The following is a 138,084-nucleotide window of genomic DNA, read 5'->3' as shown; positions in this document are numbered from 1 at the left end:
CCAAGTTACGACCTTCCGCCGCTGACCCGTACTTCGTACTCGGGCACCGCTCGTACCTTTGCTCCGAGCCTCCGTCATAGTTCCTACCTCGGACTTTGACTCCACCTCGGTCTTAGTCCATTGCATTGGTGACCTTAAACACCATTGCCAATATTCCTCGGACTTTCAACCCCTGTTAGAACCGGGCGGAAACAGACGACTCCGGAGTGGAATCGGAGACTTAGCGTGGAGGGACCTTGGCCTCAGCGACTCAAGCGGAGCGCTGTGCCATTGCTGTTTGTCCATTTGGTCCTTAATTTCACAGTAGGTGAGCAGGAAGTCTCTAGGGGCATTTCAGGTCGATTTCGGACTGAACCAAAATGAGTATGTACAAGCGCCGATATATATAATGGAGGGGGCAAAAGCACAAGGAAACAAAGGGGAACTGAATCGGAACAAAGACGTCCGAACGGGAACAAAGGGAAGAAGGAGCGGAGCGGTACTGAAGGTCATAAGGCAGGACCTGTGATACGTCCGAAAGGAGGTAGGGAGGGCAAGGCCCAGAGGGGCAGGAGGATGAGGAGAAGTGGGGGTGATGACTAACTGGCTAGAATGGGAAGAAGCAGTAGTCCAAATAGGGATGAGGGGTAAATGCGAGAGATACATTACAAGCGGCGAAAGTGCCGAAGGCGATCCACGAAGCTCGGGGGTTGCGGAGCTTACGGAGGTTACGGAGGCGGGGTTGAAAGTCCGAGGGATATTGGCAATGGTGTTTACGTAGTATGAGGTCACCAATGCAATGGACTAAGACCGAGGTGGAGTCAAAGTCCGAGGTAGGGACTATGACAGAGGCTCGGAGCAAAGGTACAAGCAGTGTCCGAGTACGAAGTACGGGACAGCGGTGGAAGGTCGTAACTTGGCGGAAGGGTGGCGGAGGAGTACCAGAGGGAGGAGAGAGGGGAAAGGTAAGGGGAAGGAGTGGCGGAAAGGAGGGTTGTCAGGTCCGAAGGTGAGTATCGGAGCGGACGGGGGAAGCGTAGGAGGATGACGGGAGGGTGGAGGTGTTGTGAAGGGGGAGCGGAGTAGGAGGAGGAGGAGTAGTAGGAGGGTGGTGTGAGGGGCGGTGTTCGGTCCGAGGTGAGTATCGGAGCGGACGGAGATTGGGTCGGAGAGGTAAGGAGGAGTAGAGGTGGTGTGGGGGGAAGAAGGAGGTGTGTTGCTGGGACCGAAGGTGAGTATCGGGATGGCAGCGGTAGGTTGTGACTCCGGAGGTGAAGAGGGTGGGGGTCCGGAAGTCGGGTCGGGATCGGGTATGCACGGATATGACAGGAAATGAGAGAAGAAAGCTGGTCTTCCTACTCGCTACTCAGGGTGCAATAAACTGTAGCCCACACCCACAGCTAATCTACGAGGCACTGTACATACCAACAATCAATGATCCAGGTTTGTCTGGCTGTGTTGGATCACGGATTATGGAACGTGGATCTTGGAGTGGGATCAGATCATAAGGCTGTACAGGGATCATGGATCATGGAATCTGGGCAATCATAGATCATGGAATCAGATCATGATGGTAAGTAGGCTGGAAGTGGCCAGAAGTGGGTGTACTCTGACATGATGCCATCACAGTGGAAGGAGGAGAAACAGCCATCCTGGAAAGAATACATGCAGTGAAGGACCACAACGAGAAGGTGGTGAAAGTGCTGAAGGAGCTGGGAGATGGAACACTCAGGACAGACAAATGGAGCAGAGATGGAGAGTTGGTCCTCTACTGGGGGAAGGTATATGTCCCAAAAGACCTGCAACTCCACCACAATGCACTGTAACCAGGCAAGAAGGCTGCCCAGGTGAGAGAGTAGGGACCTGGGGGTAGTGTCTGAGTCAGGTCAGAAGGGGGGAAAGGATGGTTGGTGGCAACAGTGTTACAGGAACGGGTTCCGGGGAACCCAACCTGAGCCGTTCGGCTCACTAATGGAGGTGGCTGCATAGCCATTGGAGGGAGAGCGGAATGGGATGAGTGTCTGGCAGTGTAACCTGTGGGTTGGCCAACGGTAACTTGGCACTCCTGGGAGCGTACCGGTAGCGAGTATGACATGGGCTCCTTGAGGGAGCCACCTGGCTGTCTGCTAACGGGGACTTGGCACTCCTGGGAGCGTGCCGGTAGCGGGTGTGCTGGGAGCAGTTGGCTAGCGGTGACTTGGCGCTCAATGGAGCGTACCGGTAGCATGGGATACTGGGACTCCCAAAGGGAGTCACCCAGTTGGTGGCTATCGGTGACTTGGCGCTCATGGGAGCGTACCGGTAGCGGGGGTTGTTGGGGAAAGCAGGCTGGTGGACCAGTGCACGGTAGTGAGTGACCGTGGGAAGTGGGACCCGTGGGTGCGGGGCCAGACATTCTGGAGTTGCCTGGACTATATCCCTCTCCTAAGGAGGTGGGATAGGCTACAGTTCCTGATAGGGAACTTCTGGTTGGATGGGAGTGACCGCTCAACCACCCAGTGGACTGGTGGGAGCGGGCAGCAGGAGGTTGGGCGTGGGAATGCCCTCCTCGCTGCGGTTTTGTCATGGAGAGGATGAATAGGGAGGTGGACATGGTTCCAAGGTTACAGGTTGAGTTTACAGTGGTGGCACAATGGTGAGGATGTTACGATTGCGGTACAAGGTTTGTGGGTTATGTATTTGATAATGAGAAAACATCTCGGCAATTGCCATACATATCATATGACTTGTATCTATCTAATACAAATGTTATAATGGCCAAAGGAAGTCCTTTGGAAATCAACAAATCCCCCAGCCAGCACCAAAACCCAGTGGGAAAGCTTGGCATGGGGTTTGGCAGAGAATGAAGTGAGAAGAAGTAAGAAATATCTTACCTATGTGCCTGGTCTATAGGAGTCTAGGCCCATTTACATAGCAAAGGGCCTCAAGGTCTGGTTGCCTGTCACAGACCATAAGATTCTCCATTTCCATAACAAACAGTGCTGATACTGCACTGTGGTCCAGGTGCTAGACAATCAATCAATCAAATCTCACTAAATCTGTACTCACTCCTGGTCCTTCTTGGACAGTCGTCAGGAGCTACTTTAACGTATGGAGGGATCTCTCAATGCCACATTCTTTGTAGCACAGAAGAGGGGTCCAACAACATAAGTACTGTCAGAGTACACCCACTTCCGGCCACTTCCAGCCTACTTACCATCATGATCTGATTCCATGATCTATGATCGCCCAGATTCCATGATCCATGATCCCTGTACAGCCTTATGATCTGATCCCACTCCAAGATCCACATTCCATGATCTGTGATCCAACACAGCCAGACAAACCTGGATCATTGATTGTTGGTATGTACAGTGCCTTGTAGATTAGCTGTGTGTGTGGGCTACAGTATATTACACCCTGAGTAGCGAGTAGGAAGGCCAGCTTTCTTCTGTGTGGGCTACAGTATATTACACCCTGAGTAGCAAGTAGGAAGACCAGCTTATTTCCCCTCACTGCTCAGCTGGAGCCTGTGTCGCCTAGCACACCTCATGGTTCTCCTATTGAGACTGACCCAGACCTTCCTAGTCTTACCTCCACTTCCACTGGATCCCTTGACCTTAGCTCCGAGCAGCTCGGTATCCTGACAAGTACAAGATAAACTGGCCATATTTATAGAAAGGGAAATCAGAACAAAAAATAAGAGAAATAGGTGATAGATGGTGGCAATGGGAACAGGAAGAATGTTAGCATCTCGGCTAAAGGGTGGACCACAAGGTGACAATGAAATTAATAAATGAACCCATGAAATCAATATCAACCATCAATCTTGCTTCTCCACCGCGTATCCGTCGTCCTAACTCCTGTCCCGTCATTCAATCTTCCTCTCCTGATTCTTCGCTGTCCATCGAGCTCAAAATCGTATGAATTGGTAGAGATTTGGGGGAGAAATAGTAGATAACTGCGGATTTTGGGGAAGTGGCAACATGAGTCTTGAGAAAAGAGCATGGAAAAAATTGGAAAAAATGTGAAAATGTGCCGTTGGCATTGGGAAAGTGTCGGAGGCTTGAGGGTGCTCGTTGGTGCCTCGAAAAACGCGATTCTGGCCTCATTTGTGTGTATTTGGTGTGCCCTCCTACAGCACAGGCAATGGGACACCTGGGGTGATGGAAAACCCTGGAGCTTGTCTCCTGCGACTACTGGTGGCCCCAGATGGTGGAGTATGTAGGCTGTTATGTAGCAGGGTGTGATGCCTGCAACCGAGTCAAATTGTTCCCCTCGTGGAAGGTGGGGAAACTCATGCCAAACAAGGTCCCCACTCACTGCTGGCAGGTAATCTTCATAGATATGATCGGAGGCTCCCCAAGTCAAAGGGTTACAACACCATCTTAGTTGTGGTGGACTGCCTCTCCAAGTGAAGCATCACAGGCTCCCCAAGGAGATTCTCAGCAACAGAGGGAGCACCTTCATCTCTCAGTTCTCCAAAGAGCAAGCAGCCCTGCTAGCAGTCAAGCTAACCCACTCAGCACCATACCACCCACAGATGGATGGACAGACAGAGCGGGTGAACCAAGAGATAGAAGCCTACCTCCAAGTGTTCATCAACCACTGCCAGGACAACTGGGCAGATTGGCTCCCACTAGTGGAGTTCTCCCATAACAACTGCATCCATGCATCCACCCACCACACCCCCTTCAAGCTTGACACTGGGCAACACCCCAGGATGGGGACAGAACCTATGCATGTATCAAAAGTCAAAGCCACAGACACATTCACCTTGAGAATGATGAAAATGCAGGAAGAGGCGAAGGCAGTACTAGAGCATGCAGTGGAGGAGATGGCCCACTACTATGACCGAAATTGAGAAGTGGTGCCTGAGTACAAAGAAGGCGATCAAGTCTGGCTCAGTGTAAGGTGGGTGTCCTAGAACCCAGCTGTGAGTATCAAATATGTATGATTTGCAGTGGGTAGGATGTAGTGACCTCCAGGCTGGGCCACATGACCCCCTATATACATGGACCATGACCTGACACTCTCCCCCCTTGTGTTGCTTGTCAGCACACACAAAGAGAAAGAGGGAAAGGGTACATGAAACAGAGAGAAAAGAAAAAACAATCTTTTCCATGACAATTTTATGTGGTAAGTGATGAAATAGAGAAAGTAGAAAGTAAAAAAAAAGGAGTGTAATGGTAAGTGAGTGAAATGTTAGAAATTTTTAAATAATAGAATGAAAGCTAGAATAAATGAATGTCAGTTACCTCTGCAAATTTTGCAGGGTTCTCCCCCCTAGACTGGTGTCTAGGTGGTAAATGTTAGAACGGGCGGAAACGGGCGACTCCAGAGTGGAATCGGAGACTTAGCGTGGAGGGACCTTGGCCTCAGCGACTCAAGCGGAGCGCTGTGCCATTGCTGTTTGTCCATTTGGTCCTTAATTTCACAGTAGGTGAGCAGGAAGTCTCTAGGGGGCATTTCAGGTCGATTTCGGACTGAACCAAAACGAGTATGTACAAGTGCCGATATATATAATGGAGGGGGCAAGAGCACAAGGAAACAAAGGGAAGCCGAATCGGAACGAAGATGTCCGAACGGGAACAAAGGGTAGAAGAAGCGGAGCGGTACCAAAGGTCATAAGGCAGGACCTGTGATATGTCCGAAAGGAGGTAGGGAGGGCGAGGCCCAGAGGGGCAGGAGGATGAGGAGAAGTGGGGATGATGACTAACTGGCTAGAATGGGAAGAAGCAGTAGTCCAAATAGGGATGAGGGGTAAACGTGAGAGATACATTACAAGCAGCAAAAGTGCCGAAGGCGATCCGCGAAGCTCAGGGGTTGTGGAGCTTACGGAGGTTATGGAGGCAGGGTTGAAAGTCCGAGGGATATTGGCAATGGTGTTTACATAGTATGAGGTCACCAATGCAATGGACTAAGACCGAGGTGGAGTCAAAGTCCGAGGTAGGGACTATGACGGAGGCTCGGAGCAAAGGTATGAGCGGTGTCTGAGTACGAAGTACGGGACAGCGGGGAAGGTCATAACTTGGCAGAAGGGTGGCAGAGGAGTACCAGAGGGAGGAGAGAGGGGAAAGGTAAGGGGGAAGGAGTGGCGGAAAGGAGGGTTGTCAGGTCCGAAGGTGAGTATCGGAGCGGATGGGGGAAGCGTAGGAGGATGACGGGAGGGTGGAGGTTGGGTGAAGGAGGAGCAGAGCAGGAGGGTGGAGAGGTAGTAGGAGGGTGGCAAGAGGGGCGGTGTTCGGGCCGAGGTGAGTATCGGAGCAGACGGAGATAGGGGAGGAGGAGTAGAGGTGGTGTGAGGGGTAAGAAGGAGGTGTGTTGCCAGGACCGAAGGTAAGTATTGGAACGGCAGCAGTAGGGTACGACTCCGGAGGTGAAGAGGGTGGAGGTCCGGAAGTCGGGTAGGGGTCAGGTGTGCACGGATATGACAGTTGGCTGGACAGGTGGATCATGATGGGTTTCCCCATAGTGAGTGGACGGTATAGTGGTATCCCTTTCAGATGATGAAAGGGGAAAAGTTGAAAACTTTCAGGGATTTTCCCCAAAAAATGGGTTACAGAGAGTGTGGTCTCTGTCTCTCATGGATAGACCATGATGTTTTTCCAGAGGAAAAATTGGTGTTGGCATTGCTTTGGCAATGGGTGACTTCCCAAAGGGTAATTGGCTGGACCACCTCCCACCACCTCATGAACCTGGCCCTGAGTGTGGGTTGTCATCCTGTGGCCTGATGTGGTGCCATTCCACCATATGTTAAGTCCATGCAACGATGGTTGTCCCCCAGATCTGGGGTTCCCAAGGCACTCACTGTGTGCCTTGGTCTTCCTTAATGATTCCCAGACTTCTAGTCTGGCGATTATCTGTTCCGTGCTCCCCACCCTCCATTCAGGTGGGAACTGGACAAAGTCCAGAAGTGCCTTGGATAGAGGTGAAATCGATGCAGGATTATGTGTCGATTTGGGTGACATGGACTCTTTGTCCATGTTAGAGTGGATGTGCTCATTTGTTATAGGAATGGACCTAGAATCTTATGGTCCGTGACTATGAACAATCAAACCTTTGGTCCCTGCACCTTTATTTCGCTGTCAAACCCCATGCCAAGCTTTCCCACTGGGTTTTGGTGCTGGCTGGGGAATTTGTTGAGTTTCAAGGGACTTCCCCTGACCATTGTGACTTTTATATTAGATAGTTAGAAGTCATATGATGTGTAAGGCAGATGCCGAAAAATGTCTTTCATTATCAAATACATAACCCACAAACCTTGTACCGCGATTGTAACATCCTCACCATTGTGTCACCACTGTAAACTCAACCTGTAACCCTGGAACCATGTCCACCTCCCTATTCCTCCTCTCCATGACAAAACTGCAACGAGGAGGGCGTTCCCATGCCCAACCTCCTGCTGTCCACTCCCACCAGTCCACCGGGTGGTCGAGTGGTTACTCCCATCCAACCAGAAGTTCCCTATCAGGAACTGTAGCCTATCCCACCTCCTCAGGAGAAGGATACGGTCCAGGCAGCTCCAAAATGCCTGGCCATGCACCCGTGGGTCCCACTTCCCACGGTCACCCACTACCGTGCACTGGTCCACCAGCCCGCTTTCCCCAACAACTCCCGCTACCGGTACGCTCCCATGAGCGCCAAGTCACTGATAGCCACCAACTGGGTGACTCCCTTTGGGAGTCCCAGTATCCCTCACTACCGGTACACTCCATTGAGCGCCAAGTCACCGCTAGCCAAACACTCCCAGCACACCTGCTACCGACACGCTCCCAGGAGCGCCAAGTCCCTGTTAGCAGACAGCCAGGTGGCTCCCTCAAGGAGCCCACATCATACTTGCTACCGGTACGCTCCCAGGAGTGCCAAATTACCGTTGGCCGACACACAGGTTGTACTCCCATACCCTCATCCTATTCTGCTCTCCCTCTGATGGCTATGCAGCCACCTCCATTAGTGAGCTGAACGGCTCAGGTTGGGTTCCCCGGAACCCATTCCTGTAACATCATTCCTGGATGAAGTGCTAGTCTCACTGCAGTTGTGAGACGATGACCGCAATGTGGAGATTTTTTCCACATTTCTTTCACTCAGGACTGGCTCCCTGCACAAATGGGGATCATTCCATGAGGGTTTTGGATGATTCCCAGTCTTATAGACTGGGGTTTGAACCGGCTCGCACCTAGGCAGTGAGCTGTGAAGAAATTTCACGTTGCCCCGCGGGACTTACTCCGTGAGATCCAACTGAATGATACAGTTAAGGTCACAAGACAAGGACATAAAATCATGGACAAGCCTGGCATCGAAACCAGGACCTCTCAGTGTGCTACCATTACACAACTCGCCCATTTGACCATGCCGGTATAGGCTGTTAAACTCTATACTGATGGGAGCAGATGTCCATTCTCCAACAAGCTGGACGTCTCACTATGGCTGCAAGACGGTAACGACGATGTGGAGGTTTTTTCCACATTTTTGCCATCAAAAATGGCTCCCTGCATGAGCAGGAGTTGTTGTTTGATTGTTTTGCACAATTCCCAGTCACATACACTGGGGAGTAAACTAGCACGCTGCAATTTTATGAGCTGGACGTCTCACAGTTAATGTGAGATGATGTAGACAATGTGGAAGTTTTTTCCACATTTTTTGCGATCACAAACAGCTCCCTGTGCTGGCAGGAGTTCTTGTTTGATCGATTTGCACAACTACCAGTCACATAGACTGGGGAGTGAGCCAGCTTGCTGCTATATCGCGAGCTGGACGTCTCACGGCTGACGCGAGACGATTCCGAAGATGTGGACGATTTTTCCACATTTTTTGGAACTCCAAACAGTTCCCTGCGCAAGCAGGAGTGGTCGTTTGGTTGTTTATGACAACTCCAAGTCGCATAGACTGGGGAGTGAACCAGCTTGCTGCTATATTGCAAGCTGGATGTCTCACAGCGGATGTGAGACGATGCCGAAGATGTGGAAGATTTTCCCACATTTTTTGGAATCAAAAATGGCTTCCCGTGCCAGTGGAAGTGATTGTTTGATGGTTTTGTGTAACTCCCAGTCAAATAGACTTGGGAGTGAACTGGCTTGCTGCAATATTGCGAGCTGGATGTCATGCGGCTGACGCGAGATGATTCTGAAGATGTGGACGATTTTTCCACATTTTTTGGAGCTCCAAACGGCTCCCTGGGCGAGCAGGAGCAATCGTTTGGTTGCTTCTGATGCCTTCCCATCACATAGAATGGGAGGAGTAATGCTCTGAGGCCCATGTGGAGGGGCCCGGGCATAAATGATGATGTGGCAGGTTTTGCCACATAAGTTTGGCTTGGATTTGGCTCCCTGCACAACTGGGAGGCATCACATGAAGCCTTTGTACCCAACTGAGTTGGGTGGAGTGTGTTAGAACTGGGCAAGGGCGGATGATTCCAGAGGGGAACTGGAGACTTAGCAAGGAGGGACCTTGGCCTCAGCAACTCATGCAGAGCACTGTGCCATTGCTGTTTGTCCATTTGGTCCTTAATTTCAGAGGAGATGAGCAGGAAGTCTCTAGGGGGCATTTCAGGTCGATTTTAGACTAAGGGCCTAAAACAAGTATGTACAAGCACCTGTATATAATGGAGAGAGGCGAAAGCACAAGGAAACAAAGGGGGTCCGAATCAGAACAAAGGCATCCAAACAGGGACAGAGGGATGATGGAAGCGGGATGGCACCGAAGGTCATAGGTTTAGAACCTGTGGTACATCCAAAAGGAGATAGGGAGGGCAAAGCCCAGAGGGGCAGGAGGATGAGGAGAAGTGGGGATGATGACTAACTGGCTAAAATGGAGAAAAGCAGCAGTCCAAATAAGGATGAGGGGAAAGCGTGAAAGATACATTACAATCAGCGAAAGTGCCGAGTATGGTCTGTGGAGCTCAGAGGTTGTGGAGCTTACAGAGCTTATGGAGGTGGGGTTGAGGAATGTTGGGAATGGTGTTTATGTAGAATGAGGTCACCAATGCAATGGACTTAAGCTGAGTGTCATATCCATACAATCCCGACCTCCGTTCCGGGCTCCCGGAACTCCGAACCTGACTTCCAGAGTCCTGCTTCCCTTCTGCCACTGTCAGGGGACGGACCCTGGGTCCCCATGACCCCTCTCTACAGTCCACAGTCTGGCCTGTAAACACAGCCCATCTCAGGGCATAGCTACTGTGGGTAAGAAAGTGTATAGATAAATAGGAAGTAGGCTACACTTGCCTACTGTGGGTAAGAAAGTGAGAAGAAGGTTAACTTCTCACTTTCCCACAGTGGCCCCAATATGGCGAAAACTTCCGGGGATACCCGGAAGTCACATGAAGGGTAGGAACCAGGCCCAGAGCATGCGGTGTGCGGAGCGTGCAGGGCGGAGGCGCACATGCGGGTCCAGGTCCGGGTCCGGACGTGGGTCCGGGTCCGGGCTAGTCAGGGTGTGTGCCCTGACAGCCACCTCCTCCTTGCGAACTTCCAAGAGGTTATCCCACCTCCAACACCACCTTCGGTCCGACTCCAGAACATTCTGGGTCCGACCTCATCCTCGACACCTTCCAGATGAGCATGCAACACCTATGTTCCTGACTCTGGACCTCCGCTCCGGAATCCTGTTTGCGTCTCCGTCTCCGGAACCTCCGGTCTTAGCTCTGACCTCGGACTTTGACCCCACCTCCGCTTATACCCATTGTATTGGTTAGCTCATTCCATTTAATTACGTTTGCCAATATTCCGGAGTTTAACCTCCGAGTTCGGACTTTCCGGACTTACTCCGGACCTTGCAACTATTGCATTGTCCATTTCAATTCCGCTATTCTCCCTCATTCCTATTTGGGCTGCTGCTTCCTTCTATTCAGTCAGCTAGCCATTCCCGACTCCCATCCTCCTTCCTTCCTTCTTGGGCCTTGGCCGGTGGAAGCCATGGTGTGGTACCACCTGGCCATCTCGAAGGGTGCCAAAAGAAATCCCCCCAAACCCTGCAGGTGCTGCAAAGGATGCGACCACTCAACCCTCCAATGCCCCCTAGCGGAACTACCTTTCTGGCAAGAGATCATCACCCCGGACAAACCGAATGATGCCGTCAGGGCCAACGCCAACATCGCCTTGGCAGCTGAACAAATCAGTAACCAGAACCCGGAGAACATGGAAACCCACACATACTACAGGGGCAGAGGTAGCGCATGTGGAACACACAGAGGAAGAGCCACAAGACACAGGGGATACCGTGGTAGACACCCTACTGGAATGAGAGGTAGATACGCTATGTAAATACTGCCCCATAAACCCCCAAAAAAGTTAACCCAATCGCTACAAATACCAATCCCAACCCTCATGACCCAAGAACCTAGTCAGGTTCTCAAACTGACTAAAACCCCAACATGACGAAGCACAATAAATCCAACACAACACCGGCCCCTCTGGAACCCCATGGAATCCCGGAGGGGAGAGTGGTGAAACCGGCACCACCTGATAGTGCTGGCTGGCATATCAGCCCCAAACCACAAGGTCCCCCTTCATCCAAGCTTGGAGGTGAAGGGGCCGCAAAGGCAATCCAGCCTCTCCCCCATGCCTTGGCCACAGTGGGTAGGAGGGTGAGTACCATGCGAGCTGTGGCACAAACACAAACAGGAACATATGACTCCCCGGACCAAATGAACAACCCAGACCCCAAAGTAAAAACCACCCCAGTAAACAGCCCTCTAAGACTCAGAGGTGGGAGTGACCCCCTGCCACAAATAGGGCAGATTACAATAGGCGCCCTAAACATCAAAGGCACCAATAGCCGCAACACCAGAAACAAATGGAACCTAATCATGAACAAAATGAAAAAAGATAAAATTGCAATACTATGCCTATCTGAGACTCATACAGACGAAACCCAAGAAGAATACCTAAATAATAGATATAAGACAACCCACCACATACTACACTCCTACAACCCAGAACACCCCAGAGCTGGCGGTGTAGCAATAATAGTAAACAAAGACATCATTAAAAGCGACCCTACCCTCATGGTAAACCTGATACCAGGCCAAGCACTCCTGACAAACCTAAAATGGACACAGGAAAACCAATTAAACATTCTAGCAATCTATGCACCAAACATGACATACCCCGGACACGAGAATACCGAGTTTTGGAACAGAATTGACAGCCTCACAACCCACATGGAAATCAACCTAATGCTAGGAGACTTTAACATGGTTGAAGATGCAATTGACCGACTCCCCCAACACTCCGATGCCAAGGAAGCAATAGAGGCCCTCAGGAAAGTTACTAGCGCCCACAACCTCAGTGACGGATGGAGGAAAACAAACCCGGCACCCACACAGAACTTCACATTTGGCCACACATCGGCAAACTACCTGTCAAGAATCGATAGAATATACACGACAAATGACATCATAGAGAGATCCTCCACTTGGGAAATAACAGACCCCGAGATCCCCACAACGGACCACCAACTAGTAACAACAAGCATTTACAACCCCTACTCCCCAGTGATCGGATGAGGCCGATGGGCAATGCCTAAATACCTGATAAATGACAAAACATTTATAACAGAAGTTGAAAAACTCGGGAACGAGACCCTCACCCAGATAGATAACCAAAGCACCACAAACACCCAACAGCACCTCCAACATTTCACCCAGACCATTGCAAGCCTAGCAAGAAAACTCGGTAAGATGGAATCAGGAAAAATGAACTCCACAATCAAGAAACTCACAAGAAGAAGAGACAAGATCATTACAAACCTCAACCCCCAAAACCAAACCAAACTCCAGATAGACCAAAAACGTATCCAAATGCTAACAGAAAAAATTAATGAAACAGAAAAACAAAGACATGAGAAAATAAAATCCCACTCCAAAGCCAACAAACGGCTCCTAGCAGAATCCATCAATAAATACTGGTGCCGCTGGGGCAACAAAACAAAACCAAGAGACACCATAACAGAACTAGAAAGAGACACCGTCCCACAAACCTTCACCTCAGACCCCAAAGAAATGACCGAACTGGCTGTGTCCCACTACAACTCAATCCAACAAAAAGACCTCAACATCCCCGAACACACCAGAGAAAACTGCATCAGATAAACGCTAGAAAATGTCATGAAACTCACCAACCAGGAGGCAAGGGAACTAGGAAAACCCCTAAACCATGATGACATAAGCTTAGCACTAAGACAATCACCGAACGGGAAAGCCCCCAGCCTAAACGGTATACCAACAGAGCTATACAAAAAACTAGACAATAGGTGGAGGTCCAAGAAACACAATGATAAGGGAAGACTCAACATCATAAAACTACTCCTCAAAACCGCAAATGATATAGAGGAGCATGGAATCCAGGCACCGGAAATCCTAGAAGGCTGGATATGCCCCATCTATAAAAAAAAAGACAGAAGATCAATAGTAAACTACAGACCAGTCACAGTACTTAATGCAGAATATAAAATAATAACAACGGCCTTGATGAACAAACTACAACCCATAGCCCCCAAACTCATAAACAAATGCCAAGCGGCATTCATCAAAAATAGAAGTATTTTCGACCAGATAGACCTGGTAAATAGGATGATAGAACTGTGCGAGATCATCAGCCAAGACGGAGCCATCATAGCACTAGACCAAGAAAAAGCCTATGACCGCATCAGTGTCAGGGCACACACCCTGACTAGCCCGGACCCGGACCCGCATCCGGACCCGCTTCCACCCGCTGCGCTTCCCGCATGCACGCACGCTCCGCGCACCGCATGCTCCGGACCCGGTTTCTACCCCTTCATGTGACTTCCGGGTATCCCCGGAAGTTTTGCTGATATTGTGGCCACTGTGGGAAGATGAGAAGTTAGCTTCCTTCTCATCTCCTTACCCACAGTAGGATTGTGCCCTGGATAGGGCTGGCCAGACCAGAGGTTGTGGACCATAGGGGAGGGTCATGGGGACCCGGGAGTCGTCCCCTGACAATCAGACACGACTACTTATGGAGAACCCTAAGAGCCATGAACATACCAAACAACCTCACAAACACCATTAAAGCGCTGTACAGCGAAGCCAACACAAGGGTTATCCTGAATGGCCACACAAGCGAAAAATTCCAAGTCATAAGAGGGGTACACCAAGGAGACCCCCTCTCCTGCCTATTATTCAACATCGCAATTGAGCCACTATCGGGAGCAATCCGAAATGCAACGAACCTTAAAGGCCTAAAGATCCCAACACCCACAACAACCCAAAGAGCTATCCTCTCCCTCTTCGCTGACGACGCTGCAGTCTTCCTCTCCAGAGATGACAGCCTAGAAGATCTACACACCATCTTGGAAGAATGGTGCATAGCATCAGGGGCGAAATTCAATAAAGACAAATCAGTAATAATCCCAGTAGGATCCATAGAATACAGGGAAAACCTCATTACCCACCAGAAGATTAACGAAAACCACCCAACACAAATAGACCAGGAAACCCTGATCCTAAGAGACAGACAATCCACACACTACCTTGGGGCCCAATGTGGCAACAAAGTGACCAACAATAACCCGTGGCCTGACATCCTAGAAAAGATAAACAAAAAACTAAACACCTGGGAAAAAGCATACCCAACCCTCGAAGGGAGAAAACTGATTGCCCAGATGATCATAGGGGGAATGACACAATTCCACACTGTAGCCCAAGGAATGCCAGCGAATATAGAAAGAAAACTTGACAAACTTACCAGAACCTTAATATGGGGATCGGAAGCCCCCCCACCAATAAACACAATTGGAGTGGAATTGGAGACTTAGCGTGGAGGGACCTTGGCCTCAGCGACTCAAGCGGAGCACTGTGCCATTGCTGTTTGTCCATTTGGTCCTTAATTTCACAGTAGGTGAGCAGGAAGTCTCTAGGGGGCATTTCAGGTCGATTTCGGACTGAGCCCAAAACGAGTATGTACAAGTGCCGATATATATAATGGAGGGGGCAAAAGCACAAGGAAACAAAGGGGATCCAAATCGGAACGAAGACGTCCGAACGGGAACAAAGGGTAGACAGAAGTGGAGTGGTACTGAAGGTCATAAGGCAGGACCTGTGATACATCTGAAAGGAGGTAGGGAGGGCGAGGCCCAGAGGGGCAGGAGGATGAGGAGAAGTGGGGATGATGACTAACTGGCTAGAATGGGAAGAAGCAGCAGTCCAAATAGGGATGAGGGGAAAACGCGAGAGATACATTACAAGTGGCGAAAGTGCCGAAGGCGATCCGCGAAGCTCGGAGGTTGTGGAGCTTACAGAGGTTACGGAGGTGGGGTTGAAAGTCCGAGGAATATTGGCAATGGTGTTTACGTAGTATGAGATCACCAATGCAATGGACTAAGACTGAGGTGGAGTCAAAGTCTGAGGTAGGGACTATGATGGAGGCTCGGAGCAAAGGTACGAGCGGTGCCCGAGTACGAAGTATGGGACAGTGGTGGAAGGTCATAACTTGGCAGGAGGTCGGCGGAAGAGTACCCGAGGGAGGAGAGAGGAGAAAGGTAAGGGAGAAGGAGTGGCGGAAAGGAGAGTTGTCAGGTCCGAAGGTGAGTATCGGAGCGGATGGGGGAAGCATAGGAGGGTGGCGGAAGGGTGGAGGTGTTGTGAAGGAGGAGCGGAGGAGTAGGAGGAGGAGGAGTAGGAGGAGGAGGAGTAGGAGGAGGAGGAGTAGGAGGAGGAGGAGTAGGAGGAGGAGGAGGAGGAGGAGGAGTAGGAGTAGGAGGGTGGTGAGAGGGCGGTGTTCGGTCTGAGGTGAGTATCAGAGCGGACAGAGATAGGGGAGGAGAGGGAAGGAGGAGTAGAGGTGGCATGGGAGGTAAAAGGAGGTGTGTTGCCAGGACCGAAGGTGAGTATCGGAATGGGCGGCGGTAGGGTAGGACTCCGGAGGTGGGGAAGGAGGAGGTCTGGAAGTCGGGTTGGGATCGGGTATGTACGGATATGACAGAGCCCAATAGAGAAAGGTGGCAGAAACATCCTACACATCCCCTCTAGAAACGAAGCCATAGATATAATGAAACTGAGATGTATCCTAGAGAACACCAACATAAGACCCCTCGCAAGCACAGCTGTGGAAACGACAATCACCCTAGCCACCCCCTGGGAAATCCTATCGAAAGAGGAACAGGACCCTAGTATCACAAACATATTCTCCCAACGCTTATTCCCTAAAGAGAGATACACAAGCAAATCTATCCCCAGAGAACTAAAGAGAATTCTTAACACCGGCTCAAAATACAACCTAAAATTAGAGGCCCCATACTTCACTGACAAAATAAAACTAGACCTACCTGCATGGCACCATATAGGGAAAAGGGACAACTCAGCCTACAGAGAAAGAGGCCCAATGGAAAAATGTCTAAGAAAACACCATGAATGCTACAAAACAGGTGACTTAGTCATACAAGTGAGCTACGCAGAAAAAAGAACCCACAAACCGAAAAACAAGAACTGCCCCTGCTCAAAATGTGTAACCCTCAGAACGAAAGGATGCAAGAACCTGGACTCCTGCTACACGAGAGCTGAGAAAATCCCAAGTAATATAAAATCGAAGTTCAACCCATATGACCTGGAAACCCCAAAGTTAGCGATAGACAACGAAGACAGAGAAAGCATAAAAAGATATGCCATAGGAAAACCCGAAGAAATAAAAAATATTCGACAACACCCCATCAAATAATAACGACACCTTAGCAAACTTCAGGATCTTCATAAACAAGAAAGAAAGACAAAAGAACAACTCACCACCCCAAAAACTAAAATTCAGCAGACAACCCCAAGACACAACTGTATACACAGACGGATCCTGCATAATCAATGGCGAAGCGACAGCCAAAGCCGGGTATGGGGTCTGGTTTGGGACGAACGACCACCGCAACCAAGGAGAAGCCGTAGATGCTAGCCTAACCCAATCAAACAACATTGCAGAAATGGTCGCGATTCTCCATGCAATTAAATCCACCCCCAGCAACACGTTGTAGGAGAAATAACGGCCACACTATGGAAACCCATTATGAAAATATGCCAGATAAATCACAAAACCTCATACGACAAGTAGATATGAGAACATAGAAGGACCTGAATTTTAACGAATTTTACGAATTTTTACGAATTATTACGACTATACACGATAAATCGAAAGAAAGAAAAATAACAAAAATACTTCAAGCTTACCATCAACGAGACGGAATTCTCGGGGGAATTTATAGCAAATATTAAACCAAGAATTAGGACAATCGACCAAGATTTGACTATAAAAATAATCAGAGAACCTCCACGGAAACTACTTTCCCACGTCCGCACACATAGCAAGGATGGAAGTACCACGGAACAAAGATTCCTCAGGAACTAATGCAAAAGTTAAAGTCGTGTTTATAATAGGAAATGTAGATGTCACCCAAACGGAACCAATGAGAGTAATTATAGGGGAAACTACCCATAAACGACGGAGATATGACTAAAACTCCTGCAAAACAAGGACAATGTCTAAAAAGCAAGCGCGAAGATTAACTAGTAACGACCGAGACAAGCTTGATAGCCCATTAGAAAGGAAAGGATCTACTCTTAATCCTCCCAAATTTCCATAATAAAAGGATCATGCGTTAATGAGAAATCCAATAACGGGAATAGCGACATCAAAAGTCCGAGCTCAGGGACAAGCCGATGATTGCGTAGGATCCATAATTAAAACATACAACGAAATTTACACGGAAATTATGAAAAATAGGAAACTATAGTTATGCAAATTCTCAGCCCAAACGGTCCAGCCGTTGTGAAGTTATACCCATGACGGGAATATAGGAATCCGCATCATGTGTAATGACACGTGAGGGTGGCGATGCGCAGGGAACCGGCCGTCGGAACCGAGATCCGCACTTCGGCAGATCGCGAAGACCAATTTCCGTCCAAATAAGGAAGAGCCCGGTCAAAACAAAGCACGAAAAGTGCAAAAACAACCTTAGATCATGAGGGAAAAATCTGAAATAAATCACAGAAGCCCATATGAAAGAAATAAACACCCGCGCATATCATAAATCCCGAACAACTAAACGAAAACGGCTCCCGCATACGAACAACTATGGGAACGACGCACGTGATTACCGAATGTGCGCGCGAAACTTTGCTAACTCAACGAATACAGGGAAATAGGACACAACCTTAGTACCATTGGAAAGGTGGGAATAAATGGAAATTTATGATACCAAGAACGTGAGAAAACATCCAGAAATGAATGAGATACAAGGACATGAAGTTAGAAACCTGAAAACACGCGGGAAGACAGCTTCAAGAGGTCTAGAGCCCTAAATAAAATACATAAAAATATGATATCTTCGAGGACGACCTACTATAACAACGAACAATACATATGGAGGATTAGGATGTGATAATACAAAAGGGAATCAGGGAATATGAACGAAATTCACGAAAACTACTAAACTACGACGGACCATGGCGGGAATTTTAGGGAACGATGTTCTAATGAAGTAGAGAGCTATAACACATTCGTTTGAGTAATTCTTGATTACTAGCAACTTTTTCTTTCAGTTTTAAACCTGAATAATTCACTCATTTATCATTTCAGTCTCATTTTAACTAAAATGTCACTAAATAAAATTGGAATAAATCAGCTGAAGGTCTCAGCACAGTCGCACGCATAGTAATGCGAGGTTTGAATTCAGTATGACCGAGTCATAGCGAACTTAATGGGAAATATGGGGAATTTGAAATAGGGAACTGCGGCAAATGCGGCGCAGACAAATTCTAATTAACCATTAAAATAGCTTAGGCGAGGAAGGACAATAAGGATTCCAGGCGCAGTCTGACCGCAGTAGACCGCAGTTCAGCGCAGCAAAGCGCAGCGGAACTATAGCGTGAAAATTTCACTTTTTATTCAGTTTGAGAAAAATACACTGTAAATAAATCCTGTAAATAGAAGGTAGAGCGTGAAAAAGGAAGGCGACCCAAGGAGTATAAAAGGGAGACCCTTTCTGCGACCTTTCGCCCCCCTCAGAGAAGTAAGAAAATAGAGTATTATTTTTCTCAAGCATTTCTGGTTGTCACTCCAGTGCGAAAAAGTGATATACAGTTAAGATTGCCACTGTAGTAAAAGGCAGCAATTAAGGAGAGAAATATTAAGTAGATATTTCAACAGGAGAGCTGGTTAACACTCCAGATTTCAAAGTGTAAACACAAAACAGTTATTTTGCTACTGTTAAAACAAGCAATAAAATAAAGACAAAAATAAAACGAACTCAAGGGACACTCCAGACACCATCCAAATTCATTAACTGAATAGAATCTTTGAAACTTCACCAAGTAGAAGATTAAATTCAAGTTTAAATCCAAATTAAACAACGCTACACAAAATTACACCTAGACAAATTAATAAATTTCAATAAAGAAACAGCTCCGCAGGGCTCGGTTTATCTGTAAGTCAATTCCCAGGAACTTTAAAACTAACCCATAAAAATAGAATTAGCCAAAACACTCGGATTGGTACTATATTTACAATAAACAACACTAGTACACTTCCCCATCCTAACTAAAGAACCAGGGAACAGCTTGGTGGTGGTCTCGTTTGAACCTCCCAACTGACCTTCCTTCGTTCTCTCCTTCAACGTGCCTCCACATAAAATCGGACTCAGAGTGGTGTATCAAAACCCTAGGCCCCGATCTCCCTGGCATAGAGGACCACGACTATGTGAGAAAAAAGAACATCAACCTAATAAAAGAAGTCGTGAGCCTCCTAAGAAATAGATCAACCATCACCACCCTCGAATGGATAAAGGGACACTCAGGTATCCCCGGAAATACTGAAGCAGACAGACTAGCCGCAATAGGCGCAACAAAAAGGCCTGTAGCAAGCAACACTGTAATATTGACCCACCCCAACCACCCCCACTGCCCAAAAGGGGCCAGGCTAAGATCCCTAACCCAAGCGGCGGCCCTAAAACTCATAAAAAGAGAAATAATGAAAAAACACAACAAAACCAACAATACCGCCATGAGAAACCTGAATAAGATCAGATCCACGCTCTGCGAGCTAGAAAACGGGGAACCCACTGACGAAAGAATATGGCAGGCCACCCTCAAGAACAAAAGGGACATACCCACCAACGTCTGCAACTTCCTCTGGAAAGCAATCCACAGCGGCCATAAGATCGGCAATTACTGGAAGAAAATCCAAAACTACGAACACAGAGGTGAATGCTCAAAATGCTCAAAAACCGAGAACCTTGACCACATACTTTTCGAATGTAAGCACAACCAAAGCCAGACCATCTAGAATATAATCGAAAACCTATGCACAAAGAAAGAATCAAGTGGCTGAGAAACCTAAACGCCTCACACATAATGGCAGCACCGCTCTGGAACATAAAAAACGAAGAGGGACTCACCAAAAAAGGAGACACCAGAGCCCTAAAAACCCTCCTACTCGAGGGAGCATGGCAAATATGGAAAATACGCTGCCACAGAGTAATAAACAGCACTGAAGATCACGAAATCAAAATATCCGCAAAAGAAGCCCACAACAGAATAAAGTCAGCCCTAAATGACAGACTTCAAAACAACAAAATCCTCAGCAACACCAAAAAGTACGGAACCAAAGCCCTGCCCGAAAAACTTGTCCTCGAAACTTGGAAGCACCTAATAGTCAAAAACGAAAACACTCCTGCTAACTGGCTAAAGGCCAGTGGGGTTTTAGTGGGTATTCCCGATCCCCCGGATCGGTGCGAGCCCCACACTCACATGATGTATAGTGCGTAAATGCATTTCCCCACGGTGGAGTTACAGGATAAGGACCAAGTGCAAAGAGCACCAAACAAGGCGAGACCAAAGCGAAACCAACTACCATAACCACCCAGGGGACACCCCCTACTCCCAAACCCCCGGTAGTACAATCTACCCAGTGCAAGCTATGGAGGGTTCCACCAAAAAAAAAAAAAAAAAAAAAAAAAAGAAAAAAAAAAGAAGTAACCTTCTTCTCACAATTCCCACTTCAGGTAAGTAGCATAGCTTCCCTTTTAATAACAACTCACAATTCCCACTTCAGTCTGAGTGGCCAGGGATTGTCATCCTGGATTGGGCCCATCACTCACACCTCATGATGGCCTCAGTGCCGGGCATTACACCCAGGCCTCCTCGACCCCAGACGTGTCCCTGACAAAAATGTGAATTGTCATTAAAAGGGAGAACTAGACTATTTACCTGAAGTGGAAAATGGTTACTTCTTCAGTTCCCACTTTAGGTACATTTATGTACATGTGGCTTGGGTCACATGACAGGTGCCATGTCATCCTTGGAGAGAGCCACAGCCATCTGGGTGTCCCCACAGGGGATCCCGAGAGCGTCTGCTGCAGGCACACATGCTAGGCATAGTGGGAAGCTGTCCAGGGTGTCTGAGCTGGACAGGTTAACAGTACAATGATACAAGGGAAAGTGGTCCATGTAGATAGAAGGAATAAACAGAAAGGGAGAATAAAATAGAGGAGGAAAGAGAGAAAAGGGAAGAAAGAGAAGAAGGAGAAGAGGGAGGAAGGAGGAGGGAGAAGGATGGGTAATGGTGGAGCGGGTCAGGTGGGCCCGGGTGGGCCCAGGTCAGGTGGGTGTGCCCTGACACTAGTACAACAGTCTGAGAAGGATGCAGCCTCAGCAACTTGGAAGGGAGTGCTGTCCCTCCGTTATGTCTTGGGTGTCCTTAATTTCAGAGGGCTGGGTGTCAGGGATGGTGCAGGAGAGGTGGGGGTAGTGGGGTAGCCCATGGCACTAGTGGCCTGGGCAGTGGTGGGATGATGGGAGCATATGGCAGGCAGCCCTCACTCAGGCTCGCATCCCTGTTCTAGCCCTGCCTGCATTCGGACTCACACACTTTCCCCACATTCAGGGTTTTTGACATGTTAGCTGACTGAATATTACCAATGAGTCAGGTTACAGGGTTAGCAGAGTAATTGGCTATAACCCAGAAATGGAAAGGAGGGATTGGCCTGAAGGTAGGCTTGCAGGGCAAGCAAGTGAATTGCCCAGCAGAGGCGGGAGTGCGCTAGCAGACGTTGGAGCTGTCTGGAGGCCTTCAGGAATCCTTACTTAGGGAGGCATTCCAGAGTCCTACTCTATCCTTGTTCATTCTGATATCCACCTTCAGACCTAACATCACTCCTCTCCTTGCCTCCCATCTGTCATATCCATCCCTGGCCATTCACTTCCAATCCCTCCGATCCCTCCGGTCTACCTCCGCTCCTTCTTCACTAACCTCGGAGCTCCCATATTCCACAATCCCCTCAGTACCCCTCAATGGTCACCGCCCCCTCATTACCTACACCTCCCTAAGTATGGAGCCCCGAAGGCTTCCGGACAGCTCCAACGTCCGCTAGCGCACTCCCGCCTCCACTGGGCAATACACTCGCTTGCCCTGCAGAGCCCACCTTCGGGCCTATCCTTCCTTTCCGTTTCTGGGTTATCACCTGCCTTTCCATTAACCCTGTAACCCGACTCATTGGTAATATTCAATCGGCTAATGTTTAACCCTGTTAGCTCTGCTCTGCTCGGCTCCACCATTTGCGGACCCGCCCTCGCTGTAACTATATATACTCAACTTGTACATAGGTTACACCTCAGTAATAAAATCGACTGGAGTTTATCCCCCTTCAGTTCTGGTTGCCAGTTTAGTAAGTTAGGGCACGGACGTGTTACTTGGCACAGCGCTCCTGGCATAAGTTGCTGAGGCCGAAGCCCTCCGCCATGGAGACACTCCTTCGTCTCAACCTGGTCTCTGACACCATCTCTCTTCCACCAAGTTATGACCTTCTGCTGCTGTCTGTCATATCCATCCATGGCCATCATCCTCCACTACCTCCGGTCCTTCCAGATTACCTCCGCTCCTTTGTCACTAACCTCAGAGCCTCCATATTCTGCAATAACCTCCGACTCCCTTGATGGTCACCACCCCCTCAATCCAATATATTACCTGGTGGTTAGGTGGAGGGTCCAGAAGTTAAATCGGGATCAGGTATGTATGGATATGACAATGACAGGAGTCACAGGACAATATGAACTGTGTGGATGCTCACATGCAAGCTAGTCTCAGTGAAATTCCAAGAGAATACAGGCTAGTTAAATGATATAAATGCTAAAGAGGTCATTGGACATAGTTTTGACGTGATATTGGGAGTGGTATTAGGAAGTTGGTGTTTAGCATTTCATTCTTCTTTTGTTGTTTGGGAATTTATTCAAAGCCAATGGTAACCAAGCCTTATCACTGTTATTGGTGAAGGCTTGGCTTAGCTGAACCATATATTTCGGAGTCTTTTCCACTATTGTATATTTGCAGTATGAGTATATGTACATAGCAATTGATACCAAAACAGAGATTTCCCCCCTCCCACTACTTTTGAAGTCCATGTACTTGGGTGTTGTGAGTGGCCACACGATTGGTAAAGGGCTATTGTGACCACAGAAAGAAGTTAAGCAAGAGTTACCAGAGTTATATATTCCCCTGAAATTCCCCCCCCTCCCCATTGAATATACGGACCTGTTCTACCACAACACCCTTTCAGCTCCCCCTTTCTCTTTCTTCCCTAGCTCTTGGGGAGTGAGCTGGAGTCCTACCCTCCATTTTCTGGTCAAGCAGTTAACAGAAGTTACCGCTTACCCACGTGACTATATGTACCTCGTAATTACATATGGCTCGGGGTTTGGGGCTATTGTCCTGACATTCTCCCCCCTTGCATTGCATTTGTGACACATACATGGTTAATGATGAAGAGAATAAAGTTAATTAAAAAAAAGGAGGATACATTGAGTTTGAAAGTATCAATGAGTGTTTTATTATCACCACTTTAAAGTGGGCGATTTGTACATGTCGGTGAGAGGAATTGAGGGAATAAATGGGTGTGGGGCCATCACTTTGAAGTGAATGGTGATTCATGGGTATCATGAAGGGAAAAATGGTGAAGAGAAGGAGTTTTTCAAAAATAAATTTTGACCCAAAGATTATATGTCTTTGGTATTCCTCCTCACTTGTTCTGTGAGGATTCATGTGTAAATGGTGTTTACACATGAGCGGTGGTGGATGTGGGTTTGACAAAGTAGAGGTTTCCGCAATTGTTACTTGCGGTTCCTCACATACAATATTGTGTGTGGGGCCTCAAGTTGGGGGAAGGTGTTTTCATGGGCACTTCAATGGTGTATTACCATGTCACTTTCCCTTTCCTCAAGGGTAGAGTTATTGCCCTGGAGGAGAGTTTTCCTTTGGGTTGTTCATCTGGACATCCAATTGCTGTGTCAGATGCAATGACATAGCCTGAGCTACATTGTCGAGCTGTGGGCTCAACAAAGTGGGCGCTTCCTGGGTGGGAGTGGGTTGTTGTGTTCCTGAGCCACTTGGCTCAGGTGTAGAGTATGGTAAGTTTACCATTCTTCCTGTGGGGAAGGGTGGTCGCTGGCCCATTTGTCCAGCATGGAGACTTGCGTCTCTTTCCCGGTATTTGGAAGCTTTCGCTTCCTGCTCTGCAGTTCTTGCAGCACGTTCCTCAGGAGTCCTGAGTGGTTTGAACTGGGACTTTACATAGGCAGCTTTGCCTAGGCTTTCCCAGGAAAATTTTCCCTTGTTCTCCAGGGAATTGTATTCCTCTGCAAGTCTTGCAATACTCGGGAGTCCCAAGAAGTATTTCTCGGTTCCCTTACCAATGTACGAATTTTTTCCCACTCATGCTTGTCCACCAAGTGTATGTGGCATCGTGCACCGCTTCTGACCCCGCTATTCTCCTCTGGGGAAGTTGGGGTCGATTGTTATGTCGACTGGAGCTTCGACTTTACCAAACTCATTGAGTTTGGCAGTCTTGTATAGCATGTGGACACTTCCCTGCAGGGTAGCTTGCCCATAGGGTGCTGGGGTACTCAGCAGCCTGCCACCTCTGTGTAAGCTATCTACTTCATCGCGCTATATGCATGATATGATGTTTGCCTCACACTTCCAGACTGTCGAATATGCTATAATGGGCTGTATTCCAACAGGGAAGTAAAGGCTAATTCACCCTTGCAACATTCCCACGCTTCCATATATACAATGTTTATACATATTTATTATGCAACAAATATACAATAAAGATATAAGATGAAGGATGGGGCAAGTGTTGCCACCACTCCTTACACTCTGGCAGTGGTCCCCATTTTGGGGTCTGCCATTGGTTGCCCACCGCTCTCCCTCTTCCCCTTGACATGGGTTTGCCCTTCTGAGGGTGGGCCCTTATGCAACCCAGACAGGGTGGTGGGATAGTCGATGCCCCAGCACCATATCCCCTCCCCTGACCTGGGAGGCCCCCATCATGATGGGTTTGGCAGTGAGGTTTGGCAGTGCACGTGCCTCTTTGAGCTTGTGTTTTAGTAATTCAATCTCCCTCTTTTGGAGATCGACGTCTCTTTCCATATCTTTCAGAGAGGCGAAGATGCCCTTGGCATCTCTTCGTGCTCTATTGTACTCATGCCTCCAATGGGTGCAATTATCGCAGGCATCATCTGACGCCCTCGAGCTATCAGACCATGCCCATTTGGATGGCCTGGATGAGGAGCCGCTGTCACTCCCTCGTCTCCCTCCTTCATCTCTTTCAACTCCTGACAGAGTTGACCTGTCTGAGCAGCTACTGCTGATGTGATGGCTGATTCCCAGCCTGCATTTGGCTGAGGTGTTGCTGGACCTGGGCCGAATTGGCTGATCCAGGGGGTGATTTTGCCAGGGAAGTTCCCTGGGGAGTATGCCTGGGGCTGCAGCAGCAAATGCTGCCCCTGGAATGGTGCTTGTTGCGCCATCGGTGCAGTTTGCACCACATATGATTGGAAGCCCCTTTGAGGAGGCTGGGGGTATGCAGTGCCTGTTTGGCATCATGGATGGTTGTTGGTTTGTGGCACTCATTTGTGCCACATGCATCGTATAGTCCATGGCACTTATCTGTGCCTGGTGTTGTTGTTGTTCTGGGGAGCCTTGCTCCCCGGGTTGTCGTATCTTGATGTCTGGCAGCTTGTTCAGATCAAATCAAGGGTTGCCTCCCCCAGAGAACGACATTTTCATTGTTTTGTTTCTCATGGTGGTGGGAGGGGTTTAGGTTCTTGCATGCATGGGATTTGCCACAAGTGTGTGTGGTTTTACATGTGAGCCTGTGGTTCACATGATCTAGGTAGGTTACTCCTAGCCCATGTGATGTCTAGCACATGGTGTGGCTGTCCAGGCGAGTTGCTTGCCCAGAATCTTCCCATGCTCTTGGCTGTGGGCAATCACCCTTCAGCTTCACTTCTTCTGCCTCCATTTTTGGGGGCATAGTGACGCCAAGAGTCCCCTATCTTCTTTGATAGGGAGATTTTCCAGTTCCCTCACATTTTGTAATGTGAGGTACTCGTCCAGGTGGACAAGGTTGTTGCAATTTCCTAGGGGTTCCCATGTGGTGTCCCCTAGCTCCCATTTAACCTTAAACCAGAGTTTGTCATGAACCCATGCATGGTTTAAGATTTCGCAAACTACATACTGCTTCGCGATCGGGGTCTTCCCTGAAATCGTAAAATATGTTTGCTTCCCTATTTGGGAAGATTTCTTGGTTGTTCGGCTTGTGAGGCACAAGTCAGGATACATGGAATCTTGGGTGGACTCCATGTTGTTCAAGTTGTAGTGGCAACTTGAGGACATAGTTTGACATCTCTGGAAATGTTTCCAGAATTTCATAAGGCCCCATATACAGGGGCTTTAGTTTGCCTGCCCTTCCTTTGGGTAGGTTCAACTTATCTGTGGGATAAGTACACAAGCTTGCCTTTCCTCAAAGGTGGGTCCGGGCATCTTTTCTTATTCACCTGGATTGTTTGAGCAGCGCGATTATGTATTATCGCATCATGTGCTGCCATGAGGCTTTCCTTCACCTTTGGGGTGAAGTCATTCACTCCTGGGTAGTCTGAGGGTGGTGCTGTTAGGCACATCTTTGGCATGTGGCCATAGATTAATTCAAACAGGGCAAATCCTGTCAATGTGTTCGAGCTCGCATTGATTGCGAATTCTGCCATCGACAGCTTCACTGCCCAGTCACGTTGATCTGGTCTGACCATCGTGCGTAGTATCTGTACTACTTTTTGTATCATTCTTTCTGCTTGGCCATCACCTTGTGGATGGAATGCAGTTGTGGGTTTCAACTGCACACCAAGTATTCTGTGTAGTTCGTGCCAAAATTTTGACATGAATTTCATGTCTCGATCTGATACAATCGAGTGTGGTAGACTGTGAAGTCTTACAACTTCACAAAGGAATACGAACACTAGTTCTAATGTGTTTGTTGTTGTTTTTATTGGAATCAGGTGGATGTTGGACGTCAACCTGCAGATGATTACCCAGAGGTAATCATATCCCAAGCTTGTTGGGAATGGACCTGTGAAGTCCATGGCTATTGACAACCACAGTGTTTCTGGGGTCAGGAGTGGGTGAAGCAGTCCGGGATTTCTCCTGGTGCTTTTCTTTGTTGTCTGACAAGTTCTGCAAGACCTGCAGAACTTGTGGGTGTCCTTCCTCATCAACTTCCACCAGAAGTATTGATGGAGGGTTTCCACTGTTTTCTTGGATTCTAGGTGTCCAAGTGTTTCGTGGATGTTTTCGAGGATTATTCCTCAAATGGACTTCCTTTCTGTTAGACACTGATCCGGGGTCGGCACCGAAGGTCGCCGATGTGGGCCGCTATTGGCCGCAATGGCCGCGATGCCTCAGACAAGGCCCGGGGGTAGGGCATTTGGCCTCAGCAACTCTAAAGGGAGTGCTGTGCCCCCTAGCTGTCTCTTGGCCCTCATTTCAGACTCACTGGGGTTGCCTTGTTGGGGTCAGGACTTAGGGGTCATGGTCACATCGATATTAGAGCTAAGGGACTATAATGTAGTATACAGGATATATATATGAAGGTGGAATGAATAGAAGCGGACCCGGGCCGAAGGCCGAAGGGTCCGGAAGCAAATCGGAACAAAGAGCGGGGTTGGCCGCACCGTGGCCGGCAATGACCGAGGGTCAAAACAAACAATGACAGATAAATAAACAAAGGGGTGTAGGGCCGCGATAGCGGCGATGGTATCATAGCGGAGTAGGCGATGTCGCGGAGTCACGCTAGGTCAGTACCAGAGGCGGACTCGGGGCAGGGAGGTCGGTGTGGCTGTGGGGGAGTCGGCCAAGTGTAGGGGAGCCTAGGGGCAAGTGGGGGAGTGAGCAGGGAGCCCTCAGGGAGGATAGGGCTGAGGTCGGGGCTCACGCTCGCGCTTGCACAGCGGGAATAGGCTCGGGCGGCATCGGGACGGGCGGCTAACGGGCCGGAATGCATGGTCATGACACTTTCGTAGGTCCCTTTCAGGACTACTATTTGGGTCGTCCCTCCTTCTCCAAGTTGGGTTATCAGCCCATCTTTTATGGAGAAGTTTTTGAAATTCCTGGGGTTCTCTAGGATTTCTCGGTGGATCTGGCTTTGCATGTATCCAGGTTTTATTGCCTCAATGAGGTCTTTTCCTTCGAATTGTTTTTGAAGATTCTCTTCTGGAATTATGATTTCTTCCAGGTTTTGGGCGCTCCCCCTAGAGCTTCCTCTCAGGTATTTCTCATGCATATTGGTGCGAGTCTCTTTTTCTCTGAGTTTTCACTCAGAGTACTGCTTAGCAGCAGTTCTTGACTCTGTCAGGGATAATGTCTTCTGCATTTTTATCCAGATGGATATCCACCAACACATAGTCGTTGAAATGCAAATCCTCATCAGTTGACAAGTCATAGTACCGTGAAAGTGCATCTGCCACTTTGTTCTTGTGGCCTTCCATGTATTTTATTTCGCAATTAAAGCTTGTGAAGAAGGCTTGCCATCTCAGGTGTCTACCTGAGTTGTGGTTTTTTGCTTTGAAATATTCCAAAGCTTTGTGATCCATGATTACTGTGAACCCATGGCCTCCCATGAGATCATCTTGCCATCTCATGAGTGCCTCAAGGACGCCCAGTGCCTCGAGTTCGTAGGCGAAGTACCTACATTGTGTGTTGAACTTCTTGGACATGAATGCAGCCAGGCAGCAGGTCTGCCACTTTTTGCCTTGTCCAATTAGTGGGCAAGTAAACAACCACAATAATGCTTTATTGTGGTTCTCCACCGAGCTTGTGCTGGTGAAGATATCATTGAACCAGATGTGTAGGCATCTGCCTACTTCTCCTCGTAGTTCCCAGGTCAACACACGCTGGAAAGTACAGGGGGTGTTGCAGTCTCCTTGCTGCATCATGTTTGAGTTGTACGTCCATGGAGCGTAGAGAACATCGTTCTATGGACGTCGTCTGGATCCACACATATTTGTTCATATGTGTCCGACATATTGATCTTGGATCGGTATGTTGCTCTGGTGACTGATTCTTGGATCAGTCGCATGTCTGGCATTGGTGTGACGTTGAGGATCATGTTTGAATTATGATTTCTCATGTCGATTACCATGTGCAAAGATCCATCTGCTTTGCAGATGCATAGTAGCAGTGTCAGGGCAATAGCCCCGAACCCCGAGTCACATGTAAATTAGATACATATAGTCACGTGGGCAAGCGGGAACCTCTGGGTAACTGCTTACACACCACCGTAAAATACACTATCTTGTATCACTTACGGCCTTGTGTGCTGAGCCAACCTAAGACCTCACACTTTTTTAAGTGCAAGAGGTGTGTTTTACAACACAACCCACAACTCTAAAATCTTAACATCTGACTCAGAAGCGCCTATGGCACCTAAACACGCCCGCAAGGGCAAGGTCGCATCTGCAGCGACACTAAAAAGAAACAAGCGGTTTATAAAGAAACTGCAATCTCCCATCATGGGAGATTCAAACCAAAAGCCGTCGTCAGACGACGACGAGGATCAACATGATCCGGCATTAGCAACCACCTCAGGGCTGGTCCCTGAAGGTTTTAGAAACTTACGTGGAGTAAGTGCAGGGAAAAATACCCCCAGAACTCCACAACATACCAATCTAACCCAAGCTGGGGAAGATCCCTCACCTCCTCACGAGGTGATCGACTTGCGCGAAAAACGCGTAAGCGCTGAACTATCAGCCCAAAAAGCTGATCAGATAGAGTCGCAGGAAACTCCAGGGCCCCACTATCCCCTGGAGTCCCCCCTCACGTCCCTAAGTCAAGCCCCAAAGGCAGACAAAGGGAAACAAAGGGAAGAGCCCCCACGTCGGCTATCCGAAAAACTACTGGACTTGTTCCAGGTTCCATCTGAATGGAGGACGGAAAGTGAAGATCAACTTCTTCTCAGGCTGAAAGCCCAAGAAGGCGCGAAAATACGCCCTGAGAGCAGGATCTCCCAGAGCGTGGAAGCTCCAAAAGAACTTCTGCTGTTTACACTCCCACACACCATGCCAGACAAGGCAAGGTCGCCAACCTCGGAGGAGGTCTCCAAGATAATGAAGAGGAGGCGAACTGAAATGAGGGAGTTCGCTGAGGAAGCCTTACGTAAAAGTAAGGAAAAACCAGCGAACAAACCCCTCTATGAAAGGGAAGCACCCTCCACAACGGCCTCGCCTAAACAAAGCGAGCGTGGAGTGTTCACTCCAAGAACCCATTCTGGAACCCCCAGAAGCGGAAATGTCAACTGGGGAGAGTCTCTGCTCGCCCAACCAAACTTCCTCCTGGAAAACCAGGAATTGCGCATAATAAACGCGATAAACTCGATCCAAAAAAAGATCGAGGAAACGAACCATAATAGCACGGCTCGTCTAGAGATAACTCTAGAAAGAATGGCCAACGCAATCGATGCGTTGACTGAAAAAATCAGCGAACAAACAGATTTGCTGAAGGAAATAAATTTCTCACAAAAAAGTGAGGAAACAAATAAACACCCCTGGACCACGGTCCAGGACATAAATAGAACTCGTGAAAAATTCACGAAAAGAACCACCAGTGAAAGCACACTGGAATATCATCAGCGACTCGACAGAGACGCTAAGGAGATCCTTCTCCCAAGGATAGGAGAAGACGATGCTGAAAGAAGGCATCGTTCAGAGATTAGGAGGAGAATTGGCACGTACCAAAGGTTCGGCCAAACGTCCACTTATGACGGACCTCTCGAACAGAGAGGTAACTCATTCACACCCTCTCAAAACAATGAGAGAATACAAATACAACTTCAGGCGAATTCGCCTGAAACCAAAGAAACGCTGCGAGGAAGATTTCCCCCAGCAAAAACCCCCCCAAAGGAGAGATCTCCATTGGATAGCGACCCCGCGAAGGCAGGGGAGCAAGAAGAGTACCTGGAGAAATGGTACGAAAAGGCCATAAGAATGGCCGAAGTGAGAATACTCACTCCCTACCCAGAAGGAGTGAAACCAGAAGCCCTAAAGAATGGGCCGGCATTCCCTGACAAGAAATGGTCAGGGGAGAATGACATGGAATCGTTCTGGCAGTGGTTCACAGAACTACTGGGATTCCTCGCCTTGCGAGGATGCAAAGGTCCCCAATTTGACGAAGTCCACCTGGACTGCTTGATTCATGGATTAGGGGGGCCGGCGTTTGACCTCGGAATTAGACTCCGAGACGAAACTCTCCTCAGAGGAGACGAGGGCATGTTCCTCGAAGTTCTCAACATATTGATGAGAACCTTCATCAAAGCCTCCGCCGCGTTGAATGCGACAAAGAAATACCGCAACGTCAAATACGAAGCAGAAAAAGGCTTAAAACAGTTCTACTTAGAACTGTCAAAAGCAGCGTCCCAGATGGTGACGCCGCCAGACCAGGCGTCCTTCAACGCCAGGTTCCTAAACTACATTCCCCTCGAATGGAAGAGGGAAATGATTGCTCATGATAGAATCAGAGCAGACTTCTCCTCAAACGAGGAGATGTTAAAAGCAATATCTTGTGTAGACGAGATAATCAACGGGCTGAAGATGTCTTCAGCCTACAAATCAGGTTACTATACCCAAACAACTACCATGGCAACCACGAGCTGCGGTAGAGCCCTCCCATCAGGAAAGAAGGCTGAAGAGCTGAAACCCAGATGGAAAGAGGATACATCCTCGAAAAACTCGAGGAAAACTGACCAAAAGTCAGTTCCAATTTGCGGCAAATGCGGCAAAATAGGGCAAACGAAAGATTGCCCAAGACACAATATAACGAGCGATGAAAAACCAAGGCGCATAGCTGCCATGGAGATCGCGAACTCAACGGATGAAGAGTCAAAAGGCTCATCAGATGAGAAACCAGAGAACAACTCTGGTAACTCCGAAGCATCAAGCTTCGAAGTAGAGGACCCATACGAAGGACCTCAATACTCACCCGACTCAGAGGGTGAGGAAGTCAATGTCGGGACCATAAGAATGGGCCCAATGTCAGTCATCGACCATGATGACATAAATTATAAAATCAAACTGGCTGTAGCACACCAGTTAGAAAACACGGCAGACGAAAAAGTCGCCAAAGCCTTGGTGGAAGCACCAAGAAAAGACGCCTTGGGGAAATACACCAAAGTACCCAAGGAAAACAAGGACAAAGGGAAGAAGGACCAAAGTCCATCGAAACCCAGTCCCCCTTGTTTGATGCGAAATTCCACATCTCAAAAGATGCGGGAAAATACCCGCAAACAGACCGCTCTCAACGAAGAGAACGCTAACGGCTCACATAAAAATAGCAGGCATAAAAGCCTATGCGCTATTCAATAGTGGAGCCGAAACGGATGCGCTATCGCCGGACTTTGTCCGCGTGGTCCACATCCCAATTCTCCAATTGGAGAACCCAGTCATCCTTCAAATGGGGACGAAAGGAACAAGATCACAGATCCTGTTCGGAACCAACGTGGACGTTGAGATCAACGGCCACGTAGAAAAACACTACTTTGATGTAATTAACATCGACAGATACGATGCCATCTTCGGCGCCCCCTGGTTAAACAAAAACCAGGTAAGCTTAGACTTCCGGTCCCACAAAGTGAGAACGGTGAACAAGGGCAACATAGACACCCTTGGAATAAGCGAAGACCATGTGATGAGATCACACGGATGGAAAACTCGAGCAAGAGCCCAAGAACAACCAAAAAAGAAGCCCCCCTGACAGGGAGGCGGGATTGAAACACACCTCAGGGTAATCACAAGAAAATACCCTGAAGGTTGGCCCAATCCTAGTCCGGAAGGACTAGAACTTCCAGACGTACCACACCTGGAAGGTCTCTCCATGAACAACCCCGAGTTCGAAATACTCAGGGAGTGGTGGAGAGAAAAATTTGAAACCGTAATGGTGCCAGCGCCATTAGAAATGCCTCCCTTGAGGGAGGTGAACCATCGAATCCCGTTGAAGGATCCGAACAAGAAATTTTGGGAAAACACCCCGAGATGTCCCGCAGCACTGCAGGAAGCACTAGCGACCAAAATAGATCGCTATGTAAAAGCAGGATGGTGGTATCCTGCGAACAGCGAGCGAGCATGCCCGCTACTGTGCATCCGCAAAGCAGATGGATCTTTGCGCACGGTAATAGACGCGAGGAACCGTAACTCAAACACAATCCTCGACGTCACACCAATGCCAGACATGCGACTGATCCAAGAATCAGTCGCCAGAGCAACATACCGATCCAAGATCGATATGTCGGATGCGTACGAACAAATACGCGTGGATCCAGAAGACGTCCATAGGACGACATTCTCCACACCCCACGGGACGTACAACTCGAACACAATGCAGCAAGGAGACTGCAATGCTCCCTGCACCTTCCAGCGTGCACTGACCTGGGAACTACGAGGAGAAGTAGGCAGATGCCTACACGTCTGGTTCGACGATATATTCACCAGCACAAGCTCGGTGGAAAACCACAATAAAGCACTATTGTGGTTATTCACTCGCCTAAAAGGGGCGAAATTCTACATAAGCCGGAAAAAATTCCAGCCATTTGCCCCAATCCTAGATGTTCTAGGAAGCTGAGTGGACGAACAGGGTATCCACGCTCAAGTGGATAAAATGGAAAAAATCCGCAACTGGTGAGAGCCAGTAGACCACACAGGAGTCCTAAGATTCCTGGGAATGGTAGAATATCTATCGATATTCATGCCAAACGTCAGCGGTTACACAGGACCACTGCAAACAATCTGCTCAAACAAGCAGACATTCAGGTGGACACCACTCCACCAGAAATGCTTCGACGAAATCAAACATCTCTCCGATCCTGAAGCCCGTCCAGTGGGACCCACTGGAAAGCCTCTCAGAAGAAGAGAGGACCAAACTCCACGTCTGGGTCATAACAGACGCATGCCCAGCGGGCATGGGTGCATTAATTGGACAAGGCGAAAGGTGGCAGACCTGCCGCCCAGCCGCATTCATGTCCAAAAAGTTCACCAACACACAATGTAGGTACTTCGCCTACGAGCTCGAGGCACTGGGTGTCCTCGAAGCACTCATGAGATGGCAAGATGACCTCATGGGAGGCTGTGAATTCCCAGTAATCACGGACCACAAAGCTTTGGAATATTTCAAAGCGAAAAACCACAACTCAGGGAGACACCTGAGATGGCAAGCCTTTTTTGCAAGCTTCAATTGCGAAATAAAATACGTGGAAGGCCACAAAAACAAAGTGGCAGATGCACTCTCACGATACTATGACTCGTCAACGGACGAGGATCTGCATTTCGACGATTATGTGTCAGCGGACATCCACCTGGACAAAAATGCAGAAGACATTATCCCCGACAGAATTGAGGAATACGAAGAACTGCTACTAAGCAGTACCCTGAGTAAAAACTCAGAGAGAAAGAGACTCGCAGCGATATGCACGAGAAACACCCTAGAGGAAGCTCTAGGGGGAGCGATAACCTAGAGGAAACTCTAGGGGGGAGCGCCCAAAATCTGGAAGAAATCATAACTCCAGAAGAGAACCTTCGAAAACAATTCGAAGAAAAAGACCTCATTGAGGCAATAAAATCTGGATACTTGAAAAGCCAGATCCACCGGGAAATCCTAGAGAACCCGGGGAATTTCAAAAACTTCTCCGTAAAAGACAGGCTGATAACCCGACTTGGAGAAGGAGGAACGACCCAGATAGTAGTCCCGAAAGGAAACTACGAAAGGAAGTCCATTCGGGGAATAATCCTCGAGAACATCCACGAAACACTTGGACACCTAGGATCCAAGAAAACAGTGGAAACCCTCTGTCGACACTTCTGGTGGAAGTCGATGAGAAAGGATACCCACAAGTTCTGCAGGTCTTGCGGAACTTGTCAAACGACAAAGAAAAGCACCAGGAGAAATCCCGGAATGCTTCACCCACTCCCGACCCCGGAGACACCATGGTCGTCAATAGCCATGGACTTCACAGGTCCATTCCCAACAAGCTTGGGATATGATTACCTCTGGGTAATCATCTGTAGGTTGACGTCCAACGTCCACCTAATTCCAATAAAGACAACAACGAACGCACTAGAACTAGCATTCGTATTTCTTCGTGAAGTCGTAAGACTCCACGGTCTACCACACTCAATCATATCAGATCGAGACTCAAAATTCATGTCAAAATTTGGGCATGAACTACACCGAATACTCGGTGTACAGTTGAAATTCACAACTGCATTCCACCTGCAAGGCGACAGCCAAGCGGAAAGAATGATACAAAAAGTAGTACAAATACTACGCGCAATGGTTAGACCAGACCAACGTGACTGGGCAGCGAAACTGTCGATGGCGGAATTCGCGATCAATGCGAGCTCAAACACATCGACAGGATTTGCCCCGTTCAAATTAATCTACGGCCATATGCCAAAGATGTGCCTAACAGCACCACTCTCGGACTACCCGGGAGTAAATGACTTCGCTCAAAAAGCGAAGGAGAACCTCATGGCAGCACACGACGTGATAATACATAATCGCGCTGCTCAAACAATCCAGGCGAATAAGAAAAGACGCCCGGACCCGCCTTTGAGAAAAGGCGAGCTTGCATACTTATCCACGGATAAGCTGAACCTACCCAAAGGCAGGGCAGGAAAACTAAAGCCCTTATACATAGGGCCTTACGAAATTCTGGAAACATTTCCAGAAACGTCAAACTACATCCTCAAGTTGCCACCACAACTTGAACAATGCGGAATCCACCCAAGATTCCATGTATCCTGGCTCGCACCTCACGAGCCGAATGACCAGGAAATCTTCCCAAATAGGGAAGTAAACATATTCTACGATTTTGGGGAAGACCCCGATCGCGAAGCAGTAGTTCACGAAATCCTAAACCACGCGTGGGTTCACAACGAACTCTGGTTTAAGGTTAAATGGGAACTAGGGGACACCACATGGGAACCCATAGGAAATTGCAACGACCTCGTCCACCTGGACGAGTACCTCACCTTACAAAATGTAAGGGAACCAGAAAAACTCCCTATCAAAGAAGACAGGGAACTCTCGGCATCACTACGCCCCCAAAAACGGAGGCGGAGGAAGTAAAGCCAAGGGACGATGGCCCACAGCCAAGAGCGTGGGAAAGTTCTGGGCGAGTAACTTGCCCAGACAGCCACACCATGTACTAGAAATCACATGGGCTAGGCGAGTAACCCGCCTAGACCACGTGAACCACAGGCTCACGTGCAAAAGAACACACATCTGCAGCGAATCCCACACATGCAAGAACGAAAACCCCTCCCACCACCACGAGTAACATAACGACAAAATGTCGTTCTCTGGGGGAGGTAACCCTCGGTTCGATCCAAACAAACCACCGGATATCGAAATACGACAACCCAGGGAGCAAGACTCCCCGGAACAACAACAACACCAGGTGCAGATAAGTGCCATGGATCACACGATGCACGCAGCACAAATGAGTGCTGCGAACCAACAACCATCCGCGTTGCTAACAGGCACTGCATACCCCCAGCCTCCCCAAAGAGGCTTCCAACCATACGCGGTGCAAACTGCACCGATGGCGCAACAAGTGCCATTCCAGGGGCAGCATTTGCTGCTGCAGCCCCAGGCATACTCCCCAGGGAACTTCCCTGGCCAGATCAACCCCTGGATTAGCCAATTCGGCCCAGGTCCAACAACACCCCAGCCAAACGCAGGCTGGGAATCAGCTATCGCGTCAGCGGTAGCTGCTCAGACAGGTCAGCTCCGTGAGGAGCTGAAAGAGATGAAGTCCCTCGTAGGAGGGAGACGAGGGAGCGACAGCGGCTCCTCGTCCAGACCGTCCAAATGGGCACGGTCTGATAACTCGAGGGCGTCAGAAGATGCCTGCAACCATTGCGCCTACTGGAGGCGCGAATACAACAGAGCACGAAGAGATGCTGAGGGCATCTTTGACTCTCTGAAAGACACAGAGAGAGAAGTCGATCTCCAAAAAAGGGAGATCAAATTACTGAAATGCAAGCTCAGAGAGGCACGCGCACTGGCAGACCTCGCTGCCAAACCCATCATGATGGGGGCCTCCCAGGTCAGGGGAGGGGATACGGTGCCGGGGCACCGACTATCCCGCCACCCCGTGGGCAGGCAACCCTGTCCGGGTTGCATAAGGGCCTGCCCTCAGGGGGGCAAACCCATGTCGAGGGGAAGAGGGAGAGCGGTAGGCAACCGACAGCAGACCCTAAAATGGGGACCACTGCCAGAGGCGGCGGGCTGCTGAGTACCTCAGCACCCTATGGGCAAGCTACCCTGCAGGGAAGTGTCCACATGCTATACGAGACTGCCGAACTCAACGAGTTCGGCAAAGTCGAAGCTCCAGTCGACATAACAATCAACCCCAACTTCCCCATGAGGAGAATAGCAGGGTCAGAAGTGGCACATGACGCCGCATATGCTTGGTGGACAAGCATGAGTGGGAAAGAATTCGTACTCTGGTATGAACAGGCCGAAGCCACCTTCAAAAGCGGCAAGGTACACAGAACCCTTCACGAAAAAGCGAAGGAAACCGAGAAATACTTCTTGGGACTCCCAAGTATCGCAAGACTCACGGAGGAATATAATTCCCCAGAGAATAAGGGAAAAATCTCCTGGGAAAGTCTAGGCAAAGCTGCCTACTTAAAGTCCCAGTTCAAACCACTCAGGACTCCTGAGGAACATGCCGCAAGAACTGTGGAACGGGAAGCGAGAGCTTCCAAATACCGGGAAAGAGATGCAAGTCTCCGTGCTGGACAACCAGCCCAACGACCATCCTTCCCCACGGGAAGAACGGTAGACCTACCGTACTCTACACCTGAGCCAAGCAGCTCAGGAACACAACAACCCGCTCCCACCCAGGGAGCACCCACTTTGTCGAGCCCACAGCCCGACAATGTAGCCCAGGCTACATCATCGCATCCGACGCAGCAATCGGATGTCCAGATGAACAACCCGGAGGAAAACCCTCCTCCGGGGCAATGAATCCACCCTTGAGAGAAGGGAAGTGACACGGTAATACGCCATCGAGGCGCCCATGAAAACACCTTCCCCCAACTCGAGGCCCCGCACACAATATTGTATGCGAGGAACCGCAAGTAACAATTGTGGAAATCTCCACTCCGTCCAAAGACCCACATCCACCACCGCTCATGTGTAAACACCACTTACACATGAACCCTCACAGAACAAGTGAGGAACACCAAAGACATACAACCTTTGGGTCGAAATTCATTTTCGACAAACTCCACCATTTTTTTCTCTCCTCTCCCTGTGATACCAATGTATCGCCGTTCACTTCAAAGTAATGGCCCACACTCATTCATTCCTTAAACCCCCTCTCTTTCCTTCACCAACATGTACAAAATCGCCCACTTTAAAGTGGCGACAACAAGACACTCATTGATAATTCCAAACTCAATGTAAATCAACTATTAAAACTCTGTTTTATTCACTATCAACCTTGTATGCGTTGTAACGGGGATTTGCCGGTGCACCCTAAACGAGCCAAATCCCGCGATTCTACTACCCTCAGTGTCAGGGACTCGTCCGGGGTCGAGGGGGTCCGGGTATAGCGTCCGGGACCGAGAGCCTGGTGGGGGGCGGATCGGGCGTGCGTACTGACAGGCCCGATGTGGGACAGTGGTCCCTGGCCACTTAGACTGAAGTGAAAAGTTGTTATTATTATTAAAGGAGAAATATTGTACTACTTACCTGAAGTGGAAAGTTGAGAAGAAGGCTACTTCTTCGGTTCCCACTTCAGGTTCGTTTATATACATGCGGCTTGGATCACATGACGGATGCCACGTCACCCTCGCACACAGCCGTAACCACCTGGGTGTCTCCGTGGGAGATCCCGAGGGTATCCGGTGCAGGCGCGCGTGCTGGGCACAGCGGGAAGTTGCCCGAGGTGCCCGGGCCAGGTACATGGTGGGCGCGCTGCAGATGGGTCAGTTGTACATTGATACAGAGAAAGTCGTCCATGCAGAATAAAGAGAGAATAAAGGAGAAGTAAGATAAGGAGAAACTGAGGAGGGGAGGATGAGGGGGAAGAAGGGAAAGGGGGAGGAGGTAAGGAAGGGTGGACCGGTGGGGTACCGGGTCAGGTTGGGCCGGGTGGAGCCGGGTCAGGCGGGTGTGCCCTGACATCACCCCCCCCTTAAGCCGCTTCGCCTCGAAGCGGCCAGGTGGTTCTCCCTTTCTCTCCCTGGGGCTTGGGGGTGCGTCCTGTGAAATTCTTCGATTCGGTCGGGGGCATGGGTTAGGTGGTCCCGCTGGAGCCATTGGTTTTCAGAGTTCGGCCAGCCAGTGAACTTTACCAGATACCAGAGTTTCCGGCGTAGCCACTTAGAGTTCAGTATCTTCTCGACCTCATACTCTTCCTCTCCTTCTACCAGTTCCGGGCCTGGGCGTGGGTCAGCGGGTCTTTCTGCGATACCGTCCGGGAGGTGTGGCCTGACGTTCGTCACGGACACAACTGGGTGGATTCCCTTCTGTCGGGCGGTGAGCTGGAGCTTAACGGCGGCCGGGGAGATGACTTGAGTGATCTTAAAGGGGCCAAGCCACTTGTGGTCCAGTTTCTTAGTCGGACGGTCAGTCATGTAGTTGTAGGCATTGAGCCAGACTTGGTCACCCTCTCGATACTTAGGGGCCGGGTCACGGTCCCGGTCGTAATATCGCGCCATCTCGTCCGCTGCGTGCTCTAGGGCTGCCTTTGCCTCCTCTTGCATTTTCATCATCCTTGACGAGAATGCATCGGCGGCTTCCACCTCGGATGTGCGCGTGGGTTCTGTCCCCACCCTGGGGTGTTGGCCGGTGTCGAGTTCAAAGGGGGTTCGGTGAGTGGAGGAGTGAACGCGGTTGTTGTAGGAGAATTCTGCTAGCGGGAGCCAGTCCGCCCAGTCGTCTTGGCGGTGGTTGACGAACACCCGGAGGTAGGCCTCGATCTCTTGGTTGACCCGCTCCGTCTGTCCATCCGTCTGGGGGTGGTAGGGCGTTGAAGGGGTCAGCTTGACACCTAGGAGGTCTGCCAGCTCCTTCGAGAAGCGGGAGACAAAGGCGCTCCCTCTATCGCTGAGGATCTCTTCCGGGAGCCCATGGTGTCTCCAGACATGCTCCAAGAAGAGTCATGCGATACCCTCCGAGTCCACAGTCGTCACGGTGGGGACTGCGTGGATGCGTTTGGACAGCCGGTCTACTACGACCAGGATGGCATTATATCCTCTGGACTCTGGGAGCTCCCCTATCATGTCCACTGAGATGACCTGCCAACGATGGGTGGGGATCTTATTCGGGGTAAGTTTCCCAACCTTTCATGAGGGGAAGGGTTTGACACGATTGCAGGTGTCGCATCCGCGTACATATCGTCCGACATACTCAGCCATCCGGGGCCACCAGTAGTCACGGGAGACGAGTTCCAGGGTTTTCCATCGCCCTGGGTGCCCCGTCGCCCGTGAGTCGTGGTGTAGCCGTACCAGATCATGGCGGAGCTGGGGATCTTTTGGGACATACACCCTTCCCCGGTACAGGATCAGGTCACCCTGCTTCTCCCATTCGTCCGACCTTAACGTCCCTTCACCCAGTTCCCGCATGGCCTTCACTACCTTCTCGTCATGGTCCCTTGCCCCACGTATCCTTCCCAGAATACCCGCCTCTTCACCTTCTACCGAAACTGCCTCTGTCGCGCGGGCTTCAAACCAGGCGGGTTGGAGAAGAGTTAGCCCCTCGTTGTCGTCTCTCCCCTTCGGGTGGTCAGCACGACAGGAGAGTGCGTCCGGCTTCCCCATGAGCTTCCCAGGACGGTGGACGAGGGTGAAGTGGAAGCGGGAGAGGAAGAGGGTCCATCTGGCTTGGCGTCGATTCAGCCTTTGGGCCGTCCGGAAATAGCTCAGGCTGCGGTGATCGGTGTAGATCTCAACCCTCTCTTCAACGCCTTCTAGGAAGTGCCGCCACTCTTCAAGGGCTCGGACAATCGCCAGCATTTCCTTGTCGTACACTTCGTAGTTGCGTTCTACGTCCGTGAAGCTTTTGGACATGAACGCTACCGGGTGGAACTCCCCATCCGACTGGAGCTGGGAGAGGACTGCACCGGTTGCGAAGTTCGAAGCGTCGCATTCGAGCTTGAAGCGGCCGGAGTCTGAAGGGAAGGAGAGGACGGGTGCAGTAGTGACGGCTTCTTTAAGGGCTAGGAAGGCACCGTCCTCATCCGGGCCCCAATTCCAGGCTTGGGTTTTCCGGGTCAGCTTGTGGAGGGGGCGTGCTTTCTCTGAGAAGTCCTTGATGAACCGGCGATAGAAGTTCACGAACCCTAGGAAGGACTGCACCTCCTTCACTTTGGTTGGGACCGGCCAGTCAAGAACTCCACGGACTTTCACAGGATCCATCGCCACGTTGCCCTCCGAGATGACGAGGCCCAAGTACTCAATCCGTGTCCGCTCGAATTTACATTTTTCGGGCTTCAGGAAGAGCTTCCTCCTTCGCAGCGTCTCCAGGACCTCCCGTACTACCCTCCGGTGCTCCTCTAGGGTCGTGGTGAAGATGAGGATGTCGTCCATGTAGCAAATGACGACTTCCCGGTCGATGAAATCCCGAAGGATGTCGTTCATCATGGTCTGGAAGGTCGCGGGGGAGTTGCACAGGCCGAAAAACATCACCATGGGTTCAAATAACCCCCGGTTGGTCGCGAATGCTGCCTTCCACTCATCCCCATCTTTGATCCGGACGTTGTTGAACCCCCAACGTAGGTCCAGGGCCGAAAAGTACTTGGCGTTGCAAAGGCAGGCGAGAATGTCTGAGATGAGGGGGAGCGGGTACGAGTTCTTGACCGTGATTTTGTTCAGTTTCCGATAGTCTTGGACTAAGCGTAACGACCCGTCCTTCTTCTTGACAAAGAAGACTGGCGCCCCCATCGGGGATTTGGACGGGCATATACGCCCGTTCTGCAGGTTTTCCCGTAAGAACTCGTCCAGTTCTTTCTGCTCGGGTCGCGAGAGAGGGAAGGTCTTTCCTCTGGGTAGCTTCGCGTCTGGCACCAGGTCTATGGCGTGGTCCCAGGGCTTCCGGGGGGGTAGCTGGTCAAAGGCTTCCTTAGAGAACACGTCCCGGAAGTCCTGGTAGTGCTCTGGTACCAACATCTCGAAGGGCACGGGCTCTGCCACCATACTAGTAGTCGTGGATCACCTCTCTAAACAATGCATCTTTATCCCGACCCACGATACTATCATGGCACCCGAACTAGCTAAGTTGTTCCTCCTTCATGTTTTCTCTAAACATGGGGTTCCGGCACACATCACTTCCGATAGAGCTTCTGAGTTCGTCTCTCACTTCTTTCATTCTTTGGGTAAGGCCCTTGACATGCGACTCCATTTCACCTCTGGCTATCACCCCGAAGGCGATGGCCAGACGGAACGCATGAATCAGACACTGGAGCAGTACTTACACGTTTATTGTAACTATCAACAGGACAACTGGTCTGAGTTGCTCCCTCTTGCCGAGTTCACCTACAATAATGCACCAAGTGCTACTACCGGCGTCTCGCTGTTCTTTGCCAACAAGGGTTATCACCCAACCATCTCTGTCCATCCTGAACGAGACCTCTCCTCTGCCCATGCCCAGGAGTACTCCGTGGATCTTGATTCCCTGCATCAGTTTCTTCATGAGGAAATGCGTCAGGCTCAAGAACATTACCAAGGTCCCACTGATGCTCGCCGAATGACTGCCCCGCTATTTGAAGTCAGTAGTTCAGTTGATGTCAAAGCTAAGTACTTCCACTCTACTTGACCTTCGAAAAAGCTTTTGGAAAAGAACCTTGGGCCCTTCGAGATCATCATGCAACCTGGTACACACTCCTGCACCCTCCGACTTCCTGATACCCTGAAATCTGTCCACCCTGTCTTCCATGTCTCTCAGCTCGAACCGTCTACCCCAAACACCATTCCCAACTGCGTACAAACTCCGCCGCCACCGATCGAGGTTGATGGAGAACCTGAGTATGAGATCTCTGAGATTTTAGACTCCAAGGTTGACCAGCGCTGCTGCAACTGTAAGCTGCTCTAGCTGGTACGTTGGCTAGGTTATGAAGGGACAGACGATGAGACTTCCTGGTTACTGGCCACTGAGCTGGGACATGCCTCAGAGTTGGTTACTGATTTCCACTCACGCTGTTATGGAAATGGGATTTTCCCATTTTTAGCCTCTTATGGGCTCTATGCAGTACAATATCACGTGACATGTAAATAATAACAACCTAACCATAAACAATCACCCAAAACACCCGATGTCCATGTTATTGTAAACCCCACTGTTACAACATCTGTTACATTAATTGTAACATCTTCTCAATGTCACGGCCCCCTCCTGCACCCGGACGCTATAGAAATGGGCCAATTAGGCCCCATTTTTATAACACACGCTACCCAGGCAAGCCGGGCCCTGATCACGCTTAGTTCACGAAGTGGACGAGGAATTAATTAACAAAAAAAATGGGAAGAAGGATCTAGATTACAATGAGGGCGAACCAACGTTGGAAGCCTCCACATCCATGGCCTCGTTCCCAGTGCCATTATCGCCACCATTATCGCCCGCTACTCCCTCTGACTCTTCCTCTGTCCTCTGCTCATCCTTATCCTCATCCTCCTCACTCGAATCCTCTCCACTATCCACCTCACTCTCGACCACACCCCTCCTCTTCACGTTGCCATGCAGCTCCTCACCAACCCATCCTGCGATCCTTTCCAGGATATCACCAACTCACTCGATCGCGACCCTGACAGCCCTGACATCCTTCCTCAGCCCCCCAAGCCCTTGTATAAGTTCTGACGACCCAACCCGGCAGCGCTTAGGTGTTGTTTCTGTACCATGCTCGACCAGGTCACACCTCTGCCTCACCTGGGAACATTCCTGGCAGGCCTTGCCAGGACCACGCATGCAGTGGACCTTACATCTGACACACCATGAACAAGAGGTCCGCTCTTGACTGGGTACCTCGACCTCAACAACTTGGCACTAACGAAAGAAACCATCAGTATTGTTCAATTAAAGATGAGTTTTCAAGAAAATGGGCCTACTCACCTTGTTAGGTGCCAAACCCTCACCTGATTCCTCTGTGTGCCTCTTCTCTCGTTGAGCTCACACCAACTCCTTCTGGGCTCTGGCCTGTTGCTCTTGTTTCTCCCTCTCAACCCTCCTCCTTTCTCGTTCCTCCGCCTCACGTGCCTTACGCTCCTCCTCCTCTCTCACCCACTGATCCTCTTCCTCCTTCTGGGCCTGCAATCGATGCAGTGTCAGGGGACGGACCCCGGGTCCCCATGACCCCTCTCTCTATAGCCCACAGCCTAATCTGTGAACAGCCCTGTCCAGGGCAATAACTCTACTGTGGGTAAGAAAGTGAGAAGAAGGTTAACTTCTCACTTTCCCACAGTGGCCCCAATATGGCGAAAACTTCCGGGGATACCCGGAAGTCACATGAGGTGGGATCCGGGGTCGGATCATGCGGCGTGCAGAGCATGCAGCGCAGGAAGTGCACGGGAAGTGGAGCGGGTCCGGATGCGGTCCGGGTCCGGGCTAAGTCAGGGTATGTGCCCTGACATGCAGGCATTGTTCACGAGCTTTGGCCATCGCCAGCTCCTCAGAGTCCGACATGCACTCTTCTAGCACCATGTCCACCCAGAGAGACAAGTCGAGAGTGTTGGTAGCGCATGCCAAAGATATTGTGGGAAGTATTGAGAAGCAAGAACGAGAGTGATGAACGAAAATTCTGATTCTAGCCAGCGGAAACAAAATCCCCAGAAGTTGCCGGAAAACTCTCACACCATGGAACTTAGGCCTTCAGGGGTTCAGGCCTAAGAGGGGGATACTGTCATGGTCCTGCAAAGTCCCCACCCTTCTACCACTTCCATCATCTGCACCCTGTCAGGGACAGCTCCGAAAGCGGCGAGGTCCTGGCGCAAGGGACTCGATGGGACAGATGTCGGCTATGCATAGCGGTGGTCCCGTTGCAGGGTGAGCATCCCTGACCACTTAGTCTGAAGTGGGAAGTTGAGAAGAAGGCTGCTTCTTCTGTTCCCACCCCAGGTGCTATTATATACATGCGGCTGGGGTCACGTGGGAGGAGCCGCATCATCCTTGCACACAGCTGCACTCCCCTGGGTATCTCCGTGGGAGATCCCGGAGGTGTGCTGCTCTGTGTGCGGGAATGTGCGCGGCAGGCGCAGCGATCGGGGGAGCGGGGTTAAGTGTGTAGTAATACATAGAGAAGGGGAAGTTGACCATGGAATGGAAATAGAAAGAAAGAAGGAAAGGGGAAAGAAGAAACAGGGAGTGATAGTGGGGGAGCGGAGTAGGGTGGCGCGGCGCGGGGTCAGGTGGGGTGTGCCCTGACACACCCCCATCCTTGCACCCATTATTCACGCCCGTTATTCGCACCATTGTCCATCACTTAGCGGCGCCGATAGTGGTTCCCATCTATGGCCCTGTAGTGACACCTCCTTCTTTCTCCCACCACCACTTGAGCTCCTCAGCCATTCAGCCGATACCATTTTATTCTTATTCATTCGCTTAACTTACTAGCGGTCAATGTTGTTGCCGCTGACCCACTCCTTATTGACATTTGGTTTATTCCTTTATTGACACTTGGTTATTCCTTTATTGACATTTGATTTATTCGTATATTGACATTCTGATCCACCACCATATTGGCACCTAGATTGCCGGGCTATTCATTCTGCCTCCCAACTTCGCCGTCCTCTGTCCCATTCATTTCTTCTGTTCCATTTCCCTGGTCCTCATCGCTCTTTTAGTACTTACCACCCCACTCCCATCCCGCACCAGACTGACCAGTCCCTTCTCTGTTCTCCTTTTGTATTTATACTTGTAGTTTACTGTCAATGTACTTCAGTTCGAATATCAACTAGAATTCCCCCCAAGTACTCTCATCTTAAGTTTGCCTCTCAGTTCCATCTCTGCTTAAGTCAATGTCACTGCAAGGTATCTCCCACCAACTTGAAATACAGGACAGCCTAGAACGCGTGGCGCAACACTCCAGCCAAGTCGTTGAAGCCGAAGTCCCAACCACCACGATGCCTTGCAACGGAGTAGCTCATTAGCTAAATGTCCACTCACCCTGCCGTACTCCGCTCTGCTTCCCACAAATACCTCAAATACAGTTTCTGACAGGTGGCCCCTGAATCTAGGAGGGCCGATACAGACACTGACATGAGTGAGGTTAGAGTAGTCAGTTTGACCATGAGGTTAAGGGATCTGGGGATTGCTTGGAAAGAACGTAGATAGCAGGCAGGGATACTGCCACTTCGGGCATTCCCTCTGTGGTCCTTCTATTCTCATGGGTTGAGGATGTGGTTTTCCTCTTTTTCTTTGCAATAACTCGGTGAAGTTTTGGCATTGGCACTGACTTACACATGCTGCGGTATTTACATGAGCTATCCTCTACAGGCGGCCAGGATGCATCCCTCACCAGTCACCTTCCTGAAAATCCCCCTGAGTCTCTGTTTCCGGCTCTGCTTCCTCTGCCTCTGGTCCTTCAGTCAACTGCCTTTTCAGCCCTTCCATCAGTGCTCGAAGGTCCTCAGGGTGGAGGCGTCGCACCCAGCAGACCCTGGGGTGTGGGCAGTCTCATAGGATGTGCCCTGGGGTGTTACAGTTGTAACACCGCCTCTGGTCAGTTCTCAAGCAGTCGAGATCCATTGGCCGTGGGCCTGCTCCTGTTGTGGGGTGGGCTGCTGGGGTAGGAGGTGCAGGTGTGGGTGCAGGTCAAGGGGGCATGGGTGTGGGTCGTGTGTGAGGTGGAGTCACAGTCAACAGGGGTCGGGTCGATGGGAGCAGGGGTTTGGGTGGAAACGTATGCAGTTGGGTGGCTTGGAAGCATTGCCACTGGTTGTCTAGGAGGGTGGCCTCGCATTTCCACTCTGCCCAAGTAGTGGGCATGGGGTGGAGCCGGTATATGCTCTCCCAGAGGCGGGAGTTGATGGCCTGCTCAAAACAGTCAACCAGTCCCACATCGCCCAGCCTCAAGGGGGGTCCCAGTATTTCAAACTCTTGGATAACTTTGTCCACAGAGTCACTTCCCTGGCGGATGGCTGCCAGCTTCTGTCTGGCCATGGCTTCCCAGTTTGGGTCCTGGAACATGGCATTGAGTTCAGTGTTGAACTTGTCCATGGCGAGGGAGGGGGAGCCGGCTGTCAGCACCATGATCGTGCATTGCATTGCCCATGCCCCTGCAGGTCCTCCTTTCATGTAAGACAACACGAAAAGGATTTGGGAGAGGGCGGTGGGGAATTCAGCTGCGCGAACATGGAAGTAAATCCCACACTTGGCCTTGAAGCGGTCGAGGTCCTCACTGGCTCCTGAGAAGGGAGTGGGGGGGCAACCTTGGGTGGTTTGGGTCTGGGTGCAGGAGCAGGTGCTGGTGCAGGTGGGGGTGGGGGGTGGTTGCGGGCCTGGCTCTCCACAATGGCTTGGAGCTCTTGGAAGTGAGCTAGCAGCTCCTCATACTGCTCTTCCAACACCATGGCTGGGGAGGCAGGGGAGACAGGGGAGGTGGGGGAGACAAGGTTGAAACCTTCTTCTGCTGTCAGGGACATGTCCAGGGTGGAGGGGGCCCGGATGTAATGCCTGGCAGAGGGACCCTCTTGGGGAGCGAAGTGGGCGTGCATGCTGATGGGCCTGATCTGGGACTGTAGTCCCTGGCCACTTAGACTGAAGTGGAAAATGTGAATTGTCATTAAAAGGAAGAACTACACTACTTACCTGAAGTGAGAAGAAGGTTACTTCTTCAGTTCCCACTTCAGGTGCATTTATGTACATGTGGCTTGGGTCACATGACGGGTGCCATGTCACCCTTGGAGAGAGCTGCAGCCATCCAGGTGTCCCCATGGGGGATCCCAAGGGCATCCACTGCAGGTGCATGTGCTAGGCATAGCAGGAAGTCGTCTGGGGTGTCTGAGCTGGACAGGGTAACAGTACAATGATACAAAGGAAAGTGGTCCATGTAAAATAGAAAGAATAAACAGAAAGGGAGAATGAAACAAAGGAGAAAGAGAAGAGAGAGAAAAGGGAAGAAAGAGAAGGAGGAGAAGAGGGAGGAAGGAGGAGGGAGAAGGATGGGTAACAGGGGAGTGGGTGAGGTGGGCCTGGGTGGAGCCAGGTCAGGCAGGTGTGCCCTGACATGTGGAAACTAGTGGAACCAACCTCTACAATCCAGAATGTCATTGGTTGTCATTTCGTGCTCATGAAGAAGTGAGGAGTGGATGGCAAAGTCGTACATTTCAAAGCACAACTTGTCACCCAAGGCTTCAGCCAGCGTGAAGGGATCGACTACTCTGAGACTTTTGCCCCCATTGTCAAATCTGCCTCTCTGCATGTTTTTCTAGCCATCTGTGCTCGACATGGTTGGAAGGTTCACCAGATGGACATCAAATCTGCTTACCTAAATGGGGTGATCTCTGAAGATATTTAGATGGGACAGTGTCAGGGCATGGCCTAACCGGCTACCCTGACTCCCTATGCTGGAAGGGAGTTGCCATAAGACAATCTGGAGTGATCCGAAGAATGCAGGTAATCTTGCTTAGCTCCTGCTTCTATCTTCCATCCACATGTCACCCCTTTCCCACACCTCGCTTACGATTATCCGAATGAATAGCTATCTTTTCATGTCATCATTCTATTGGTTATCTCTTATCTCGTTGTAGCCGCACTCTAGTGGGTAGCGGTACCCATGTATATAACTCCTATCTCTGCTGAGGGTGGCACCTCAGTGTTAACAACGACTAGGATTCTTGGGAACACCTCCCTCGTCATGAACTGACATGCAGTCCCTGACAGACAGCCAAAGGGATATGAGGAAAAGGGGAAGGAACACATGGCAGCCAAGCTGAAGAAGGGCCTTTACGGATTGAAGCAAGCAGGATGGGAGTGGTACGCAACACTACATGATTACCTGATCCACCTTGGTTTTCACCGGACCCATGCTGACCACTCTGTCTTTGTGTTCAAACAAGGCTCCTCAATAATCGTGATTCCCGTATATGTAGATGACAAACTTCTAGCCGGAAACGATGAGAACCTGCTCTCTTCCATCCAGAATGCAATTGCCTCCCACTTCAAAGTCTCAGGCTATGGAGAAGCCTCATGGATACTTGGAATCCATGTCCAGCAAGACATAGCCACAGGAACTCTATCCATTGACCAAGTGCAATACATCAAGGATATACTTGCTCGATACAAAATGACTGGCTGTATGCCCACCACCACCCCACTACCAGCTGGAGCATGATTCACACCAGCTGTCAAAAACCCGAGATGGAAAGGGGGTAAATGCGTGAGTCCGAATGCAGGCAGGGCTCAACTAGAGGGGGGTCCGAGGGCTCCGGTAGTGAACCGAAGCTTCTCAGGGAGCCCGGTTCTGCTGGATGGTACAAGAGGCTCTAAGAAGGACGCGGCCTCAGCGACTTGGAGGGAGCGCTGTGCCTCCGTTACATCTCAGTTAGTCCTTGTATTTCTTATGTCTGAGGTGTCTTGTAGAACAGGAACTGTCATATCCATCCCCGGCCATCGACTTCCGGTCCCTCCGATCCCTCCAGTCTAACTCCGCTCCTTCCTTGCTGGCCTCGGAGCTCCCGTATCCCGCAATCCTCTTGGTACCCCTCGATGGTCACCACCCCCTCATTTCAATTTATTACCTACACCTCCTTAAGTACGGAGCCCCGAAGACTTCCAGACAGCTCCGACGTCCGCTAGCACACTCCCGCCTCTGCTGGGCAATACACTCGCCTGCCCTGCAGAGCCCACCTTCAGGCCTATCCCTCCTTTCCGTTTCTGGGTTATCGCCTGCCTTTCCGCTAACCCCGTGACCTGACTCGTCGGTAATATTCAGTCAGCTAATGTTTAACCCTGTTAGCTCCGCTCCGTTCGGCTCCACCAATTGCGGACCCATCCTCGCTGTAACTATATATATATCCAACTTGTACATAGGTTACACTCCAGTAATAAAATCAACTAGAGTTACCCCCCTTCAGTTCTGATTGCCAGTCAGTAAGTTAGGGCACGGATGTGTCACTAGGCACAGCGCTCTTGGCATAAGTCGCTGAGGCCAAAGCCCTCCATCACGGAGACTCTCCCTCGCCTCGAATCTGGTCTCTGACAGTATTTTATTACTCCCTGACTAGTACACGTCTTGTATGGCACCAAAAGTCCTTCGCACTCGTTCACAACTATGCACATTAGTTCCCAACTCCGCTTCACCTTCCCCAGAACCCTCTCAGCCTGGTCCTAGTCGATTGGCGAGAAACCCAGTTGAGTTTCGAAGCGTTTCTAACCTTGAAACCCCTCTCCCATCGACTCTGATCATGCGCCCCATTAGGAATCGATCACCAGTTGCAGACTCCGACTTCGGAGACACCACGGAACAACCCATAGACCCCATCCACTTCTTTGGACTCGGTTCCGAGGTCCCCAACTTCGTCGATCCTCCCCCTGCTGATCCTCCCATCCCCACTGTCCCAACCACCGACGATGCCGAACCCACCTCCAACATGGCTATTGCACAATTGGCCCAAGCCATTGCCAGTCTGGCTCATCACACCGGACAACGACAACAACCACCATCCTCTGCTCTCCGGACCAAGGTCCGCAAACCCGAACAGTTCGACGGGAAAGATCCCCGAGAACTCCGAGTATTCTTGGTCCAATGTGAGCTCAATTTCCAGGACCGTCCCCTCGCTTTTGCTAGCAACCGTGCTAAAGTCATATTTATGCAGTCCTACCTCAAGGGAATGGCCCTCGATTGGTTCGAGCCGGACCTGTTATTCGACCAGAATTCCACACTTCGTCCACGATGGATGAATGACTATCAAGAGTTCGTTAATGAACTTCAAACTAACTTCGGCCCTCACGATCCTGTGGGCAACGCCGAGGTTCAACTGATGACCCTGGACATGAAGGATGGTCACCACATCAATAAATATGTCGTCGAGTTCAATCGACACGCCTCTCAACTTCACGGTTACAGAGAAGCCGCGCTTCATCGTTTCTTCTACAACGGATTGCCGGAATGTATCAAGGACGATATTGCCAGAGTAGGTAAACCCTCTACTCTCTCTGAACTTCGCACCCTGTCCCAAACTCTCGATGCACGCTATTGGGAACATAAATCGGAAGTTACACATCACGTGAAACCCTCTTCCTCTAACATTTTCACAAGTCCACCGCCACTTCTCATTCCGACCCCGTCCCTTCCTCCTCCTCTTTCAACTCCGCTTCCGGTAGTAGGCCTCCGAAGGACAATAAGAAGTCCGAGGCCAGCTCCGTTAAACCGGACCTCTCGTCTAAACTCGGAGACAACGGCAAGCTCACGCCACAAGAGCGTAAGCGTCGTCTCGACAAGAAACTTTGTATGTTCTGCAGTCAGTCTGGCCACATGGTCAAGGACTGTCCCAAGTCTTCTTCTCGCGCATCTAAGGCCCATTCGGCCCAGACCGAGGAGCAAGGATCCGCTTCCACAGAAGCAAAAAATTAGTCCGCACCCCCGTGGACTCTGCACGGACCGGGGGTTGTGATCCTTCCTTCCGTGCACTCAAAGAAGTGCATTTAAACGTGTCTTCCATTTCCGACTTATCCTCCCTCCACATTCCCGTTTCCTTTTCTCTTTCAAATGGTCTATTTTCTCCTCTCAATGTTGACCCTTCGGTTAATGTTCTACCCGTTGTAGATAGTGTTGCTGATGTACCACTCTCTCCTCCGCCCCCTCCGACTACTTCTGTAGATCAATCCACCTCTCTCCGCTTCTCTTCTTTTTCTCCTCCTGTTTCTCCTCCGTCCAATATTAGGACACAAAATAAACTTTTCCGCTCCTATGAGAACGTACCCGCACTCGTAGATTCTGGGTCTTCGGACTGCTTCATCGACGACACATTCATAAAAAAAGTTGGCCTTGAAGACATACCAGATTAAACCCCTACAACTACACCTATTCAACGGTAGCACCAACTCAATCATAACCCGCACTGTTGATATTCCCCTCCACTTCGCTTCCAGAAACATCACCCCCACAACTTTCTTTGTCACATCGCTGGATGGATCATGTTCCCTAGTCCTAGGACACAACTGGCTTACCCGCTACAATCCGTTGATTGACTGGGTCTCAAGCAGTATTACGTTCCAAACTTCCGAACCTACCAAGACAGTTACTCCGAGCTCTCCCCCGTCGTCTCCGGCACCACTGCCATCGTCCGACATCCAACCATCTGATGTTTCGCCAGCACCTCAGTCACAGGCTGTTACTCCTCCGTTACCATCTATCGAGTTCGTCAGCCGTTCCGCATTCGCAAAGGCTTGCCGACTTGAAGGATCAGTATCCTTCGGCCTAACCATCCCTTCTGAGGAAAGCTGCTTGAGGGCTGCCTCATCCCACACCGATTCCGTCAACCTCTCGGCCGTTCCAAAGGAGTATCACAAGTTCGCGGATGTGTTCAGTAAGAGCAAAGCCTCGACGCTGGCACCACACCGTGAGCATGACCTAAAGATCGACCTTGAGGAAGGCACCTCCCCACCCTTGGGTACCATGTACTCTCTCTCTACTTCGGAACTCGAGGCCCTCCGGGCGTTCTTAGATGAACACCTGGCCTCCGGGTTCATTCGCCCCGCTACTTCCGCTCACACGGCACCGGTCCTCTTCGTCCACAAGAAGGACAGATCCCTCCATCTTTGCGTCGACTTCCGAGGGCTGAACAAGATCACCAAAAAGGATCGCTACCCACTTCCCCGCATCTCCGACCTCCTTGACGCACCTAGCCATGCCACGGTCTACACCAGACTCGACCTCCGGCATGCTTACCACCTGGTTCGCATTGCAGCAGGCGACGAATGGAAGACCTCTTTCCACATGCGCTATGGTTCCTATGAGTGGCTTGTCATGCCATTTGGTCTCACGAATGCACCTGCGGCTTTCCAGCGATTTGTCAACACGATCTTTGCCAACCTCTTGGATGTTTCTGTGGTAGTCTACCTAGACGACATCCTTACCTACTCGGAAGACATGGCTTCGCATCAGGAGCATGTCCGAGAAGTTCTTAGGAGACTCCGCAAACACGGCCTATACGCCAATCCAAAGAAATGCGAGTTTCATACAGACACTACGGAATATCTCGGATACTGCCTCTCTCCTTCCGGACTCACCATGTCCATCGAGAAGGTCAAAGCCATCCAAGATTGGCCTGAGCCCCGTAAAGTCAAGGATGTCCAATCCTTCCTTGGCTTCGCTAACTTCTATCGGCATTTCATTCACCAATACTCTGACATTGTGGTCCCCTTGATGCGCCTCACGCGTAAAGGAGCCCCCTGGCTATTCTCTGACGATTGTCGCTCTGCTTTCAACACCTTGAAAGAAGCCTTCACTTCTGCTCCTATCCTCACACATTGGCTACCCGACGCCCCCCTCATTGTAGAAACCAACGCCTCCGATTATGCGATCTCCGGAATCCTTTCCATTCGCTGTGATGACGGAGAGATTCGCCCCATCGCTTTCCGCTCTAGAACACTCTCGGTGCCGGAGCTCAATTACGACACCCATGACAAGGAACTGCTCACCATTCATGACGCATTCCGATCATGGCATCATTACCTCGAAGGTTCAGGAACCCCAATCGACGTCGTCACCGACCACAAGAACCTCGAGTATTTCTCCACCACCAAACTCTTGACCCGGCGGCAAGCCCACTGGTCAGAGTTCCTCTCCCAATTCCACATGACAGTCCGATTCCGTCCCGGAAGACTCGGAGTTAAACCAGATGCGTTGACAAGACGCTGGGACGTCTATCCCAAAGAAGGGGATATGGACTACGCTCGCGTCAATCCGCAGAACTTCCAACTGGTCTTCACTTCGGAGCAGCTCACTGCATCCTTACGAGCTACGTTCCTAGCTGCCACAGTAATCCGAGCAGCCGTACTCGTCGACACAGAGGCTCTTCGTCGAGACATCCTAACCTCCCTCTCCTCCGACACCACAATCTCTTCTCATCTCGCTTCCCCCAACCTCCCCAACTCCCGCTGGTCCGTTGATGCCGAAGGCCTCTTAAGGCTGGACAATGGCATTTACGTGCCGGATTCTAACGATCTCCATCTCTGCGTTTTGCGAGACAAACACGACCACCAACTTTCCGGACACTTCGGGCAAAACCGGACTCTGGATCTAGTACGTCGTGAGTATACCTGGCTGGGCATCCGTAACTTCGTCAAGAGTTACGTATCCTCCTGCACTTCGTGTGCCCGTGCCAAGGTCCCCCGTCATAAGCCTTACGGCTTACTCAAACAACTCCCCATCCCCAAACGTCCTTGGAACTCCATCTCCATGGATTTCATCAAACAGTTACCCTCCTCTTCCAGATTCACTTCCATCTTGGCCATCGTGGACTGCCTGTCCAAACAGTGCATTTTCATCCCTACCCACGATACCATCACCTCTCTGGAACTGGCCAAGCTCTTCCTCCTCCATGTGTTCTCCAAGCACGGAGTTCCATCCCACTGTCAGGGGACGACTCCCGGGTCCCCATGACCCTCCCCTATGGTCCACAGCCCTGAGGTATAACCAGCCCTATCCAGGGCACAACCTACTACTAACTTGCCTACTGTGGGTAAGAAGATGAGAAGGAAGCGAACTTCTCATCTTCCCACAGTGGCCACCATATCAGGAAAACTTCTGGGGATACCCGGAAGTCACATGAAGGAGTAGGAACCGGGCCCGGAGCATGCGGCGCGCGGAGCGTGCACGCATGCGGGAAGCGCAGCGGGTGGAAGCGGGTCCGGACACGGGTCCGGGTCCGGGCTAGTCAGGGTGTGTGCCCTGACACCCACATCACCTCCGACAGGGGTCCGGAGTTTGTCTCTCATTTTTTCCGTTCACTTGGTAAGGCCCTCGACATCTGCCTCCACTTCACCTCTGGTTATCACCCGGAGGGAGACGGTCAGACCGAACGGATGAACCAGACGCTCAAGCAGTACCTGCGCATCTACAGTAACTACCAGCAGGACAATTGGTCCGAACTCCTGCCTCTCGCAGAGTTCGCATACAACAACGCTCCGAATGCCACCACAGGTGTCTCCCTGTTCTTTGCCAACAAAGGCTACCATCCAAACATCACCATTCACCTGGAGCGAGACCTGACATCAGTACGCGCCCACAAGTACTCCGTCAATCTCGACTCCCTCCACCACTTCCTTCGCGAGGAAATGCATCTCGCTCAGATCCGCTATCAGGGCCTGGCAGACTCCCGTCAGAGCCCTGCCCCAGCTTTCAAAGTAGGAACCTCGGTCTACGTAAAGGCCAAGTACTTCCACTCCACCCGACCTTCCAAAAAGCTCTCCAAGAAAAACCTCGGCCCATTCAAGATCATTGCCCACGTTGGAACTCACTCCCTCACTCTCCGCCTGCCGGAAAACATGCGAGCCATTCACCCGGTATTCCATGTCTCGCAGATTGAACCCTCCGTCCCGAACATCATTCCGAACCGCCACCAGCCACCTCCGCCTCCCATAGAAATCAAAGGCAAGATGGAGTTCGAGATCGAGGAGATACTCGACTCCAAGATCGACCGACGTAGACGCAACAAGTTGCTCTACCTGGTCAAGTGGCTAGGCTATGAAGGGACCGACGAGGAGACACAATGGCTCCTTGCCAGCGAACTCGATCATGCCTCCGACCTCGTCGAAGCGTTCCACTCTCGGTACCCAGCGAAGCCTGGACCTGAAGCTCCTTAGGAACCCCGACTCCTCTCCCATTTTCTCCTTCTCCCTCCACTTTTCACTTCCATTTTCATTTTCCCATTTTTCTTTTTCTTTCTCTGTAAGTACAGCTCCCCTCACCTTACTAATTCTGGGCCTTCAAGGGTTCAGGCCTAAGAAGGGGATACTGTCATATCCATCCCCGGCCATCGAATTCCGGTCCCTCCGATCCCTCCAGTCTAACTCCGCTCCTTCCTCACTAACCTCGGAGCTCCTGTATTCCGCAACCCTCTTGGTACCCCTCGATGGTCACCACCCCCTCATTTCAATTTATTACCTACGCCTCCCTAAGTACGGAGCCCCAAAGACTTCCGGACAGCTCTGACGTCCGCTAGCGCACTCCCGCCTCCGCTGGGCAATACACTCGCCTGCCCTGCAGAGCCCACCTTCGGGCCTATCCCTCCTTTCCATTTCTGGGTTATCGCCTGCCTTTCCGCTAACCCTGCTGTTACGGGGATGGGGGAAATTCCCCATTCCTCGATCCGTTCTTATAGTGGGATGACGAGGGTTATGTCTAGTCTGTACCATAACGGGATATGTAATCGATGAGTGATCCCAGTCTTGCCTGGGAGTGGACGATCAAATTCCCATCGATCGCGATTGGTGATGTAGTGAGCTATTAAGGGATTGATGATAGGTAGTCAGAGATACCAGGACAGACGGGTCAGCCACGGGTACTTGGCGCTCCTCAATGGAGCGTACCGTGTGCGAGGTCGAGACTTGTGAGATGGGTGAGAACTTCGTATAGTTGCCATCGGGTACTTGGCATTCGCAGTGCGAACGTACCGGTAGCGGGTTGATATCATAGGCGTGCGATGAGGACTGACTAATAGGGCCTTCGGTGACTTGGCGTTCCCAAAGGGAACGTACCGTTGGCAGGGAAACATGATGACTGGCAAAGGAAGAAACAGACGGTGGATGGGCGGCTACTTGGCGTTCATGTAGCGAACGTGCCGGCATCACGGGTAGGTGGGCCTCAGAGTATTCACGATCTCCATGATCATGATGGGACATTGTGTGTTGAGTACTGGGGGGAGAGCGTAGTGATGAGGACCCATAGGGTACAGATTCCATAGGACAAAATACATGTCGAGAGTCTTCGACTTGCGACCTCGAGTTCTCACAGCGAGGGCCGTTAGAGGACTCGATATAACCAGACATATAAGACATATTGAGAGTTGTACAATCACACGGGTTCAGTTGAGTCACAGGGAGGGTTGTTACAGAAGACGGTACATGAGACAGTTGTAGAGCAGTTGTTAGTTAGCGGGAACCGCCTTCGGTGGTTTCCGTACATGACGCGTGACTATCTACAAATGGTAAGGTCGCAGGAAATCCCGTGAAATACAAGCAACCTTGGCCAGCACCAAAACCCCAATTGGGGAAAGCTTTGCACAAGGGGGGGAAAGGGGTAGAACGGTTAAGGAGGATAGGGTATCGGGATAGAGGATGGAAGGGAGAAAGAGGGGAGGAACGATAGAGAGGAGAAGCCTTTGACCATGCGACGGATATGGTCGTTGGAGACTCCGTATCCGTAACACCCGCGACCCGACTCGTCGGTAATATTCAGTCGGCTAATGTTTAACCCCGTTAGCTCTGCTCCGTTCGGCTCCGCCAATTGTGGACCTGTCCTCGCTGTAACTATATATATATCCAACTTGTACATAGGTTACACTCCAGTAATAAAATCAACTAGAGTTACCCCCCTTCAGTTCTGATTGCCAGTCAGTAAGTTAGGGCACGGACGTGTCACTAGGCACAGCGCTCTTGGCATAAGTCGCTGAGGCCAAAGCCCTCCGTCACGGAGACTCTCCCTCATCTCGAATCTGGTCTCTGACAGGAACGGGATTCATTCAGAGGGACTTTGGGTGGCATTTTAGTCGAGATTAGAACTGAGGAACTACAGGTTCTAATCTACGGGTATTTATAAAAGGGGAATGGGAAGGACTTAGTTAAAGTCCGAATGACAATGGGGCAACACCGAAAGGTGCTGAATGATACCGAGAGGTACCGAAAGGTCCCGAACAATATTTAAAATGGGGAACCGAGGTGTCGGGCCAAGGAGGGCGGAGTTGGAGGCCGGAAAATGAATGGGGAAGACAAATGGGTAAAGGGGGTTAGCCAACTGAATGGTAGTAAGAAGGTAGTCGTGCTAAGAATGGAAGGTGACTAATAAGTGATAACGTGAGGGAGATCACCGAAGGATGCGGGTAGCTCCGAAAGCGGAGTTGCATATCCGAAGGATGTTAGGTGACTCCAATAAATGAAATGGGTGGAGGAATGGTTTAAGGGCATGTCACGGGATATCGGAGGTCCGTCGGGATATTGGAGCAAATCCGGGGTCTCCGAATGTTCCGACTCGGGACCGAGCTTCCGGGATGGGAGTGGCCAAGGTTTGGTGTGCCGCAACCAGACCGGAGCTGAGACAGTCAGGAGGGGAGGTGACTTGGGGAGTGGGGAGGCATGGTGTAGGGGATGGTGAAGTTGTTAGGAAGGTGTGGTCTGGTGGGAGTGCGTGGGGTCGGGATTCCGGGATATGACACCAGCATTGGCCTCGTTTGCATCCACATTTGGTGAAGATCACATCGCTGGGATCAAGCACATCATGAGGTATCTTGCAGGGACCCTGAATCGAGGGATTGTGTACACAGCTGGGGGAGAAGATCTGGTTGGATACACTGACGTGGACTGGGCCAACGACATGCTGAATCACAAGTCGATCTCAGGGTATGCATTCCTTCTCTCGGGAGGAGTGGTGTCCTGGATGTCAAAACAGCAAATGACAGTTGCACTGTCCTCGACACATGCAGAATATGTCACTGCTGCCGAAGCAGCCAAGGAAGCAGTATGGCTCAGAAGACTACTCGAGGAACTTCATGAAGGAACGATAAAGCCCACGACCCTGCACATCGACAATCGAGCTGTGGATCTTCTTGCTCGAAACCCTGTCAACCATAACGCAACCAAGAACATCGATGTCCGGTACCACTTTATTAGGGAGTGTGTTGCAGATGGTGCCATTAATCTCAAACTCATTGGGATGAACAACATGGCTGCCAACGTTCTAACGAAGTCACTAGCTAAGGTAAAGCATGACCGGTTTTGCCTGATGCTAGGGATGGAGTACATGAACTAGACTAATGCACAGACGTCAGGTTGAGGGGAAGTGTTGACATGGCAACCTGACGTAGTGCAGTGATGAGGACAGGCCACTAGGCACCTCATTGCCGATGTGGCGTGCTGGGGCACACATATCGTAACCACCCGCTCAGGCAGTGGAAAGGACTTCTCTTAACTTCATGTTGTGCGCCACTTTGTACTCTTTTGTTCTGGCTGGCCACCCAAATAGGTACATAAGGGTCCACGACTTGGCCAGAGCATGATATCTAACTATCAACTTGATATCGCGCTCAGATACCCACCAGCTGATAACACTCAAGTCCAAATTTGACACCCACGATCTTGGAGAATTGAATCACTTTGTTGGGATTAAAATTTCCCGAGACCGGAGCAACAATACATTCATGACATAATTGAACATGCCGGAATGATTGATTCCAATCCAGTGCCTACCCCAATGCACCCAAAACAGGCCTATGAAAAGTTCTCAGGCCCGCACTCAGATTACCCCTATTCAAGAGCACTAAGAAGCAAGGGACTATTGCCCTATTGACCATGGAAGCCAAGTATGCTTCTTTAAGTCACGCATCACACCATATACTATGGCACCAAATGCTCATCCAGGAACTCGGATCCAATGTGGAGCGCCCATTCAATCTCAACAACAATAATTGTGGGGCTATTGCATTAACCTGTGACCCCCAATTTCATGGCTGGAGCAAACATATTGATATAAAGCATCACTTTATTCAGGAATTAATCAAACATGGTGATCTCAGAATTCATCATGTCCGCTCATCCGACAACTTGGCTGACATTTTCACAAAGCCACTTCCTGAAGACCTGTTCACTAAGTTTGCATCCATTATTGTACAGGATACGTGACTCGAGGGGGAGTGTTGAAGTCACGAGTCACCGGAACCTTCCGGGGCATTCTGGATTGTTGTGGGAAATTGCCAGAATATTCCCACCCAGTCTGTGCTTGCGTACATGTGCTTGCATAATATCATTGTAATACATTTCATGTATGTATAAATATGCACAGACGTGCGTTGAGCGAAATCATCAGAAAAGTTTCTAGCTTACCTCTGGTCTCGCAAGTATAACCACTGAAGTAAGTGGATTGCTATTAGGATGTTAGCGATTTACGCTAGCGTTTTACGCTCAGTCAATCGTTGTTGAACTAATAGATTAGAACTAATTACCTAGCGTTTTACACCTTGGACAACCGATATCTAGACCTATAGAGGGGGGTTCTCAGGACGTTTGAAGAGGGCCTAGAGGCCTCTTTTGTATGGGAACATCCTAGGACGTCCTGAGATGTCCTGACAATTCACTTTCAATTCAAATGTTCAAGTAACAATGTCCTTAATTCACAATCCACTTCTGGAGCTGTGTGCACGCAGAATCATGAGTTGGAGTAATAATACGAAATAAAGAGGCGATTGAGAGAAATTTATCGCAAAAGATCCGATGGCAAATGGTTGAGAACTGATGGAGAAATGTGTGATTCTCGGTTCACTCAACACCGCACGGGAGTGGCATGCGTGGGAAATGACATGCAAGGTCAAAGTTCAGTGCCTCTCAGATGTCAAAAAAATACGAGAAAATATGTCAAGTTTACTTTGAGGACATGTATTGTAGTGCACAAACTTTCAGAACATTTGGACTACTATTCAGTGAGATAGGGGAAATGCACAATGTATTCCCCGCTCCTCCCATACTATCTTGCTCATTTCTCCACCATTTGGAATGAGACCAACTGCGTTGGAAAGCTAAGGTTTAGTATAGTTGAATGGTGTAAAGTTAGAACGGTTATGGGGAGCGGTTGAGGCTTCCAACACGAGTTTGGGTTTCCAGGCCACTTTCTTATTGTTCTGTCTTTTTCAATTTCTTTTATTAGTGTTTTCCATTTCTTAAACCCAATTGGAATGTTCTTGAAGCTACCATAGCATATTATTTCTGTTTGTTTCTACAGGGAAAGGTTCATACACTACAAAATAACTATTTTTATGGATTTTACACTGTAGCCACACAGCACACAGGCCCAGTCTTGCCTCCATTCACACATCCATTTAAGACCCACATTAATCGCTCTTTCTAATTTTTTTTTTCATTTTTCTGAAACCATTTTCAGTTCCTAAGCAGGATTCTCATGCACAGCATAACTTTCAACTTCTTACTCAACGGTCTCTACAACTACGCATTTACACCCAACGTTCTTATGCTCGATCGATAGAGCACGATTATCTCTCCTACCATGCCAATTTTCGTGCTGAATGGACAAATATTAGTAGAGATTCTGATTCAACACCATGCTGAATCTCATGTGGACTTGACAGCACCTGTCAATGGTGGTACCTCAAGAACCACAGGGCCAATTTGAATAAAATTGAGCTTGTTGGAAAGCTGGAGGAGAGGAGAAGTTAGTGTGGCTCAAAGAAAGGCATGGAAAGGGACGGTTTGATTTCGCGTCGACCTTCTTTCATATCAGGCTGCTCCAGCAGTATTTCCCCCATTTCTCCCCCATTTCTTCGTCGATTTACACATATTTTGTACCATTGGAAAGCTGTTATCAAAATGAGTCGAACTAGTCTGTAGCGGAGAGATTTGGTTCAGCCGTTGTGGAGATCGTCAACTTTATTCATTGTGTTGCCATCAATCGGCATAACTTGTAAATATATTGACAAAAATGCCATCGATTTCTCTCAAACTTGATACTATAGGAAGAATATTCTCCACGGGCACTCAGGATATTTTTCCATATTTTTAAGGCTCCTGAGAGACTCTGAATGTCGACTCTTTCCCTTTTCCCATGTAATCCATGTTCGGTGAATATTCATGACAACACATGTTAGAACTTGAATGTGGTAATATATATGCTTACATGCAACATAACATGTGTGTTCTTCATTCTGATACCTAGCTATGAGGTTATACATTTCCTTACAGAATGTTGGCCAGAGCTTGTATGTACTTGTAAGTGATGGATTTTCCAAATCGGTGGAGATTTGACAGAGATGCCAGCCTCTCAAGCTACCCATAGTACCGGATATGGTTATCTACAATGGCTTGTAAAATCTCCAAAATCTTTATAAGCATTAAAAATCCCCTTGAAAGCACCATGGCAGAGTATAATGCTCGAAATCATTGAGAAACATTGGCCATTCCCCCGCCTCGGCCATAATTCCCTTAATATTCTCCATTTTCCTGTCTACTATTTATGTAAATAGCTGTATGTACAACATCGCGGGGCACATAGTTATCAGGACATCCTCATATTTTCCCACAGTCCATTTTTGGCAGCAAGCCGCATCACCAGGACATCCCAGGACGTCCACATTGAAATAGGCCGTTTAGGCCCTATTTGAAGCGTAAAAAACACCCCTTGATAGGGTGGGTTAATTGGCTGACTAGCCTGCTGACTTTGGTAGCAGGAATACCAAGAAAGGAAATATAGCGCCGCTAGCTCAACATCACATTGTGAGTTGGCCACAGCGCACTATAACTCCCAAGAAAACCAAGATTTCAACAATTGCCTTATCAGGAATCCCTACATTACAACAATAATGTATACAGTCATTCACCCCTCAATGAGACACACCCCCCAATGATAAATCACCACATAACTTCCGAGCCCCCCCACCCTTTGTGATGAGATTTGGCATGTATATAAGTCGTTGCTAGGACTACTTATGTACCGAGTTTGATGTCAAGCGGGCAAGAAGTAAAGGAAAAAATCGAGGAAACATAGGGAACTTGGGTGTGAGGAGTCGCCATGCTTGCAACTTAACCACTCCAGTTTCATTGCTCTCTTCATCTTACCAATAGCTAGCCAGACAGCTAGTGAGCAAAAGGCCAGTGTTACACGTGCCAGTATTTGTTTGTTTTGATGAGACACGGAACCTAAGTCGGAAGCATGTTTTCATCCGTTACCCGAACAATCTGTAAATTAAATCACCATTCCCACATCCCCCGACCCCAATATTGCTTTGCTTGCTTCTTTTGACAAATGGTCCGGCATGCCAACTCTTTGGAGCGCCGTAGGCAGCTTGCAGCTGAGGCAGCAGAGCTGCACATGCGGAACACCGTCATTTCATATAGATCTCAGGTCCTGGATGCAACACAAAATCACAAAAAAGCTCCCAGCACCAGGGAACATGCTTCTAATTGTAATGTTTCCTATTCTACATTCATGCGGAGGCTGAGTGGTGGGAAAAGTCGGCTCGAGGCCTCAATAAACCGGTCGTGGCTGAATCAGATTGAGAGTGACACCCTGGTGGAATTCCTTCTCCTTATGTCTGACCGTGGATTCCCTGCTACCCGTGATCGTGTGAAGGAATATGCCTTGGAAGTTGCCCAGATACGCCACCCAAACCTTACTGGGCTCGGTAAAAATTGGGTTGACGGCTTTCTAGTACGCAACAAAAACCGACTTGATGCCAAGTGGAGTACCAACCTTGAAAGTATTCGGGGTGGTGCTGTAAATCCTGCAGCTGTGCGACACTGGTTCCAGCTGTTACAAGCTCAGTATGACCATTTCAAATTTAGACGTGAGGATATCTACGCAATGGATGAAAGCGGCTTCCCATTTGGGACAGGACAAAAGGCCAAAGTCATTGCACGCAAGATGACAAAAATAGCACACATTCAACGTGATGGGAACCGCGAGAATGTGAGCGTGATTGTAACTGTCTGTGCAGATGGCACTTCAGTGCCTCCAGTCGTCATCTTTAAAGGGCAGAATGTGAACTCCAAGTGGTTGAAGGACAATCCTTTGGAGGCCGCGTGAGTTTCTTATCCATAATATCACTGCACATGCTTATACTTCCACTTTCTAGGGTCACTGTCTCAGAGAAAGGGTGGACAGACAATGAGATTGGCCTTGATTGGCTTCAAACTCTTAATGCTGCTACACAGGGAAAAGCCGCTGGCCACCCCCGTCTTCTCATAGTGGATGGACATAACTCGCACTACAGCCTTGACTTTATAACCTATGCACACAACCACAATATTGTCGTTATATGTTATCCTGCACACACAACTCATGTCCTTCAAGGACTCGATGTCGTCATATTCTCCCTCTTGAAGCGGAGCTTCTCTAAACAACGGGACGCATTCAACTTGCAGAATTACCCCAAAAAACTGAACAAGTCATCATTCTTATTGGTCTTTGGCCGCGCATGGATGGAGGCCGTGAACTCAACTCACATTATCACCAGTTTCCGAGTGACTGGTGTCTACCCTGTTAATCCATCTGTCATCCACCCTGAACAACTTGCTCCAAGCATTGAACATTCCACCCGGGGAGACCTTCCCCTCCCTGTGACCTCACCTGTTAAGCGCATTATGCACTTTCATGGTCAGCTGATGGCCCGTGTGTACCAGCGCGATGATACCCCCTCACCGATGGATGACTCGCAGGATGTTCAGATGTACCTAGGGGGTCATGATGGAACATACAGCGAAGTGGATAATAATGAGTGTGACGGACCGATCATTAATCCCTTATTGTTTGCTGTGTCTCAGACAACACATGTCCGCACGCCACCGCAACCTTCTGGCTCAGATGCTGCAACAGTCAACGCTTGTTGTCAAACTCCTACCTTCCCTCCTTCCTACTCTCGGGCAAAGAAGCGTGCTGTTGATGACCTGGAACATATCATGTCATTCTCCTCATCCTCAAATTCTATCGTATCTTCCTCACCTCTTTGTTCAACCTTTAAACTACCCGAACGCGCATATGGGCACCTCAGCGATCTTCCTCCTATCAATTGGGATCTGATACATGATCACAACTCAGAGCACAAGACTCACCCTGAATTGATGAAGGAGATTGACGAAATGCGACACGAGTTTTGGAAGGCAAAGACACTGGTAGAAAGAGCCGTTAATGTGGTGGATGCAGCAAATGCCCAGTTGGCATTGGGAGGAATGTATGTGTCTAAATCACAGACACAACTTCTAGCGCGGGAGGAATTGGAAAAGTCAAAAGAGAAAGAGGAAGGTGGACGTATCAAGGGAACGTTCGGCCGCGTTGTGACACATGAAGGTTTTCTGAGGGATCAAGCTGAGCGCACTCAACGGAGGCTGGATGAGGCCGAGCTGGAGAAGCTGAAGGAGGAGGCCAAGGAGGGATGGAGAAAGTTCAATGAGACACAGAAAGCAGAGGTGGCGAAATGGCGAGAGGAAAAAGCGCGCTTAGTTGCGCTCAAACAAAGAGTGCCGGCAAAGCCATCGGAAATCCGAATGAGGGGTTGGATGGCTCAGAATTATCCACAGCTCCAGCAGAACAAGCCCCCTGCAATGCCGGAGGTGCCAGGGTGTGCTGAACAAGTGGCTGATGGGGTCAGCGGGGGTCCAACATGAGCGTGCGAACGCACTGTCACACTCTGTCACAGGATACCACTGAGGGGTGAAAGCGCCCATTTCATACTCACTCCCGTACTCACTTCATGACAGGACTCCACTCAAAATATTGCCGGCCACTGATTCATATTTACGTTCTTCATGTTATTCAAATTTATCAATTTTTTTCATGGAACTTCGTTACACTGAGGCCCGGATTAGTGAAATCCGCACCATTGGGGGGTGAATGACTGTATATAATATCACATCCAACAACTTCAAGACAAATCCCAAGCTGTTCGTCCGGAATTTTTGCTACAATATTCGAAGAAAGTTTGCACCCGCCCCACATTATCTTAGGCGCTTTAGACTCCCAATATGATTCGGGCTCAGCATTTCACGACTCGCGAGTGCCAGTTCATATTATATTTCGCACCTCGCGAAATTCATCTTTCCTTCCGATGTTCACGATCCAAATTATGTGGTCCGATTCCCACGAGGTGTACGTAGGCGCACACCCAACTTATGCGCGCTTTGCAATGAATGCATTCTCCCCAATCCACTTATCTGCGCGAAGCCACAAATATGGCAAGTATTTCGGCCAGTGTACGAAGCCGCCCCAATGCGAGCTGACTCAGCGCAGCCACTGCAATGAACGCTTTACCCCCCAGTCTTCTTGAGCGCGTAGTCACAAGTCCTACTCAATATGGCAGGTATTTCGGCGAGTTTATGCGAATCTACGCTTCCATTATGTTGACTCGGCCCAGCGACCTCAATGAATGTATCTTCCCAACCTTCTTGTGCGCCAAGTCACAAGTCCTTGGCTTAACAACCCCGGTACTACGCATATATGGCAGGTCGTTCCTTCGGCTAGTGCGGAAAGTTACCCCCATACAGTGCGCAATTTGGCGTTGTGCCTAACTCCACCGCAGGTAAGCGCTCATGACGATTGATCGATAACGGCCGGGATCCTGATGGGTCCTTTAATCCCCCCCCCCAAGCCATAAAAATACTCAACCGCGCCATGCGAGTTATGTACAACTACCTTGCATCGGCACCCCCGCACGCGGCGCTGGTCACCTGCGTACACGCGGCGCATTGGCCGGCTCAATATAATTGCTTACTATGCTTCGTACAAGTGTATGACGCAACTTGTATCTCAATTTGGGATCTACGAACGCGTATTGCTCAGGTCACCCGCGCCGAGGGTATAATTAAATAGCTGGGGGGATCTATGCGTCAAGTGCCGAGGTCAGCTCCTTTTAGGATTCGACTCAAATGCCGAGCTCCCATCGGTTGTGCAAGTGAGTTTCCGTGGAAAATAGTAGTTCCCGCTACTTATGCACATACACACACTTGTAATTCCAACTCCCAAGTTCCCACCGCACCCAAAACGACAGGGGGGTACGTACGCAATTATGCGTCAGCCATTCATGGCGTATGCTTGCACGGAGACGTCTCCGTTTCGGCCTTGCCTTTGGAACATAGGAATTCAAGAAGCCAACCACGGCGTTGCACGTACAAGCACACACGTATAATACATACGCGTTAACGCAAGCACGCATGAATATCATCATGTCCATCTCCCTTCACCCTGGGCCTAATTACCACGATGAGGATAACTAACTACTCATGTGAAAAAAGCTAGCCCTCTTCCCGGTTTTCTTTCCCAGCCCATTCCCAAAAGAGCAATTCAACCTCCCCCACACCGGCACCTGCATCCCCCCAACACACACACACACACAACAACTACACTCAACGTGGGCGTGGGATGTGGAAGTAGTGGACTTTGGCCCAAAAGATAATGTTCGAACGAATGCACCCGTCGATTACGGCCCTACCTACAGAAACACAAATCCGTACATCCATCCATGGGCGCTTAATCAAAATGTTCGACCAAGTGGTGACTCGGGCCCGGAGTCCCCGACTGCGTAAAAAAAAAATGCAATTGACCCCCCCAAGTGTCCGGGACCCGGTCATGGTGTAGATAAGTCTAGGAGTATCAGGGCGGGATCCATGATGCAAAGGTGAGAAATAAAAAAAAAAAAAACACAGTTCGTTCGTGCGAATTTACTGATTACAGTTGACCTAGATCTAGATCTACAAACGAGGGTAATAATATGTACAATGCGAAAAGTGCGATGAGAAACGGCCAGCTAGTTGGGGGCGGGAGAGGGGGGGGGGGGGGTGAGAAACAACTTTCCGGTGAAAAACAAAAACAAAAACAAAGATATTTGACTTTGAACAGGGATTGTAAGTAAAGACGCTAGCGAGATTCAGTAGAAGTGCCGAGAGTATATAGGTAGTACTTTGGCAGTAAGATGTTATAGGGGTGGGGGGTTGGGGAAGGCTGCAAAACCATAAATTCTGCGTAGCATTACCATATCGACATCACGTTAACTACGTACAAGTTTGTCGCCCACTCCATGAATAGTTTACTCCTCATACACACCAAGCCTGTAATCAGATAAGTAATTAGTGGTACCATGATATACATAGCACACATACATATGCGTAGTTACGCGTCAACGGCATCATCAATATTTCGATGATCGATCCAAACCAAGTGGCTGCAAGGGCCCCGGCCACGCAGTTGAAGTTATGGCCGGCACAAACGGCATATGAGACGGATCCCGAGATCAAAAATCAACATACATATGTATACGGTCTTCCACCCGGCGTGTTTATGTATGTATATATTTACGTCATGCATGTGTTATCGATCGCACGGCAACGGCTAACGGGCGGTGTGAGGTGCAAGCAAGCCGGCCGGAAGGAGGAAGAACGATCGGTGTTACCCGGAGTGGGGGAGGGTGTTCGTTATCAATATTACATAATTGCAAGTTCTCCACACACTGCCCCGCTAACGCGTCAACTCACTGCCACGTACGTACTTGCGCCGCCCCACGGATCCCCCAAGTACCCAGTAAATGTTTGAAAAAATACGACAACGTCTTTTTACGCCCAATCAAGAACCGCACACAAACGCCTCAACCACAGCCATTTATTATGTTTACCGAATGAAATTTGTTATATTCAAACTTGATTTGCACAACATCCAAGCAAGAGAAAAGGAGGCGATAAAAGTAAAGATGAGGAGCTAAGGTGAAGCTAGGAGTTATAAAGGAAGGTACCGGATTTATGAATATAGCTTGTGAAAGTCCGGATGGAGGAACCGGCGGTGTTAACCACCGGTACAAAGGAAAACTGATGGTGTGTGGCGAACCGGAAACTACGATATCCGATACAAAGGGGGGTGTGGAGGGAGAGGGGAAGGAAACACAGAAAAGGGGGGGGGAAACTAGATAGATATCCGGAATGTTGTGTGAAAGAAAGAAAAGAGAAAGTCCGCCGAGAAAGTCCTGCATGCATGTTGGTTAAACCGTGCTTGTGGTATGCGTGTGTGTGATTTGAAAAAAGTGTGATTTGAAGAAGCCGAACCCGAACAAACAAACAAACAAACAAGAAAAACATCGCCGTTTCCGCGCCCGCGCCTCCATGATGCGTGACCGAAAGGCGGTTGCTTTCTCTGTACTAACAGTCGACGCCCGATGCTCGAAGAGCAAGTGTTAACAAAAAAAAAAAGGAGTTACAAGAAACCGAGTTCACAAAAGCAAAGAAACCAAAAAGCGGGGGCATGCAGATGGATATGGGAAGGGAAGGGAGGGGGGCGCCGCGTTGTCATGAGGCGTGGATATGCGGGCGTAAGGAGTCTTGGGAGGAGGGGAAAGGGGCTAATGATACAGATTGATGTGTTGTGGCGTGGCGATTCCGCAGATGAAAGAAGATCTGAAGATCCGTCGTCGCTGTACAGATTAAATGGTTGGAAGCTAACCGCGCGGGGGGCAGAGGGGAAGAAACTGGAAACCAGAAGGGGAGAGAAAAACAAAAAAAGGAGGATTTGCCTTGCTTCCTTGCTTGCTTGATTTGTTGTGATAAAACCGATAATAACTTGATACACGAAATCGATTGAGGCGGTGATGATGATGAACGAAGAAGGCAGAAAAAAGTTTGAGCACAGGTCAGGTTTCAGGAGGGTTGGAGGAATGCATGTTTGGGGGGTATCCGTTGCAGTCGTGTCGCGTCGTGTCGAGTCGTGTCGAGTCAAGTTCCCAAATCCATCGTGAAAAATGGGAATCGGGACCGAGATGAATTGCAAGATTGGGATAAAATGGAAACAGATGGATGGATTGAGACTGATAGATGCGATAGATGCGATAGATTGAACCGATATAAACGATGCGATGCGATAGGAAGAGAAAGGAATCGAATAGTGCCGTAGGATTTTTTAGGGTTATTGACCCTTTGCACCGCTCGAAGGCATCAACTTGTTCGCAATCCGTTTCTTTGCACGGTACACCCCCAGATGAACACGGACCGAAAGAGAGTCCCAGCAGCTCGCTCTGAATGCCAAAGAGAGTGTGTGTTAAGTGTAAGAATCGCGAGTTAGTGAAAAGAAAAAAAAACTCACGACGAATGAGACTGCCGATAATCATCTTCATCATACTCGGATCTCGACTCCACCCGGCTCAATTCTGACGATATCGACCCACCGCGGCGACGGAATATCCTCACACCTCGATACTTGTTCTTCCCATCATCCTCGTACAAGATTTCATCCTCCTGTTGGCATCCTTGATGCATGTAATGATAATCTTCGGTAAAAGGGGACGAAGGATCTGGAGGGGAATAAGAAGGGAACAAGGAATTGCATGATGATTGATTGAACCACGCGGTTGAAGAGGAAGTTGGAGTGCGGGTAGAAGAGATGGAAGCACTACGACGATGAGAAGATCCAAAGGATCGTTCAGAGTCGATGGATCGTCTTCGGGACGACGAAGCAGCATACTGATCGTCCAACTCGTCTTCTTCATCGCTAGAGAAACCATCGCTGGTGGTAAGACTGGGAGGAGGAGTCATATGATACGCCATCCCGGCACCGAGGCCGGTGCCGAGACCACCGGAGATGGCTGAAAGTCGTCTCGATCGATGTTGAGCGAGAACATGTCGACGCCTAGAGGGGTCCGAAGTTGAAGCGGATCTATAACTTGATGATGATGATGATCCGTAGTAATGAGGTGATGATGTGGAGGAGGAAGCGTGTGGTGGTGGTGGTAAGAGGGTGTAGGGGAACGCGGGTACTTGGTTGTTGTTGTGTGCTACGAGTGCAACCATTGCAAGTTGACTGGTAAGAAGGGGATAAGATGAGTTAGCACGCAAGTTTGATATAGGATTTGAGGAAAGGGGGGGGAGGAGGGGGACACAGGGGCAAGGGACAAGGGACACGGGTCCGGGCTTTATAGATACTCACCAAAGGTTTGAGATAAGGGCGCGGATGTTCGCTTTGAAAGCTGTTTTTTGTTATGACTCGAAGAGTGCTTTGGACTGGATGGAATTGCCAAAGCGACGGTGAATGACTAGAGTGAGGGGTGAGGCAAGTAGCACTTGATAAGCGCACGGAAAGAGGAAGCGCAAATGACTAGGGGGAGAAGGGGGAGGCGCTTTGATGGGTTGAGAGGAGGGGAGATAGTTGAGCGCTTGGTGCATTTGAGGTGTGCTTTTAAGTAGTAGACGCGGGGGAGAGAGAGAGAGAGTAAGATGACGCTGGGCCCAGGCGAAGCTGCGACCTCGGAAAGGAAGCCCCGCGGGAATAATCAATTATTATAAATTCAATGCGTGTGACTCCTTTCGGACTTGGTCATTTTTTCCATTTTTCCATTTTGTTTTTTTGTTTTGCTTGTGAGAATAAAACAAAAATGGAATTACCTATTCAGTTAAAATGAATAGATATCACCCGATTGAGGCAATGCACTTGATTTATCACGGTCCTAAATCAATAAAGTTTCCCGTGCTTTGATAAAAAAAATCATATCTTTGCCCCATGATAAAAGATAACTGGAGGGGGCGATTAAAAAATAGTCTCACAAATATTCTCTGCTTGTGAACAAAGCGCTTTGGTCCGTTCCTTCACCATGGTCTCAGTCTGCGCCGCGGTGTCGACCTTACAGTTGTGTGCTGTGTAACGATCAAAGCCAAAAAAAGAAAGAAAAAAATATGCTGCTGCGCTGGGACGGCCTCGTGTCCAAGTTATTGCGTGGTGGAGGCGCTGTTTGACTTGAGAAGGAAAAACTATCCGGGCGCCGCGCGGATTCGCTTCCCAAAATGTAACGACCACCCGGAAAGATGAACGCAACTGCGCAATGTGGCAGAGTTGCGGGAAACTACCGACGCGTAATCGCCTGTGCACACTTGAATACACAGTTATGCGTAAACACTTACACGCATATACCTTACTACTATACCTCTCCCCTCCATCCTCATCATCCCACGCGAGCGCCTAACTCACTCTTCTGATTAGCGCACACAACCAGACCTTCCATTCCCTTTACGGTAACCCGTGGACGCGGATCCATCGGCCAAGTGCCGCAATCTCCCGTCCAGAGCGCCCCAACCATCCTAATCGATCTCCCCCCCCATCTCAACCGATAACAACTGTGTGATGCGACCGGCAACTTTCGTTCCGTTCCGCTTCCTTGGATCATGCGCGTAACCCCTTCACGCGCGAAAAAAATTACTCGTCTTGCTGCCCGCAAAACTTTCACACACACAAACCGTCCCTATCATACAATTAATGTACAACGCCAAGTGCCAAAAGAGAAAATAAGAAAAAAAAAGTGCTTGAACATCTCAACCCAACGAGGCTTCCTTGCGTCGTATCCTTACCTTCCATGCAATCCAACTTCGAATTTCCGTCTTCGATCCCCAACTTCCGTTCAATTTCCTATTTCCATTCGAATTCCGCTCCCCCAATCCCGATATGATAACCCCAAACCACCAGCGTCCGAAGTACCCGTGTGCCCCGTACAATAATCACACACACACATACATAACTGTAACTAGCTACATACTTTTTTTTTTTTTAAACTCACACACAATGAACATTGCAATAATATGATCAATGCAGGGTCGGAGTGATCAACACGAGTTTTTTTGCCTAAAACGAAACACCTGGCCTCACCGCATACGCAAATCCCCTAATTAGCATCGGATCAGGCTAGCTCCTACCGCATCTGAACCGCAGCCGGTTGCGGGAAGCATGCGCCCCTCATGTCGCTAACGTTGTTTGCTCGATCTGCTTTTTTTTTTTTGCCGGCATGCAATGCAGCAGTGGTTGCTGCGTCCGTAGCAGAGCATGCAAGCTTCACGATTTGCCGGCGCTATACAGATATATATATATGACACATGACACAGCCTTTTTGTTCATGCTGCATGGAGGGCTAACCCGTATCCACCTCTTTGCATGCATGCATGCATGCAGTAACATGATCATTCGTCCCCATATATATATCGCTTACGCTTGCGCAATCCCTAAGCGCGCATCATGACGCGCTCGCTCAGCTGCCCTGTACTAATCCTTATCAAAGGTGCGCGCTCGTCTGATATCCAAACATGATAATGCTATTTTACCCGATGATGTTAAGGGTTAGACAGGCACCGGCCTCCCTCGCCAAGATGTTCAATTGCAACAACCGATTTCATTGAGCATTTTCTTGATTTCTCTCTACTCCTATCATTACTTACTGGATCTCGTTCCAAATTACAAAAATAAAGTTCATATCAGATATCACACACACACACACACACACTTGGCGCCCTTGACATTTATTTACACATATGATGATTCATAAGGCGGCGGCCTATGCGATCTCACCTGCACAGCGCCGCGACAACCTTTCAACGAGTGAATGATGTAATGGTTTAGAACCGTAAGTGAGCCCCCGCTTGCGCAAGTTTACATAAGCCACTCACTATCCCTCTCTCTTACACACACAACCCCTTGGCATCGCAAAACGGAACGCCAGCACCGGTGTCACGCCACCAAAATCACAAAATAATCACTGCACACCCGGATCTCAGCAATATATACACGGATGGGTTCAAGAGAGAGCTGTCAGCGCAAAGAGTTCGGACAGCGACAAGACCCTACTTAATCAAATTATTCTTTTGCAATTTTTTTGCGCCCCTGCACATCTTTTGCACCTCTCCCGGTACAATATCGGCTCCCCCCCCCCCCCAAAGAAACTCCTCAAAAGGTTTAAGTGCCCAGCTTCGGCCGCCTGATGGCAGTGCATTCATGCACAACGATCCGGGGGGGGGGGGGGAGGGAAGAAGAAAGAAAGAACCACAGCTAAACGAGTGTGCTCTTGACATTTTGGGCATATTGCATCAATAAGCAATGGTAATGTTATGCGTATCTACAAAATATTGCCGAGTACACGATGGAATGCCCGATCCTTGGTCTCACATGCCCACGCATCTCACACCCACATGCACCCGGCCCTGCTCTGCTCACCCTTTCAACTCCCCCCTTTTTTCTCCTTTCCGTACCGGCATCTTCTTCTTTGCTCCTACCCATCCAGCTACTAGCTTCTACTCCTTATGCTTCCCCCTTTTACTATCACCACCACCACCCCAGCTCTAAAACCTCTTTTACTAATCAAATTCAGATTCCCGATTCAATCAATTCCACATCGGAGAATCTCGCGATGGTATGTTCATTTCGGTCGTATATGCCCCTTGTGCAACATGCACGTCCATATATAGTTTTTTCACAGACAAACCCACCAAGCCCGAGCCCGAAACCCTCCCCCCCCCCTTCAACGTCTTTATCAATTCTTAGCAACAGCAACCCACCTGTCTCCGCCTACGGGTTAACCAAAAAAAAAACCCCATTTCCAATCCCGGCTTAATATTGATGTCCGATTCCGGTATTGGGCCCGTTAAGTATCAATCGAACCCTTTTGCTTCGCTTCGATCGGGTTGACACTCCGGGTCGGAACACTCGGTCGACTTCCATTGCATTCTTGCATGATTCTACGTCTACCATATATATATCATTATTATCAGCTCAGCAAACGTTACGTCGCCGCGATCAAGACCAATTCCACATGTGTATCCAGTTGAGAGTTGCAGATTCGTGCCGTTGTACCGACGTTAGTTGTGCTTGCGCTTGTGCTTGATCCGAATGAGCCGTAACGTACATCCCCGATGGATTTCAAAGTAATGTACAACGCGCGTTGGATGGCCGGGATCGATGATGATCATATATATGAATCATGCAAGTATCGATCGATGTCCTCATGGTCGGTCTTTTTTTGCTTTTCTTTTCTTTTTGCGTGCGTACATGACATTATCTTTAATCCATGCATGCTCAAAACTGATCGTCATTGTCTAAATTCAAAAAAAAAAAGGTGTATCAATTGGCTCGGTCTGATGGGGGCCACTTTTGATGGCCCTGAACATGACATGACATGGCATAGCATGAGTACAATGACCGAATCGCTACGATGTTCATGCATTTTACCGCGTGCGCACACACACTCTCACAAACTCACCACCACCCCTTAATCTATCCGCGCGCAATGGCTGGCTCTATATCTCAATCTCCAAAAAAAAAGTGCAGTATATAATGGCAGCTGACTGATTCACGCACTATTACTAACACCAAGTCTTCGATCTAGCTAATACATGATATCTTCGCCACACATGTAATAGTATACGAGAGTCATCTCACTAATCGATCAAGTTTAGCTTATTCACAGCCCCGTTTAGGTTCGTCCAGCTCCTTCTCCTTGTGCATGCTCACTCAGTCTACAATTCGCGTCGAATTATATTATGTATGATCCCTTAGCGGGCGCTTAATTAAATGAACCCACATAAATAAAATTGTCGACCATGACATGATCTCCTTCGCGATCTCATCCACATCGCGCGCGCTATATACATTCGCAGTCATACTGCGCGCATCAAGACGCCTGGCGCCCACCATGCGCATGATGCGCCGCCTCCGCATTTCTATAATGTAATGTATAATTGAATATATTCAGTCACTAGTGAAGTACCCGGGAGAGTTTTAATTGATTCAATTATATTACTTATCTCGAATTCCGGAAAAACGGCTTGTAGATGTGGAGGTAAGGACCATATATGTACATGTACGGTTGCCTGTACGCGCGACCTTTCTATAATGATGATGGGATTGCGCGGCTGGGGGTGAGTGGAATACATATGCTTGTTATTGATTCAATCAGTGCATGCATATATATCCTTAGTGTCGGTTCCGAACTGGCTTTACGCATGTCCCATGAGCGCGCGCACTCGCTCTCGATCAATCTGCGTGCATGGCTGCGTGGTTACTTAAAGCTATGAGAACCGCGCGCGCGCGAAAAAGGCTTACCTTTTTTTGTGTTTTTCCCGCTTCCGTTTCCACCTCCCGCAACACCGTTCGAGTTTTTCCGGTTGGCGATGTGTGGCGGCAGCGGAAAGATCGATTCCGCTGGCAGTGCCCATATTGAACAATGATCTAGTACGTGTCCATTTTTCATGTGCTGTGCGCGCCTGTACCGCCCAGCCGCAATATTTACTCCTCCATAGCTGCATATTGCATATATTCGATCGAATCATGACAGATGGGAGAACAAGTAAACATCCAAAATTGTTTGTACATACGTGCATTGTTGCCAGTACTATATACCATGCATCGATCCCCGGCCCCGCGTTCATTTCGCACCTCACCTCGCCTAGTTTCGGTGTGTCATTGTCGCCTCTGATATATCAATAAAAGTACAAACCAAACCTTGCATAATGCGGTGCTGGCTCACGCAAAATATGGTGGTCTTCGCACGGATAGGCCAATTAGTAGTATCTGCCTGATTCTTGGAGAAATATTTCCACCTTGCCAATTTTTGGATCAATGTTATGACCGTGCACAGGTGTGGAATACCAGTAGAGCCATTTTTCTATAGTGATACATAATATTGCAGTGGTAAACACATTGCAAATATTCGTCGAGTTGATGAAATGTGGGCTGACACTGCCCAACCCTAACTTGTCAAACATATATAGACCATGATCGTGGAGTTATAAACTACTTGTAGTGCGAAATCACATACTATAAATGTTTTTGCGTACATCTTCCATGGTGTATGACTCGCGAGAAGAACCATCATCCGTACAAGACAGGTAGGACGGGAGGGATATCACGCAATAGAAACCACAATTGCACATCCAAAGCGCATGTCAAATGCTGAAAATTCTCCGCTATCAAAAGACAACAGCGGATCATGGTAATACATGCATGCAGACGCAACATACCTCGTCGGACCCCCTTCTCACCTTCCCCTACCTACACCTCTTCTCAATTTCCTGCATCCGATCCTTTCTTCCGGGCACTGCGATGTAACCATTGCCTGAACCCCAAAAATACAGGCACATTAAATCAATATGGATCACATCCGAAAATCGATCCCGATCAATACGGTTCGGTTGACAGGACGAAGAACAGTTGATAAGTGATATCTACATAGCTTAAGCACGACATTAACGTCAACTCAGCGACGCCGGATCGATCGGGTGGGTACTACGCAATCATGTCATTGCCACGAAAATTAAAAATAAACGCAGAGACAAAGTCCCCTCCATTCACGAGAAGGAATAACACTGACCCCCATGCTCCGGCCTAAATGAACAATACGAAAACAAAAGTTGATAGTGGAATAATGTGAAGAAACTCCCGCGTCCCGTATGTTATGTGTGTGTAATGTCGTGAAATTTACACACGTTCCGCACAATTAGCAGCTGGCCACGCAAATCGAATCCAGGGAAGGATCACTTATTGATCCATAGGGAATCAAGTGCCAGATCCTTAACAATTCCCACACCCACCAATTACCTTCACACGTTAATATCAAGATGACCGAGAGTTGGATGGAGCCTACGAGAGGGCAAAGGGGCCGTGAGGAATTTTTCAAAGAAATGCCGTGGACGAGAGACACGAGAGAGAGTGGGCATGGTGTGAATCGTCGCTACGATGAGTCGATGCCGTAGTGGAGGCCGGCTCCGGGCACCAGATAGATTATTGACTGCCCGCATCTCACACTATCTCACGATTATCCAAACCGCCTGGAACTGTGGGGCCGAGAATAGATAGAGTTGTCTTCATTCCCCAGGTGGGGAAGTTCCCCTCCCCAGTGAGTGAGCGAACGCGAGATGGATAACATCCCCAAAGCTTTGACGATCAAGAAAAGGCGAGAAGATGCACATGAGAGACAACTAGAGGTTGCACGACGGATGAATGAGTGAAACTGCCAGTGGGTATAAGACGTAGATCACGAGAGCGAGATCAACAGTCACACAGCGATATGTGTGATCCATTTAGCAGTGGAAATCAGCGGAGCAAAAAGTTGTTTGGAAATGTTCGTGGTGAGTTGCGGTCGTCAGGTGGTGATCCCGCCATCATCCAATGTGGATTCTATTAAAGATGAACAGGAAAAATGGATGCACCGATGGCTTGGGGAACGCAATGCGGAGCTTGAGGATTGATCCTCATAGGTTAAAAAAAGATGGCTGATAATGAACAGTCAATAAGATAGCTTTGAGGATGGGTAGCTAACAATAATCGCTGCGAAGGCAATATCATTGCAGGTGATTCTAATGCGACGTTGCTGATTAACACAAGAACTTGAAGTGGCCTATCTCGTGTCTTGGATCAGTGGTACCAGCGGAGGGTCGTGAGGCGGGCACAGTGACTGGCTGGTGTGCAGATTTTGGTCCATGATTTTCTGCCAGGAACTTTATTTCCGTAACGCACCTTTGCTTCAATATTTGAGTTTAGATCAAATCTGAAGGACTCTCGCTCAATTCGCTATGAGCCATCATCGGCCGACAGTGGCACCACAGTCTAGACCACGATTCCTGAGAGACTGGGCACACGCCAGGGCTTCGAGGAGCTGTCGATCTGTAATATCACTCGGGACTTCGGACCACGACGAACAAGGCGGGAGATGATAGGAAGTACTTTCCGATCCCTTCAACAAGTCCGATGGTCGACGTACACTTCGGCATCCGAGCTGTGAGGTTATTTGGACGTCGAACGGTTAAGGAGTCCGAAAAGATCCGGAGTTGGAAGTCAGGGTCGCACGCATTAGGTGCTGTGTCGGGTGTCGTGCCGTACCCGCTCGGAAGGCAGGAAACGGGGCAGTGCAAGGTCAAGAATGGGATGGAAGGATCCAATGGACGTTGAACTCCAACGGTGAAACTTGGCAGGTGAACGGACCGAGCGAACAGTGCTGATGCTCTGACACGTCAAGGATACCTTCTAAAATATTGCCTAACATGTTCGAAAGAATGGGGAGATAGGACATACTTCACTTCGAAGTCAAACGTGCCTTGGGCACCCGCGCTCCACGCGCAGATCGGGATGAACGGGCCACGGAACGCGAACGCCTCGAGCAGCCTGGAGCTCAGTGTATCTGTGGCGCCACCCTACAGGTGAGTATACTTTGTCACTATAACAGTCAGGACCTACCGCTTGCAGCGACGTGGACCTCATGTCACTGGATCGACGCATGCTGTCATAACCTCTGGCAGCTGAGGAGAAGGGGGGAGGTCACCTCGTGATTGCCAAAACGCGGGTTATGTGACCTGTGTAGAATTGGGGGTTGGTCGTCCCCTGACTCTTTTATAACGCCAGCCCTCCATTGTATTTGAGCGCCGCTGAAACAAGGAGGGTGGTGTGTGCTGGCACGCCATGAATTGATCGAGCTTCTCGAAATGAAAGCCGGGAAATTACCTTGCTCAAAGCGGCGGAACTATTTTGCAAGAGATGAGGTAGAACTAAATGAGCTAATAGAGACCGATGTTCCGCGCAAAACGGGAAAGAGACCGGCAAAGAGATGGACTCGCCAGGGGTGACTGTGGCCAGATTGGTCACGTACTCACCCTCCACAAGATTCTGTGGTGGGCATTTGCTGGGAAACAATCCCTGGGTCTATCTCAACTTGACTCTCAGCCCGTCCGATCACGTATTCTTTGCCAGTGATCTCATTAGAAAGTTCTGGAACTGATTCTGTTATCGTAGATCGTTTGTTTTTGTTTAGAAGCTGGGCGGAAAAACATTTCTAGTAGGTTTGGCGCTTCAATGCTCCCTCATCTCGTTGGACACCGACATGCATAGGTGTCAGTCTTGAAGAAGTTTTCATCCTGCTACGAACGCCTGCCAGCTTCTTCTGCCGTCTGCGAGTTCGAACCATGTCCCTGCACCTTTGGTCCACTTCTCCTGGGGGGCGTTTTTCTGATATCCTCCGAGTCACCTCCCCATCCCAATTGCTAGCTGTGCTCAGACTGGTGAATATCTGGAGACCCTGTGCGATACAACACAGGCGCCATCAGCTCTAACCCATTTGCGTTCAATCGTGGTCCAGACCGTCAGAGTCGTGCCGATTTTCTTTGGCCGCAACTTCATTGCGTTAATGGATTCAGACCAATCAAACAATGTCCAATAGTATCAGCTGTGAATCCTCTCTCACCAATGGTGGGAATACCCTTCGTTCGGTAAACCAGATGACATCACCGGCGACTTAGTAACCTGTCCGCATCGTATGGACGGATGAGAGTGTTTTTTCTCCTTGCACTCGGTAACAAATCTTCCATGGTACGCCTTCCGCGTTAGAACCCAGGAACTAGAGATACTATGACCTCTTTGAGTATCGGAGATGGGTCATTCAATCGTCATTGATGCGTGTTGCGCTCAGTGATCTACCGTACATGTCAGTGGGTTTTGTCTGGGAGTGCAAATGCGAATGCGAATGCGAAGCTGAGGTCGTACACCGTGCCCATTGTCCTGCCTTTCGGACATTCGAGGCGATGCCTTATTAATCATCGCTGACTTTTGTGTATCACTGCCCGTCAGTTGGGAACCTGGGATCGAACCAATCCCAAATTGGGCATTGACTGCGCGTTGTTCAGTCTGCTCGAGGGTTTCATTATGAATTCCCCTTCTCACTCACGGCACTGACATCCTTCGCCTGTCGAATGATTGATCATATCATAATTTCTTTACCCTGCGCATAATACACAGCGTCAATCCTGCCTGGACACACCTCGCTCATGTGCTCATGTGATGGGTAACAACTTATCATTGGAACTTGAAATTGAGATTCCCATGGTCGCCTGGAAGATTAATGAGACGGTAAACAGGTTTCTTCCAATGCAGAGGGGCTGAGGACTTGATTTTCATGCCACTGCGAGGGCTACCAAAGGGCTTCCCGCTTACTGCGTTTTCATCTATGTCCCCTTTAGCGAGGCCCCAGCTATGCTATAACATCACTAGACGGTCTTGAGATTTTTGACTTGACACAGACCTTTGTTTTCGTCGAAGGCCACGGACGGGCCAGGTTTTGTCGCAGCGACCATCACCGGATCAAGTAGAATCTGCCTGCCAGCGCGCGCGGAAGCGGTGGACGATGCACCGTCAGACAAAGATGCCCCGTCTTCCTGTACGTCCAAACAGCGGTCGATCCTCAACGATGATGGTCATGACGTCCCGACATTGTGGGGCCATGTCACCAAGCATCACCGAGGTATCGAGGTTTCCGACCCTCTTCCCTTAGTAATTGATGTTCTAGATGAGTGTGCGCGAGACGGAGTGGATGGGGCGAAAGAAACATTATCCCCGCATCTCTGGCCTCCGTGTATACTTATCACAAGCCGGCGTAAATATCATGTCGCTGCAGATGGTGATCCATGAAGTCGATAAGCACACCGCTCTGCATGACATCGAGTTATATCTTCAGGGCCAACTGAAGAACGATTTTGGTGGCGTTGTCTATGATGGGTGGCTGTCAGTCGCCATGGTCTCTGCTCCTGCAAAGAAAGCCGATCGACTCTTCATCTGGGCCGTTACTGCTGTTAGGTACATTGAGAGCGATGATGCCGTGCATCAGCTGGATTTCTTGAATGACAGCCAGGCAACTGATTCGGGTCATTATGCGGAGCTTGACAGACTTTATGAAACAGCCTTTTCTCCACTCATATCTGCCTTGTGAACCTGTAGTAGAACATGCTGCAATAATTCACAAATGCAATCTACACTGTATCGCTTCCCACGGATGCCCCAGATCTAAGCATTCGGACGCTTCTCTTCCGCAATATTCCTCAAACCGTTGCTCATATTTTCGAACATTACCTGGCGGGCATGGAGGTAGTTTTTCCAAACTGTCGCAGCAAAATCCGACAACTAAATCAGTAGTCAGTAACTGGACAAGCTGGCACAGACGCAATAATGTACCTCTCCATGTTCCTCTTCAGAATACAATGAATTGCTATCTTCAATGAACTTGGCTCGAGTTTCTTCTGAGCCATGGGAGGTCGCGTAAGTTTGTAGCAATGAGGCAAGAGTCTTCAGTTTCTCGCAAATGGTTGTCCGAGCTGCTTTGATCGACAACCACAGCTGTCGAAGTTGTAAGAATGCAGACAAGCCAAGAAAGGGAGAGACATATTTACTGGATCGGTTTTCTTTGACTTCCCGTTCCATCCCACTGGTCCGAATTGATGTGATTGAATGTCAAAGAGAACAAATGCCTGTCACATAAAGAAGTCGTGTAAACACGGGACGTGCAAGGGCACCGTCAGCCAAAAACTAACCTCTTGGGCGAGTGTCGCTGAATGCAAAACTTCCCAGGGCAACGAATCTCCCTCTGTACTTCTCGTCACCTTCTGGGTAAGTTCTGGCACAGGACTCATTAGAAACGAAGTAAAGAACTGCCAAATCAAGTTACGAACCATCGACTAACTGGAGGGCGTCATCTAAAGTAGCTGAATCCCGCTCGGAGGTGGCCACACTAGGTACTGCTAAGGGGCATCGGTAAAATATTCCAGGGCACAACATACACTTACCATCACCATTTGCCCCTTTACCATTTGCTAAAGCTTGGCTCCGGACGCCGGCACCCGACCCTGCAAAGTACTTGTCGGTGACATCTTTCGCATTAACACTTCCACTCGGGGGATGCAAGCAGCTCCCCAGGACGTCTGAATAACGTTCGAGTAATGCCTCCCCTTCGGTGAGCTACCATTCGATGAATGAGTTGAACGCACACGATGTGAAAATAAATGCATACGTCGTGTCCATCACCGCGTGATGGGCTGAAAAGCATCGGAGAGGAAAAAGCTGGATCGAAGGCTCGATTCATGGCACGAAGGTAGATTTTTAAGAATACTGAATACCAATGTGCCTGGTATATCCGTCAGGAAGCACGGCCACATGCGGGCAACGTCAGCATACCGTTTGTCGGGGACCTGCCGATAATTGCTCCTCGACGGAGATACCGCGACGCTGATAGTGGGGCAGCACAGAATAATCACGGTTATCGTGGCGAACTGGGGTCAACCGCAAATCAGATATCGTCGCCCTCCATCCTTTGAGCGACTCACCGATATCTCCAAAGTGCATTAGATCAAGATCCTCAATCTCTGCTGGAAGGGTCTCGTGCGTCGGTGGTTCGACTAGCAAGCGCATCCGTAACTGGTCTATCTTGACGAGATGTCTTTGCAACGAACGGTCAAGTCGGTCTTCAAAGAGGATAAAACCTGGTATCTTGAATGACACACGTAAGAACGGTGACATTGAGGGATAAGGTAGAGACCATGCCTGAGAGTACTTTTCATTCAGGAATACTTTAATCAACAGTCCTGGAGTCTACGAAGTGCACAAGTGAGTTCGACGCTGCCACAGGAAACATGTACCTACATCATTTATATTTTCTTGATATATTTGAGAAGCCAAGACCGCCTCCTCGAGAACGGAAAGGTCCCCATTGTTTGCCAAAGAAAATGACGTGGCACGAGACAGAATAAAATGCGACAAGGTTTCGTTCTGGACCGACTTGATATCAAGCTTCTTATAGTGCTGTACAGCCAGGGAGTATGCGCCTACAAAGTTTGATGAAATTCATGCGAAAAAAAAAATCATGGATTTAAGAGTTACACACCAAGAAGAATGTAGATCCGAATTAGCAATAGGCGAACTTGGAAATTCGTTGCACTATGCTGAGAGGCGAATTCCAGTACTACCATTGCTTGATGCAGTGGTGCCAAATTTCCTAACAACATCTTATTGGGAACACGTTGGGTAGACAATTCAGCCTCACACTCACTTTTCCCCTGATCAGCCCATGATTGTACAAAGCAGTTTGCTGCAAGCAACGCGAGATCGTCCGCTGGCTGTAACTCGGTAGTTGGAAGGTTACGACCGAGAGGTAGTGCGGTCAGATACATCTGGAAATATCTCACGCCGTCCTCCAACTCGTCTGAAGAACCGAGTTGCATATATCGAACGAACTTTATCACGTTGACTGTTCGCCTGAGCTCGTTTGATGTTGATACCTGCTCATAATGTTCAATGCGATCATCGGTTTAATGTGCGATCATGACGTACAGAAAGTTTTTGAGAAGCAAGGAAAGAAGACACCGCTTCCTTCTCCTCGTCTACTAATTCAACAATGTAAGGCTTCAAATCCTCGAAACAACAAGGTTTATTTGAGAAAAGATCGAAATATGCTCGTATCGCATCTGGTAAGGGTTGGGGAATGGTTATGGAATCTTTATTGAGTTTCTTTATGCTTGTGGAAAGCTCCAGAACAGCCAGATGAGCGCCACGTTCTGTTTCACCATCTTTAGAAGCAAGGGATGACAAGAGTGAGAAAGCATCGTTTGCCAAGCTTGTAGAAGGCTCGTCCTCTAGGGAAGAACATAGTCCGGTAATTGACTGTACGTATGAAAGGAATGTCAACCAGTTTCGATCGCTATTCCAAGTCTTGTTACTAAACGTTGGAACGCCACCCATGGAAGTGACTCACCCCGAAGCAAGTTTTTTCTCACTAAGCTCTTTCTCCTCAGGGAATTTCTTCAGCTTAAGCCATATCTCGCTCCGCCTCTCTTCAATTGCCAAACTAAATCTGGCAAGAGAACGTCCCCGTTCAGACGACAAAAGGTCATATGCGTCCTGTAATTTCGGCTCATCGTAGGAGAGAAGGATCTCAATGTGAAGGGAGAGCTTTTCGGGGGATGATAAGGAATCCTGTGCGGGTGGTAATTGAGATAGCATCCGTAATGCCAGAGTCAAAAGCATGGGTTTCACAGCCGGCGCCGTAGCTGGGTCACCAGCTTGTAAGTACGCGCTAGTAGCACTCCAGAAGACGTATCTGAAATTCGAGAGATATGCTTTGCTCAATTTTAGAGAAATTTGTTGAGCGGCCTTCCAGCTTCCGACCCGAATGTTCGCAAAGAACGTTTGTACACCAAGTTCTTCGTTATTGGGTGTCTTCTTAAACGCATCCTCATACATGTTGACTGCGTCTCCGTGCCGAGTAAGCTGGCGCAAAGTCAGTGCAAGAGTTGAGAGAACGTCGTGATCGGTAGGATGCTCTTTTAGAACTTCGTCACATTCCTGAGAAGCATCTTGAAGCTTGCCACTTCGATACAACGCCAAGGATTTTAGAGCCTGCATCGCGTCAGCATGTTATTTTAACCACACATAAAGCTACGACGTTACCCTTATTATTTGAGATTTGGGATTTTTTTTCAAAAGTTTGTTGCATGTCTGGAGTGCGGCCCTATGCGCACCAGAGTCCAATGCGTCTCAAAATCGACGGGTTAAGCGACGGCGATGTGCTTGCAGCAGAGGAAATATACCATATATCGAAGCAAGTTTTTTGTAGTCAGCACTTGCTGACATTTAGCTGCGCAGCCAAGAGCAAATTTGTCAAAAATAGTGAGATCCAGAGGAAGTGTCTCTTCACGTGGCATCGTGAGAAGGTCCAGGTGACGACGAAACTGCGTTATTTTGTTGGTTTCCCCCAATTGCAATGTTCAACCAGAACTTGAGCACACTGAATTAAAATTCACCATCATGAGAAATCAGCAGTGATTGTGGTGCAAGCATAAACTAAGGGGTATAACTAATTCTATGCATGAAAAACTCATGTCCCTAGTTGGCTTGGGTCGGAAGCTGAAGTAAAGAGCGGCAGATCACCGCGGCAGAGAATGCATATGCTTTGAACTGGAAGCTGGAACGAAGTAGGGAATGATCGGAAGGGCTCGCTGCTTCTGTGATAAGGAATATGATAATTGGGGAACATCAATCAATTTTAGCGAGCAAATTGGACTCCAAAATCTACTTGCAGAAATAAGTTGCGGTCCAAACAGATCAAACCGAAACATACCCTAAACTCAATGGGGTATATTCATCGTAGTCTGTGTGACTGTAACTGGGCTACAACTCAGATGATGTGCGAAGGAATGGCATTGTGAGTGGCGGAGGCAATTCGGGGGCGGGCAGCTTGGGTGATGACGAGCTAGGCGACGGTGACGCTGGCGCATTGTCGTCGGAAGGTACGCGTATTGGCGCCAGCTTTGGAGAGGTGATATTGGGTTCAGGCGTTGAGGAGGTACTTTGGTAGGGTGGCAAAGGAACGGACGCCTCGGATGAAAGCGAGGGCAATGCTGCAAATTGAGATCCATTGCGATGGAGGCCGGACTTCTTGGCCTCAACATCAGTAATGTCATCGATGACGATTCTAGGCGTATCAGGTGGATCCGGAACCCTTTTGTACTTGGAAAACAATCGAGCTACAGAGAATGGGAGCCATGGCTTCTCCACCTTACGAAGTGGAGCAGGTGGCGACGCCTCCAAATCGCGTGCACGTCCCTTTGCGTTAACAGGGTTAACTCCCAATTTCTTTCTTCGTTTGGACCACCACCAGATAATTGCCCAGACAAGTATGCCCAAAAAGAATGCTACGGAAAAGAGAGTCAAGGAGCAGGAAGAAACGAAGCTGAATGACGAACCCCCAAAAATGAATCCAAGGATGATGCCGACCAGGGGTGGTCCACGGCAGGTTTCGGGTCGTCGTCGGCGGCTGATGTGAAGGCCAAGCCTCAGTTCATTGACTAATGATTCAAGACTTGCATGCCAACTTACTCATCACGATGACACTTTCCCACTCCGCCCGCCATTATTGCACTGCCAGTATCATTTATACTACGTTTTGATCTAGCATTGCCCGCACCTCCGGCCCCGGTCGCGGTGGCACTCACGATAAGGAAACTGAGAAGTAACAGTGTGAACATCCTTGTGCCGAGATCACCGAATACAAGTGTCCGAGGTCCCAGGAACCGAGTGTTCAATATAAAGCCTCGCAATTATTCGGACAACTCCGCTGCATTCGGCCAACTCCGAAGCCTTAATTTATCGGTGTCTACACGTGACAGGGGACTCACCTTGCGGTCTCGGACTTACAGTACTACCGTGCTCAAATGATTATGCCAGACCAATCGGACATTAAAGTGGGTGATTCCCACTTTCAACTAGCCATCGTAGTGACCAAACTCGCTCTGACCGCACTCCCAGGGAGTCCACGTTTATGAGTTTATGCGGACGGTGGCCTCTTGACACTGACAATCACGAGAAGCCCGGACGTCACGGAGTCGAACTTGACGGAAACTCCACATGCGCTGCCCCTTGGGGCATAGGCTATTCATCCCTCAACAAATCCCTGTGTTGGATTACAAGGTCGTGCCGCTCTTAGGTATTCCTGAAAGCATAAAATGCGGGCCTTCACGGCCATAGGTTCTCATCAACTCGGGACACCCCCCGCCTATATAGAGTAGTGGAATGTCATCCGAATCGCTCGTCTGGTTCATCACTGGAACTAGGTGAGTCATGGAGATACCTTCCCCGTACACGGCATTGACGTGCGTGCTATGTGCAGTTCTGGCTTCGGTCACGACCTCACCCTCGCCGCCCTTCAGCATGGAGACAAAGTAATCGCAACCGCCCGCCAACTGTCCGCCATCGAGGGCCTCAAGGAGGCAGGGGCTTCAGTTCTCGAGTTGGATGTGGCATCTCCACTCGAGGAGGTGAAGTACGTCGCTGAGGCAGCACATAGCATATACGGAAGGATCGATGTCGTCGTGAACAACGCGGGATATGCCATTCTTGGTGCTTTAGAAGAGCGAACGTGAGAGATTCGATTATTGACGCCCGTTCAAGTCTGCCCAATGATGTTCCCAACGTAGTCCTGAAGAAACCCTAGAACAATTCAAGTAAGATAACGGACGCATAGTAGTCACCATTTATCACACTGACTTGAATTTCAGCGTGAATGTGTTGGGAGGTCTGAACGTCGCCCGCGCGTTCTTGCCATATCAGCGCAAAGCCAAAACGGGAACCATCGTCTGGATTGGCTCCATGGTTGGATGGTTTGGGGCACTGGGTGAGCCTCGTTCAAACCCGGATCATTTTTGCGACCGTGCGATTAATGGTCTTGCCAATCAGGATTTGCCCTTTATTCGGGCACCAAGCATGCCATCCGGGCCATCGCAGAAACTCTCCATGAAGAAATTTCGCCTCTGGGCTTACGTTCGATCGTGCTCGAGCCTGGCATGTTCCGCACGGCTGGTATGAACCCAGGGAAACCCACCGTTGAATACGTTAACCGCGTCGAAGACTACAAAACTATATTGGAACCTTGGGTAACTAGGTACAAAGCTGCTTATAATAACCAACCCGGGGATCCGAAGAAGTTCGTGAAATTGTTGATTGACTACGTGAAACTAGAAGGGCCATTCTCGAAGGAGCAGAGGGGAGACAAGGAGGTCCCTATCAGTTTTCCCGTAGGACCAGATGCATACGTCTCTGTGACGAAGCGCTTGAGCGAGCAGCTCAAAATGATGGAGGATTGGAAGGATGTCATTCGTAGCACTGACTTCTGAACAAGTAGATGGGCTATTGACCTTCTGTTGAGGCTAGCCTGTGTGCAGCTGGACGGGTACACCGACGACCGTCAAAACTATTTGAATAGGAGCACAAGTAATCGCGACCTGAGTTGTGCATGACTGCCATATTGCATGAACCAGAACCAACCTGCAACGGCCCACATGACGGGTGTCCATTGCTACCGAGTCCCTGTGCTTTCATACTCCTACCGTGGACCCACCGATGCCCGCGCGGAGCAAGGGCCCCTTAAGCTGCGCGCGAAATCTACGTCGGCTCAGTTCATGTCCCGGAATGGCGAAAGAAATCCCCAAAATATTAGAGATGAACTGCCCACTCCAGTGCTGTCCTTCCGTCTGCTAGGGCTGTCCCTTTCACCATCCGGTTCAAGTTCATCTTGCGCCGCGCACTGTTCCTGACTCATAAGTGCTAGAGGGCCGAGAACCAATCAGCAGGGGGCCTGAGTTATCATAGAGCTTGATATCCTGCCTAATCCTGAGATCGCGGTTTCTTTCAGGAGGCATATTAACTTTCTCGAATCGCGAATCACGGGTCCTCGGCAAATAGACCTCCTATCATCAGTCTTGTGACCTTCAACCCGCGCGTTGACACTTGGATCCTGAAACCTAAGACATGCCCCAATAAACGATATCGGCAAGGTCCATCCGGGAAAGACACGTATCTTTCGTCGTCGAGACTCGATTATTCCTCCTTTCCCGAACGCCCGTCGTATATTAGGAACACACAGAGTTTATTATCATTTCCAACTCCATATTATATGAAGTCTGGGCAGCTGACCCCCCCCCCACCACCACCACCACCACCACCACACGCACACACACTTAACTATATCTGCTGTCGCTGGAGAAAATGCGGGTCGATCGGCCTTCGTCCTGCCATGACTCTCCTGGTTGACACTGGTGAAGGCTTGCCCCGTCGATCGGGTCCTGAAGCATGAGATTGGATGTCTGACGAGTTATGATCATCATTGCGGGTGTCTTTGTTGGCAGGGGAACATATGTATGTTGGCTGCACGGGTTTTATCAAAGATGACGTTGGTACGTCCGCATTGTTGCAGCGAAGGGATGAAGCTGTTATGTGCGGAACGTTCTGAGAGCTACGAATTGGTAAGAACATGGCGGCTCTCGCCGAAATTAGCTGCCCTCGTACTACAGAGGCAACGGGCTACGCGCAGCCGAGGACACTTCACTTATGTAATCTCATAGCTATACCACTGGCCCATTCGCGTGGGGTACAAAATAACATCATCATCCATTCCTGCCACTTTTCATATCAGTCTTGAATGCACGGTTTCTCAATGCGAGAATCGATAAGACACCTGTGTCTGGCGGATTGCTGAAGCAGAGGACCACCCTTGTACTTAAGAACCAAGTTTCATGCATGAAATAACAAGATTGGCGGACTCATCTGTGGATATCGAACACCGGAGAGAGGTAGTGGGAGGTGTAAGCTGCACGCCATCAATTGCGACAAAGTTAATCGTCAAAACACATGGATCGGAAATGGCCCATGTAGCTGTCATGAAAGTGGCGAGCAGCCCGAGGAGTCGTCCAGCCATGAACCAGGTCAAAACAGTTGAATCGACTGCACCGTCGCGCATCGCTTATCTCCATCGTAAGCCCTGATGACCGTGCTCGCCACTAAAAGGCAACCTGCGGGTTCTAGGATCCTTGGGTGTTGGGCTGTCCGGTCCAAACCCGCCACTTGTGGTAGAGGCCCAGAGAGCGAGTTACATGTCCATCGGAGATGAACATATGGCGGCGAGGACCAAGTTTGTGTGTTATCAACGAGTTTTCCGGTGAGCATCGTAACTCAAAAATTGGGCAGTTTGCGATGTCGTTCCCAGCATTTAATCGAGAATCCGCCCAGGCTTCCCGAATCCCCATCCCTTTTGTCGTCAGCATGAAAAAGGCGACCAACGCCCACGGTAATGGTGCTGGGCAGTGGGCCATCGGTCCTTATCTCGCTTGGCACTCTCAAATCGCACATTCGCGTTTGAGAAGACAGCCAAAATCGCCATGACTGAGCAAGGGAGAATCACGTGTGGCCCTGAATGGGTTGAAGTTGCTTCACAGTCTCTTTTGTCAAATACAGGCAAGATGCCCAGTGATTGCCCTAGTCCGCTCCGTAGCTTTTGTCGGTCTTCCTCGCATTTGGCAGGCGCAATGGATAATTTCCACCAGTTCAGTGCATTCGATCTCCGTTCAATACATGCTTGCCATTCGGACGCTGTTCCCTCGAAAACTCGGCTATTGCTGTTTCCAAGGGTTTTATTCCCCGCTCAGAGGGGTTGTATGCCATTTCACACTAACCCTTCTGATAATTAACACCAGCTGGGACCGATCGCCCCTCACAACTCCGCCCCCTGTACCCTCGCCCCCCCCCCCCCCCCCCCCACACACACTGTTTTACTGTGTGCCCCTCCGTATCCTCCTCAGACAAACTTGCTTCAATCATCTCCTTTCGAACATTTAGTCGGTGCTTGATATCGCAGAACTGGGCATCATGGGACTCTGGCAACACCCCTCTCTTCTCTACCCATGACCAAAAACGGTTTGTTCTGTCCTTGTCGTGGCGGAATTTTTCCAGACCGTTTTAGAACTTACCCTCCTGGTATGTGAGGCCCGAGTTCTCTCCGTTGCGGCCTGGACCTCTTATGGGACAGTGCATATACCTTACGCTCAGGAACATTAATGTTCGCGCCGGATGAGACCCCCAACGCAAAATGATGGAATAGGGTTCTTAGAGATATTTGACTTGGCATATTCCGGAGACGGTCCGCTTGATGTGATGCGGACGATGAGATGCAACTTCATTTCATCAGGTTGGAGTGGCGATCGCGATGCCTCCTGCATTGTCGCCGCGGAGTTTTGAGTATGTTCACTGGCCAGAGGTTGGGACCCTTTCTTCGCTGTTTCTCGTTTCGCTTCGTCTTCAAAACTGCCGCGCTTGGACACAATGACTATTGCGGCGTTCAGTACTGGTGAACGGTTCATAACTATGTATGTTGGCTTTTTTGGAAATAGCGCCATCCTTTGCGACATCGTGTCCACCTTTCGTTCAACCTGCTATCCCTTGCTGTAGCGCCATTTGGCTTATCCGAGGTAAGTACTAGGGTCCCCCTCGGTCCCGGCTGTGACTCCCCGCCAGCCCATTCACCTGAGTAGTCACTAGACTCTGCGTTACTGACAAGTGAACATAGGCCGCAAAACCTTTTCCCTCTCCAAAGTCTACCGTCGCACTTTGCACCATCCCCTGGCCAATTCCCTCTTACCTCTCACTTGTTCAGCAGACCTCCCTGGCCCTTGGTGTGGAATAGGGTTCTGGGGATTATTAGACAACGAAGCACTCTTACGTTCGATCAGTCCGATGCCGATTGTCAGGAAATTGAATAAAATTGGATGAAGGTTCCCTTTAACAACGTTTGGGTCAATGTATGCCCGACCAACTGCCGGTTGGCGGTGTTCCGAGCTAAGGTCCCAACGAGAGGTCGGGTCCGTATTTGGTTCAATATGCAAGTGCATATCCATTGAAGGGTTTGGTTTCCTTCATCGATCATCCTACTTTGTCCACGTGTGTACTACACTATGTAAGGCGGGATTACTGTAGCACGCCAATTTACCTCAGCATACCATGGGCAGCATTCCCTTGATGTAATGATTGGCCGCGGTTTCTACTGTACGATTCTAAGGCGATATTCAAGCTAAGGCAGAGCAGCATGAGCACAGATTGGGGCCAACATGCAAGAACATGCACAGACTGAAGCGGTTCAGAACTCTCCGCAGTTGATGCGAACCCTAATTTCTAGGGTGGAGTATTATTTGTCTGCCATACGTAGAGCACAACAGATGACAGAACCGGGATGGAAAACTATAGGATTCTATTTCTGGTACGACCAAACAGTCTGTAGTACTGTTCAGAAAAGGGAAAAAAATGTGAGCTGGTTCCCAAGCAAAGTGGCAGTAAAAAGTATACCACGTACACCCTTCTTTTGTTGCCACGCGGTTGATTGCATCATCGCTCTCACCGCTAGCGCGGACCTGCCCAGAAATGGCGAACGAAGTCGAAGTAGGGAGAAGCTTTCCCTCAGCGTCGACATCGGCGACGGATATTTGAATTGAAGAGCGATCATTTGCAGCAATCAGACGACCTGTCAGAGGGAACACAAAGGAAGTAGTATCGCAGCGATAGATTAGTGCATTATAAGGCTGCCGACCACGCATGAGGGATGTGTATACTCAACTGGTCGCAGCGCATTTACGAGGAATATAAAGGTCAACGAGAATACCCTACAAAACAATAGCATCAATCTCAGTAAAATAAGAGACCTTGTAAATCCTCTACTTGATCGTTTTCCATGGCTGGCCGGTTGAGGTTGGATGAAGACTCGATTCAAATTTTGCATCCGGCAACAGTGCAAACTGTACAGTTCAACTCTGATTCCTGTCCAACGATGCTCAAGTGCTCAAGTGCCAATTAACTTGGCCCAAGGCCCTTATTGCTTCTCCAGACGCCTATCAATGCACCATGCCTACGGTATCATCAGTTGTTTGGACCAGTATTACAATCTTGAGCGTCTCGACATCCTGCTGGCAACCGGAACTGCATGCTGCTCAATTGACTTTGGTGAATGGGGCACATCTCAAACAAAAGCAACCACGGGCTGACCAATACTTCGTAGAGGCTAATTTTTCCGACGCTCTGTTTCCTTCGCTTTAGCGTTGATACCACAGATATTCCACATTCCGTGTCTGGATACTCGGCTCACGTGTATGTTGTTTAGGTGCCAACTCGATCTCGAGCTTCGCCCTGAGTTGTTTATTTTCCGAACGGCAATTGATTTATGCGCATGGAGCCGTGAATATACCATACCAGGTTATCCTTGCCGCCGGAAATATGCTGAACATGTCCACCTTTCTGTTCGTGGATTCAAGCTTGATGCTTTCACTCAAGTTGAGAATCATGTACTCCCCGCTTACCAGCTGCGAGACATGAAGGCGACCAAGCCACGTGCCAATTGCCTCAACTTTCCTTTGCTTCGTAGCGAATGCGGCCAATCGTAGAGATAGAGTCTCTTCGCTTTCTTAGGAGAAATGCCGCATCTAGAAGTAGCAGCGTGTAGTAAACCGACCTTTGGCAGTGCTGCGGCATGTCTCCTAATGATTCCTCATAGTAACTCCTTGGTCCTTGATGCAATCCGCAGTAGCTCTCATTTCAAACATGGATATGATGAAAAAGGAGCTGGAAGTCCAAAGGAAGCTTTTCGCTCCACTTGACGCCTGCCTGCTTTATTCCCACAATGCAGGTGGACCTGCCCCTGTTAGACCGGGGAGTCCTTCAACTGAGCCCAAGCTGTAGAAATTTATCGCTTGCAATTCTGCGGGCGTTGGAGAAATAAAGCAATTGTGATAGACTATGGAGGGCCCGAAGATATCTTTTCGTTTTCTCATCTAGTTTGCAGGTGAAAACAGGAATACTGTTTTTGGGCTAGCTCTTAAGCGTCTTAGAGAGTCGTCACAGATTTGGGTTTCAAGTCAGCAAACTGCGAATGGCATTGCCCCTAATGACAATGCTTATCTTGTCATGGAGAAGCCGATGTGTGAGCTACTGGTATGCGGTCGTCTCAGTTTCGATAATAAGTGGAGCTGCCGAGTCGAACAGAGATCAAAGTATGAGTCTCACCATTGGCAGTGAATCCGTGCTTCAAATCTGACACCCTGAACAAAGATCGGTGATCCGGTGGACCTTGTGTTCATTTGCACTGCATCTCTACAGACTACTTAGTATGCCAGCTTTACATGGTTGGCTCGTTGTATTTTTGCGGACATTATGACAATGAGAATTCGCCTATGCGTCCACCCTAAGCAGCTAGGTTGAGGCGGGAAACGGTATCACAACGGTCGACACATTCAAAAAAGAGCTCGAAAAATGCTGGGACCTATAAGGAATGCAGATCAAGATTGAGGTGCAACCGCACTAAGGTGAACATACATCAATTCCTTCCGCAACAAGAACGTTCTTGCCTGTTGAGCCCCACGAATCATCGTAATCTCGATAGTTGAATGCGTCTACGACAGTTTGACCTGTCCCCAGAGTTGAAATACAGTCTACATCGACCCTGTATCTTGTGGCCCTGAACAATTCTGGTCGAGCAACATACGCGATCGTGAGTGCGTCATGCAGTGGTGGCCCATCATTGAAGCCAAACACAGATTTATATGAAGCGGCAAAGTAGGAGACTATGCTGTGAAGCGTATGGCGGAGTGGTGTTGTGGTATTTGACAAGCCTCGCTCCGAACATTCATTCAGAAGCCTCCTCTGCAACGTTTCTGTGACTATGGCTTTATGCGTGACATTCAGAGGAATCATTGTCTTTCGTCAGAGAGCCATAAATTAGTGCATTGCAGAATCCCGACATAAGGAGAAGATTCGACCTTTCGAATTGGTGCGTCCACGACAATCTGAGCAGCTTCAGGGTCACAAAGAATATTGAATTCTAGTAAACAATCGTCACAAAATGTCAAATCAGTCAAGAAGTTAGTATTCACCGGCTACTGCACCCCGATTCCCAATGCCCACACCTTGGCCGGGTGTACCAATCAGGAGCGAGACTCAGGGCCAGATCATGAATGCTCACCGCCTCCCATGAAGCAAACTTCCTCGAACGCGGACAACAAATAAGGATAAACAGATATAAAGAGGGCAAGATTGGTAAGGGGCCCTGTGGCTACCAGATGTATCTTGTAGCCAGAGCTAATTGCAAGCTTTGCAGCAGCGGCAAGGCCTTCCACCGCATTCGCGGTATGGGAGCTTTCGAGGCGAGAAAGAATGACAGGGTGATTTAGAGGTGGAAGCCCAACGACTCCCCCCAAACCGTCAGGTCCATGAATTTCAGGATCGGCTCTTGGATTCGAGACCCATGTTTGTGAGTGCTTGCACTCACGGGCAGAAAATGAACCCGCGCTCAAAATGCAGCCACGTACCTCGATGGCCTTATTAATGGCTTGGGGGCCCCTGGGTGAACGACCAATGCATCATGCTGGGGGGAAAACATGTGGATAAGTCTTATCGCATTTGAAAGAGTGCATTCCCCACTGCCCGCGAAATGGGTGAACAAGCCAAACCAAAGATAGCTCAAATGCCGACCTAGCATTCCCGTGAACCGTAGATAGACCAACAAGATTTATATCTGACGGTAGACTTGTTGCAAGAAGTATAGCACAAGCGTCATCATGTCCCTTTGTGGAGGTTACACTTTGTGAATACGTCAGGCAGGTGATAGGGGTAATTAGACCGGACGAACTGGATCACAGTCCAACCAGACTTAAGAGAGGCGGGTCAGGAGATTATGTTTCTTTCAGAGCACCATCCACAAACCGTGCTTCATCCTAAGCAGATTAATGGAAACAGTAGCGTGGCTGTGCGCTGGCGCGCGTAGAATTAGGGTTTCTAACTTTAAGTTCTAGACCTTTGTGAAGGATACAATCAGATGAATTGGGTTTGTAAATGCTGGGGGGCTGCTGCGTTTTGCTAACATAATGTATCAGAGAACCAGTTGGGCATCACTGAGTGATCACTGAGATAGGATTTATTTGACTCACTGTTAGACGCATGGTTCCGGGAATATTCATTATCGATAACTCAGCATTCGACATTGTCAGCACTGTAACAGAGATAAGGGGATAGTCAAAATCACGATGGATTGTGGGGACAAATAAGTTGTACATGTGGTTGGGTCAATGAGTGTCGAAACAATTTAAAAAAAATTAAGTGGCTTTGAGGGTAACTACATATGCTCCGTCAATCTTCTCGTATTTACCGACCCGCTTGACGATCTCAGTGAGTACCGTCTTGTTCCGTTCGTCCTTTGTCAACCATTCATTAAAGTGATTGACAATTTCCTTGGAGGCGACTCCAGAAGGATGCTGGCGAAGGAACTCAATGACGGGCCCATCGGTGAGCATACCATCGAAGGGTGCCCTGGCCTCTTTCTTCGGCTTCTTAGTAGATATAGTGTCAGATTTGGCTGCGGGTGGGCCCCCATCTTCCGGTGCTTTTCGTTTCTTGACAGGGTTAGATGGTGGTGCACTTGGGGTGGGACGGGGATTTGGACTGAGAGTAGGGCGAGGTTGACTTTGAATTGAACTTGTAGCGCGTGATGAAGTTGCGGCTGCATTTGCGGGAGTGCTTGTTCGTCCAGCATCTCGTACTGGACTGCCGGCACGACTGGGAGAATCACCAGCAAGGGGGCTCCCAGCGCGGGAAGTGTTTCCTATTGGCGATCCTGCACGACTAGCAGACTTCTTCGGCGAACTGACAGCGCGTTTGGCAACGTGGGCCGCACCAGATAAGGTTGATGAAGTGGCCGCCGGGCTGGCGCCACGTGAACTGTGAATTGACCCGGGTTTAAGGGCAGACTTGACGGGAGTAGACTGTCCAGAGCTAGACTTGGAAGGTCTCGGCGTTGCACGAGGAGATGGGTTAGATTGTTCTTGCTTTGAGTTCTCCGCAGTTCCGAACAAGATGTCCTCCTCATCTTCTTCATCCTCCTGATAAGGTGTAAAGGACCAGATTCCACCAATATAACAAACTCCAAACTTACTGATGAAGCATAAGGATTCTTCTCTTCGTCATCATCATCATCGCTTCCAAAGTTCTTATCTAGTCGGCCCAGGGTCCGCTTCATTTTCCGACCTTCACGCGTCAAGCCACCTGCTTCATTGTCTGAGGCATCGTCAACGTGACCGTCAATAGTCCTATTTGCAGCCACATGTTCACGTTTGATTTTGTCCTTTGAAGAACGAACTTGGGTCATCAATATGCAGACCCGAGTATGAGACTTACCTTCGCTTCTTTGGTCTCATCATCGTCGACATCTTCAGGGTTCATCGTATCCTCATCGTCCGCATGCTCCTCTTCGAAATCCATCTCCTCGTATGCCTCAACGTTGCATTTTCAGTATGTGGAAAGAGTCACAAAGGTATAAGGGTGGGGATCCTACCGCATCTTGTTTTCTGTTGTCATCATCGTCAAAGAGCCTGTCTCCAACGTCATCCTCTTCCTTCTTCACTCGAGAAGTGTGTCGGTGTTGTGCATCCTGCACACCCAGTGTTGCCAATGTGGCAGCAGACATGCTACCACCTGCGCGTGAGGTGAACTGAACTGCGAGGCTGTTGCGTTTCAGTGATTTCTGGTACTGTTGGAGGGGGTAATGTGGTAAGGGCATCTAGATCGAGGAAATCAACCGTAGATACCTTTGCCTCCGCTTCTTCAGATGTCATCGTTGCAGCATGAGTGCTGGATTTCACAAAGTCATAGCAGCGTTTAACGGGAACGAACGAAAAACCTCCAGCCGGACCTGCGACAAATAACGCATAAATGCCATCTTCGTTCTGGTCGGTCATCTTGCCAACCCAGGTGTCGGGTATATCAGCACCGCTCGGTTCCAGCAACCATGGGAATCGCTCCTCACGGCGGAGTTGACGAATGGCATCGGAAGCAGTGAAAACTTGACGGGTTTTCTTCTTAAACGCCGCACTCTTCTTCTTCGGAGGGTCACCGTCGCCTTCCTTCTTCGTCGTCGTCCCAGTTTTTAGCTTCTCGTATTGAGCCTGCGTAATCTCTCTACCATCTATGGTTGCAGCCAAAACAACTTTCCCATCCTTTCCAATGACGTCGCGACCATCAGCCCCTTTAAGAGGTCTCCACTTAATATCTGAAGCATTCAGACCAACACCGATGCCATCGCCATGTCTGACTCTCGGATGTTTTCTATTCAGCTTGATAGGCGCCGGAAACTGTTTAATATCGATAGCAAGAGTATTATTAGGCGCTTTGAAACGCAGAGTATTGTACGAATGTCCGTCAGGCGCAGTGGACCACAAGGGGAAATCCTGATATGTGAGCTGAGATGTAGCGTCTGTCATGGGCTCATCTTTAGGCTCTATCTTCGCGGCAACGGGGGCAGGGGAACGGGATTGGGGAGAGGAGGATGAGGATGCATCGTCACGCGAAACACGCCGTTGGCGTCGCTGATCATTCTGCTGCTGGCGTCCAAACTTGGTGGTCGGATCACGAGAAGTAGAGGGATTCTTCCCCTTGTTGGCCAAGGCCACCATGGCTGCAGCCGTCATTACCCCCATGATGAACAGACAGCGCGCTTGAGGACAAAGAGTGGCCGTGGGCGGCAAGGTCCGTTAACACGTGATGTGGCACGGCCATCCCCTGTCATCGAAGGTTGAGCATTGCCTGTGCGTCTGTCATGGTGCTACACAAACCCCTCCTCGGCTCTGCTGCGGTGGAGGCGCCAACAACCCGGACTGTTCGGGTCACTGAATCAACATGCCTGCAGCTCTCCTTGTTCAAGGGTATTTGACAACTCTAGACCCTCTGATACTAGATGGTGCTCAATTAACATGCCTCGGATTATTTTGATTCATCTGCTAGATATAATAAAGGAGTATCGGTCCCTAGATGATGGCATTACAATGCGATTGAATCGTAACAGCGCACAGTGGCGAGATAGGGACCGGAGTAGTGGACATTCCTCGAAACCGGACGAGCCATGTGAATTCTTTTGGAAACAGTTAGTGGGTGAGTTTTCCATTCCCTTCTTCAGAAAGATCACCGAAGTTGGCCGATAGCGAACTGGAAAGGCAGAAAAGAAGTGATAGATTATTGCGTCGACGTGGTTGACAAAAATGTCACTGAGAAGAAAAAATCAATATCGGGGCAGGAAGAAGGGCTTGATGGCGACCAGAAATCACGGTCAATTCGATTCAGTCTTTTTAGTGATGAAATCCTTGTGCGTCGCCACTTCCAAACAGTTGTACTCAACTCTCCTTGGTTCATATGGGTTCGCAGCGAAACCAAATACGACAAGAGCTGGCTGTAGAAGCGATCGTTCGACGAAGGTCTTGGGAAGGTAGATTTCTTCCCTCTCCCGCCTAATTCCGTTTCAAGCTTATTATCCGCTTAGCGTTCTCGTCGCGTTGCAAATACTTTGAACCCCCGAAAACGGATGCTGAGGCGCGGAAATGGTGGGGTGCCGCCATCTCTGGGAGACATGCCACATGAGGGCTCTTCGTAGCCGTTTACTAGTCCCTAACTCCTATCCCCGTTGCTTGGCTTTCCCCATGTGCAAACATTTCCTGTCGCCGGCATCCTCAGCAAACCTTCATCTGCTGCAGCTTATTCTCCATCAGTCGCTAAACCTGGGTCACCGCACAAATTGGACGAGTAAACAGCCACGTCCCAACGTATGCCTTGGCACAGAACCATTTTCTAGGCTGCGCAGCAGAGGATCAACGCCATAGCATCTCGTCACTCGTTTTTCTCAAGTACCACCAACTTGAATCTCTCTTGCTGACGAAGCCCTGTACTCTCGTTCGTTGTGATCGAACAGAAAAGCATTGGACAGCTTCAGCGTTTCTTTGTATGGGTCAGTTCTTGATCCCTGACAACTTCAAAATCACATCATGCTGGTCGTTTTGTACGGCTACATGCTGCGCACACCCAATATCAGTGCAATTGTTAGTGTAGCTTGGTGTTCCCCACCTATACAAGACTAGTAGAACTACCCATATGCAGATGAGGCGTAAATGCCGAATCATGAATGCCGCTCGATCAGCCTTATCCACAGCGCAACTCCTGACTTATGCACTGCTGCTGAAACAATCGCTTTCACTTTTATCTTTTTGATGACACGTCGTAACTAGGATTTTGGTGTGCGGTCACATTAGGTGTGATTGCCAGGGGTGCGAAGCGCAAACAAAGCGCGCCAGCAGGCACTCACAATAACCAGTACTCGCCTTATATCTGGAATCCCCAAAATGACGGACTCTTCTCCCTGACATATTAATTAACTGTGATCTCCCCTTGCGTGGCGCCTCGCTTCTTATTGGGAACTACAACTCAAGTACGATAGTAAGTTGCAAATTTACCCACGACAACGATAACACAAGGCATTTGACGCCCAAGGTTTTCATCGGCTAGACCAATACACGGTTGCGACAGTTCGATTGGGGCAGGTTCTTGGTCGAGGAAAACATCATGTCGTCAGCTTCACTGTTGCCACTACCCTTCCCCCAACGGTCCTCTGATAGGGCGCACAGTCGTCCCCCAATCCGATTGCGGTTCCAAATACGATCCTCTGGCCACCCTGGTGTCGTAAAAGCGAACCAACGCCTTGGCTGGAGGAATTTGCACCAATCCGGTTTGAATCGTGCGATGTGTTCCGTTATCAATTTGCTGCGAACTGGAATACTAAACACAAGTGTTCGGAGCTACCAAGTCAGTGCAGTGATGGGGCGATTTGGTCGTAGCAGCACGGTACTCATCACCGCCGCGTTTTTGGCCTCTGCGGGATGTGCGCACAATGCGTGCGAGGCACAACAATCCCAATGAGTACTGAGCGGACCTCGCAGCGCATACACCTTGTTTAGAAATCTGGCTACAATCCGTGAGCTGTGTGTTATACAAAAATGAGGGCATGATTTTGGCGTTGAAGACGATGATCATGATCTTGTAATCGCCGCTTGTGGAATCGATGGCACCTGCCCGAGTCGATGCCAGCCCTTTTTCTCCAGCCTCCCTCCTTGTTGTCACGTGGTGGTTGGGGGCGCGAGTTGTTATAGAGATGGGTTTGTGTGAAGCACTTTTTGTGCTAAGGATTGCGCGGCCGGCTGTCCCGAAAAATGGATATTGGGCAACAATAGTATTCAGCCAAGTGCTGCTTGCATTGGGGAGGCACGTACCCAAAGCATGATTTTTCTCTCAAGTTTCCGGCTGGCACTGCTCTCAAGATAACAACAGTGAAAATTTCTCGTCTAGCCATGAAACGGATTCCTTTGACCAGATTCCGGACTCGGCATTGTATTGCCTCCGCGTTATCGGTTGTGAGAAATTCTGTTGGATTCGTCGGATGATTAATTGAGGGTTGTTCCCGGTATTCGCTTCACTACTCGACTCTAAATGTGGGCTGTTTCTTCATTGTGATGTGGAGCACCTTATTGATGACTATGTGAATTCCAGACATGACCTCAAATTCCGGTTGGGAAACATCTGTGTCTGGTATAATTTCTGGGCAAAATCTTGGAGTGGAACCTGTTGAACAATCATTCTGTTGGAATTGGAGCACAGGAGATTCCTGAGTGTGCTCCGTTCCGTTATGAAGGTGCCGACAAGTCACAGCGTCAATGAAGAACGGGACATTCCCCCGATAAGGTGGCGAGGACGGTACAACTTGTAGCTCCCTCGGAACCCTGAGAACACCAAGGGTCCCTGGTGTATGATGATAAGGTCCCTGCTACACTTTGAGAGGAAACTGCAAGGAACTGTATGTTCACGTAAGTAAACTCTTCATTATGCGAAACGCGTTTGAAGGCCATGTGACAGCACCGTTAGATAATCAGGAAGGCCGCCGATATATTTTGCCACAGGGTTCAGAGTGGCCGCAAGCGTATAGTGCTGAATCACATTGGTGCCAGGGCGATGTCCGTGGTCGTAGCCGAGGCTGGCGTGTGCGCTTGCTGTGTGTATCTAGAATCCAGCTGTATTTTGGGGACATGCGATGATGTGAAGTGCCAGTTAATGGCGTGGACCACAGTCATTTGGCCGACAACATCGTCAGCAACAATTTGCTTTTAACTGCGATGAGAATACCAATAATATTTCCCCAGAAACCAGACAATCAACCATTGACCTCGGATATTGAGGCGCCGTTACCGGGATATTAACGTCATGCCCATTACTGCAACATGTCCCCGTGGATTTAAAGCCTGCATGGCACTCGGGAACTGCCTGACGCCGCTATTTCCTTGCTGCGAGAACCGCAGAAAAGTGTGCGACTAGAGAGAGAAGAACTAGAAGGGTGTTAACGCAACGTCTTGACAAAGTATAACTACCCGATGGACATTGAAGCGTGAGCACCTTCTTTCTCATTGTGTCCCTCGCTTCCGTCTAGGGTCTTATTCATCCTTCCTCTCATCCAGGTTTCGCAAAGCAGGTTATGAAGCAATAGATCGCATATGCGACTACTATAATACTCTCGAATCGCGTCCCGTCCTGGCCCAAGTGGAGCCAGGATACTTAATTAACAAATTATCTACACATCCTCCTCAAGAAGGAGAAGATATTCAGGAGATCACAGCCGATTTTCGAAGATTGATCATGCCTGGAATCACCCATTGGAATCATCCTGAGTTTTTTGCCTTTGTAAGTTTTAGTTTGGAATTTACTGGCCAGGGGACCGTTGCCAGGGGCCATTGACTGCATCGACTACCTTGGTTCCTGGTTGCCGGTCTTCTCGCTCCTCTCGCCCCCTTCGCAGCATCGCCGACTAACGTTTTGTACCGTTCAGTTCCCAAGTGGTAGTTCACTCGCAGGAATCCTCGCAGACTTATACTCCACTTCAGTTTCCAACCCTGGCTTCAACGTACGCACGTCTCTGCTTTAGGGTATCTTCCTGTTTTAATGTTCCTCCCACTTACCGGCCATTAGTGGATCTGCTCTCCAGCATGCACCGAACTTGAGCAAGTTGTTGTGGACTGGGTCGCAAATCTGCTTAGCCTCTCCCCAGCTTTCCTCAACTCCCCTCCTGCACCGGTCCATGACCAGCCTCCCTCAACCACGGCCTCCTCGCCCAGTGCTTCTCCCCCTCTCACACCTGTCGAAAGCAGCGGCACATCGCAACCCCTACTTGGAGGTGGGGGCTCCATCCAATCAACAGCCTCCGAAAGTGTCCTTGTGGCAATAATCGCAGCCAGACACCGTTTCCTCTCTTATTTCTCATCCCATTCCTCCCTTCCCCCACCATCACACGAATCCCTTATCATATACCTCTCGACCCAAACTCACTCGCTCGGCCTAAAAGGCGCCAAGTTACTGGGCCTAAACTATCGAGAGCTAGACGTTGATGAAGGGTGTGAATGGGGTGTTAAGGGGCTTGCGTTCAAGAACGCTTATGACGAGGACAGGAACAAGGGTTTGTGGCCTTTTATCTTTAGTAAGTGGCTCTTGGATTTTATTGAAGTCGAGGTACGTGGTGAATTGGTTTTCTTCAGTCGGGACGATTGGGACGACATCCTCTGGAGCGAATGATCATATCGATGAGATAGGCCCCATCAGTTAAGTACTTCATTTTCATTTTTTGCCTTTACTCTCATCAAATGTCTCGCCTGGTCATGGTAAATACAGTCTCCCAACTTGATAGCGTCTGGTTTCACATCGACGCCGCCTGGGCCGGAGTCTCGTTTTCTTGTCCCGAATTCAGAAGGAAAGGGAAACTGGACGCTATAAATAAGTACGCGGATTCATTTTGTACGAATTTCCACAAGTGGGGCTTGGTGAACTTTGTACGTGACACTCCGGTCTCACCTCGCACTTTTTTCCCTCACTCTCACTCGATTCTTATATTTTTCAACGGTAGGACTGCTCGATCCTCTGGGTCCGCGATCGTGCAGCTCTGACAGCCTCCATGGACATCGGGTCCTCAACTCCATCTTTCTTGCGCACAACCCAATCAGACGCCGGGCTTGTCGTGGATTATAGGAACTGGCAACTTTCTCTAGGGAGACGGTTCAGAAGTATCAAGTTGTGGTTTGTGTTAAGGAATTTTGGAGTGAAGGGGTTTAGGGCACATATCAGGAAGGGAGTTGAATTGGCGGAACTGTTTGAAAGGTTGCTTAAGGGTGAGGAGGCGGTGGAAGCGGTTTGTGAGGGGAAAATGAAGAGGGAGAACATGTTCGAAATGGTAACACCCAGAGCACTAGCTTTGGTCGTGTTCCGGCTCATTCCTCCTCGCCCTTCCCCTCCTGAGTCGCACAATGCTCTAAGTCAGGAAACTTTGAACGCGCTTAACATTACACTTCACCAAAACCTCACTCATCCTCCAACACCTCCCCCTTTAGCTTCTTCTTTTATCCCCGGCAGCGACCCGAGTGTTTCCAGTAGAAATCCCCCCGACTCTAGCTTGGAAGACGCCCTTTTCATCACACGAACCGAATTAAAAGGAAAGGTTTGTTTGAGAATGGCTATTGGAGCAGAGAGAACGACAGAGGTTCACATCCGAAAGGCCGTGAAGATCTTGGAGAGGGTTGGGAGGAGGGTTCTGAGGGAAGCAGGTTTTGCGGTCGGTGAAGGCGACCTCGGTGCATGTGCAGCCGAGACCAAATCAGCTCAAACGGAGTAAATTGGTGAAAACCGTTGATCTCGCTTTCTATTTTCTTACCTTGGCCCGAGGTTTTGGCCATCGTTCATTACCCTTCCCCCCGACTTGTTTGTCCGAATAGTTTATCACAGGGGGGTGATTTTTCTCCCCTTAACTTCTTTCCTACTCCCTGCTTCCGGTTTGATCGTACAATGCGATACCGCTTCTCAACTGACTCAACCAGCTAGTTCAGAAAACATTTGGTTAACCAATGTTATCGATGTCACAACTGAGAATGAATCTTCCGCTGTGCGATGAAAGTACCAATGATATGCCCGAGCCCTGGAAGAGGGGAAGCTCAGACTGGAAGTCCACCAGGGCCGAGTGGTAACCGAATTTGCGTCGCTGCGGACTTCGTATATATTCGGGATCCACAATACTCAAAAGATGGCCTCGCGCGCAGCGGATCTTTTATCACTAGCAACCAAGCCCCACCCGAGCCATGCCAGACCCTCCGATGCAATGGTGCGACAAGATGCCCGAGTATGGGAGCTCTTGAATTTTTCCCCAGAAAAGAAAGCCTTGAGTAAAGGCTCACCCATACCGTCGCTCGGACAAGCTGACAGCCAATTGTGGGCACGTTATGCCATGTGCCCTGAGCCAGTCAGTGGACTCTGGCAATGCCACTGTGCCCATCACTGGTTTGCTTATGCAGTTCTGACCCATCACGAAAATCGGACAGGCAACTAGAGCAAGGTCCCCTGGTCCAGAGCACTCCGGAGGCTCCAGAGCACCTGGGAGCATCTGGACCATGTGGGAGCGCCAGTCCGATTTTCGTGATGCCTTAGGCTAAGCTGCTCAACCCGCAGGTGTCAACGACTCACTCTAATGGTACGTGCATATTTCATCCACTGCTGCGTATCGCCATTGATCTTGAACCAGTCAACCCATAGTTGCATCAACCAGCGAATACAATCTCACCTACGTGCAGGACTATTGGAACACCAACTTTGTTTACATCGGGAAGTTGTGTGGCGGTTATTCGTAGCGGTTATTCTGGGGCGCTATGAGGCGTTGGGGGCGTTTTGCCCTTTCTCATTCAACTTAAAACTCCCTTTGTACGACGACGTTGCCACTCAGGAATGTCGGGGAGGAATTCTTAGACTTTTCTCCCTCAGAACTCTTATTCGAGTCTGAGGTGAGAACTATTTCTCAGTATTTTACTTTATAACTCTTGTATAACTCTTGTCGCAGTCTAACGCGACATAGTCTTTATTCTAATAAGGACTTCAACTCGACGCGCGTCCGTCCGTCGGCATATGTGCAGCAACAGCGTGCAGCCATGAAACGTGCGTTGGCACGTACGGAGCTCGTAAGGGTGTGTGTGTGTCATTTTAGGACACCGTCGGCATATGACGGAGCGTTCAATGGGTTACGCTGTACACAATCGATCAGTACAAGGCCGTGGGATGTATCCTCCATCTTGCCAGCTCTCCGACCGCCATCCATTCACTCTTTACCATCTCTTCCTGCAGTCGCCGATACCCACAAGACCACTCCATCCCTCGAGTTGTAATGACCTAAGTTTGAGGACCGAACTCCTGGATGAAGGGGGGCCAATCGGGCAGCCCACTGGCCGTTGAAGATTACCTCCCTGTGCGCAACGGGAGCGATGCTGCATAGTGGCCAGAGGTGCTAAACACCCAACCGGACGCCGCGTGTACTCTAGACACCCTTTAACGATACGGTGGCGGGTTATGCACGTCAGGAAAGGAAGGGAAACATGAGCGGAACGCATATTTCCACGAAGCATAGAGTGAGGCAGTTTACTTGCGTTATAGGTAACGCACACGAAGTTCAAGAACATTTTACATGCTGTGTACGTGTGTGTATGCGCACCCTCGCGGGTACCAAACAGGGAAACTCAACGATATGGGAAGACCCAAGGTGTCAGGCAGGACTGGGTCACTTAAATACGGATCATTTGCACCTCAGGATGATGACCGATATTGGAGAGAGCGTCACGTAGGGTTTCGAGTGAATCGGTCAAATCCGGGGTGTATAATGCGGGATGAACCGCGGCTAGCTGGTGGTAGAGTTGGACGCTCTCTTCTATGAACTGGAGCGCTTCGGAGTGCCGCCCAAGTTCAGAGAGAGCGAAGTACAGATTATTGAGTGATGTGGCTAGATCTGGGGTGTGCGATCCTGGGTGAACGGCAACTAGTTGGCGGTAAAGTTTAACACTTTCCTCGATGAATGGAAGCGCCTCGGAGTGCCGTTCGAGATTGGAAAGAGCATAATATAAATTGTTGAGCGACAAAGCCAAATGTGAAGTGTATGATCTTGGGTGAATGGCAACTAGCTGCTGTCGGATTTTGACGCTCTCCTCAATGAATGGGAGAGCCTCGGAGTGCCGTCCAAGTTTGGAAAGAGCGTCGTATAGATTGTTGAGTGACAAAGCCAAACCTGGGGTGTACGATTCTGGGTGAACGACAACCAGCTGGCGGTAGAGCTTGACGCTTTCCTCGATAAATGGGAGCGCCTCTGAGTGTTGTCCAAGATTGGAAAGAGCATCACGTAGATTGTTGAGTGACAAAGCCAGATATGGGGCGTATGACCCTGGGTGAACAGAAAGTAGTTTGCGGTATAGTTTGACGCTTTCCTCGATGAATGGGAGCGCCTCGGAGTACCGTCTGAGATCGGAATGAGCTAGATATAGAATGTTGAGTGATCTGGCCAAGTCCGAGGCGTATGATCCTGGGTGAGCGGCTGCCAGCTGCCGGTAAAGTGTGACGCCCTCTTTGATGAATGGGAGCGCCTCGGAGTGCTGTTGGAGAGCGTAATGAGCTAAATACAAAATGTTGAGCGATCTGGCCACATCTGGGGTGTATGATCCTGGATGAACGGCGGCAAGCTGGCGCCGAATTTTGACGCTTTCTTCAATGAATGGGAGCGCCTCATGGTGCCGCCCCAGTTCAGAAAGAGCGCTGTGTAGATTGCTCAGGGATAGAGCCAATTTTGGTCTGTATGACGCTGGGTGAATGACGACTAGTTCGCGCCGGATTTCGACGCTTTCTTCGATGAATGGGAGCGCCTCACAGTGCCGTCCGAGATTAGAAAGTGCTAAATACAAATTGTTGAGTGACATGGCCAAATCAGGTGTATATGATCTTGGGTGAACCGCAACTAGCTGGCGGTAGAGTTCGACACTTTCTTCGATGAATGGGAGCGCCTCCGAGTGCCGTCCGAGTCTGGAAAGAGCCCTGCATAGATTGTTGAGTGACAAGGCCAAATTTGCATTGTACGATCCTGGATGGACAGCAATTAGCTGGCGCAGGATTTTAACACTTTCTTCGATGGATAGGAGCGCCTCAGAGTGCCGCCCGAGTTTGGAAAGCGCACTATATAGATTGCTGAGGGACAAGGCCAACTTTGGTGTGTATGATCCTGGAAGAACGGCTACTAGCTGGCGTCGGATCTTGACGCATTCTTCAATGAATGGGAGCGCCTCAGAGTGGCGCCCGAGATTGGAAAGTGCTAAATACAGATTGTTGAGTGACATGGCCAAATCGGGGGTATATGATGATGGGTGAATGGCAACTAGCTGGCGGTAGAGTCTGACGCTTTCTGCGATGAATGGGAGCGCCTCCGAGTGTCGTCCGAGGCTGGAAAGAGCGCCAAGCAGATTATTCAGTGACATAGCCAAATCTGGGGTGTGTGATTCTGGGTGGGCGGCAACGAGCTGTCGCTGGAGTTTGATGCTTTCCTCAATGAATGAGAGCGCCTCCTTGTGTCGTTTGAGACTGGAAAGAGCCCTACATAGATTGTTGAGTGACAAAGCCAAATTGGGATTGTATGATCCAGGATGAATGGCAACTAGCCGACGCAAGATTTTGACGCTTTCTTCGATGAATGGAAGCGCTTCGGAGTGCCGTCCGAGATCGGAAAGAACTAAATATAGGCTGTTTAGTGATCTGGCCAAATCTGGAGTATACCATCCTGAGTGGACGGCAACTAACTGGCGGTAGAGTTTGACGCCTTCTTCGATGAATGGGAGTGCCTCGGGGTGACGTCCGAGTTTGCAAAGAGCGTTACATATATTATTGAGTGAATTGGCCAAATCCGGCATGTAAGATCCTGAATCCACGGCAACAAGGTGACGGCAGAGTGCTACGGAATCGTTTGCTGCCTCATATGCCTCTTGGAACCTTGAAGAAAATTCCAAATTCGGTTGGAGCTGAGTAAGCACATTGGCCAGCGCATTGATAGCACCTTTTGACCTTTGGTCAACAACCCACTAAAAATTATGAGCTGGTTTCATTGATAGCACAATTGATAATCCATACCGTATGCCACTCCAGGAGAAATGAGATACTAATGTAGCCTTCCATTCTCACACAAACTTCTACCCAACGAGTTGCATGCTGACTGAAAAACACACAGATTGAGCCCTGCAGCGCCTGCGGCGGTTCCTGGATTTCACTGAGGTGATAACTAAGGTGACGACATGCGTAATGAAAGTGCTCAGATAAATTCGCTGGAGGAATACGTGGCAGTTCATCTTGTTCGGACAAGTTGTTAATGAGTCCTAGATTCTCTACAGAGCAAAGATCCTGGTTCAAGATTTCGGCACATCGCAGGGCAACCTTGGCATTCTCCATCGTCGTGTCTACTGAACCGCAACGAAGGCTAATTGATTGGGGATCGATCCGATCCACGATAAAGTCCCGGAAGGATTGGTGCAAGATGCGAATCGGAACGCGACAATCCTCAACTCCTGAGAGGAGTGGTGCAAGTTCGGCTAACGTATATTGAATGGAAGACTTGAGGAAAGGCGACAAAATCGTATCCCAAGCTGAGACAGACAGAGGTTGTTGCGCCACGAAGATTGCTCCCATGACAAGTGGATAGTCATGCGCAAAATCTTCATCCTCCCAATCACACTTTTTCAGAATGCTTGTATACAAGCGATCCATCATTCCTTCAGCAGAAATGGCTGGCCGTTTGGTGCCTGTGTCAAGCAGTGTCTCTAATATCTTCATAGGGTCCTTGTTAGCCATCTTCATGTAGCTAAAGGTGGTGCTGATCCAAACAAACAAGCCACCCGCTCGCTCCAAGATCTTCTGTACTATTTTCCCCTCGTCTTGAAGTTTATGCCGTACATCGGGATGAAAATTCTTCAGCATCTGCAGCTGGGAACGTATGTACGTAGCGCAGTCCTGCACGTTTGTCTCATCCGAGAGATTGATGGTAAGGCGATCAATAGGACAATGAGCCGAGAGGAAGCGATTAACAAGATCAAATTGTCTTGATGTAACAAAGAATTTTATGGAGGACGGTAATCTCGGCACTTCCTCGCGCAAGATGTTAGCAAGAGGCTCAAATGCTTCTTTGTCACACTCGTCTAAAGCGTCAATGATGACCACCATTGGAGGGTAGGAAGGCGGGGGTTTATGGAGGAGAGGCGAAGCCACTAATTCCTTGAACTGCATCGTGAATGGGGCTGTTGAGAGAGTAGGGTCTTTTCGAAGGGCAGAGACAATGAAGTTGCGATGATCCGGGTCACGGTTGGCCAGAGCTTGAGCAATGCCACTGAATAAACAATCGGGCCGCGATTGTTCGCCTGCCTTGAAGAAAAAGGCTAGTAACAGGGTAGCCTCCCTTTTACAATTCTCTGCAATCGTGTGCGCAATTGAAGTTTTTCCGGCGCCGGCCACAGCGGTCATCAGCATCAACCGGTTCTGGCTGTCCCCAGTGCTACAACACCAAGCCATAATATGTTCCGTGAGATCAACCCTAGTACCTTTTAAGCATGCCTGGGTTGAGTCATAGTGAGCGACATCAGGGTATCGGAGTCTACCAAGAATCGAGTCGCCCTGCAGAGTATCTCGACCATCTTCTATGGTAGATAATCTGAGACTAATTCTTAAGTTCGTCCTAAGCTGCATCGGTCAGAATCAGAATGGTTATGGTACAACACCATGAGGAGAGCTACCTGAAACGCTGCCAATGCTTTGTCAAGATCTTTCTTTAGGCCATCGATCCTTCCGGAGTCTCTGAAGTGGGAAAATGTGTTTCTGAAAGCCAACCGTTTCTCTACTTTTGCGAGTTTTTGGTCGATTTTGGACTTGATCTCCTGCAGCGTGCTAGGACTTCGTGTAAGTACGATAAGACCACTAAAAACAAATATAACTTACCCATCGAGCTTTGTAGCACTCTCCACCCATGACTTTGCCTCTTCCGCTGACTCATCAAAGGACTTTATGGCTGCAACTACCTCAGCCACTGTGTCGACCACATATTTACCAAAGTCGGCCCATTCCCTTTTATTCTCCTTAAACTTCTAAGTGACGCAAACCGGGGTGAGCGTTCGTTTGCGACCAAGCACAGATTGACGCCAACCTTGACTTCACCGAAGATGAAGAGCGCACCACCAGTCGCGCTCTTTAGAGGAGGACACACATCAGCGGCCGCGTTGACGGCCGTGAGAATGGGGACTGCTATGTCGCCCCCTGTTGCGAGGAGACGATCAATCCTTCTCCTGAGAGCTGCAGCCCTTTCCCGCAATGACATAGTCGATAACGGAAAAACCGATGGAGGAGAGGGCGCTACAGGCACGCAACACACGTGAGCCCCTTCAGATGTCCAGAACCACGAGGCATCTGTACAATTATGGAAGGTCGTGGGCGGCACTGTCGGACAGCATGCTACATTTGTAAATAATTGGTCACAAACGATCCTACTGGTGAAGACCAGTCAGCTGAACTGTAAGCCGACTGAGTACCATGTACGAACTGAATATTGCCACCCGCGCGAGCATGCCATAAGCTTTTATAGACGACTACGCGATGCAGACAGGAGTTGACTGGGGGTTGTTCGCTGTCTGTCGAGCCGCCTACTCAAGGTTCAAGGGTACTGAAAGGTCTGAATTTACATAGATATAATCAGCTACACTTGCCGGCGCCTTGTAGGTTGGGACTGGGTTGGTTGGGTTGGGGCCTTGCACTTGAATATGCTATGACCACATGCACAGGGCTGTCGTCACAAGGGTCTTGCTGTTCGACGCACATACACGCATTTCTGTGGGATCAAGCAGGCGCCTCCGAGCGCCAAGGAGTTGATCATGAAATTAAAATTACGTGACACAGATTCCTCCAGTGCTGACATGAAAACCACCAAGTCAAGAGTATTACCCCACCAAGAAGGTTCACTTATCCAAATCCTCATCCTCTCCCACCTCATAATCAGCAAGCCAATAGTGGGCATTGATTTTCGTATCTTGTTCGAACGGCTTTCGGCCCACCCATCGAACAAATGCTGCCGCTTCATCCTCTATGGAATCGCGGATTGCGCGGCGAGAGATGTTCGTTTTGAAGTATTTGAGCCGACGTTCATGCTCCGCGATCATTCTTTCGTTTGCGCGATGGAAGGCCCAGAGAACTTCGCGGACCCTGAATCAGGGCGTCAATAACGGGCGCACAACCACATGGAGTTGAGGAGGCAATGGGGATGGACGCACTCATCGATGCGGCGGTCAAGCATTTGCCAGTTTGTGGTTTTATCCAAACGCCAGAGAGCGACAGTCTCATCACGAGAATCCTCATAGTCTTCGTCCTCACTCGGGCCAAAAGCCACCAAAGGTTGTTCACTTCCGAACTTCATACCACATTCTTGGAGTGCCGTCTCAATAATCTCGTTCGCCCAGCCCACTACACTGGTTGTCATCACCAAGGGGATACGAATGTCCTTGCCGGGACTCATCACTTCCAGAACGGAGTCGCCATAAGTGACTCGAGCGACGACGTCTCTTGGAAGCCGACCAAAGCTTTGGCCCTTTGCGAAAGTACGCCAATTGTCACTGAAGTCCGATTCACGAGAGTTGAACTTCTCGATGGCCCTTTTGAACTCGGGGATACTGAACTCGGCATCCCACTTATATCTGGCCGTATCGTCGGATGAGTATAGGCATGCGGCCTCCGTAGTATCGCGCCGAACTTACGCTGGTGTGTCATCATAGGAAATAAACGATCGACTGCCTTCACCATAGGCGTCGGAAGCAAATAAATCTTCAAATATACTGGATCAAGTCAAGGCTTATTCGGGGAAAGTGCTCTGAAACATACTGAATCTCGCCAGCGACCTCAGCTTCCCAGAGGGCAACATGCCTCATGAAGAGGGAAAAATCTGTCAAGCAACTTCGCCAGAGAGGCTCGCTGGTTATCTGGCCATAACTTTCCAGCATTGCATGCGAGAAGACAGGTTTGCCATCAGGTGATTGAATCGGCTTGGTCAAGTCGGTGTTCAGATGAGGAACACCAACGTGGAAGGGCTTATTCCCATGTCCCACAAAGAGATAGCGTTTAATTACTGTTGAGGTCCAGTCACGAGCGTCCTTGGCAGCGGAGTCGATAGAGAAGTTCTCTATGAGATCTTCGCCCCGAGAAATATCTGTAAGGGCTTCGGGATCATTGTACACAGCAAGAAAATCCAGGTAAGATGGAAGAATGCAGATTCCGTAGCCCTTGTTGGCATATTTGAACACACTTGAAGGATCATTCATCGACGTCAGCCGAAGTTTTTCTCTTTGTAAGTGGGACTTGGAACTTGCCGCTGATCGCGCGTAGCCTTTCGATCACCAAGATAGTGTCCATCGATGAGGTCCATCTGGCCAAAGAGATGAACACAGAACCAGGTTGCGGCGATATTGAATATGCTTACTGTGAACACAATTAAACCGGTTTCGAGTGCGCGTACGCACCGTGGCAACAACCATACATCTGCACCGTCGTATCCCGCTGCACATACATCAAGGTCGAAGTTAAGGAGGACCTCCCGAGGACTTCCGATAAGTTTCAGGACAATTTGGACCCGTCGACGAGGATACTCTGAGTAGAAGGTGATTGTTTGAGAATTTCTAACTACGAAGAACGGCGCATTTGGAGGCAAATTCTTCTTGTACACTGTCTCGATGTGTTCAATTTTTGCATTCGCTTCCTGAGGGGGGAGGCCATAGATGTAAAGATCGATGTCCGAATCCTCAGAATCCTTAGGTTTTTTAGCTCCGGGAGAGCTGGAGAGCTTCGACGGAAGCTCTGGAGTGAGCAGAGTGGAAAGTACCATCCCACCAGCAACGAAGACATTTGACCAATCCAGTCCAGTCAGTATTCCATCGGTCATCTCATCCCATCGCTTTTTGAAACCTTCCTTGGAGGTTTGGAGGAAGATGCTCTGATGTCTCTTTGCATGTAGGACAGTATACCCAGGAAATGAAGTGACTGGTCGGCGTCTGATTTCCAGCGCTTCGCCTTTCTTATCACTGATTATGGTGCAGTCAGGGATGACGGACTGGATATCCCCCACAGTCACAAGGCCATACTTCCATGATGAAACAGCGTGCGGGGCGTCAGCCGGGATCAACTTGAGGTTGTGGCGACGAGATAGAATCCGAAGATAACTCTCGTTTTTCAGGATCCTAGCCAGCATGAGAAAGGGAATTGATATTCGGTATTTATGATAGCACATTGAGGAATCTACACTCACCATTCATCAACGTCGGCAACAAAATGCCCATCTGAGACAGTCCTTGCACGTTTCTTGCCACGTTCAGAAGGCCCAAAGTGACATTCCGCAAGTCCAAGACATCTGACAGTATAGGGAAGACGATACCAATTCCATAACTGTTCACCTCCCTCATAGCGAGCTTCCTGTAGAGCAGCCCTGATGGCTTCAAGATCTGCCTTGGGATGCTCGCCAAGCTCTTTCAAGGCAAGTTTGTCCAGGTCGACATTACAGGGATTTCCCAGGGAGATATTCTCCTTGCAGATTCTGGATTTCGCTTCTTCCCAATGCTCGAGCTGATGGTTGACGACTTTTTTAGCCATGTCCCCCATACGGATGTCCGTATTACTTTTGAGAAGATTCCGTAATGCGAAAGGTGCAGCTGTGGATATTATTGGCCAAGCCGCATGATTGCGATTATACATTGGCTCAGGAAGTCCTTCATCTGATAGCAGACGGCCACAATGGTTTTTGCTGTAAGTCTAGACAGTGGGCGCAGTGCGAAATCACATTACGTTTTTCTGTAGTCATTTCGGTTCGCGTGTTGATCCCTCGTGCGTGCTGTTTTCTTCCACCCTCCATGGCATAAGCACCTTTGCAAGTCTAAACTGAATTCAGACCGTGAGACCCTGGGCTCTTTTACATAATTGCATTATGTAAGTATTTTGGTTTTGATACGAAATTGGAGATTAAATCTTTGCAAGTCAGGCAGCATTTGCACCGATAAAGTCCAAAGCCTGATTGAACGCCATGTAGTACTTCGAGCTATCCTTCCCCTGAATACAAACTGGAGTTCGGTGTCCCAGATTTCTGTTTGGGCGCTAAACTCTATGAAATGTACCCCGAAGAATGCGTTCGTCTAGCTCTTTCCAATGTGCTTCAGTGGTATGGGACTCGAAATTGTATTTCAGAGAGAAATTGCCCTTGAAACGTTTAATAATCTGCGTTGTGACTTATGAGTGTTAGGGTGCGGCTACCGTCTGTTGGCTGAGCGCTCACCTCATTGGCGAGTCGTCTCTGAAAAGGCCGGTTGCCTTGCGATGCATAGCCATTTAATGCGGTAAAAATGGTATGCCAGCTAGTCCTACAAAGAACAAGTGGGCTTGCGGTTCAATACAAGAGCTTGCACCTGAGGAGTCTCATCGAAGATTAATTTCACGAAGATGTTGAGTCTGAAGGATCGCGGTTTTTGGTAAAGAATGGGCATTAGAGCTGTAACGGGGCGTCGAACTCGAATACTACTAACAGAGCAACATTTTTGACAGACGACCTGCGCCCACCAAACCTGACGGCCTGGAATAAGAGCAGTGACGAGTTACAAAGAAACTCGGTACTTGACCGTGTTGCAAATTATTCGCACCTGAGTACACGATGTAAGGATATATATCGTTCAGCATAAAGCACAATGGATGATCATGCACTAAAACGGCCATTGCATGTCATCACCGACAGCCAGTGGCAGATTTCAGTTTTATGTCACGCCTCAATGACGATAGCAGAATGGTTGGAAGCACCGGTTACTGATCATGAACGTGCAGAAGGGATATAATTTGCGCGCTTTGCCCATCTGCACACAAGTAAAAAAAAATGAATAGTGCCGGTCGGATGCAGTCCGTAGAGCTCTACGAACCCCAAAGGAGAAACTAACGAACTAGCTGTGCATGATAATCTCCCGAGAGCACGATATTTGACTGCAGTTCGAAGAGGGCGCTGCCTCGATGCGCTCAGAACCGGATCTCACCCATTGAGGGCAAGGTTAAACTTTGCAGTCCGAGCATCGGATGTCTCTGCTGCAACCTCCAACTCCTGGAGCAATGCTCCACAGTCTTCAACGACGGAGGATAAGACCGATGAAGCTTCGATGATACGCGACTTTATTTCATCCTTGACCTTGAGTATATTGGCCCTTTGCGCTTCGTACCTTGAAAAACGTATAGCCGGAAGGCAGCATACTGAGGTGAGGGAACATACTCAATTTCAAGATTTTTCCGCTTCGCCAGCGCAGCACCGGTCCCTTGACTGAGCTCATCCTCAAGATCCCGAGCCGCCTTCTCAAGCTGATTATTGGCCTCTCGAGCATTTTCCGCTTCATCCGCCATTTTCTGCCAGACACTCCTTCAGCTTCCCAAAGGGGCAATAATGACTAAAAAAAACCCACCTGCTTCATACTCTCGATCTGCGCAATTGTTAATGCCCTTTCCTCCTCACAGCTCTCGATTCGTTCCCTAACGTCCTCGATCTTTCCCTCGACCTCCTCGATTTCGTGTTCAATTTCGATAACCTCCCCCGTGATCCTCTGCATCTCCGCCGTCGTAGCTTTCCTATATTCCCCTAGAGCAGGTTTGATTAGCCTTCTTAGATCAACGACAGGAGCGATCGCATTTGCTGGAGAAGCGCCCGGGACCAGCATTGCTTCAGAGGGGGAGTTGGAGGAGGGATCTCCACGAGCCATGTTGAGCTCGATTCGGAACTCAACATTTTGAATGGTCTTTGGCAACGAGTTGTTCGAACCACCAACTCCATTCCGATTCTCGGCATCCTTCCCTCTCGATGTGCTCGTTCCCCCTCCCACAAGACCCACCTTTTCGAGGAGTGTTGTATATACAGCAATATCCTCCTCGACACTATCCACACGTCTAGCAAGGGTGACTTCATTTTCATGTAATGCCTGTTTAGCTTGAGCAAGTTTTTCGTTTAACGTTGCGTTTTGTTTTTGCAAGGTTTCAGCATCGGAGAACATTTGAGAAATTTCGACCTCGGTCATCTTTTGAGCTTTGATCTGGGAGTGGAGATCGGCACGTTCGGCGAGAAGAGAATTCACCTCCTTTCCTGCGTCATTTTGTTGGTGTCGAGTCAAAAGGTCAGTTGGTGAAGCACTACTGAAGATGGGCAAAACGCAACTGGTCTCTTCTATATTTTCCTCCAGATCCTCAACAGCATCCGAGATTCTCTTGCGTTTCGAGCGAGCATCTTCCATCCCTTTTTTGAAAGTTTTGATGCGCGATATAATCTCAGCACGCTCCGTCTCCGCAAGCTGGAGTGGACGCTAATTCAAAATGTGAGGACGCGAAAATTGGGCACGTAACCATTCAAAATACTGCACCTCCTTGCTCCGGAGTTTCTCAAGTTGGGTGCGTAATTTGTCAATTTGCGTGTCCATTTGCTCAATCGCTTCTTCCTGTCCTTCTGTCCGAAGATCTGGGATATGTGAACAAACATCACACCCATGGGACGGAACGTGGAGACGGCAAGAACTGGAACTCACTGTATTCCTCAACCATCCGCATTTGTTCAGCTTCAAAATCAGCCTCCTCATCCCCCCACCACTTATCATATGTCTCAGCGTAGAATCTGAATTCGATAAGATGTCGTAGCTCAGGAGCATTAGCCATTCGTTCGTCTTCCGGGTTGAGTGTAAGCGCTTCAGAAGGGAGAACGTATAAATCCTGGGAGTCGGTAGACAGCCAGCGGGCTTTGATCTATGTTGTTGATTTGATCAGAAACCGTTCGGGTGATAGAGGGAAGAGAGTTGTTTCGCGTACTTTTGCTTGCTGAACCATCCAATGTAAACATGCTAGAATACTTTGCCACGCATGCGGAGCACTCGGTGCTTGGAGACTTTGTTTACTGATTGTGTCAATCAGCGGGTACCTCAAATCTTTCATCACTTGGATAAATTCCTCAGGCATCGTCCTGACTGATTCTTTGTCCCTCGAGGAAGATACTGCTCTGCTCCCTTTTTCAGGTTCCACGACGGGATAAACATAATCGGGATCAAGCTCTTCGACGAGTCGTTTCCAGATCTCAATAAACTCTCTCGTAGAAGGGCTTTGAAGTGTTTTGAGAGACAGAGTAGGTAGGATAAGATTCATTTCGATGCTTATGAGATAATCGAGGATTTCTCGTTGTTCAATGAGTTGATAGGATTTGTCACGAATAGGACGGGTTTCCTTATGGCCGGATGATGATGACGATGGAATACCTGCCCGTGCGGGTCGGAGGGAGTGATGAGGTTGTTGAGGTGCATTGGATTTACGCACGCTGGAAGTACCGAGTGCAGAATAGTTGATCGCACTTGAACCAAGATTAGATTTTATTGGTGTTTTCCCATAATCGATGCGTTGGGACAAGGAAGACGAGGGGGCCGTCAGGGTTTGAGGCGGCGGGCCTAGGTGGGATCGGCCAAGGGTGGATGCACTTGAGCCCGGAGGCGGGCGAGTTTGGACAATCCCCGGTAAGCCGAAATTACTTTTTCTGGGACCTGCACTACGGGAAGAGAAAGAGGATGGTTGGATTGATTGGGATGGTAGAACAGAGTGACGAAGGGAGGTTGCTGGTTGCTGTTGTTGGGTGTTCTTTATTGCTGAGGTTGGGGGAGGAATGCCTGTGCGACTGTCATTGGGATTGTCGCGTCTATGGGCCATTTTGACGCGTGTCTGTTGAGTAAGTTAGACTCGACGCCAAACAATGTTTAAATAAGCACTGGGAGGCTCGATGTAAACAAACAAATGACTGCAAGTTCTGGGCGGTTACAGAGCCCCGTAGCTCTTCGTCGTCTGGCCCATGGAATATTTTTGTAGGAATGTCACTTCGCAGCTCCATTCTCTGTCCCTGCGTACACAATCAACCCTATTGTAGGTCGTTTCGTAGGCGCAAACAAGTGTCAACATCTGACTCCTTGAGCTTTTCTGTAGCTGTGTCACCACAAGATATTCGATCACTTCATAACCCAAGACGGGTCTGTCATGTGGCTTGCGCCCACCAGGATGTATCTGCCACGTACCCTTCCTCATTCTTGTCAACTTAGCCTACAATGCTTCGCATTAGGCAGTTTCGCATACGCATCCATTATAACACCCTCGTTTCGAGGTCGTCTGTTCTGTCATACGTCCACCTTTCGAAACGCAGACTCACTACGGTCTCTCCAAAGCCATAACATTCTTTCTAGTAACGCAAATCATATAACCTATTTTTTCCGACGGCACTTTTGCTTTACATCCGGCGAAGACCTGTTCGATTCACGCGTGATATCAACCTCGGATTCTAATCAGCCTAGTTTGGCGCAATCTACTACAATGGCCACCGAGAAACCTGCCGATTACAGGTTACCGACGAATGTGAAGGCAACTCATTACGATCTTACCATCAAGACTGACCTCGAGGTTCTTAAATTCTGGGGATATGTTATCGCTCAGTGAGTTGAGCGGCTCGATCAACCTGATCGGCTGGTGCAAGAGAAATCACCGCGAATACCTTGCTCACGTATTGAACAGTATTGATATTCTCGAGGACACTTCATCTATCACCCTCAATGCTTCCGATCTTTCATTCGCGCTCGGGTCCATCGCCGCTATAGACTCCTCGGGGAATTTGCACAAGGCTAAGGCTGATATTGTGGAGGATAAGAAGCAAGAAAGAGTCACGTTCCAATTTGAGGATCCGTTCAAGAAAGGCAGCAGTATCCAACTTAGAGCGGCATATGAAGCAGAGTTGGGAAATAGCATGTTGGGTGAGTATTTGCCAATACTTGCAAGGTGATGGCGCTGATGCTGGGAGCTGGGGTTAGGATACTATGTGTCGTCTTGGAACAAAGATGGCAAGAAACGGTATGCGTACCGTGATGTTTTTCTAGGACTGTGTTGGTGCTGAATGCTCGTGCCTGTTCAGACACTATACACTGACTCAGTAAGAAGCATCACAATAATCATGCTTTCTAGTACTGACACTCCCTCAATAGGTTCGAAGTGAGCCCATATCCGTTTTCCCCCCTTCACAATAAATTTCATCTAAGCGCTTTCACCCTCATCGTAGCCTACTGCTGCACGAAGGCAGGTCACTTACTCCACCTTCATTCCCAGCCTGATCCCCTCCAAAACAGAGCCTTCCCTTCTTGGGACGAACCCCTCCTCAAAGCAACCTATGCTATCAACCTGATTTCTCGCTCCGATACAGTCAACCTCTCCAATATGCCATCTATCTCTGAAATACCACTCATCTCGGGACAAAACGCTTCTGATGAACCCGTTGGTGTAAAAGGGTTAAGGGAGGTGTTTGGGACCGACGGCGAAGGCTGGAAGGTGACTGTATTTGAGAAGACACCTAAGGTAAGTGTTGATATTTCGTGGTTGTTTCTTCACACGTTGAGGATAATGGTAACAATAGGTTTCAAGCTATCTTGTTGCGTTTGCGAACGGGCATTTCGCACATATCGATGGGACGTATACGAGCCCGTTAAGCGGGGAGAAACGTCCCCTTCGTGTGTATGGTGCGTTCTACCATTTCCTGGACCCCACGCCCCGCATCAACTTCCTCCCTTTTGTACAGCTACCCCGGATATAATTCATCAAGGTCATTTTGCATTGGAAGTCAAGTCTAAGACACTCCCGCTTTATGAACAAGTCTTCGATGTTGAGTTCCCCCTTCCCAAGCTAGATACGCTCGTTGTGCGTTCCCTTGTTCCCCTCTCGTTTTGTCTTACTGATTTGGGGATGCCTCCAGGCAGCAGACTTCGATGCAGGTGCAATGGAGAACTGGGGTCTAATTACAGGTCGTACAACTGCTTTCTTGTTTGATCCCAAGAAGTCGGATTTGTCGGCCAAGAAGAGAGTTGCTCAAGTGCAGGCCCATGAGGTGCGTAGTTTGGGCCAGCCGCAGGGCAGGGTGTGGCTGATTTGGGTCGCTGTATTCGCAGGTAGCGCACATGTAGGTCATTATACTCTCTCCCAGGGCAAAGTGGTTAATGGTGTTCTTCTAGGTGGTTTGGTAATATCACGACAATGGCTTGGTGGGATTCGCTTTGGCTTAATGAAGGTTTCGCCACGCTCGTATGTTACTCATCGGCTTCATTTGACTCGCATACTTATTACCGTGCCAACCAGATGGGTGAAGTGATCATCCTCAACAAAGTCTTCCCCGAGTTCCGATGTCACAGCTCGTTTATCAATGATCATCTTCAACGAGCGTTGAAACTGGATGCGCAGAGGAGCTCGCATCCTATCCAGGTTGATTGCCCTGATGCGAATCAGATTAACCAGGTGTGTGACCTTCTTTGCTCGTTGCTAGGTGCCTTGCTTATTGTCTATGTACTGTGTAGATTGTGCGTTTCGCTCGATTTTGCCCGTCGCGTGGGGTGAAGGGCTGACGAAATGGATATACTAGTTCGATGCTCTATCGTACTCGAAAGCAGCCTCAAGTAAGTTGTGACACCCATCACACACCCGCTCTTGCGATTGATCTAAATGCTCCAGTGCTCCGCATGCTTTCGCAATACGTCAGCGAAGAGAAGTTTCTCAAGGGTGTTAGTATCTATCTTAAGAATCACCTCTATGCGAACAGTGAGCCTGTGGATCTTTGGAATGGTGTTAGCGAGGCTACCGGCATCGACGTTTCCAAGATGATGGATAACTGGGTTTGGAAGGTGTGTTTATGGATGAGCAAATGGGGGTGGTCAGGATGATTTCAATAACCTTTCACAGATTGGTTATCCCGTTTTGACCGTCACAGTCAGAGAAGGCGATATTCATGTGAGACAGGATCGATTCATTGCAACTGGTGATGTGAAAGAAGAGGAGAACCAGACTATCTGGCACGTATCAGCCTCAGCCTCGTGGGTTGCCACTAACTGCGCTACAGGTACATCCCGCTAACCCTATTATCTACCGATCCCTCTGGGAAGACGTCCATTGACCGCAAGGTTGTTCTGAATGAACGAGAGACAACAATCGTACTTGATACGACCAAGCCTTGGAAGCTGAACGCGGGAACCGTCGGAGTCTGTGCGTATTTCCCGGCGTCCCCTTCCCCTAATCCTCATCGCGCTCCGGCAGATCGGGTCTCCTATGAACCGGAGGTTCTCAAGCAGCTGGGCACTTGGGCTGCTGAGAAGGGTTCCCCCTTCTCGCTAGAGGATCGCATGGGGCTTGTGAATGATGCAATTACTCTCGCTAAAGCGGGAACCAGTTCAACTAGTGGTGCCCTTGATCTTATCACGGGGTTGAAAAGCGAGACTGAGAGTAAGCTTCCCGTTGCTGTTATTAGGCGGGATGATTGGCTCACAGATGATATTTAGATCTTGTTTGGCAGAGCATTGCTTCAACTATTGTGTCAATTAAGGACCTTCTTTGGGAGCAACCTCCTGCATTGCAGGAGCGGTTTAGAGCTTTCGAGGCCGTTGGTTATATGGCTCACCTCACCTCCATTGATTACCTTAACTAAGTATGGTTGTAGTTCCTCTTCCTGCCCATCGTAGAGCGACTCGGATATGAAAGCTCGCCAAGCGATACTGTCGATGATCGTGAACTTCGAACGCTCGCTGTTGGCCGAGCTGCGAGGGCTAGACACCCAGCGTGAGTCCCTTGTTTTGGCCGAATCGCGCTCTTTACCAAATGATATGGTTACAGCGTCCTGGCGGAGTTGAGGTCCCGTTTCGCTCACTTCCTAGAGACTGGCGACGACTCCAAGATTACCTCTGATCTACAGAGAATAATCTATAGCACGGTCTGTACGAAGTTTTGTCTATCGTTCGTGGGTTCTCATATCTCTTATTCTAGGCAGTCAGATTTGGCGGGCGCATAGAATACGAGGCAGTGAAGGCAATTTGGAGGAAGCCACCTACACCGTCTGCGAAAAACTCTGCTCTGTAAGCAATGCTCGAGTTTGGCGCATTATGTCTCTAATGTAGTTGCCGCTTTAATGGTCATCTCCCATGAAGAATCGCGATCATGCAGTCCGAGGACGCCGAGATCTTTGAGGAAAATGTGAAGTTGATTTTCAATGAGGTTCCCCTTCAAGTGAGATTTTGTATAATCTTATGTATTGGACGGTAAGCTTATCCATTATTAGGACTGGCACACCACTTTCGCCGCATTAAATATGAACACGGTTGTGCGTCGCAAGGCAACCGGCGTTTTTAAAAACAATTACGATGAGGTCAGCGCTCCAATTGAGGGCGGCTACAACACTCATAACTTTCTTTGCCTCTCAACCCAGATCATTAAACGGTTCGAGGGCAATTTCTCTCTTGGATACATCGTGAAGTACAATTTTGAGTCCTACACTACCGAAGCAGATCGGAAAGAAACGAAAGCATTCTTCGAGGTACGTTCCATAAATAAATCTTAGCGCTTAAATAGAAATCTGAAACACCGAACTCCGCTTCGTATTCAGGACAAGGACAACTCGAAATACAACATGGCGCTTAATCAGGCTTTGGACTCTATCAATGCGAATGCCACTTGGCTTGATCGGAGCCTGGGCGAGATTGAGAGGTGGCTCAGGGAGGTTCCGGCAAAGATTTAATCTGCAACTTGATTTTGAGGTTTTCCTCATTCAATAAACATACTGAAACACTCGTGAGCATGAGAACGGACTGCAAACAACTGTGGGGAAGTCATGATAAAAGCTCTTGACCGATGCCTTTGTCTTCCGCTTCGAAGTGCTGATAAATCCATATTAGTACTTATGAAAACAGACTATAGACTACGAGTACAGTCATTCACGTGCCAATGGTTCACACCCCTCAATGGTTCATTTGCATGTAACATCCTTATTTCACCCCGGGATTTTTTTATTTTTTGCACACTTGTATGTTATAACTATGGCTATGACTACGCAAAAATTTGACCAAATCGGACATAAAATGAAGGAGTAATAGCAGTTGTTCAACGAGTTAATGGTGCACACAAAAGTTATGCATCTTGCACTCTCCAGGAACATGGCTATGACACCGCAGTGTGTCCTACAGCTTGGTGTGTTACCAGGGAACAGAAGGCCACTGGCACATGTGCCCATGCTTGTTTGTTGTGGTGAACGAGCACTTGTCAGACTGAGGTATACTTACATCCGAGTTTCCAAATTCAGTATCTCAAATTTATTCCTTTCTGTGCCTGCTGCTTTCACCAGTATCAGTAATCACTCCCTTAGAATTCACAAGCAAAAAGCAGCTCAAGCAGTAGAGCAAATATTCTGCAAACCCTTGCTTCATGCCATATTACTGAATTATCGGTTCGGTGTGTGAACTAATTGTCACACCATGTCACACTGAACCATTGAGCCGGGAAAGCACCATTTCTTTGTCTGCTTTTATTCTTGTTCATTTTTCATCCATTTCTTTATATTTCTCGGTAATATGTACATACCCAGCCTGGCTACTATCCATCGTAAAATTTTTGTATTTGGTTTTGATCCAATGTCATAGTCTCAAAATTACAAAATGTGAACCATTGGCCCGTGAATGACTGTATATGACAGCAGGTTAGGAAAAAGGAAGAAAAATCGACATGGGGGAAATCCAAATGCAACAGCAGTGCGATTCTCAGCACTTGAAACCTTCAACAACCTTTGGTGTTCATGAAATTTCAAGGGAAGGGGAATAACCCACAACTACTGGAGAGTGGCGACCATCGCTTTGATATGGGCAACAATGCAATGTTGATAATAAAGGGTGGGAAATGTAGTGCAACAGTATATTTGTAGACAGAACTAGGCAGGACCCCAGCCCCCACGACAAACAAACAATATGTGGAGGCTGGAACCAACCCCGGTTCATGAATGCGGATTTTTACTGAACTAGAAAGGTTGCTTTGTGTCAGGGCAATAGCCCCGAACCCCGAGCCACATGTAATTAGATACATATAGTCATGTGGGTAAGCGGGAACCTCCGGGTAACTGCTTACACACTACTGTAAAATACACACATTTGTATCACTTACGGCTCTGTGTGCTGAGCTACCCCAGAGACCTCACACTTTTTTAAGTGTATGAGGTGTGTTGTTACGGATACGGAGTCTCCAACGACCATATCCATCACATGGTCAAAGACTTCTCCTCTCTATCGTTCCTCCCCTCTTTCTCCCTTCCGTCCTCTATCCCGATACCCTATCTTCCTTACCCGTTCTACCCCTTTCCCCCCCCCTCGTGCAAAGCTTTCCCCATTGGGGTTTTGGTGCTGGCCGAGGTTACTTGTGTTTCGCGGGATTTCCCGCAACCTTACCATTTGTAGATAGTCACGTGTCTTGTACGGAAACCGCCGAAGGCGGTTCCTGCTAACTAACAACTGCTCTACAACTGTCTCATGTATCGTCTTCTGTAACAACCCTCCCTGTGACTCAACTGAACCCGTGTGATTGTACAACTCTCAATATGTCTTATAAGTATGGTTATATCGAGTCCTCTAATGGCCCTCGCTGTGAGAACTCGAGGTCGCAAGTCGAAGACTCTCGACATGTGTATCGTCCTATGGAATCTGTACCCTATGGGTCCTCGTCACTCCGCTCTCCCCCCAGTACTCGACATACGACGTCACATCACGATCATGGAGATCTGTCAGGGGACGACTCCCGGGTCCCCATGACCCTCCCCTATGGCCCACAGCCTCAGGTCTGGCCAGCCCTATCCAGGGCACAATCTACTACTGTGGGTAAGAAGATGAGAAGGAAGCTAACTTCTCATCTTCCCACAGTGGCCACCATATCAGGAAAACTTCCGGGGATACCCGGAAGTCACATGAAGGAGTAGGAACCGGGCCCGGAGCATGCGGCACGCGGAGCGTGCAGGCATGCGGGAAGCGCAGCGGGTGGAAGCGGGTCCGGGTCCGGGCTAGTCAGGGTGTGTGCCCTGACAAGATCGTGAATACTCTGAGGCCCACTTTCCTGTGATGCCGGCACGTTCGCTACGCGAACACCAAGTCGCCGCCCATCCACCATCTGTTCCCTCCTTTGTCAGTCATCATGTTTCCCCGCCAACGGTACGTTCCCTTTGGGAACGCCAAGTCACCGAAGGCCCTATTAGTCAGTCCTCATTGCACGCTTATGATATCAACCCGCTACCGGTACATTCGCACTGCGAACGCCAAGTACCCGATGGCAACTATACGAAGTTCTCACCCATCTCACAAGTCGCAACCTCGCACACGGTATGCTCCATTGAGGAGCGCCAAGTACCCGTGGCTGACCCGTCCGTCCTGGCATCTCCGACTACCTACCATCAATCCCTTAATATGTAGCTCACTACATCACCAATCGCGATCAATGGGAATTCGATCGTCCACTCCCAGGCAAGACTGGGATCACTCATCAATTACATATCCCGTTATGGTACAGACTAGATATGACCCTCGTCATCCCACTATAAGAACAGATCGAGGAATGGGGAATTTCCCCCATCCCCGTAACATGTGTTTTACAACACAACCCACAAAAACTATCCATTCTTAACATCTGACTCGGTAGTGCCTATGGCACCTAAACACGCCCGCAAGGGCAAGGTCACATCTGCAGTGACGCTAAAAAGAAATGAGCGGTTTATTAAGAAACCGCAATCTCCCATCATGGGAGATTCAAACCAAAAGCCGTCGTCAGATGACAACGAGGATCAACACGATCCGGCATTAGCAACCACCTCAGGGCTGGCCCCTGAAGGTTTTAGAAACTTATGTGGAGTAAGTGCAGGGCCTAATACCCCTAGAACTCCACAACATACTGATCTAACCCAAGCTGGGGAAGATCCCTCACCTCCTCACAAGGTGATTGACTTGTGCGATAAACATGTAAGCGCCGAACGATCAGCCCAAAAAGCTGATCGGATAGAGTCGCAGGAAACTCCAGGCCCAACTATCCCCTGGAGTCCCCCCTCATGTCCCCAAGTCAAGCCCCAAAGGCAGACAAAGGGAAACAAAGGGAAGAGCCCCCGCATCGGCTATCCGAAAAACTACTGGACTTGTTCCAGGTTCCATCCGAATGGAGGACGGAAAGCGAAGACCAACTTCTTCTCAGGCTGAAAGCCCGAGAAGGTGTGAAGATACGCCCTGAGAGCAGGATCTCCCAGAGCACGGAAGCTCCAAAAGAACTTCCGCTGTTTACACTCCCGCACGCCATGCCAGACAAGGCAAGGTCACCAACCTCGGAGGAGGTCTCCGGGATAATGGGGGGGGGGCGAACGGAAATGAGGGAGTTCGCTGAGGAAGCCTTATGGAAAAGTAAGGAAAAACCAGCAAACAGACCCCTCTATGAAAGGGAAGCACCCTCCGCAATGGCCTCACCTAAACAAAGCAAGCGTGGAGTGTTCACTCCAAGAACCCCTTCTGGAACCCCCAGAAGCGGTAATGTCAACTGGGGAGAGTCTCTGCTTGCCCAACCAAACTTCCTCCTGGAAAACCAGGAATCGCGCATAATAAACGTGATAAGCTCGATCCAAAAAAAGATCGAGGAAACGAACCACAATAGTATGGCTCATCTAGAGATAACTCTAGAAAGAATGGCCAACGCAATCGACGCGTTGACTGAAAAAATCAGCGAACAGACGGACTTGCTGAAGGAAATAAACTTCTCACAAAAAAGTGAGGAAACAAATAAACACCCCTGGACCATGGTCCAGGACATAAATAGAACTCGTGAAAAATTCACGAAAAGAACCACCAGTGAAAGCACACTGGAGTATCATCAGCGACTCGACAGAGATGCTAAGGAGATCCTTCTCCCAAGGATAGGAGAAGACGATGCCGAAAGAAGGCATCGTTCAGAGATTAGGAGGAGAATTGGCACGTACCAAAGGTTCGGCCAAACGTCCATTTATGATGGACCTCTCAAACAGAGAGGTAACTCAAACACACACTCTCAAAACAATGAGAGAATCCAAATACAACTTCAGGCGAATTCGCCTGAAACCAAAGAAATGCTGCAAGGAAGATTTCCCCCAGCGAAAACCCCCCCAAAGGAGAGATCTCCATTGGATAGCAACCCCACGAAGGCAGGGGAGCAAGAGGAGTACCTGGAGAAATGGTACGAGAAGGCCATAAGAATGGCCGAAGTGAGAATACTCACTCCTTACCCAGAAGGAGTGAAGCCTGAAGCCCTAAAAAATGGGCCAGCATTCCCTGACAAGAAATGGTCAGGGGAGAATGACATGGAATCGTTCTGGCAGTGGTTCACAGAACTACTAGGATTCCTCGCTTCGTGAGGATGCAAAGGTCCCCAATTCGACAAAGTCCATCTGGACTGCTTGATTCATGGATTAGGGGGGCCCACGTTCGACCTTGGAATAAGACTCCGAGATGAAACCCTCCTCAGAGGAGACAAGGGCATGTTCCTCGAAGTTCTCAACATATTGATGAGAACTTTCATTAAAGCCTGTTACGGGGATGGGGGAAATTCCCCATTCCTCGATCCGTTCTTATAGTGGGAAGGCGAGAGTCATGTCTAGTTTGTACCATAACTGGAAGTGTAATCGATGAGTGATCCCAGTCTGACCTGGGAGTGGGCGATCGAATTCCCATCGATCGCGATGGGTGATGTAGTGAGCTATTAAGGGATTGATGATTGATAGTCGGAGATATCAGGACAGATGGGTCAGCCACGGATACTTGGCGCTCCTCAATGGAGCGTACCGTGTGCGAGGTCGCGACTGGTGAGATGGGTGAGAGCTTCGCGTAGTTGCCATCGGGTACTTGGTGTTCGCAGTGCGAATGTACCGGTAGCGGGTTGATATCGTAGGCGTGCAATGAGGGCTGACTATTAGGGCCTTCGGTGACTTGGCGTTCCCAAAGGGAACGTACCGTTGGCGGGGACATATGATGACTGGCAAAGGAAGAAACAGACGGTGGATGGGCGGCTACTTGGCGTTCGCGTAGCGAACGTGCCGGCATCGAGGGTATGTGGGCCTCATAGTGTTCACGATCACCATGATCGTGATGGGACGTCGTATGTTGAGTACTGGGGGGAGAGCGGAGTGATGAAGACCCATAGGGTACAGGTTCAATAGGACAATACACACGTCGAGAGTCTTCGACTCTCGACTTCGAGTTCTCGCGGCGAGGGCCGTTAGAGGACTCGATATAACCAGACTTATAAGACATATTGAGAGTTGTACAGTCACACAGGTTCAGTTGAGTCACAGGGAGGGTTGTTACAGAAGACGGTACACGAGACAGTTGTAGAGCAGTTGTTAGTTAGCGGGAACCGCCTTCGGCAGTTTCCGTACATGACGCGTGACTATCTACAAATGGTAAGGTCGCGGGAAATCCCGCGAAACACAAACAACCTCGGCCAGCACCAAAACCCCAATGGGGAAAGCTTTGCACGAGGGGGGGGAAAGGGGTAGAACGGGTAAGGAGGATAGGGTAGCGGGATAGAGGATGGAAAGGAGAAAGAGGGGAGGAGCGATAGAGAGGGGAAGTCTTTGACCATGCGACGGATATGGTCGTTGGAGACTCCGTATCCGTAACAAAGCCTCTGCCGCATTGAACGTGACAAAGAAGTACCGCAACGTCAAATACGAAGCGGAAAAAGGCCTAAAACAGTTCTACCTAGAACTGTCCAAAGCAGCGTCCCAGATGGTGATGCCGCCAGACCAGGCATCCTTCAAGGCCAGGTTCCTAAACTACATTCCCCTCGAATGGAAGAGGGAAATGATTGCTCATGATAGAATCAGAGCAGACTTCTCCTCAAATGAGGAGATGTTAAAAGCAATATCTCGTGTAGACGAGATAATCGACAGGCTGAAGATGTCTTCAGCCTACAAATCAGGATACTATAACTACCACGGCAACCATGAGCCGCGGTAGAGCCATCCCATCAGGAAAGAAGGCTGAAGAGCTGAAACCCAGATGGAAAGAGGATACATCCTCAAAAAACTCGAGGAAAACTGACCAAAAGTCAGTTCCAATTTGCGGCAAATGCGGCAAAATAGGGCAAACGAAAGATTGCCCAAGAGACAATGTAACGAGCGATGAAAAACCAAGGCGCATAGCTGCCATGGAGATCACGATCACAACGGAAGAAGAGTCGAAAGACTCATCAGATGAGAAACCAGAGAACAACTCTGGTAACTCCGAAGCATCAAGCTTTGAAGTAGAGGACCCATACGAAGGACCTCAATACTCACCTGACTCAGAGGGTGAGCAAGTCAACGTTGGGACCATAAGGATGGGCCCAATGTCAGTCGTCAATCACGATGACATAAATTACAAAATCAAACTGGCTGTAGCACACCAGTTAGAAAACATGGCAGACGAAAAGTCGCCGAAGCCTTGGTGGAAGCACCAAGAAAAGACGCCTTGGGGAAATACACCAAAGTACCCAAGGAAAATGTCATATCCATCCCCGGCCATCGACTTCCGGCCCCTCCGATTCCTCCGGTCTAACTCCACTCCTTCCTCACTAACCTCAGAGCTCCCGTATTCCGCAATCCTCTCGGTACCCCTCGATGGTCACCACCCCCTCATTTCAATTTATTACCTATGCCTCCCTAAGTACGGAGCCCCGAAGACTTCCGGACAGCTCCGACGTCCACTAGCGCACTCCCGCCTCCGCTGGGCAATACACTCGCCTGCCCTGCAGAGCCCACCTTCGGGCCTATCTCTCCTCTCCGTTTCTGGGTTATCGCCTGCTTTTCCGCTAACCCCGTGACCCGACTCGTCGGTAATATTCAGTCGGCTAATGTTTAACCCCGTTAGCTCCGCTCTGTTCGGCTCCGCCAATTGCGGACCCGTCTTCACTGTAACCATATATATATCCAACTTGTACATAGGTTACACTCCAGTAATAAAATCAACTAGAGTTACCCCCTTCGGTTCTGATTGCCAGTCAGTAAGTTAGGGCACGGACGTGTCACTAGGCACAGCGCTCTTGGCATAAGTCGCTGAGGCCAAAGCCCTCCGCTACGGAGACTCTCCCTCATCTCGAATCTGGTCTCTGACAGAAAACAAGGACAAAGGGAAGAAGGACCAAAAGTCCATCGAAACCCAGTCCCCCTTGTTTGATGCGAAATTCCGCATCTCACAAGATGTGGGAAAATACCCTGCAAACAGACTGCTCTCAACAAAGAGAACGCTGACGGCTCACATAAAAATAGCAGGCATAAAAGCCTATGCGCTATTCGATAGTGGAGCCGAAACAGACGCTTTATCACCGGACTTTGTCTGTGCGGTCCACATCCCAATTCTCCAATTGGAGAACCCAGTCGTCCTTCAAATGGGGATGAAAGGAACAAGATCACAGATCCTGTTCAGAACAAACGTGGACGTTGAGATTAACAGCCACATAGAAAAACACTACTTCAATGTAATTAACATCGATAGATACGATGCCATATTCGGCACCCCCTGGTTAAACAAAAACCAGGTAAGCTTAGACTTCCGGTCCCACAAAGTGAGAACGGTGAACAAGGGCAACATAGACACCCTTGGAGTAAGCGGGGGCTGTGTGACAAGATCACACAGATGGAAAACTCGAGCAAGAGCTCGAGAACAACCAAAAAAGAAGCCCCCCTGACAGGGAGGCGGGATTGAAACACACCTCAGGGTAATCGAAAGAAAGTACCCTGAAGGTTGGCCCAATCCTAGTCCGGAAGGACTAGAACTTCCAGACGTACCACATCTGGAAGGTCTCTCCATGAACAACCCCGAGTTCAAAATACTCAGGGAGTGGTGGAGAGAGAAATTTGAAACCGTAATGGCACCAGCGCCATTAGAAATGCCTCCCTTGAGGGGGGTGAACCATCGAATCCTGTTGAAGGATCCAAACAAGAAATTTTGGGAAAACGCCCTGAGATGTCCTGCAGCACTGCAGGAAGCACTAGTGACCAAAATAGATTGCTATGTAAAAGCAGGATGGTGGTATCCTGCGAACAGCAAGCGAGCATGCCCGCTACTGTGTATCTGCAAAGCAGATGGATCTTTGCGCATGGTAATAGACACGAGGAATCGTAACTCAAACATGATCCTTGACATCACACCAATGCCAGACATGCGACTAATCCAAGAATTAGTCGCCAGAGCAACATACCGATCCAAGATTGATATGTCGGACGCATATGAACAAATATGCGTGGATCCAGATGACGTCCATAGGACGACATTCTCTACACCCCATGGGACGTACAACTCAAACACGATGCAGCAAGGAGACTGCAACGCTCCCTGCACCTTCCAGCGCACACTGACCTGGGAACTATGAGGAGAAGTAGGCAGATGCCTACATGTCTGGTTTGATGATATATTCACCAGCACAAGCTCAGTGGAGAACCACAATAAAGCATTATTGTGGTTGTTCACTCACCTAAAGGGGGCAAATTTCTACATAAGCCGGAAAAAATTCCAGCCATTTGCCCCAATCCTAGACGTTCTAGGAAGCCATGTGGACGAACAAGGCATCCATGCTCAAGCGGATAAAATGGAAAAAATCCGCAACTGGCGAGAGCCAGTAGACCACACAGGAGTCCTAAGATTCCTGGGAATGGTAGAATATCTATCGATATTCATGCCAAACGTCAGTGGCTACACAGGACCACTGCAAACAATCTGCTCAAACAAGCAGACATTCAGGTGGACACCACTCCACCAGAAATGCTTCGACGAGATTAAACATCTAGCATGCAGGGCTCCGATCCTGAAGCCCGTCCAGTGGAATCCACTGGAAAGCCTCTCAGAAGAAGAGAGGACCAAACTCCATGTCTGGGTCATAACAGACGCATGCCCAGCGGGCATGGGTGCATTAATTGGACAAGGCGAAAAGTGGCAGACTTGCCACCCGGCCACATTCATGTCCAAAAAGTTCACCAACACACAACATAGGTACTTCGCCTACAAGCTTGAGGCACTGGGTGTCCTTGAAGCACTCATGAGATGGCAAGACAATCTCATGGGAGGCTGTGAATTCACAGTAATCACGGACCACAAAGCTTTGGAATATTTCAAAGCAAAAAACCACATCTCAGGTAGACACCTGAGATGGCAAGCCTTCTTCGCAAGCTTCAATTGCGAAATAAAATATGTGGAAGGCCACAAGAACAAAGTGGCAGATGCACTCTCACGGTACTACGACTTGTCAACGGATGAGGATCTGCATTTCGACAACTATGTGTTGGTGGACATCCATCTGGACAAAAATGCAGAAGATACTATCCCCGACAGAATCGAGGAATATGAAGAACTGCTACTAAGCAGTACCCTGAGTAAAAACTCAGAGAGAAAGAGACTCGCAGCGATATGTGCGAGAAATACCCTAGAGGAAGCTCTAGGGGGGAGCGATAACCTAGAGGAAACTCTAGGGGGGAGTGCCCAAAATCTGGAAGAAATCATAATTCCAGAAGAGAACCTTCGAAACCATTTGAAGAGAAAGACCTCATTGAGGCAATAAAATCTGGATACTCGCAAAGCCAGATCCACCAGGAAATCCTAGAGAACCCGGGGAATTTCAAAAACTTCTCCATAAAAGATGGGCTGATAACCCGACTTGGAGAAGGAGGAACGACCCAAATAGTAGTCCTGAAAGGGAACTATGAAAGGAAGTCCATTCGAGGAATAATCCTTGAAAACATCCACGAAACACTTGGACACCTAGGATCCAAGAAAACAGTGGAAACCCTCCGTCGACACTTCTGGTGGAAGTCGATGAGGAAGGATACCCACAAGTTCTGCAGGTCTTGCGGAACTTGTCAAACAACAAAGAAAAGCACCAGGAGAAATCCCGGACTGCTTCACCCACTCCCGACCCTGGAGACACCATGGTTGTCAATAGCTATGGACTTCACAGGTCCACTCCCAACAAGCTTGGGATATGATTACCTCTGGGTAATCATTTGTAGGTTGACGTCCAACGTCCACCTAATTCCAATAAAGACAACAATGAACGCACTAGAACTAGCATTCATATTTCTTCGTGAAGTTGTAAGACTCCATGGTCTACCACACTCGATCATATCAGATCGAGACTCGAAATTCACGTCAAAATTTTGGCGCGAACTACACCGAATACTCGGTGTGCCCAAGTGTTTTGTGGATGTTCTTGAGGATTATTCCCCAAATGGACTTCCTTTCATAGTTTCCTTTCGGGACTACTATTTGGGTCGTTCCTCCTTCTCCAAGTCGGGTTATCAGCCCGTCTTTTACGGAGAAGTTTTTGAAATTCCCTGGGTTCTCTAGGATTTCCCAGTGGATCTGGCTTTTCAAGTATCCAGATTTTATTGCCTCAATGAGGTCTTTTTCTTCGAATTGTTTTCGAAGGTTCTCTTCTGGAGTTATGATTTCTTCCAGATTTTGGGCGCTCCCCCCTAGAGGGTATTTCTCGTGCATATCGCTGCGAGTCTCTTTCTCTCTGAGTTTTTACTCAGGGTACTGCTTAGTAGCAGTTCTTCGTATTCCTCGATTCTGTCAGGGATAATGTCTTCTGCATTTTTGTCCAGGTGGATGTCCGCCGACACATAGTCGTCAAAATGCAGATCCTCGTCCATTGACGAGTCATAGTACTGTGAGAGTGCATCTGCCACTTTGTTTTTGTGGCCTTCCACGTATTTTATTTCGCAATTGAAGCTTGCGAAAAAGGCTTGCCATCTCAGGTGTCTCCCTGAGTTGTGGTTTTTCGCTTTGAAATATTCCAAAGCTTTGTGGTCCGTGATTACTGTGAATTCACGGCCTCCCATGAGGTCGTCTTGCCATCTCATGAGTGCTTCGAGGACACCCAGTGCCTTGAGCTTGTAAGCAAAGTACCTACGTTGTGTGTTGGTGAACTTTTTGGACATGAATGCGGCCGGGCGGCAAGTCTGCCACCTTTCGCCTTGTCCAATTAATGCACCCATGCCCGCTGGGCATGCGTCTGTTATGACCCAGACGTGGAGTTTGGTCCTCTCTTCTTCTGAGAGGCTTTCCAGTGGGTTCCACTGGACGGGCTTCAGGATTGGAGCCCTGCATGCTAGACGTTTGATTTCGTCGAAGCATTTCTGGTGGAGTGGTGTCCACCTGAATGTCTGCTTGTTTGAGCAGATTGTTTGCAGTGGTCCTGTGTAACTGCTGACGTTTGGCATGAATATCGATAGATATTCTACCATTCCCAGGAATCTTAGGACTCCTGTGTGGTCTACTGGCTCTCGCCAGTTGCGGATTTTTTCCATTTTATCCGCTTGAGCGTGGATGCCCTGTTCGTCCACTCGGCTTCCTAGAACGTCTAGGATTGGGGCAAATTGTCAGGGCTCGGTCCTCAATCAGGGACAGCCCGACCTCGGTCCTAGGTGTGTGTGGTGTTCCGGGTGCTTGGGCGCTAGACCCCGTCCTCAGCTCCTCAAACTCACTGAAGGGACTAAGCGGGGATTGAGTTGAGAAGAAGGGTAAGTTTCCCTATTCCCCGCTTGGCTACTATAAAAGGAAGTGTACTGTACAGTTCGTAACGTGATTCCGGGTAGAAGCCGAGCATGTTCCCGCGACTCGGAAAAGGTGTCACATGGGTTAAGGCGAGTTGCTCGCCTTAACCCACGTGACTTTTCCCGCGGGCTCACATGCGGGTTGAGGTTGTGAGAGGTATGTAGGGATGGGGAGGTCTGGGAAGGTGGTTCTGGGGTGTGGTTGGGTGCCCTGACAGCGGGGTCAGGGGCCGATCCCTGACACAAATGGCTGGAATTTTTTCCGGCTTATGTAGAATTTCGCCCCTTTTAGGCGAGTGAATAACCACAATAGTGCTTTATTGTGGTTTTCCACCGAGCTTGTGCTGGTGAATATATCGTCGAACCAGACGTGTAGGCGTCTGCCTACTTCTCCTCGTAGTTCCCAGGTCAGTGCATGCTGGAAGGTGCAGGGAGCGTTGCAGTCTCCTTGCTGCATCGTGTTCGAGTTGTACGTCCCGTGGGGCGTGGAGAATGTCGTCCTATGGACGTCTTCTGGATCCATGCGTATTTGTTCGTACACGTCCGACATATCGATCTTGGATCGGTATGTTGCTCTGGCAACTGATTCTTGGATCAGTTGCATGTCTGGCATTGGTGTGATGTCGAGGATCGTGTTTGAGTTACGGTTCCTCGCATCTATTACCGTGCGCAAAGATCCATCTGCTTTGCAGATGCACAGTAGCGGGCATGCTCGCTCGCTGTTCACAGGATACCACCATCCTGCTTTTACATAGCGATCTATTTTGGTCACTAGTGCTTCCTGCAGTGCTGTGGGACATCTCGGGGTGTTTTCCCGAAATTTCTTGTTCGGATCCTTCAACGGGATTCGATGGTTCACCTCCCTCAAGGGAGGCATTTCTAATGGCGCTGGCGCCATTACGGTTTCAAATTTTTCTCTCCACCACTCCCTGAGTATTTCGAACTCGGGGTTGTTCATGGAGAGACCTTCCAGGTGTGGTACGTCTGGAAGTTCTAGTCCTTCCGGACTAGGATTGGGCCAACCTTCAGGGTATTTTCTTTTGATTACCCTGAGGTGTGTTTCAATCCCGCCTCCCTGTCAGGGGGGCTTCTTTTTTGGTTGTTCTCGGGCTCTTGCTCGAGTTTTCCATCCATGTGATCTCATCACACGGTCTTCGCTTATTCCAAGGGTGTCTATGTTGCCCTTGTTCACCGTTCTCACTTTGTGGGACCGGAAGTCTAAGTTTACCTGGTTTTTGTTTAACCAGGGGGCGCCGAAGATGGCGTCATATCTGTCGATGTTAATTACATCGAAGTAGTGTTTTTCTACGTGGCCGTTGATCTCAACGTCCACATTGGTTCCGAACAGGATCTGTGATCTTGTTCCTTTCGTCCCCATTTGAAGGACGACTGGGTTCTCCAATTGGAGAATTGGGATGTGGACCGCACGGACAAAGTCCGGCGATAACGCGTCCGTTTCGGCTCCACTATCGAATAGCGCATAGGCTTTTATGCCTGCTATTTTTATGTGAGCCGTTAGCATTCTCTTCGTTGAGAGCGGTCTGTTTGCGGGGTATTTTCCTGCGTCTTTTGAGATGCGGAATTTCGCATCAAACAAGGGGGACTGGGTTTCGATGGACTTTTGGTCCTTCTTCCCTTTGTCCTTGTTTTCCTTGGGTACTTTGGTATATTTCCCTAAGGCGTCTTTTCTTGGTGCTTCCACCAAGGCTTCAGCGACTTTTTCGTCTGCCATGTTTTCTAACTGGTGTGCTACAGCCAGTTTGATTTTATAATTTATGTCATCGTGGTCGATGACTGACATTGGGCCCATTCTTATGGTCCCGACATTGACTTCCTCACCCTCTGAGTCGGGTGAGTATTGAGGTCCTTCATATGGGTCCTCTACTTCGAAGCTTGATGCTTCGGAGTTACCAGAGTTGTTCTCTGGTTTCTCATCTGATGAGCCTTTCGACTCTTCATCCGTTGAGTTCGTGATCTCCATGGCAGCTATGCGCCTTGGTTTTTCATCGCTCGTTATATTGTGTCTTGGGCAATCTTTCGTTTGCCCTATTTTGCCGCATTTGCCGCAAATTGGAACTGACTTTTGGTCAGTTTTCCTCGAGTTTTTCGAGGATGTATCCTCTTTCCATCTGGGTTTCAGCTCTTCCGCCTTCTTTCCTGATGGGAGGGCTCTGCCGTGGCTCGTGGTTGCCGTGGTAGTTGTTCTGGTATAGTAACCTGATTTGTAGGCTGAAGACATCTTCAGCCCATCAATTATCTTGTCTACATGAGATATTGCTTTTAACATCTCCTCGTTTGAGGAGAAGTCTGCTCTGATTCTATCATGAGCAATCATTTCCCTCTTCCATTCGAGGGGAATGTAGTTTAGGAACCTGGTGTTGAAGGACGCCTGGTCTGGCGGCGTCACCATCTGGGACGCTGCTTTTGACAGTTCTAAGTAGAACTGTTTTAGGCCTTTTTCCGCTTCATATTTGACGTTGCGGTATTTCTTTGTTGCGTTCAACGCAGCGGAGGCTTTGATGAAGGTTCTCATCAATATGTTGAGAACTTTGAGGAACATGCCCTCGTCTCCTCTGAGGAGAGTTTCGTCTCGGAGTCTAATTCCGAGGTCAAACGCGGGCCCCCCTAATCCACGAATCAAGCAGTCCAGGTGGACTTCGTCAAATTGGGGACCTTTGCATCCTCGCAAGGCGAGGAATCCCAGTAGTTCTGTGAACCACTGCCAGAACGATTCCATGTCATTCTCCCCTGACCATTTCTTGTCAGGGAATGCCGGCCCATTCTTTAGGGCTTCTGGTTTCACTCCTTCTGGGTAGGGAGTGAGTATTCTCACTTCGGCCATTCTTATGGCCTTTTCGTACCATTTCTCCAGGTACTCTTCTTGCTCCCCTGCCTTCGCGGGGTCGCTATCCAATGGAGATCTCTCCTTTGGGGGGGTTTTTGCTGGGGGAAATCTTCCTCGCAGCGTTTCTTTGGTTTCAGGCGAATTCGCCTGAAGTTGTATTTGTATTCTCTCATTGTTTTGAGAGGGTGTGAATGAGTTACCTCTCTGT

At 49.3% G+C, this 138,084-nt stretch overlaps 21 protein-coding genes across 21 annotated transcripts; 5 read left to right on the top strand and 16 right to left on the bottom strand.

Annotated features, from left to right (window-relative positions):
- Window positions 1-800: 800 nt before the first annotated feature.
- Window positions 801-2,374, bottom strand: EI90DRAFT_3128641 (uncharacterized protein; the record flags this gene model as incomplete). The annotated part of the gene is made up of 3 exons (XM_039064113.1): window positions 801-1,198; window positions 1,949-2,000; window positions 2,057-2,374. The coding sequence occupies 3 exons, from the start codon at window positions 2,372-2,374 to the stop codon at window positions 801-803; spliced, it is 768 nt and encodes a 255-aa protein (XP_038912362.1).
- A 6,159-nt stretch (window positions 2,375-8,533) lies between these two features.
- On the bottom strand, window positions 8,534-9,235 carry EI90DRAFT_3019024 (uncharacterized protein; the record flags this gene model as incomplete). Its single annotated transcript, XM_039057297.1, has 1 exon — window positions 8,534-9,235. The coding sequence occupies one exon, from the start codon at window positions 9,233-9,235 to the stop codon at window positions 8,534-8,536; it is 702 nt and encodes a 233-aa protein (XP_038912361.1).
- A 57,620-nt stretch (window positions 9,236-66,855) lies between these two features.
- Window positions 66,856-67,260, bottom strand: EI90DRAFT_2124081 (uncharacterized protein). The gene has a single exon (XM_039052615.1). It carries the CDS (start codon window positions 67,148-67,150, stop codon window positions 66,902-66,904), a length of 249 nt encoding a protein of 82 aa, XP_038912360.1. The 5' UTR covers window positions 67,151-67,260; the 3' UTR covers window positions 66,856-66,901.
- A 2,590-nt stretch (window positions 67,261-69,850) lies between these two features.
- Window positions 69,851-70,892, bottom strand: EI90DRAFT_3291710 (uncharacterized protein). The gene is made up of 3 exons (XM_039067296.1): window positions 70,879-70,892; window positions 70,039-70,752; window positions 69,851-69,970 (listed from the first exon to the last, which is right to left on the bottom strand). The coding sequence occupies exons 2-3, from the start codon at window positions 70,740-70,742 to the stop codon at window positions 69,862-69,864; spliced, it is 813 nt and encodes a 270-aa protein (XP_038912359.1). The 5' UTR covers window positions 70,743-70,752; window positions 70,879-70,892; the 3' UTR covers window positions 69,851-69,861.
- A 4,522-nt stretch (window positions 70,893-75,414) lies between these two features.
- Window positions 75,415-76,301, bottom strand: EI90DRAFT_2123908 (uncharacterized protein). The gene is made up of 3 exons (XM_039052614.1): window positions 76,204-76,301; window positions 75,805-76,147; window positions 75,415-75,740 (listed from the first exon to the last, which is right to left on the bottom strand). The coding sequence occupies exons 1-3, from the start codon at window positions 76,208-76,210 to the stop codon at window positions 75,590-75,592; spliced, it is 501 nt and encodes a 166-aa protein (XP_038912358.1). The 5' UTR covers window positions 76,211-76,301; the 3' UTR covers window positions 75,415-75,589.
- A 1,979-nt stretch (window positions 76,302-78,280) lies between these two features.
- Window positions 78,281-78,975, bottom strand: EI90DRAFT_3019020 (uncharacterized protein; the record flags this gene model as incomplete). Its single annotated transcript, XM_039057296.1, has 4 exons — window positions 78,281-78,363; window positions 78,461-78,702; window positions 78,772-78,890; window positions 78,934-78,975. 4 exons carry the CDS (start codon window positions 78,973-78,975, stop codon window positions 78,281-78,283), a joined length of 486 nt encoding a protein of 161 aa, XP_038912357.1.
- A 2,396-nt stretch (window positions 78,976-81,371) lies between these two features.
- EI90DRAFT_3072511 (N-acetyltransferase B complex non catalytic subunit-domain-containing protein) lies at window positions 81,372-85,205 on the bottom strand. Its single transcript, XM_039061375.1, has 17 exons — window positions 85,098-85,205; window positions 84,958-85,043; window positions 84,263-84,906; window positions 83,842-84,208; window positions 83,561-83,789; window positions 83,396-83,506; window positions 83,155-83,336; window positions 83,056-83,103; window positions 82,839-83,001; window positions 82,690-82,784; window positions 82,526-82,639; window positions 82,302-82,473; window positions 82,188-82,253; window positions 82,050-82,132; window positions 81,909-81,986; window positions 81,694-81,855; window positions 81,372-81,642 (listed from the first exon to the last, which is right to left on the bottom strand). The coding sequence occupies exons 1-17, from the start codon at window positions 85,138-85,140 to the stop codon at window positions 81,526-81,528; spliced, it is 2,760 nt and encodes a 919-aa protein (XP_038912356.1). The 5' UTR covers window positions 85,141-85,205; the 3' UTR covers window positions 81,372-81,525.
- Window positions 85,206-85,499: 294 nt separating this feature from the next.
- On the bottom strand, window positions 85,500-86,128 carry EI90DRAFT_3072510 (uncharacterized protein). Its single transcript, XM_039061374.1, has one exon. The coding sequence runs from the start codon at window positions 85,968-85,970 to the stop codon at window positions 85,635-85,637; it is 336 nt and encodes a 111-aa protein (XP_038912355.1). The 5' UTR covers window positions 85,971-86,128; the 3' UTR covers window positions 85,500-85,634.
- Window positions 86,129-86,665: 537 nt separating this feature from the next.
- Window positions 86,666-88,257, top strand: EI90DRAFT_3156929 (short-chain oxidoreductase). Its single transcript, XM_039066080.1, has 6 exons — window positions 86,666-86,750; window positions 86,815-87,119; window positions 87,176-87,424; window positions 87,483-87,509; window positions 87,564-87,679; window positions 87,742-88,257. The coding sequence occupies exons 2-6, from the start codon at window positions 87,079-87,081 to the stop codon at window positions 88,176-88,178; spliced, it is 870 nt and encodes a 289-aa protein (XP_038912354.1). The 5' UTR covers window positions 86,666-86,750; window positions 86,815-87,078; the 3' UTR covers window positions 88,179-88,257.
- Window positions 88,258-89,484: 1,227 nt separating this feature from the next.
- Window positions 89,485-90,243, bottom strand: EI90DRAFT_3072500 (uncharacterized protein). Its single transcript, XM_039061373.1, has one exon. It carries the CDS (start codon window positions 90,150-90,152, stop codon window positions 89,862-89,864), a length of 291 nt encoding a protein of 96 aa, XP_038912353.1. The 5' UTR covers window positions 90,153-90,243; the 3' UTR covers window positions 89,485-89,861.
- A 647-nt stretch (window positions 90,244-90,890) lies between these two features.
- EI90DRAFT_3128623 (uncharacterized protein) lies at window positions 90,891-91,730 on the bottom strand (the record flags this gene model as incomplete). The annotated part of the gene is made up of 2 exons (XM_039064112.1): window positions 90,891-91,162; window positions 91,475-91,730. The coding sequence occupies 2 exons, from the start codon at window positions 91,728-91,730 to the stop codon at window positions 90,891-90,893; spliced, it is 528 nt and encodes a 175-aa protein (XP_038912352.1).
- Window positions 91,731-91,968: 238 nt separating this feature from the next.
- EI90DRAFT_3072493 (ribosomal protein S21e) lies at window positions 91,969-92,614 on the bottom strand. Its single transcript, XM_039061372.1, has 4 exons — window positions 92,545-92,614; window positions 92,444-92,489; window positions 92,183-92,350; window positions 91,969-92,112 (listed from the first exon to the last, which is right to left on the bottom strand). Exons 1-4 carry the CDS (start codon window positions 92,557-92,559, stop codon window positions 92,081-92,083), a joined length of 261 nt encoding a protein of 86 aa, XP_038912351.1. The 5' UTR covers window positions 92,560-92,614; the 3' UTR covers window positions 91,969-92,080.
- Window positions 92,615-94,060: 1,446 nt separating this feature from the next.
- EI90DRAFT_3146666 (nucleoside hydrolase) lies at window positions 94,061-95,587 on the bottom strand (the record flags this gene model as incomplete). Its single annotated transcript, XM_039065443.1, has 9 exons — window positions 94,061-94,138; window positions 94,192-94,572; window positions 94,635-94,696; window positions 94,749-94,781; window positions 94,838-95,103; window positions 95,184-95,294; window positions 95,347-95,438; window positions 95,504-95,523; window positions 95,578-95,587. 9 exons carry the CDS (start codon window positions 95,585-95,587, stop codon window positions 94,061-94,063), a joined length of 1,053 nt encoding a protein of 350 aa, XP_038912350.1.
- Window positions 95,588-95,818: 231 nt separating this feature from the next.
- Window positions 95,819-98,396, bottom strand: EI90DRAFT_3072485 (uncharacterized protein). Its single transcript, XM_039061371.1, has 5 exons — window positions 97,455-98,396; window positions 97,202-97,396; window positions 97,045-97,140; window positions 96,803-96,991; window positions 95,819-96,749 (listed from the first exon to the last, which is right to left on the bottom strand). Exons 1-5 carry the CDS (start codon window positions 98,340-98,342, stop codon window positions 95,967-95,969), a joined length of 2,151 nt encoding a protein of 716 aa, XP_038912349.1. The 5' UTR covers window positions 98,343-98,396; the 3' UTR covers window positions 95,819-95,966.
- Window positions 98,397-98,410: 14 nt separating this feature from the next.
- Window positions 98,411-99,459, top strand: EI90DRAFT_2120686 (caffeine-induced death protein 2-domain-containing protein). The gene is made up of 5 exons (XM_039052612.1): window positions 98,411-98,567; window positions 98,647-98,793; window positions 98,844-99,004; window positions 99,064-99,124; window positions 99,179-99,459. Exons 1-5 carry the CDS (start codon window positions 98,462-98,464, stop codon window positions 99,274-99,276), a joined length of 573 nt encoding a protein of 190 aa, XP_038912348.1. The 5' UTR covers window positions 98,411-98,461; the 3' UTR covers window positions 99,277-99,459.
- A 1,909-nt stretch (window positions 99,460-101,368) lies between these two features.
- On the top strand, window positions 101,369-101,986 carry EI90DRAFT_2121007 (uncharacterized protein). The gene is made up of 4 exons (XM_039052613.1): window positions 101,369-101,546; window positions 101,613-101,731; window positions 101,788-101,825; window positions 101,880-101,986. Exons 1-4 carry the CDS (start codon window positions 101,539-101,541, stop codon window positions 101,934-101,936), a joined length of 222 nt encoding a protein of 73 aa, XP_038912347.1. The 5' UTR covers window positions 101,369-101,538; the 3' UTR covers window positions 101,937-101,986.
- On the top strand, window positions 101,966-104,645 carry EI90DRAFT_3072474 (pyridoxal phosphate-dependent transferase). Its single transcript, XM_039061370.1, has 7 exons — window positions 101,966-102,121; window positions 102,192-102,414; window positions 102,560-102,634; window positions 102,700-103,204; window positions 103,263-103,325; window positions 103,396-103,553; window positions 103,628-104,645. Exons 1-7 carry the CDS (start codon window positions 102,108-102,110, stop codon window positions 104,387-104,389), a joined length of 1,800 nt encoding a protein of 599 aa, XP_038912346.1. The 5' UTR covers window positions 101,966-102,107; the 3' UTR covers window positions 104,390-104,645.
- A 1,671-nt stretch (window positions 104,646-106,316) lies between these two features.
- EI90DRAFT_3128619 (uncharacterized protein) lies at window positions 106,317-110,920 on the bottom strand (the record flags this gene model as incomplete). Its single annotated transcript, XM_039064111.1, has 5 exons — window positions 106,317-108,644; window positions 108,694-110,289; window positions 110,343-110,493; window positions 110,545-110,690; window positions 110,750-110,920. 5 exons carry the CDS (start codon window positions 110,918-110,920, stop codon window positions 106,317-106,319), a joined length of 4,392 nt encoding a protein of 1,463 aa, XP_038912345.1.
- A 634-nt stretch (window positions 110,921-111,554) lies between these two features.
- On the bottom strand, window positions 111,555-114,558 carry EI90DRAFT_3146663 (uncharacterized protein; the record flags this gene model as incomplete). Its single annotated transcript, XM_039065442.1, has 8 exons — window positions 111,555-111,798; window positions 111,867-112,286; window positions 112,347-112,424; window positions 112,471-112,890; window positions 112,956-113,011; window positions 113,066-113,819; window positions 113,888-114,350; window positions 114,549-114,558. 8 exons carry the CDS (start codon window positions 114,556-114,558, stop codon window positions 111,555-111,557), a joined length of 2,445 nt encoding a protein of 814 aa, XP_038912344.1.
- Window positions 114,559-115,642: 1,084 nt separating this feature from the next.
- On the bottom strand, window positions 115,643-118,329 carry EI90DRAFT_3128617 (HEC/Ndc80p family-domain-containing protein; the record flags this gene model as incomplete). Its single annotated transcript, XM_039064110.1, has 6 exons — window positions 115,643-115,826; window positions 115,877-116,007; window positions 116,064-116,951; window positions 117,009-117,103; window positions 117,171-117,384; window positions 117,448-118,329. The coding sequence occupies 6 exons, from the start codon at window positions 118,327-118,329 to the stop codon at window positions 115,643-115,645; spliced, it is 2,394 nt and encodes a 797-aa protein (XP_038912343.1).
- A 651-nt stretch (window positions 118,330-118,980) lies between these two features.
- Window positions 118,981-123,202, top strand: EI90DRAFT_2931912 (uncharacterized protein; the record flags this gene model as incomplete). Its single annotated transcript, XM_039055061.1, has 23 exons — window positions 118,981-119,099; window positions 119,179-119,414; window positions 119,472-119,527; window positions 119,764-120,009; window positions 120,068-120,170; window positions 120,230-120,348; window positions 120,404-120,535; window positions 120,597-120,607; window positions 120,660-120,729; window positions 120,784-120,939; window positions 121,064-121,097; window positions 121,153-121,322; window positions 121,381-121,511; window positions 121,538-121,680; window positions 121,732-121,917; window positions 121,974-122,074; window positions 122,132-122,250; window positions 122,305-122,401; window positions 122,455-122,543; window positions 122,616-122,694; window positions 122,747-122,833; window positions 122,894-123,001; window positions 123,071-123,202. The coding sequence occupies 23 exons, from the start codon at window positions 118,981-118,983 to the stop codon at window positions 123,200-123,202; spliced, it is 2,724 nt and encodes a 907-aa protein (XP_038912342.1).
- Between the last annotated feature and the right edge of the window lie 14,882 nt (window positions 123,203-138,084).

The sequence above is a fragment of the Cantharellus anzutake genome (assembly GCF_015039405.1).
Source record: "Cantharellus anzutake strain C23 chromosome Unknown EI90scaffold_51, whole genome shotgun sequence".
Classification (NCBI taxonomy): domain Eukaryota; kingdom Fungi; phylum Basidiomycota; class Agaricomycetes; order Cantharellales; family Hydnaceae; genus Cantharellus; species Cantharellus anzutake.
Note: the sequence above shows the minus strand (reverse complement) of the source record. Positions and strands in the feature narration are given on the sequence as shown.

Bases quoted from the DNA above. Each gene is read 5' to 3' on its own strand.
- EI90DRAFT_2124081 (XM_039052615.1), bottom strand. From the start codon at position 67,150: ATGGACATGATGATATTCATGCGTGCTTGCGTTAACGCGTATGTATTA.
- EI90DRAFT_3291710 (XM_039067296.1), bottom strand. From the start codon at position 70,742: ATGGTTGCACTCGTAGCACACAACAACAACCAAGTACCCGCGTTCCCC. The intron at 69,971-70,038 runs GTGAGTTTTTTT...TTTGGCATTCAG, and splicing joins TATCGGCAGTCTCATTCGTC to AGCGAGCTGCTGGGACTCTC.
- EI90DRAFT_2123908 (XM_039052614.1), bottom strand. The intron at 75,741-75,804 runs GTAAGCCTTTTT...CCATGCACGCAG, and splicing joins CGGGAAAAACACAAAAAAAG to ATTGATCGAGAGCGAGTGCG.
- EI90DRAFT_3072511 (XM_039061375.1), bottom strand. From the start codon at position 85,140: ATGTCAGCAAGTGCTGACTACAAAAAACTTGCTTCGATATATG. The intron at 84,907-84,957 runs GTAACGTCGTAG...GACGCGATGCAG, and splicing joins CCAAATCTCAAATAATAAGG to GCTCTAAAATCCTTGGCGTT. The intron at 83,790-83,841 runs GTACGTCATGAT...CATTATGAGCAG, and splicing joins TTGCTTCTCAAAAACTTTCT to GTATCAACATCAAACGAGCT.
- EI90DRAFT_3072510 (XM_039061374.1), bottom strand. From the start codon at position 85,970: ATGACATTACTGATGTTGAGGCCAAGAAGTCCGGCCTCCATCGCAATG.
- EI90DRAFT_3156929 (XM_039066080.1), top strand. From the start codon at position 87,079: ATGTCATCCGAATCGCTCGTCTGGTTCATCACTGGAACTAG. The intron at 87,120-87,175 runs GTGAGTCATGGA...TGCTATGTGCAG, and splicing joins TGGTTCATCACTGGAACTAG to TTCTGGCTTCGGTCACGACC. The intron at 87,510-87,563 runs GTAAGATAACGG...CTTGAATTTCAG, and splicing joins GAAACCCTAGAACAATTCAA to CGTGAATGTGTTGGGAGGTC.
- EI90DRAFT_3072500 (XM_039061373.1), bottom strand. From the start codon at position 90,152: ATGGCCCACTGCCCAGCACCATTACCGTGGGCGTTGGTCGCCTTTTTC.
- EI90DRAFT_3072493 (XM_039061372.1), bottom strand. The intron at 92,351-92,443 runs GTTGAGTATACA...TCCCTCTGACAG, and splicing joins TCGTAAATGCGCTGCGACCA to GTCGTCTGATTGCTGCAAAT. The intron at 92,113-92,182 runs GTACGTGGTATA...TTTTCTGAACAG, and splicing joins CGTGGCAACAAAAGAAGGGT to TACTACAGACTGTTTGGTCG.
- EI90DRAFT_3072485 (XM_039061371.1), bottom strand. From the start codon at position 98,342: ATGGGGGTAATGACGGCTGCAGCCATGGTGGCCTTGGCCAACAAGGGG. The intron at 97,397-97,454 runs GTATCTACGGTT...CCCCTCCAACAG, and splicing joins CTGAAGAAGCGGAGGCAAAG to TACCAGAAATCACTGAAACG. The intron at 97,141-97,201 runs GTAGGATCCCCA...TGCAACGTTGAG, and splicing joins ACAACAGAAAACAAGATGCG to GCATACGAGGAGATGGATTT.
- EI90DRAFT_2120686 (XM_039052612.1), top strand. From the start codon at position 98,462: ATGGTGCTACACAAACCCCTCCTCGGCTCTGCTGCGGTGGAGGCGCCA. The intron at 98,568-98,646 runs GTATTTGACAAC...TTCATCTGCTAG, and splicing joins GCAGCTCTCCTTGTTCAAGG to ATATAATAAAGGAGTATCGG. The intron at 99,125-99,178 runs GTAGATTTCTTC...TTATCCGCTTAG, and splicing joins TCGACGAAGGTCTTGGGAAG to CGTTCTCGTCGCGTTGCAAA.
- EI90DRAFT_2121007 (XM_039052613.1), top strand. The intron at 101,732-101,787 runs GTGTGTATCTAG...GTGAAGTGCCAG, and splicing joins GGCTGGCGTGTGCGCTTGCT to TTAATGGCGTGGACCACAGT. The intron at 101,826-101,879 runs GTCAGCAACAAT...ATATTTCCCCAG, and splicing joins GTCATTTGGCCGACAACATC to AAACCAGACAATCAACCATT.
- EI90DRAFT_3072474 (XM_039061370.1), top strand. The intron at 102,415-102,559 runs GTAAGTTTTAGT...TGTACCGTTCAG, and splicing joins ATCCTGAGTTTTTTGCCTTT to TTCCCAAGTGGTAGTTCACT. The intron at 103,554-103,627 runs GTACGTGACACT...TTTCAACGGTAG, and splicing joins AGTGGGGCTTGGTGAACTTT to GACTGCTCGATCCTCTGGGT.